The sequence below is a fragment of the Manis pentadactyla genome, chromosome 15 (assembly GCF_030020395.1).
Source record: "Manis pentadactyla isolate mManPen7 chromosome 15, mManPen7.hap1, whole genome shotgun sequence".
Taxonomy (NCBI): Eukaryota; Metazoa; Chordata; class Mammalia; order Pholidota; family Manidae; genus Manis; species Manis pentadactyla.
Genome location: NC_080033.1, coordinates 40,900,824 through 41,045,002, shown reverse-complemented (window position 1 = coordinate 41,045,002; position 144,179 = coordinate 40,900,824). Strand labels below are relative to the sequence as shown.

The following is a 144,179-nucleotide window of genomic DNA, read 5'->3' as shown; positions in this document are numbered from 1 at the left end:
ACTCTCTGTGGGCAATTAAAGATCTCAACACCAAACTTGAGGGAGCCCTGACATCCACTGCCGATTCCCTGGCCTCTCTCCAAAGACAGGTCACTTTGCTAGCTAAGGTCACCCTTCAAAACCAGTGGGCCTTAGATCTGCTTACAGCTGAAAAGGGCGGCACCTGCGTCTTCCTTCGAGAAGAGTGCTGCTGTTACATCAACGAATCCAGCATTATAGAAACTGACATTACCAAACTCACCGACCTTGCCTCCAGCCTCCACTCTGTTTTTTTTTTTTTTTTTATTTTCTTTTTTTTTTATTTTTTATTTTATTTTTCTCTTTTTTTTATTTTTTCTTTTACTTTTTTTTTTTTTTTTTTCTTTTTTTTTTTTCTTCTCGCCTGTCTCTTCTTAGCTTGTATAGTAAAGTTTATCAAATCCCAAGTCGGTAAAATCTCTAATCAAACTTTCAACCAGCTTTTACTCAGGAAGTACCAGCTTTTAGCCACAGAAGATCCCTCACCCTCACGTAACCTCCTCACCATACGCTGAGATGGACCCCTTCTCTCCACTGGAAACTGTTCCTGGAAACAATGGCCGCAGACGCCTGGCTTCTGGCACCCGTATCCTCTCGGCACCATTGGAATCAACAAGTCCTCGACCTATGATTACAGGGAACCTTCACTGATTTCCAACCTGAAGAAGTCCACATCTACTCATCCTTACTGTGGGGAGCCCTATTAACCCTTTCCTCCCGGTCCTCAAGCCCTCACTCCCTTCTCCGCCCCTGTTCAGCAGGAAGCAGTCAGAGAGAAAGCAACGTCCACAACCCCATAGAGGAGAAAGGGGGCAATGAAGGGCCCCCACCCATAAGATGGCGAACCTCCTGCTTCTCTTCCGAGTCCTTGGTTCCCGCTGGTGCCACCTGAGGCCCAATCACCTCTCTCCTCCCTCCCAATCCCAGCACCTAGCCAATAGCCACCAGCCCCATAGAAGTAACACCACAATCACCCCATGCCCCTTCCTATATAACCCAGCACCTTTCCCTAACAAAGCGGAATTCTCCAGTGAATTGCTGCTGTGTGTCGCTCCTTTCCTTTCAGAAGGTGTGAGCATCGCCTCCACTGGCCCACCCCACCTCCTGGATTAGACCCCTATCAGAGTTACTCCGAGGAAACCAAATTGGTTTGTTATGCAACTCCTTTCAGGGGAGGACTCTGCCTCATTTGTCTGGTATCTCCCATGCCTACTGTGGTGCCTGGTGCTTAAGAAGCACTAAATGTTTGGAGTAAATAAGCAGAGGGTAAAGGGTCAAGGGAATGTCTGGCAGGGAGCATCTCTTCCAGGACTGTGTTCTGAACTCTAGGCTGTTCTCTTTTTACCTTCAAAAGTAATAGGTGAATTGTATGTTTATCGTGAAAAATTCAAACATAAAAGCAAGCCCCCTTTAATAACTCCCCAATTCTGCTACCTCTCTCTGAGACAACTTCTTGCCATACAACTCTTGACCTTCCAGGGTCTTTTGACCCTCCCATGAAGGCAAATTGGGGGCCCAGACACCCTTTGGCTCCCTGTAGGCCTAGGCCAGGTCTCAACAAAATAGTCAGCATGCCTGTTGGACACAGCCTTCTCCCTAGCAATCCCTGTGTGCCATGTGTAACTGCCACTCACTCAGGCATCTTCCCATGAATCCCATCCCTGCAAAAGAACCCTGCTGTCCACACTCTGGAAGCAAACAGATAAGCCAGATTATTCCCTGATTAGAAATTTAGGGTTAACTGTTTTCCAGAGGCATCTGCACTTTAATATTGGAGCCATGAGTGGTAAAGCTGTCAAAACCCAATAATCCTCATGGTGACCTCTTGGGCACTAAGGCCACTGATATTTCACTTTTGGGTGGCAAGCATCTCTGTACCCACTAATTCATGTCACTTGGGTAGCAACCTAGTCCACTGTGGCCTAGAAAAAATCATTAAATCAGATTAACTCACCTGTAGAATGGGAATAATACCAGTACTTCCTTCACTGGGTAATGTGAAGCTTACATGGAATTACCTACGTAGAGCCTCTAGCATTTCGCCTGTATGTGGTCAAGATGCAGTTCACATGAGTAATCATCATCATCATCTTTACCCTAATCTGTAATACTTAAATTCATTTATTCAGGAAGTATTTGGGGGACACCTATGATGTGCCAGGCTCATCTTTGATCCTGGGAGTACAGCAGTGAAGGAGTCAGACATGATTCCTGCCCTCAGGGGGCTTATTTTCTAGCATAAATGTGCTGTACCTTTCTGTTTGATAAGCTCTTTGTTTCCTATCATGTGGCCCTCACTAATGCCTTTAATTCAGGAAAAGGTAAAATGACTCTCTCTGTTGGACAGATAAGAAGCTGAGGTTTAGAGAATTATGCAGATGGGACAGCTAGAAACTGACCAGCAATGACCTGATCTGGGGTCTTTCTGACTCCAGCATCTGTGCTCTCGATTGTTCTGGGGAATGGGTATGCTGCGTGGGAGGGGTGCAGAAAAGCAACTCCCAGAGCCCTAAAAGCCTGACCTCACCAGTAGGAACACAAAAGAGAGGCGCGGCCACCCTTCATGTGCCTCTCAGAGTCCTAGTGAGTTCTGTCAATGAAGTTAGTCAATCACTTGGGTCTAACCAAGTATTCTGCCTGGTGTCTGCCTTGGGGGCCTTGCGGAGATTTTTTCAATGGAAAAGCACCTGATCTGGCCTGTGGCTTGAGAGCACATGCAACCGGGCTCCCCACACACAGGGGAGAGGATGGCTGGGACTGTGGCTCTGTGGCCACATTACATCTTCTGGGGGAGGGACCTGGGACTCCTAGCTGAAAGGGGTTCTCTGCACACACTCAGTATCCCCCATCAGGGCTGGTCCCGTCTGAGACTACCACACCCAGGAACTGGAAGTATGTCCTGGGGAAATGGCAGAGGTACACCTGGCAAAGATCCCAGGGAGAGGGCATTGAGGGCCAGCCACCACCCAGCGAGACCACGACCTGAACAGGGCTCAGCCAGGGGCATTTCCCCTGCCCCATCACAGTGACAGCTCACCCCTACCCTCCCACTGCAGGTGGCCGTTCTGAACCTGCACAGCAGCATCTGACTGATGAAGGGGTCCCCACTCCTAGGTCACCTCTGCATGATCCCCATGGAAACACACACACTCCTGCCCTTCATCAGGGCCCTTTGCCTACGCTCCCTCTAAACATGCCTACACCCTGCTGAGGTGTACTTTGTACCTGTCCCAAGTCATTAGATTTTAATTGTCTTTCATATTGAATCTAAGTACACTAGATTATTCATTATCATTGATTTGTAACATTCTTTCATCTTCAAATGGATATTGTACAACATGTATGTGGTTGGTTGTTATTTATCTATGTTTACTTATTTATTTATTCATAATGTAGAAAACACCCATGAACCCACCCCCCAGTTATTCCTGTATGCTCCTGCCTTTCCGGTCACCTTGGCTCCTTCATCCCATCCTGAATCCTGAGTTTACCATTCCTTTGCATTTCTAAATAATCACTGATTCTCCACATACATTTATTTATTCTTCTGTTAGTGGACATTTAAGTTGTTACCAGTTTACAACTACTTTGAATGTGCTGAGCTGATGATTCTTTTTTTCTTAAAGATATTATTGATATACACTCTTATGAAGGTTTCACATGAAAACGTGGTTCCTACATTCACACATATTATTGAGACCCCTCTTCACTCCACTGAAGTCGCTGTCCATCAGTGTAGTAAGATGCCAGAGTCACTACTTGTCTTCTCTGTGCTACACTTCTTCCCCATCATCCCCCCCCACACCATGTGTACTAATCATAATACTCCGCAGTCCCCTTCTCCCTCCCTCCCCACCCGCCTTCCCCTGCCCATCCTCTTTGGTAACCACTAGTCCCTTCTCAGAGTCTGTGAATCTGCTGGTGTTTTTTTCCTTCAGTTTTGCTTCATTGTTATACTCCGCAAATGAGGGAAATCATTTGGTATTTGTCTTTCTCTGCCTGGCTTATGTCACTGAGCATAATACCCTCCAGCTCCATCCATGTTGTTGCAAATGGTAAGACTTGTTTTTTTCTTATGGATGAATAGTATTCCATTGCATATATGTACCACCTCTTCTTTATCCATTCATCTACTGATGGACACTTAGGTTGCTTCCATATCTTGGCTATTGTAAATAGTGCTGCAATAAACATAGGGGTGCATATGTCTTTTTGAATCTGAGAACTTGTATTCTTTGGGTCAATTCCTAGGAGTGGATTTCCCTGGTCCAATGGTATTTCTATTTTTAGTTTTTTGAGGAACCTCCATACTGCTTTCCACAATGGTTGAACTAGTTTACATTTCCACCAGCAGTGTAGGAGGGTTCCCCTTTCTCCGCAGCCTCACCAGCATTTGTTGTTCTTAGTCTTTTCGATGCTGGCCATCCCAACTGCTGTGAGATGATATCTCATTGTGGTTTTAATTTGCATTTCCCTCATAATTAGTGATGTGGAGCATCTTTTCATGTGCCTGTTGGCCATCTGAATTTCTTCTTTGGATAATTATTCATATCTCTGCCCATTTTTAAATTAGGTTATTTGCTATTTGGGTGCTGAGGTGTGTGAGTTCTTTATATATTTTGAATGTTAACCCCTTGTTGGATATGTCATTTACAAATATGTTCTCCCATACTGTAGGATGCCTTTTTGTTCTGCTGATGGTGTCCTTTGCTGTACAGAAGTTTTTTAGCTTGATATAGTCCCATTTATTCATTTTTGCTTTTGCTTCCCTTGCCTGAGGAGATGCGTTCAGGAAGAAGTTGCTCATGTTTATATTCAGGAGATTTTTGCCAATGTTTTTTTCTAAGAGTTTTATGGTTTCATGACCTACATTCATGTTTTTGATCCATTTTGAGTTTACTTTTGTGTATGGGGATAAACAATAATCCAGTTTCTTTCTCTTGTATGTAGCTGTCCAGTTTTGCCAACAGCAGTTGTTGAAGAGGCTGTCATTTCCCCATTGTATGTCCATAGCTCCTTTATCATGTATTAATTGACCATATGTGTTTGGGTTTATATCTGGGCTCTCTAGACTGTTTCATTGGTCTATGGGTCTGTTCTTGTGCCAATACCAAATTGTCTTGATGACTGTGGCTTTGTAGTAGAGCTTGAAGTCAGGGAGCGTAATCCCCCCAGCTTTATTCTTCCTTCTCAGGATTGCTTTGGCTATTTGGGGTCTTTTGTGGTTCCATTTGAATTTTAGAACTATTTTGAGCTGATGATTCTTGCACATGTCTCCTGGAAAACAAGGTAAAAGTATCAATTTCCAATTCCACCACCAACAAATATATAAAGATCCTAAAAAAAATAATAATAATAAAATAAAATAAAGGTCCTACAGATCCACATCCTCTCCAACACTTGGCATTATCAGACTATTTAATTTTTTCCAACTGAAAGGTTATTAAATGGTATCTTCTTGTGGTCTATTCAGTTTAGTGGCCATCCAAATACGGTTTACAGTGGTCAGTGTTACAGTGGGGGTCACCCCGCAAGGGCCTGTGAGGATATAATGAAGCACAGTGTGCTTGCAAAGCCTCTTCCACTCGGCTGTGTGTCATCGTCTTGTTCAACTTTAATCCCCAGTACCCAACACAGTGCCTGGGGCTGCGTCATTATCGTCATCATCACAACAAAAATAATCATAATAGATGACATTTACGGACTGCTAAGTGCCAGGTGCTATGCTAGCTAACACCTTTACTTTGATTATCTCATTTAATCTTTCCAGAAACCCTGTAAGATAGGTTCTATGTATTACACCTAAATGAAATATGGAGAATCGAAATTAGGTATCTTTCCCACCATACAAGTAGATAATGATAGTCAGGATCTGCATCCTGACATATGACACCTGAGCCCTTAACCACTTTATTGCAGGTGTCTAATAAATACTTGAATGAAATGCTTTTATCTACCTAAAATCAAAGTCAGGGTCAGCTGCCATGCACTTTTACCTTTTATCTCCCATCAAATATAGTTTAAGTGCACCCACCTTTTGGTTATAAAGCTTAAAGATTTTAATAATTTTACTCTTGTCACATGTAGCTCATTTAATTTATGATTGGTTATAATTTCTCAGCAACCATTATGCAGACTTGAGAACTCTCACTCTGAGAGAGATTTAACCTACAAATTATTCTCAAATGTCATGTTTATAAATTCCTCCTTCATCAACAGTTCTCCTAACCTGCTCTAATTTTTCTCTTATCAGTCACACTTACTATCTCTAACATACCATATAATTTATTCCCTATTATATCTACTACTGACCCACAAGAGCAGGATATTTGTCTGCTTAGTTTTATTTTGTACCTTAAATTGGTTTCTCACTTATGTATCCCTAGTGCCTAAAACACTGTGCACAAAGAAGCAGCTCAATAAATATTTGTTGCATGAGTAAGTACATGTTTCTAGGAAAGAGTGAACAAGTGAGTGAATGAGTGAACCAACGAACAGTTAATGAAGATTGACTATATTATTTTGATTCTGTGATTTTATTTTTCATTTTGGAGCCAACTGTTTTTTCAGGTTTCAGGCTTTAAACATTTCTGTGGAGCTGAGAGACCTGAGATTTTGTCTATATACCCAATGGATAAAACACTCCTAAAAATCCAAAACAATGTTTTGTTGGCTTTTTCCTTTATCTCTTAAAAACCAACAACATTGACAATAAGCAGCCTGCCTCAAATAAGACTGGCACTGAGGCAGGAGGCAATTAAAAGCAAAACAAAACAAAAAACTCTGGCAGCTTTAAGGTAGCAATTTTGCTAGCAATCTATATTGGTGTTCAAGTCCAAGGCATCCTATTACGTATGCACAACATCTAACATATGTATAACAGGCCTGAGCCCCTAGCTATTATTCTCATTTCCTAACTGGGGTGCACTAGATAAATGTAGGCATCAGAAACCATCCCTCCTAGTTAAGCGTCTGTGGCTCAGTTCCCAGAGCGGGGCCAAACGAGTAATTATAGCTTCCCTCTGTTGTGTACAGGGTAGGAGGCTGATTTAGTAAAGGAAGCCTGTTGTCTGTCTCCAGCCTGGCTCTGACTCATGGAACCAGGGAGTCCCAGAAGTGCTACCCACAAAGGGTGGTGAGCCGCTGGGGGTGGGAGGTGAGGGTAGCCAGCTAGCAAGGCCCAAAGCCCTGAGAAGGAGGAAACTCCCTGCTTGGCCTGGAGGAACCCGCAGCTGGAGCCAGAGGAAGTGAGGCTCAGACAGAGCAGCTGCTGTTCCTACAACTGCGGCCACCTCGGCACTCTTGAAAGGAGGCCCCTGTGTGCGCAGATGTAAAATAAAATGGGTTGGTAATTTTCATATTCAAAATTAATTGGGGGAAAAACCGAATTGCCTCTACTAGAGATGTCTGCCTTTGTATGATAGACCAGTGGCTTTGCTTTCTTTTAGGGGGACAGGGTCGCTGGAGCCTGGAGTGATGAGTCTGTTCATATGATTTCCCACTTTGGCAGGGAAGGCAGCTGATTAGGTCTTTATAGCCACAGAGGCAGGTTGACCTGGGAGTGGCTTCAGCTACAGCCCTCCAGAGTGGGCTTGGATTCCACTTTAGGTAGGTCACCAGAGGTCATTTTATCCTTCCTTCTGTCTCCAGCAGTCTTCTTCCTCCTTGACAGTCAACCACCAGACTACTTGACCTCCTCTTCCAGGCCCTGCAGGCCAGGAGATTCTGGCACCCATCTCTTTCCTTCCCACTGAGTCACCCACTGACAGGTCAGGTGATCCTCCCCTGGGCCCTTCAGAGAGCACCTTGACCTATATTCCGAACTCTCCATTACAGCAGATTGGAATTGTCCTGAGAGAGGGCCTGCTGGGCCAGTGGGCATGGTGCCCAAGCTCCGCTGCTGGCAGCCCCAGGCTGCAGATCAGTCTCCCCAGGCTGTGGAAGGAGTTACTCCCCTCCAAGAATGAGAACAACAGGCACTGCCTGAAAATGGAAAGTTAGGAGACTGGAGGCTGTGTGCAGGGCACTGTGTGCAGGGTGGGGAGGAAGGGCTGGTATCAGCTGGGAAAGCTGGCAGCCACTGGGAGCCACACGCTTCCTTCCCTCCTGCTCTGGCTCAGTGGCTCCGTGCCAGGTCCTTGCTGAGCAGGCTGCTGGAGACAAGTGGTGAAGGGCAGATTCAGTCCCGGCTCCAGGGTTGGGTAATATTGCTGCACACAGGAAGTGGAGAGGTGAACAGCCATGCAAATCGTGGGATAAACCTGGATGACTCATGTACATAGTCCCAGCTGAGGAACCACCCACCTCCACCCACAAGGAACAAGTTCCCAACCCAAAATGATCCACAAATGGCCTCTACTTATGTTGTCTATGGGTTCTTTGTGCCATGCTGCCTGTGTAGCCTTTGTGTCCTCTAGGTATGAGGATAATGGGTGCTGTGGGAAAAGAATTAAAAGGGAAGTGTTCAGAATCAAACTTTATGCCTCATCATTGGGCTTCAAGCCTTTAAAAGCCATATGAACTGAAGCTCACAGTTCTGTTGAGTTAGAAAGGGTGCTGAACTTGGAGTCATTCTGCAAAGCCCAACTTTACCAGTTAGTAGCTCTGTGACCTTGGCAAGTCACCATAAGCCTCAGTCTCCAATCTGTCACGGGGTTTTAAGATGACGTACTATGTCAGATAGTGTGTGTAAAATAACATATCAACTACATTATGCATAATTATATGATATTCTTCCCTCTAGATTATTAACCACCACTACCCCCACTCCCATCAGAGAGAATTATTTTATTTGTTGAATGTCCGAAACATAAAAGAGCCTGTCTCTGGCTGTATTTACTAGTATCAATAGAAAATGGTAGACTTTGGCTATATTATGGTCTACCAAGTTCCACAGCCTCACATAGCAGGTGTATACATCACCCACAGGTTTGTTGTGTATTGTTTTAGTCTTTTATATCAAGAAAAGTGTGCATGTATCACAATTTGGATAGCAGCCTGCAGATAAGAGTGAAGTTGAATTTTAAAGTAGAATTTAACTTCGGAAGTTACTGCCTGGTACACAGTGGGAGCTAGATGGCAGGGAAGAACAAACGAGATGGGTGGTGGGAAAAAGGGAAAAAGGGAAGAAGGGACAGAGGAGTGACAGACATTAGGTAATTTTAGGAGCAGTGTTGAATTTACTTGGAAGCTAATTATGCTTAAACTGCAGGGCTCTTTACTTGCCTGTGACTTCTCTGAGGCCTGGTACCTAATTTTTAATTAATGTATTCCTTTACTAAAGTGAGCCCCCATACCCTCATATACTCTTCGGGTCCTACAAAACCTGGGTCTGCCCCCTTATAGTAGGGCCCTAAGAGACCCAACCCTTGTTTGTGTTTAAGATTCAGACACACGAAAGAAATGCAATGGTATGGAGGATGTGTCGTTTCCACGACCCCATCATGAACTCCAAATCGAAAATTCACAGGAAATGCACGTGCAGGCCAAGCAAAGTTAATACCATAAGGAATGGCACGTGGAAAGAGAGTGGAGGTCAGGAATGTACAGAATTATTGGGCCAATTTCCATGCACTTCCAGAATTCACTGTGGTACTTCCCAGGGCTCTTCAGTTCCCAAGTTTGAATCTGCTTGCACAGCATGCGGCAGGGAGAAACAGCGGCTTGCAGTCCAGAATTCTCTTGCTGCTCGGAGCTCATCTTCCCTAAACCTCTCTCAACAACTAGCTGTGCATCCTTGGTGGACTTACTTTACCTGTTTGGGCCTAAACTTCTCTGTATTTGAGATAATTGTAGGTGATTGCAGAGCACTTTGCTTAAGGTGCCTTGTCGACCACTGTATCCCATGAACACAGTGTCTGTTAATTCCCATTATATTCCCATTGAACAATGCCTAATAATAATAATTTTATATTAATAGCAAAAGTTACATAGTACTTACAGATGAGGAGACTGAAGTACAGAGCTGCTACATAAATTTCCCTAGGTCATCCAGCTAGTAAGTGGCAGAGCTGTGATTCAAACCCTGGCTCCAAACTCTGCCATCTCAATAAATATTTTTTTTTCAGACTTTATTTTTTAAAGCAGTTTTAGGTTTACAGAAAAATTGAGCAGCTAATATAGAGTCCTTTGACCAAGACCATGATTCACTACTCCAGGTACATGGGATGGGGACTCACACTGTGAACTCTTTGTACCCAGCATTTTGTATAGGTTATGCCACTTTATTCTCATAGCCACCTTGGTAAGTTGGTAGCAGTTACCCTATTTTGCCATGAGGACACTAAGGTTCAGAGAGGTCAGACAACTTGCCCTAGGTCACACAGCAGATGAAGAGTTAAGATGAATGTTCTGGTATGTCTGATCCTACAGATCACATTTGCCCCTTTGAAAACTTCATAATTATCATCAGAAGGTATTTTGTCTTGAATTGTTAGCCTAACATTTGTCACTAGTGCTTCCCAGCTTTAAAAATGGTTTGTGTCCATTTTTATCTTTTGTTCCTTACTACAGTCCAAGAAAGTGGGTGAGGTAGTGGCTATGATTCCATTTTATAGAGGAGGCTACTCAGGCTTAAAAAATTAGGATCATACGATAAGCCTTGAGGAAGTCAGGACAGAAACACAAACATGTTGACTCTTACTCCATGTCTCTCCCTTCTCACTGAAGCATCTCTCCATTATAAAGCACCTCATTGCAGATTGACATAAAATAAATTCCTTGTTTATTCTGAATCCTGAAGGGGCTGCCCACTTGCCAGGGCTTGGACAGAGAGTTTTTCCAAACTCTCAGCTTTCACTCCATGTAATCTTTCCTATGTGTTTGACATTTTACCTGCTCAGTTGCCAAAGCATGGAGGAAGAGGGTTAACTGTGACATTTTTTCCCCCATGTATTTAACCAACACAGGGGGCATTTGCTATTTTCAGTTGAAGAAGATCATGTCTGATTCTGATGGCATAGTCAGAAACTGCATTGCCAGGGTTAGAAACCCAATTCCTGATGGCAGCAAAGAAAGGACTTCCACCCCGCCGTCAGCTCTCAGGCCATAAGGATACCTCTGAAGCAAGCATATTATCTTTGGCACATCCCCTTTCTTGACAGCCTCTAACAGGAGGCACCCAACTTATTACCCCAGAGCAGAGGTTCTTTTTTTTTTTTTAATTGGTCTTCTGATTTCAAAAAAATTTCAACCCTTTAGAAATAATGTGAAAATGTTACAGTGAACTCTCTTTCCCATACCCACTATGGATGAAGATGGGTTTAATTTTTTAAAATCTTATTTAATGTAATTTTACTTCTCTTTAAAATATTTATTTATTTTGGGTAGGAATTACATTTGTTTGCTTCACAATTCAAAGGGATATACAGTGAGGAGTCTTCCCCAAGCCTTGTCCCCCATTACCTAATGCCCTTTTCTATAAGAAGCCAATGATTCAGAGATATTTCGTATGTATTCCGAAAGTATTCTTGGTTTGCTTTTTGTTCCCTATGGTAGCAAGCACTGTTATTCCACAACTTGGTTTTCTTATTTGAAATAATTCTAAGTCAGATCATAAAGAATATTCTCATTTTTCAAAAAAATGATTTTATTATATTCCATTGTATGGGTGTTGCATAATTGGGTTAACCAGTCTTCCAAGATGATCGCCTAGGTTTTTTCCAAACTTCCATCATTACTGACAGTACTGCAGTGAATAGATCTGTATGTATGCTGTTATTCTTTAGGATGGTTTGCAACTTTTAGTAGAAACCAGAATTGAGATTTTTTTTTTAATCTCTTTTAATAGATTTTATTTTTTTTAGAGCAGTCTTAGGGTCACAGCAAAATTGAGCAGAAGTAACAGAGACTTCCCATATACCCCCTGTCTCCACACAAGCAACAGCCTCCCAGACAGGTGACGGCGTCCCCCACTATCGACATCCCCCACCACAGTGGTGCATTTATCACAACTGATGAATCTACACTGACATGTCATCATCACACAAAGGCCATAGCTTATATTAGGTATTGTTCAATCAACAAGTTTGAATGACATATATCCATCATTACAGTATACAGAGTATTTTCACTGCTCTAAAAATCCTCTGTGCTCTGCCTGTTCATCCCTCCCCATCCCCCAAGAGTACAAGTTTTTACTTTCATGTTGTTTTCTAAGAGGGCCCCAAAACACTAAAGGTGTGGTGAACATAGAGGAGTTCTTAGGCCTGCAAAGCAAGATTTCATTAAATTAATGTAGCCAATCACCTCTTAAGTGACATTCAGCCCTTATCAATTTCTGCCATTACAAACACTTCTGCCATTATTATCTCTGTCTTTCCCTCTTTGTGCTCTCTTGTGTTTTTTTTATTAAGGTGTCACTGACATAGAATCTTATGAAGGTTTCATATGAGCAACATTGTGGTTATTACATTCACCTGTATTATTAAGTCCCCCCCCCACCCCATTGCAGTCACTGTCCATCAGCATAGAAAGTGCTATAGAGTCACTACTTGTCTTCTCCGTGCTATACTGCCTTTCCCATGACCCACCTACGTTTTATGTCTGCTAATCATAATGCCCCTTAATCCCCTTCTCCCTCCCTCCCCACCCCTCTTCCCAACCCTTTCCTTTTGATAACTGCTAGACCCTTCTTGGAGTCTGTGAGTCTGCACTGTTTTCTTCCTTCAGTTTTGCTTCGTTGTTATACTCCACAAATAAGTGAAATCATTTGATACTTGTCTTTCTCTGCCTGGCTTACCTCACTGAACATAATACCTTCTAGCTCCATCCATGTTGTTGCAAATGGTAGGATTTGTTTTCTTCTTATGGATGAATAATATTCTATTGCGTATATGTACCACCTCTTCTTTATCCATTCATCTACTGATGGACAGTTAGGTTGCTTCCATGTCTTGGCTATTGTAAATAGTGCTGCGATAAACATAAGGGTGCATATGTCTTTTTGAACCTGGGATCTTGCTTTGGGTCAATTCCTAGGAGTGGAATTCCTGGGTCCAATGGTATTTCTGTTTTTAGTTTTTTGAATAACCTCCATATTGCTTTCCACAATGGTTGAACTAATTTATATTACTACCAGCAGTGTAGGAGGGTTCCCCTTTCTCCACATCCTCGCCAGCATTTGTTGTTTCTTGTCTTTTGGATGTTGGCCATCCTAACGGGTGTGAGGTGGATATCTCATTGTGGTTTTAATTTGCATTTCCCTGATAATTAATCATATGGAGCATCTTTTCATGCACCTGTTGGCCATCTGAATTTCTTCTTTGGAGAATTGTCTCTTCATATCCTCCGCCCATTTTTAATTGTGTTATTTGCTTTTCGGGTGTTGAAGCGTGTGAGCTCTTCAGGTATTTTGGATGTTAACCCCTTATTGGATATATCACTTAAGAATATATTATTCCATACTGTAGGATGCCTTTTTTGTTCTACTAATGGTGTCCTTTGCTGTATAGAAGCTTTTTAGTTTGATATAGTCCCATATGTTCATTTTTCCTTTTGTTTCCCTTGCCCAAGGAAATGATTTCAGGAAAAAATTGCTCATGTTTATATTCAAAAGATTTTAGCCTATGTTTTCTCTTAAAAGTTGTATGCTTTCATGACTTACATTCAGGTCTTTGATCCATTTTGAGTTTACTTTTGTGTATAAAGTTAGACAGTAATCCATTTTCATTCTCTTGTATGTAGCTGTCCAGTTTTGCCAACAACAGTTGTTGAAGAGGCTGTCATTTCCCCATTGTCTATCCATGGCTGCTTTATCGTATATTAATTGGCCATATATGTTTAGGTGTATATCAAGGCTCTCTATTCTATTCCATTGATCTATGGGTCTGTTCTTGTGCCAGTACCAAATTGTTTTGATTGCTGTGGCTTTGTAGTGGGGCTTGAAGTTGGGGAGCTTAATGCCCCCAGCTTTGATTTTCCTTCTCAGGATTGCTTTGGCTACTTGAGGTCTTTTGTGGTCCCAGAATTGAGAGATTTTACTATGAGATTATGTCTGGGAGTTTCATAAGTGCAGGTACTTAGAAAGTGGGTCAGTCCTTGTCTCTATCCTATACTCCTTTGATTTGCAGGTGCAACCTGATCTTACATGTTCTGGTTCTAAAAATTTTCACTTGGAGATATCTGGTTACAGTGGTAAGAACTTTTCTGATTATGTTTATTTTCTTGCACTGAAGTGGTCTCTCACTGTTTTTCTGTGCCCACCTTTGCTCAGCACATTGGCTATTTAGTTCAATACAAATAGCACATATGTTGCCACTATGAATCTAAACTGGTTTGGGACTCATTAGTCAATATGTATTTTGACCATGGTGCCAGGTTAGAACGCCCAAACTAGAAGTTCAAGTTTCATGATGTTTATATTTAGGAAATAAGTCAAAGATTCCCAAGTGTGCTATTTGATTAATTCAAAGAAGCAGAGTAAAAATGGTATAAAAACCAACCAAAAAACCCAATAAACAGCTATTTCGCAAAGGATAGCTGTAAGGCAGTTTTGCAGAGTTAAGCAGCCAGGAACATCCTCTGCTTCTTTTTCAAATTAGGTCTTATTACATGTATTTACTAGGCACATTTCAGATAAAGAACTGAACTCCATCATTGTTAGCTCAGAGGAAAAGATGAAGTGTTCATAATCTAGTTAAAGTTGCAGCTGTCACACACACCACACATACACACACCATTACCACCCTCACAGCCCCACCCCATACCCCACACCCCATACCTTACATATGTTATGGTTATACTGTAGCATTTGGTGGAAAAAGATAGTCATCTCATTCAATATCCTGCTTCCCAGATGGGCTACTGTCCATCTATTCTAGATTTTTTTTTAAGATTATTTTTAAAAAGAAGAAGAATTTATACCATCTTTGTAAATATTTAGGAAAGAAAATGTGTGTGTGTTCATTCCAAAAAATGTACACATAAAAGAAAGACAACACCAAAACTTCTGATCTCCCTTCGAGCATGAAATATGTAGTCACACTCCTCATCAAGAAATTCTATTTTGTGTCTGTTAACTATTAAAATAATTGTCACCCTGGGGTTGGGTAAGAAAAGCTCATTTAAGAAACCTTTATCAAAGATGTGGAGAAAGGGGAACCCTCCTACATTGCTGGTGGGAATGGAAATTAGTTCAACCATTATGGAAAGCAATATGGAGGTTCCTCAAAAAACTCAAAATAGAAATGCCATTGGACCTAGGAATTCTACTCCTAGGAGTTTACCCAAAGAAAACAAGATTGCAGATTCAAAAAGACATATGCACCCCTATGTTTATTGCAGCACTATTTACAATAGCCAAGATACAGAAGCAACCTAAGTGTCCATCAGTAGATGAATGGATAAAGAAGAGGTGGTACATATACGCAATGGAATATTATTCAGGCATAAGCAGATAATAAATCCTACCATTTGCATCGACAAGGATGGAGCTAGAGGGTATTATGCTCAGTGAAATAAGCCAGGCAGAGAAAGACAAGTATCAAATAATTTCACTCATCTTTGGAGTATAAGAACAAAGAAAAAACTGAAGGAACAATACAGCAGCAGGCTCACAGAACCCAAGAATGGACTAGCAGTTACCAAAGGGAAAGGGACTGGGGAAGATGGGTGGGAAGGGAGGGATAAGGGGAAAAAGGGGCATTACGGTTAGCACACATAATTGGGGGTGGGGTGGGCACAGGGAAGGCAGAATAGCACAGAGAAGTCAAGTAGTGTTTCTATATCATCTTACTACGCTGATGGACAGTGACTGTAATGGGGTCTGTGGTGGGGACTTGATAATGGGGGGAATCTAGTAACCACAATGTTGCTCATGTAATTGTATATTAATGTTAACAAAAAATACATAAATCTAAAATTTTTTTTAAGTGAAAATGTCTTAATATTCAAGGACTCAAAAAAAAAAAAAACTTTTCAAGTGTCTACTAGTACTGGACCAGTACTGCCACAACATTAAAGATGTGGACAGACAGAAATCCTTATTCCATGGAGCTTTTGTTCTAGTGGAGGTAGGTGGGATTATGTAAGTAAGACATGGTATGTCATGATTCTAAGTGATATGGAGAAAAATTAAGCAGGGAATGCAATAAGGAGTGTGGGGTCATGAGGGTTACAATTTTAATTTAAGGTGCTTAGGGAAAGTCTCACTGAGACAGTAGCATTGAGCAGAGTCCTGGAGGAGGGGAGATGATATAATGGTGGCCCTTTAAGTAAAGTAAATAGACCTCCTTTGTGGTATAATTTGAGGGTAATGCCTTTTTATCTGAATGTCCCTGTCACCAACTAGTCATCCCAGAAATTCTATTAGTAATATAGTATGCATTCTTAGGTTACAATGCTAAAATAAAAACATGCATTTATCCACTATTAAGACCTTTGTGTGAATTTGTTTATCTGATACTTTTGTAATTTTTTACCAAGGGAGGAGAGTGACTGAGCAAGGAGGGATATGTGTGGCAATAGCAGATGTGAGGAAGTACCGGGAGGAAGAAAAACCTGTATTGCCACTGCTGGAGAGCAGAATGGAGCTGCTCATCAGAAATTACTCTCACTTCTCCTATCTACCCACATTTCCTGGGCCTGGGGATGCATGATCCTGGGTCTCTCAGCCAGAGCCTTCCTAACCATAGTGCTGAGTGAGGTGCCCTGGAGTGCAGGAAACAGGCTGATGTGCAGTTTAATAATGCCCCTCCTAAGGGGCTTGGAGTGTTTGGAGTTGTGCTGTAGATCAGGTATAAATGGGGACACACAGGAAAGCGATTCTGGGATTTGTAGCTCTCTTAGTAAATGGCTATTTTAGCAGTTCTCGGAAAAATAAACCAGTCAGGAAACTCTGAAACTTTCCTCCTAATCTTAATGCCAGAAAGAAGCATTATTTATGATGACATTCACCCTATCTTTTGAAATTAGAACATCCCCTATATTTGTATCCTAGGTTTACCCTAGCCTCTGTAAGTTCAGTTCTCAAAACTGCTTCCATAGACATAAGCTTTAGACCATGGGGCACAAACTCAAATGCCTACAGAGAAGAGACAATGATGGACAGAAGGAGGAGGCAAGGACTGGTGGGGACTCTGACAAACTAGAGAGAGTGTGCCTGCATCTGCTCAGCTCCTGGGATTGTTATCAATTGGTATGAAAGATCAGTGTTGCTAGAATTTCTCGTTTTTCAATAGAAGTTGGAAATCCAGACTTTTGGCAAAATCTTCTGATTATTAAGTGTTGGCAACTAATTCAAGATAGTTGGATACATGGTGCGGGCCAGTGTACAATTTCTGATATAAAGAGATTATCTTCATACATTGTGGTACACGATAGGAAATGTAGGCAAAGGAGAGTCATCTGGTCAAACTGACAGTTTGGGAAGGTACATTTTTTTAGGAATTGATCCCTGCTATGTGGTCCCCTTTGTCAAGGTTCTGCTACATCTATTTAAGCAATGGATTGTTTTGGAAAAACTATTAACATCTGAGTAGTCCTAGCAGAATGGGAGAAAAGGCTGAAATGGGAAGTCACAGGCCTGTGTCCTAGTGTTGATTATCTCACAAACTCACTATGTAAACTTGGGTAGGTATCTCAGCTCCTCAGGGTTTAATTTCCTCATCTGCAGAATGACAGGCTGTATTTAAGCATTTTTTTAAATGTGCCCTTCCAAGCCCAGAAAGTCTTCAGAGATACCTTCCAGGGATGGGTGAGGCTGGGGGATCCCAGGGCTTGCAGAAAGGCAGCTCAGCCTTTGTTCTGTTTTCTCTTTGGAGCTTCTGCTTTTCTGTGTTTTAGATCTTGAGCTTCTGCTCCCCCCACCAAAAAAGAAAAAAAAATATTTTTGAAGAAAGAATTTTCCCACTTTCAAAAAAGTTTTAAAATAATTGAATTAGTTTATCAGCCTAGTGTAAGGTGTTATTAGTAGAGGTTTGCAAACCCTGTGAGGCCTGCCTCTAATCTGAACATAGGTCTTTTCTCCATCTGTCTGCCACTGCTTGTCTGGTTTACAGATGCTGCTAGCTCCAACCTCAGGCATAAATCACATCAAGAAGTAGCCAACAAATAGTATGGGAAGATTCTGACACCGTATCCAGTTCAATTACTTGTTTTCGGGGATCTTTGTTTTGGTGAAAAGATGTGGGATTTTTTTGTGACATTGATTACATACAGTATAGTCATATTTGCTATTAAAAACCTTTTCCTGCGTCATATGATTTGCTGAATTATGGCAGCATTTGAAGTGATCTGCAGCTTCCAGTTGCTGTGTTCCTTGAACACATCTGAAAATCACTCAGCTGACTTTTAAAAATTAGCTATAATTTTTTGATAACCTCCTATGTCCTGACTTTATGTATATCATCTCTAAGCTTCAGATTATTAACCCTGCAAAGGAGATGTTTCTGTCTCTATTTTTCTAATAAATAAGAAACTGAGACTAGTTGAGGTTAAAGACTTACCCAGACCACATAGGATTCCAACCCATACCTGTCTTAGCATATTCTCAACTGTCTAGATATCCTCTGAGGTTGCTTCTAGCATGAGAAGTTAGGAGGCAGGAGTTCTCCTGTTTTAAAGCTGTCCTAGGATCAACTGCAAAAGTGCTTTCAACTTTGAACTTTCAACTTTCCAGATCCTCTCATTTACTGAAAACCTTGAATTACAGGTATTCACAAGTTTGTGGCCCTAATGTTGACTGAGAAGAGGGTTTCTGAATTTAGATACTTCTTTCCTTGGTCTGTGTATCTTCAGGGGGAAATGAAATAACTTTAGATCTGGGGGTGGAAACAGACTTTTGGAAATGAGTAAGTGGATTGTTCAGTGTTATTTGTGCACTTGGCTGAGCTGAGTCTCTCCTGCTGCAAAGGAAATTGCTTTCAGTGTTTGTTGATCTACCTACTGTTCTGGTCCAATGGATTCAATTTCCCTAGCAGTGGGTATGTACTGACAGTGCCTCACAAAGTAAGTATTGATTGTGGACATTTTTTTTTGTTCAGCACTTTGCTGGGCACATCCTATATATTCTAGTTCAATATTTCTAATTGCCATAAACACTGGGGTTTTTTTGTTTTTGTTTTTGCTTAGATGATCAGCTACAAGACAGAAAGCAGTAATCTCCATTTGTTCACTGTAATATTTCCAGAGAATGTTTGTGAAAATTGTAAGAAATAACAGTGTGAGGCAGGCAGGATAGGTGTTATGATTCACATTTCACAGCCATGAAAAGTTGCTGATAATTCGTACATTTGGCGAGTGGTAGAGCCTGGACTGTAATTCAGATATTTCTACTTTTAGTCCCATGTCTTCTCCATTTTATGTAGTAATTTGGCTTTTCTAATTGAGGGGAAAACATTTAACTTTTGGCATGAATCTGGTTTTTGTTAACATTTCTGATGGTGATTTTGAAAAAGATACAAAGAAAAAAACAGTTTATTAATTGCAAGGCTTGAGAAAAACATCAATAACCATTGCTTTACCTTAAAAGAAAAAAGGGCTCCCAATTATAAGTAAGGCTTTAAAAATTAAGAGTTTGCCATAACAAAAAGTATAGACAAGTGTTTCTGAGCCCACCACTACTTGGTCTCTTTTACTCCAGGGAAGAAGGTGGTATTTGAGTACTTTCCTCTTCAGGGAGCATTGTTTTCTGTTTGCTGTGCAGCTCAAGTACTTGAATGATTGACTGATTGCCTCTGACTTGTCTAGCTAAATAAAGGGGTTTGTTGATGACTTTTCTTTTTTGAAGGAAAGGAGATGTGTGATGGCACTTTACTCCTTTAGTTTGAGGTTTCAGAGCAGGTGAACTTGGGTTACTGAATGTCTTTTCTCTTCCTGGAGAGGTTAAATTTTCATCTATTTTGTGCCTAATTCTGCCCTTTTGTGATAATGAGGCAGGAATTTAGAAGTTGCAAGGGTAGTCTGAAGAACACTTGGGTTGCCCTAGACAGAGGGGATAGAGGAAGGACTCACCTAGAAGATAAGAAATTGGTAGTCAGGTAATTATTCAGTTCCATGTCACTTAAAGCAGTACTTTTCTACCTGGCTGCACATGTAATTCCACTAGATTTTAAAACATACTGATACCTAAGAACCATCACCTATGTCAGGCAGGGTCTAAGCAAAGGTAATTTTTAAGTTTCCCCTGTGATTCTAATGCGCAGTAAGGTTTACAGATTTCTGGTAGAGGTTTTCAGTGTCTTATCCAAAACCAGGTGAGATAATTTATTTCTGCCAAAACATTATTACAGGTACATTGTGTGAACAGTTCATTCAACGTAAAACACACATTTATTGAGCACCTGTGTTCTAGGTGCTGAGCATACTTCCAGGAGCAAGGCTGAGCCTGTCTCTGCCTCCAGATGCATTCTTTCTTGTGGGTGGAAACAAATAATAAGCACACAAACAGGACTGTAATAAGTGTTAAGAAGGAAACAGAGTAATGAAAAGTCAAGGGAGGCCTTTCTAAGGAGATATTTTTGCAAGACCTGCAGGAGAAGCTATACCTAGAGCCAGTGATAAGGCAGAGGAGACAGAAGTGAAAAGGTCCCAGGCAAGGAGAGGGGTGTGTTTGAGGAACAGGAAAGATGGCACTTTCATTTATCTAGAAAGAGTGGCAGTTCGTGAGCAAGTGCCAGCCTGCCACTTATAATAGTTTGCAAAAATCACTCATATGTTCTTGCCAAATAGGACACACTTTGCCAAAGAAACACAAAGAGAAGTGTCCTCCAGGAGCTAGGGTACTGTGTGCTGGACAAAGAAGGCCTACAGTATTATCCACAAACTGCTGACTGTAAGACAAATTTAGGCAGTCCAACATGACATTGGGATAAACTATGCAAAGGAAAAAATTCCATTATATATTTGCTATCTGGAGGATTTGGCCTCATTCTTTAGTCTTCTACCTTGTTGCTAACCACCATTTGAATACAGCCTATCAGTGTAGCAGAACTGGCCTCATTTTAGAAGACATTCGGTTCTCTGACATACTATTTTTGAGGTCTCTACCCAACCAAACTTTATGGCAGAGGGAATGATTGTCAAATGTCTATAATGCTGTAGAATCAAACATGTACCTGCATGAGGCTTAAATATTACTACAAATTTCTTCTTTTAAGAAGCACAGACCCAGATCCCTTCCTTGTTTTCACATAACACTTCCACTTAAATTGTGCAAGGTCACCAACTGCTTAACATCTACTGGCAACCAGAGACAAAAGCTACCCTGATTTAATGTATTAACAAAACTTTCTGAGGTCCTTCTGCTCTTCAGTTTAACATTCTTTTCTCAGTTATATAACCTGAAATTTTTGTGGTTGGCATGTTGTTACTCATCCTCCATAAAACAAACTGTGGGGTTCCGTGCAAAGAAAATGATTACAGTTAACAAGTGTATCCTCAACCAAAAAGTCCAAGAACTCCAATAATCCAAAAAAATTCTTTTACATAAGAGATGCTAATGTCCTGGTAAAATAGCAGTGCTTTGTAAGAAAGATAGCCCTTCTGAAGAAATCCTTGAGGCAAGAAAAACTCACCCAGTTATTAAAGAAAAAAAAAACAAAAAGAAGAGTACGGTAATTGTTAAAAGATTTGTTTTTTTCCAAACAAGAGTTTTATAAGCTCTTGCCAAGATGTAAATAGGAGTGTGAAATCTGGCCAATGCGATCATGGAAAGATGGTGACCGAATTATAGTCACAGCTATAACCAATGAGGAAAAACCAGTCAAGAAATATTCAGGAGGGAGGGGCGGAAGATGGCGGCGTGAGTAGAGCAGCGGAAATCTCCTCCCAAAACAACATATATCTATGAAAATATAACAAAGACAACCCTTCCTAGAATAAAGACCAGAGGACACAGGACAATATCCAGACCACATCCGCACCTGAGAGAACCCAGCGCCTCGCGAAGGGGGTAAGATACAAGCCCCGGCCCCGCGGGAGCCGAGCGCCCCTCCCCCCCAGCTCCCGGAGGGAGAAGAGCAGGCAGAGCGGGAGGGAGACGGAGCCCAGGACTGCCGAACACCCAGCCCCAGCCATCCGGGCCAGAGTGCAGGGCGCTCGATACTAGGAAAACAGGGCAGCAAGAACAGTGAGCAGGCACTGGAGGCTGGGCGACAGAGGGCATAAGAAAAGCGCGCGACCATTTTTTTTCTTGCTTTTTTGCTGTTTTGTTTTGGCGAGCGCTTTTTGGAAGTCTTAAAGGGATAGGGACCCCAATACTCGGGAAACAGGGCAGCAAGAACAGTGAGCAGGCACTGGAGGCTGGGCAACAGAGGACATAAGAAAAGCGCGCGACCATTTTTTTTTTTGCTTTTTTGCTGTTTTGTTTTGGCGAGCGCTTTTTGGAAGTCTTAAAGGGATAGGGACCCCAATACTAGGGAAACAGGGCAGAAAGACCGGTGAGCAGAGGCCTGAGGCTGGCACCGGAGAATAAAGAAAAACGAACGACCACCCCCTTTTTTTTCTTTTTTTTTTTTTAAAAAATTTTTTTTCTTATTTTTTTTTTTTGTGGTCGTTGTTTTGTTTTGGCGGGTGCTTTTTGGAAGTCTTAAAGGGGCAGGGCGGGTCAATTAATCCAGAGGTAGGGAATCCGGGATCTCTGGGCACCCTAACCCCTGGGCTGCATGGAGCAGGGAGGCCCCTTACGGAGATAAATAGCCTCCCAGCAGCTCCTGCTCCAACGCGACTCCACCATTTTGGAGTAGCTGCCCGAGTGAGGCCACACCCACAGCAACAGCGGAGATTAACTCCATAGCAGCCACGCAGGAAGCAGAAACCCTGTCTGCACGCAGCTGCGCAGCACAAGCCACTAGAGGTCGCTGTTCTCCCAGGAGAGGAGGGCCACAAACCAACAAGAAAGGAAGTCCTTCCAGCCGTCACTCGTCCCAGTTCTGCAGACTATTCCTATCATCATGAAAAGGCAAAGCTACAGGCAGACAAAGATCACAGAGACAACACCAGAGAAGGAGACAGACCTAACCAGTCTTCCTGAAAAAGAATTCAAAATAAGAATCATAAACATGCTGACAGAGATGCAGAGAAATACGCAAGAGAAATGGGATGAAGTCCGGAAGGAGATCACAGATGCCAGAAAGGAGATCGCAGAAATGAAACAAACTCTGGAAGGGTTTATAAGCAGAATGGATAGAATGCAAGAGGCCATTGATGGAATTGAAATCAGAGAACAGGAACGCATAGAAGCTGACATAGAGAGAGACAAAAGGATCTCCAGGAATGAAACAATGTTAAGAGAACTGTGTGACAAATCCAAAAGGAACAAAATCCATATTATAGGGGTCCCAGAAGAAGAAGAGAGAGGAAAAGAGATGGAAAGTATCTTAGAAGAAATAATTGCTGAAAACTTCCCCACACTGGGGGAGGAAGTAATCGAACAGACCACGGAAATACACAGAACCCCCAACAGAAAGGATCCAAGAAGGACAACACCAAGACACATAATAATTAAAATGGCAAAGATCAAGGACAAGGAAAGAGTGTTAAAGGCAGCTAGAGAGAAAAAGGTCACCTATAAAGGGAAACCCATCAGGCTAACGTCAGATTTCTCAACAGAAACTTTACATGCAAGAAGAGAATGGCATGATATATTTAATACAATGAAACAGAAGGGCCTTGAACCAAGGATACTGTATCCAGCACGACTATCATTCAAATATGACGGTGGGATTAAACAATTCCCAGACAAACAAAAGCTGAGGGAATTTGCTTTCCACAAACCACCTCTACAGAACATCTTACAGGGACTGCTCTAGATGGGAGCACTCCTAGAAAGAGCACAGCACAAAACACCCAACATATGAAGAATCGAGGAGGAGGAACAAGAAGGGAGAGAAGAAAAGAATCTCCAGACAGTGTATATAACAGCTCAAGAAGTGAGCTAAGTTAGGCAGTAAGATACTAAAGAGGCTAACCTTGAACCTTTGGTAACCACGAATTTAAAGCCTGCAATGGCAATAAGTACATATCTTTCAATAGTCACCCTAAATGTTAATGGGTTGAATGCACCAATCAAAAGACACAGAGTAACAGAATGGATAAAAAAGCAAGACCCATCTATATGCTGCTTACAAGAAACTCACCTCAAACCCAAAGACATGTACAGACTAAAAGTCAAGGGATGGAAAAACATATTTCAAGCAAACAACAGTGAGAAGAAAGCAGGGGTTGCAGTACTAATATCAGACAAAATAGACTTCAAAACAAAGAAAGTAACAAGAGATAAAGAAGGACACTACATAATGATAAAGGGCTCAGTCCAACAAGAGGATATAACCATTCTAAATATATATGCACCCAACACAGGAGCACCAGCATATGTGAAACAAATACTAACAGAACTAAAGGGGGATATAGACTGCAATGCATTCATTCTAGGAGACTTCAACACACCACTCACCCCAAAGGATAGATCCACTGGGCAGAAAATAAGTAAGGACACGGAAGCACTGAACAACACAGTAGAGCAGATGGACCTAATAGACATCTATAGAACTCTACATCCAAAAGCAGCGGGATATACATTCTTCGCAAGTGCACATGGAACATTCTCCAGAATAGACCACATACTAGGCCACAAAAAGAGCCTCAGAAAATTCCAAAAGATTGAAATCCTACCAACCAACTTTTCAGACCACAAAGGCATAAAACTAGAAATAAACTGTACAAAGAAAGCAAAGAGGCTCATAAACACATGGAGGCTTAACAACACGCTCCTAAATAATCAATGGATCAATGACCAAATCAAAATGGAGATCCAGCAATATATGGAAACAAATGACAACAACAACACTAAGCCCCAACTTCTGTGGGACGCAGCAAAAGCAGTCTTAAGAGGAAAGTATATAGCAATCCAAGCATATTTAAAAAAGGAAGAGCAATCCCAAATGAATGGTCTAATGTCACAATTATCGAAATTGGAAAAAGAAGAACAGATGAGGCCTAAGGTCAGCAGAAGGAGGGACATAATAAAGATCAGAGAAGAAATAAATAAAATTGAGAAGAATAAAACAATAGCAAAAATCAATGAAACCAAGAGCTGGTTCTTTGAGAAAATAAACAAAATAGATAAGCCTCTAGCCAGACTTATTAAGAAGAAAAGAGAGTCAACACAAATCAACAGTATCAGAAACGAGAAAGGAAAAATCACGACGGACCCCACAGAAATGCAAAGAATTATTGGAGAATACTATGAAAACCTATATGCTAACAAGCTGGGAAACCTAGGAGAAATGGACAACTTCCTAGAAAAATATAACCTTCCAAGATTGACCCAGGAAGAAACAGAAAATCTAAACAGACCAATTACCAGCAACGAAATTGAAGCGGTAATCAAAAAACTACCAAAGAACAAAACTCCCGGGCCAGATGGATTTACCTCGGAATTTTATCAGACATACAGGGAAGACATAATACCCATTCTCCTTAGAGTTTTCCAAAAAATAGAGGAGGAGGGGATACTCCCAAACTCATTCTATGAAGCTAACATCACCCTAATACCAAAACCAGGCAAAGACCCCACCAAAAAAGAAAACTACAGACCAATATCCCTGATGAACGTAGATGCAAAAATACTCAACAAAATATTAGCAAACCGAATTCAAAAATACATCAAAAGGATCATACACCATGACCAAGTGGGATTCATCCCAGGGATGCAAGGATGGTACAACATTCGAAAGTCCATCAACATCATCCACCACATCAACAAAAAGAAAGACAAAAACCACATGATCATCTCCATAGATGCTGAAAAAGCATTTCACAAAGTTCAACATCCATTCATGTTAAAAACTCTCAGCAAAATGGGAATAGAGGGCAAGTACCTCAACATAATAAAGGCCATCTATGATAAACCCACAGCCAACATTATATTGAACAGCGAGAAGCTGAAAGCATTTCCTCTGAGATCAGGAACTAGACAGGTATGCCCACTCTCTCCACTGTTATTTAACATAGTACTGGAGGTCCTAGCCACGGCAATCAGACAAAATAAAGAAATACAAGGAATCCAGATTGGTAAAGAAGAAGTTAAACTGTCACTATTTGCAGATGACATGATACTGTACATAAAAAACCCTAAAGACTCCACCCCAAAACTACTAGAACTGATATCGGAATACAGCAAAGTTGCAGGATACAAAATCAACACACAGAAATCTGTGGCTTTCCTGTATACTAACAATGAACCAACAGAAAGAGAAATCAGGAAAACAACTCCATTCACAATTGCATCCAAAAAAATAAAATACCTAGGAATAAACCTAACCAAAGAAGTGAAAGACTTATACTCTGAAAACTACAAGTCACTCTTAAGAGAAATTAAAGGGGACACTAACAGATGGAAACTCATCCCATGCTCTTGGCTAGGAAGAATTAATATCGTCAAAATGGCCATCCTGCCCAAAGCAATATACAGATTTGATGCAATCCCTATGAAACTACCAGCAACATTCTTCAATGAACTGGAACAAATAATTCAAAAATTCATATGGAAACACAAAAGACCCCGAATAGCCAAAGCAATCCTGAGAAAGAAGAATAAAGTAGGGGGGATCTCACTCCCCAACTTCAAGCTCTACTATAAAGCCATAGTAATCAAGACAATTTGGTACTGGCACAAGAGCAGAGCCACAGACCAATGGAACAGACTAGAGAATCCAGACATTAACCCAGACATATATGGTCAATTAATATTTGATAAAGGAGCCATGGACATACAATGGCGAAATGACAGCCTCTTCAACAGGTGGTGCTGGCAAAACTGGACAGCTACATGTAGGAGAATGAAAGTGGACCATTGTCTAACCCCATATACAAAAGTAAACTCAAAATGCATCAAAGACCTGAATGTAAGTCATGAAACCATTAAACTCTTGGAAGAAAACATAGGCACAAACCTCTTAGACATAAACATGAGTGACCTCTTCTTGAACATATCTCCCCGGGCAAGGAAAACAACAGCAAAAATGAGTAAGTGGGACTATATTAAGCTGAAAAGCTTCTGTACAGCAAAAGACACCATCAATAGAACAAGAAGGATCCCTACAGTATGGGAGAATATATTTGAAAATGACACATCCGATAAAGGCTTGACGTCCAGAATATATAAGGAGCTCACACGCCTCAACAAACAAAAAACAAATAACCCAATTAAAAAATGGGCAGAAGAACTGAACACACAGTTCTCCAAAAAAGAAATACAGATGGCCAACAGACACATGAAAAGATGCTCCACATCGCTAATTATCAGAGAAATGCAAATTAAAACTACAATGAGGTATCACCTCACACCAGTAAGGATGGCTGCCATCCAAAAGACAAACAACAACAAATGTTGGCGAGGCTGTGGAGAAAGGGGAACCCTCCTACACTGCTGGTGGGAATGTAAGTTAGTTCAACCATTGTGGAAAGCAGTATGCAGGTACATCAAAATGCTCAAAACAGACTTACCATTTGACCCAGGAATTCCACTCCTAGGAATTTACCCTAAGAACGCAGCAATCAAGTCTGAGAAAGACAGATGCACCCCTATGTTTATCGCAGCACTATTTACAATAGCCAAGAACTGGAAGCAACCTAAATGTCCATCAATAGATGAATGGATAAAGAAGATGTGGTACATATACACAGTGGAATACTACTCAGCCATAAGAAAAGGGCAAATCCAATCATTTGCAGCAACATGGATGGAGCTGGAGGGTATTATGCTCAGTGAAACAAGCCAAGCGGAGAAAGAGAAATACCAAATGATTTCACTTATCTGTGGAATATAAGAACAAAGGAAAAACTGAAGGAACAAAACAGCAGCAGAATCACAGAACTCAAGAATGGACTAACAGGTACCAAAGGGAAAGGGACTGGGGAGGATGGGTGGGTAGGGAGGGATAAGGGGGGGAGAAGTAGGGGTGTATTAAGATTAACATGCAAGGGGGGTAGGAGAAAAGGGAGGGCTGTACAACACAGAGAAGGCAAGTAGTGATTCTACAACATTTTGCTATGCTGATGGACAATGACTGTAAAGGGGTTTATAGGGGAGACCTGGTATAGGGGAGAGCCTAGTAAGCATAATATTCGTCATGTAAGTGTAGATTAGTGATACCAAAAACAAAGAAAAAAAAAAAAAGGGCAGTTCCTGTGTGGTAACCTCCAACGAGTTCTACACAAGGGTATAAAGGGCATATAAAAGTGTAGGCAAAGGGTCTGTTCGTGTTTATACAGAGGATCAAAGCCTAATTGGGCTACCCCAAAAATGAACTAAGATACGATATGAAAAAGAACTTCCAACATCAGCACTCTCTGGAAGACTCATGCCAGAAGATGATCATCAAAACCCCAACAAAGATCCACGCACTGCTACAGCTGTAGATGCACTCATCCCACCCGTTCCTGGACTTGCCATGGGAATGAGGAAGGAGATATCTAAACTGGCCTGTGCATACAGTAAAACAACAAATTTGACTGGATCTATACTGTTGGAACTCAACCAAGAATTTGGAGAAGTGCGAATTGTAGCGCTCCAAAGTCTTACAACTACAGAGTATTTACTGTTAAAAGAACATATGGCATGTGAACAGTCCCCAGGAATGGGTTGTTTTAATTTGTCTGATTTCTCTCAGACTGTTCAAGTTCAGTTGGACAATATCCACCATGTCATAGATAAGTTTTCACAAATGCCTAAGGTGCCTAACTGGTTTTCTTGGTTTCACTGGAGATGGCTGGTAATTACAGATATGCTTTGGTTATGTAACTATACTCCTATTATGTTAATGTGTGTGCGCAATTTAAGTAGTAGCTTAAAACCTATCATGCTGAAGTTACTCTACAAGAAGATATGCCAAAGAAATAATCAATCTTCCCATGTTTTCTTCCGCCTGCTACTTCTACAGCTTTTCTTCTTCCTTCCTAATTACAACCCTTAAATAGAATTCGTGTCTCGTATCAAATTTATCGAGTATCATAATTCTCCCAAGTGGTTAAGATACCTCAAGACAAATGCTGGGCATAGAAGCCACAGGGCATAAATATGCAAAGATGTAAAAAGCTAACCTTTTCAAACAATAAGGCTTCTCTCTCACTTACCAACTTCACATTTCCCTGTATGGCCCCGGAAGATGACTGGTTAGCCAGAGACGGGTAAGATTCCTCAAGGGAGGAACAACCTAAGACAGGCACAGTCGCAGGGGGGCCATCAGGTGAGAAATTGGGGATCAACAGAAGTGAGGCTTAGAACCTCACCCCCCCTGTTCTGAGAGAAATCTTCTGCATACGTGGATGTTTTATTGCCCTGGTCTAGCTTGGATTAACACATAGTCTACAGGCACACACCTGATCATCTACATTTGCTCTCTTACAACACTAAACTATGTTTTCTACCTTTATCTTGTATCTACCTACCACTTCAGCATTTTATTAAAAATAATAATAATAAAGTGAGAAATGTAGTATCCACACATAAATCAAGTATAAAAACCAAATGAGTATTCATATTTGAACTGAATGTTTAGAGTTCATAATGCATGAGCAAAACTGAAAGTTTCTGTGATGACTGCCCTTGTACTGTTCACTATGTAACTTATTCATTATGTAAGAATTTGTTCTCCATGTAAGAACTTGTTTGTTATGCCTCAGAAGATTGGAGACTGACGAAAATTAGGCTTGGGGTGGATTAATGATTGTGCATTGAGCATTGACTCCCCTATACAGAATTTTATTGTCGTTAACAATCATTTGATCAATAAATATGAGAGATGCCCTCACAAAAAAAAAAAAAAAAAAAAAAAAAAGGACAGACTTCCAATGGTAAAATAAATAAGTAACCGGGATGTAATGTATAGCATAAGGAATATAGTCAAGATAATGTAACAGCTTGTTAGGGTGATAGCTGGAACTTCGAATTATGTATATAAATGTTCTACCACTGTGTTGTACACTTGAAACTAATGTAATGTAATACTGTGCGTCAACTACCCTTCAATAAAAAAATAATTATTAAAAAAAAAAAAAAAAAAAAAGAAATATTCAAAGGAAACCTGGTGTGAAGTTCTCTTTTTTGAAGCTTGAACCAGACAAGATGGGTTTAAAATGCAGCAGGATGGGTTTTTTTCTTGAAATCAGATGCCCATAAAGCCTTTAAAACAAATCAGTTGGTCAGAAATACCCATATTTACTGTTTTCAGTAGTTCTTAGGCTATGTGGTATAGATCACATATAGTTTTTTTAAGCACAACAAATTTCAGTACCTGTAACCAAGGGTTAAGCATCATCAAAATAAATAAAAATAATTAATTAGTGGATATTTATCCAACAAAATAATTTTCCATGAAGCCAAAGTACCAAGTCTGTCTTCTTCATTGTTGTAGTCCCAGCACCTTGCACTGTACCTGACCCAGATACACTTTATTGTTTTTTTGAATGAATTCATTTTTTTAAGTAGTAGCAGTATTTCATGCATTTGATCCCTTCAAGCTTGATTTAGATGTAACTTCTCCAGGAGTGCTAATATTATCCAGAGAAGCCAATGTACAATGAGAGGGAATGCTATGCCCAGAGATGTCTTATCAAGGAGCAGCAAAACCTCTTTTTTCCTGAAGACCTTTTAAGATTAGGACAAGCAACTGTTTATAAAAGCAGAACAGTGGAAGATTTGAACTGTCAAGTAGGATCATGCTTTATAGTATATTCCTGGATAAAAGCAGGGGATAAACAAGAGTGCTTAAGGTCTGCCCCTGATTAAATAGGCCTAAGAGTAAGAGTCTTGAGAACGGCCATTTGGCTGACCATATCCTTTGGATGTTGTTATTATTAGCAGCCTGTAGATTTGAAAACACCGCTGAATATACTTTGAGATGATCTCTGAGGTGCTTTAAGCTACAGCTGAAAGCCTACCTAGACTTCTTTTCTCTTTGCTTGAACAAGAGCCTGAAAAGGAAGGCTAAGAGGTTTCTAGCAATACCCTTCAGTCCTGTTCTAAAATAACTTGTGTTCTTTACCAAGTTCACCAAGGATATTTTGTTAATTCCCAGGGGCTAATGTGAAAGTCAGTTTTGACTCTCTGTAAACCAACTAAAGTTCCTTTCAGATTCCTTTCCTAGAGCGGTAAACTGAGTTCTTCAAGCTACTATTCATTATTGCAAAAAGATGGAAATTATGTTATATTCTATAATATAATGTGGCATAGAACATTTAAATTTAATGAATCTATATAAAATGCCCGGAAGATTAACAAAGCATACCTAAACATTTTAAGTGCTTATTGTTGGTCTGTGAAAGAACGTTTTCTTTAGTGCCTCAATTTGTGAGCAAATGTTAAGGTAAGCAGGAGATATTTTATACAAACACATTGTTCAATCTTGTTTTCATTTTTATTTGTATGAGAATAATAATCCATTCTATAGCTGACATAGCACCTACATACACATGCATGGTGTAGGTATTTAAATGCATATAAATTAACTAAGTTATACCAAAGTCACAAAACTTATGAGCCTAGTATGAGATTTCCAATAGTATCACTAGCAACAATCTTCAGATTTAAGAAAATTATTTGCTGATTAATTTAATAAATATAATTAAAATACATCTGTTCCTTTTGTTTTAGTACATATTGGAGTGTGTTTATGGCTTTAAGATATATATAATACAACAGAGTTGGAAGTTGCTGGCTATACATAACTTTTCTTTTTAAATAGCTTTATTGAGATAATATTTACTTACCACAAAATTCACACTTCAGTGATATTTAGTATACCCACCTGGTTGTGACACCATCATCACAATCTAATTTTACATTTTTATCACTCCCAAAAAGTACTTAATTAGTGATCACTCTCCATTCTTCACCCCTTCCCTCCACTAGGCAACTGTAGGCAACTACTTACCTGTTTTCTGTCACCATAGATTTATTCTGGACATTTCATATACATGGAATCATATATGCTACCTTTTGTGTCTGGCTTTTATTACTCTGCCTGTTTTCAAGGTTCATCCATGTTGTAGCATCTATCAGTTCTTAAACCTTTTTATGGCTGAATATCACTCTTGTATGGATATACCAGTTTTTTAATCCATTCATCAGTTGATGGACACTTGAGTTGTTTCCCCTGGGAGCTATTACGAATAGTGCTGCTATGAATATTTGTATGTAGGTTTTTGTGTGAACAGATGTTTTCATTTCTTTTCAGATGCTTGGGTCATATAATAACTATTTTTGACTTTTTAACGAACTATTTTCCAGAATGGCTGCATGATTTTACATTCCCACCAGCAGTGTATGAGGTTTCCAATTTCTCCACATCCTCATCAGCACTTGTTATTGCCTGTCTTTTATATTACAGCCATCCTAATGGATGTGAAGTGGTAGCTCATTGTGGATTTTGATTTGCGTTTCTCTAATAACTAATGGTGTTGTGCATCTTTTCAGGTGCATATTGGCTATTTGTATACCTTCATTGAAAAATGTCTATTCATAACTATTTTGCCCATTTTTAAATTGGTTTATCCGTTATTTTATTGTTGAATTGTAAGAACTCTTTATAAATTCTGGATACTAGACCCTTATCAGATGTATGATTTGCAAATATTTTCTCTCATAATGTGGGTGTCTTTCTTTGCACTTTCTTAATGGTGTCCTTTGAAGCACAAAAGGCTTTCTATGTTGATGTTCAACTTATCTATTTTTGATTTTGTTGCTTTTGTAAAACTTTTAAATTTTAATTAAGCCCATTTATCTGTATTTTCTTTTGTTGCATATGCTTTTGGTGTCGTATATGAGAAACTGTTGCCTAACCCAAGATCCTGAAGATTTATTCCTATGTTTTCTTCTTAGAGTTTTATAGTTCTATCTCTTCTATTGAGGTATGATCCCTTTTATTTTTTATGTATGGTGTGAGGTAGGATTCCAACTTCATTTTCCAGTATTTGTCTAGCTATTTGTATATCTCAATTTAATGTCTTGGCACTCTTGTTAAAAATCAATTGACCATAAATGTAAAGATTTATTTCTGGACTCTCAGTTCTATTCCGTAGATCTCTATCGCTATCCTTATGCCAATACCATACTGTCTTGATTACTGTGTCATTGTAGTAAGTGTTGAAATCAGGAAGTGTGAGTCCTCCAACTTTCTTCTTTTTCAAGGTTATTTTGACTATTCTGTGGGCATCACTTTTACATTTCTCAGTGAGGTAATCTAAGGATTTAAAATTTTTGAGATTTAATTGATATAACACATTAGTTTCAGGTATACAACATAATGATTCTATATTTGTATATATAGCAAAATGATCACCACAATAAGTCTTTTAACATCCATCACTATACATAGTTAAAAAGTTTTTTTCCTGCCGATGAGAACTTTTAAGATCTATACTCTTAGCAACTTTATGGTATACAGTATAGTTTTATTATAGTCACCATGCTGTACATTACGTGTCCATGACTTATTCATGACTTATTTTATAAATGGAAATTTGTATTTTCTGATCCCCTTCATCCGTTTTGCCTGTGCCACAGCCATACCCTCGTCTTGCAATCGCCAATCTGTTTTCTGTATTATAGAGCTTGGTGTTCTGTTTTTGTTTTTAGATTTTACATATAAGTGAGATAAAGTGGTATTTGTCTTTCTCAAACTTACTTCATTTAGCGTAATACCTTCAAGGTCTAGCCACATTGTCACAAATGGCAAGATTTCATTATTTTTTATGGTTGAATAAATATTCCATTGTGTATATATATGTATATATATATCACACACACTCACTACATTTTCTTAACCATCCACCATCCATCCATGGACACTTAGGTTAATTCCCTATTTTGGCTATTGTAAATAATGCTGTGTAAACATAAGGTTGCATATATCTTTTTATGTTAGTGCTTTGTTTTCTTTGGATAAATACACAGAACAGGAATTGTTGGATCATACAGTAATTTTATTTTTAATTTTTGAGGAACCTCCATACTGTTTTCCATAGTGGCTGTACCAGTTCACATTCCCACTGACAATGCACAAGGGTTCCCTTTTCTCTACATTCTAACAGTTACTTTTTATCTTTTTTGACAATAGCCATTTTAACATGTATGAGGTGAGTTTGGGGATCTTGAGTATATCGTTTTCCCCCAAAAGTGCACAGGTACCAGAGCATTGGTCCATAATCCTTGAACTTGTAAGAATATGTCAAGTTTGATGTATATATTTTGGGATATTCTTTTTTTGGCTCACTGTACCCAATGCCTATACAGGTATTCCCCATTCCAAGGTACTGACTTAGTTGCCAAAGTTTGCTTGATAAACATGGAAACTAAGTGGAAGGGTATAGTGTAATAGTTCACAGCTACAGGCTTTGGGATCAGACAGTTCTAAGTTTGAATCCTATCTCTGCCCCTCAATAATCATGTAACCAGGGCAAGATTTGGGATCCTCTTCATCTGTAATGGGAAGAACAATTCCTTCTTTATAGAATGGTTGTGAAGGTAAAATGAAATACCAAATGTAAACCCTTCACACAGTGCCTTGAACTAGTTAAATTTCAGTAAATGATACCTATTGGATACACTTGTAGAGTTGTTTCATTCAGTGTGGAGAAACTTTCTGTCACAGCACAGGTTTTATGGTGACGTGAATCATTATGTCTGCAGATAAAGGGCCTTTTTGGTTTGAAAAGCACTGGGTAGGAATGGAGCTACTTTTACCCTAGAGGTGGGAGACAGGGACGTGGAGAGCTACCACCTGGCTCTGGACAACCCAGTGCCTGATGGAAATGGTGGGCCATTGGTGTTACATTTAGATGTCTTGATAATAATGATTTTGGTTAGTTTAAATTGAAAAGGGTATATTTACTGATTTACCCTCTAAATTCTGGGATTTAGAGCAATCCTTTGCAATAACTTTTCCAGAGTCCATATGTCCAGAAACCTCAGTTACCAAAAATACCACTAAGATTTTAAAAAGTAAGTAAGAGCCTGTCACTTGGTAGTCAAAATAGATGTCACAGCTACTCATGTATTTTGCCCACAGGTGAACCCCACAGAAAATCTTTACCAAAACCTTAGAGTCTAAACTAATACAAGTTTATCTGTGTTTAAGTTCATAGAATAGGTGGGAGAGAAGTTGTTAGAAGGAGAAGTGTTACCAGTAGTGAGGAAGGAGACATTAAAAAAAAAATAGATGTAAGTTTAAACAGCATTCTAGAAGCCATTTATTATAGGGACAAATAGATCTACATACCTTTGAGGGCATTCCTTGATCATAATAGAATACAGTACATGTTGATAATGATAATGATGCTCCTTAATCACCAAGTGAAGTAATTTTCAAAGGGCTGTATTCAAGAAAACATGAGTTTTCTTGGGGAGAAAGGTTCTGTAGTAGTTAAAAGTTTTAAATGTGTGGTCTATCTTATTCTCCTATGATGACAAATAAGTGAGATGTTATTAGCCTTAAATTCCACTCAACAGGTTGAATTCACAAACTAAAGCCGTATTCAAATAAGTAGTAGCGTAGGCAGCACAGAGATGAACTGTTTTTGTGCATTCTTATCCTAGTATGTGCTTGTTATTAAGTATCCTTGAGGGGAATCGAAGCTGTAATTGTTACTTCTCTCAGCAGCCTTTCCTTCCAGCCCCTTCAATATCTCAGCTACATAGAGTTGTGTTCGTCTACTCTGGAGAGACTTCATGGAGAATATAAAGAATGAAATTACCATGCAACTAACCCCCTGTATACCGCAGCCATTCCATTCTGGTCAGGTATAAACAGGCACAGTGACACTGCTCTATGCTTCATTGTGGAGACTGAAATTCAAGAGATTCCTGTCAACGGTGACTGTTAAATATACCCTACACTGGAATCGAAACTATATAAACAGTATCAAACAAACATAAGGTAGACTTAAATCAGGTTCTAACATCCCCGTTATTCTGTCACTCTCTCATTCCAACATGGATTTAAAGTTTAATTCGGTATTTAAAGCCAGCTCAGGGCCTCAAAGAGAGACCTATAGAATTTTAGAGCTGAAAAGAAAGACTTCTAGAAAATTTGTCCAGCCTTTTCATTTTACAGAAGGGAAAACCAAAGCCATGGGACCTTGCATGTAGGTCACACAATTAATTAGTGACAGGGCCAGGGAACCCAGGTGTCCGCACGCCTTCATAGGCCAGTGGTTTTCCAGTACCACTTCTTACTCTAGCCCAGTGTCGCCCTCTTCCTCTTGTTTTTTTTTTTTCCTTTTAGGTTTGTTTTCTCCCTTTACAACTGTGCGATTTAGAACGCGGGTGTGAACACCGGGAAGCAAGGTTTCAGCGCCAGCTCTCCACCACTTGAGGTGCGCGCTCTCTGTAGATCGGGACTTGGGGCTGGTCTTTCCTTAGCCAGGCGCCTTTTCCACGGCAGGTGCCTTAGCACCTGGACTGAATCGCTGCCTTACCGCGGCGGCGCTCTGCTTGCTCCCGACCTTAGCAGCACTAGCGTGTCACCGCGGACGCCGAACGAAAGGAGAACGTGGGTCCGCACCCACGGCCGTTTGAGAAGGGGAGCTCTAGAAACCGTTCTTCGTTCCTCGGCGGACCCGGGCTGGCGGGAAGATGCCCAAAGCGTGGGTGACCTCGGCGCCTGTCAGCTCGCGGCCGGGGCGTGCCTCCCGGGTCTGACGTGGCGGCGAGGCCGCTAGGAGGGGAGAGGCCGCCGCGAGGGTGTGGCCTGACGTGGCGGCCGCGGCAGGGCAGCGAGGGGAGTCCGTGCCACTGCACTGCCCCGCGCTCCGGCCAGAGGGCGCCCGGCCCCAACACTTCCCCGCCTGGGGCCGCCTGCGGCTCCGGGACTAACCGTACCCGCGATTGGGTCGGCGCCGAGGCGGGGCCGTGTTGGAGCAGGGTGACGACCCCGCCTCCCGTCTCCCACTGCCGCAGGTCCAGCCGCACCTTGAGGGAAAGGAAGCGGCGACGAGGACCCTCCCTGCTGGGTCGCCCGTCACGGCAGTAGCCGTGGCGAGAGCTGCAGCGGTCACAGCCAGCGCTCCGAGTCTGGGCCAATCAGCGGCGCGGGTACAAATATGCAAATACACGCCGGTGCTCCTGGAGAGCCGCTCGCAGGGAATGGTGGGGTCCTGCTGGGGGAGTGAACTGGGCCAATCAGGCGGGTGCGTAGCGGCGCGGGGGAGGCGGAGCCCCTTCACTCCTCCCTCCGCTCCTTTCCGACCCCGCGCTCACAGGGGAGCCTCACCGCACCGCCGGTAAGTTCTGCCGCCGCCGCCGTTGTCGCTCGCGGTTGCCACCCGCCGCCTCAGGCGTGGTGAGGAAGCCCAGGGGGCCCCACGGGGCCGTCGCTTCCGCCTAACTGTTGGAGAGAGGCGGGAGCGGGTTCTATTATAGGGGTGGTTGCCTGAGGCCGCCCCCGCCCGGCCAGGCGCGCGTGTCAGTCTCGGTCGAGGCGGGGGGCGGCGGGTGCGCCTCAGTCATGGCGAAGCCCGAGAGCCAGCGAGCGGCGGTGAGTACGTGCCGCCGCCGCCGCCACCTTGCCCGGGTGTAGGGGGCGCGCGGGAGGATGGGTCGGGGCAGGTGGGGCCGCGCCGCTGCAGCTAGGGGTGAGGAGCCCGGAGACGGGCGCAGGGAGGCTGGGGAGGGGACGCTCTCCGGAAGTGCGGCCCAGCCAGTCCGCGGCCCGCTCCGCGCCTGTCATGGCTGCGGGCTGCTGCCCTCGCCCCCCAGCCCGCAGACCCTGAGGTCGGGATCCGGCCGCCGCGCCTGTTGCGTCAGATGGTGGTGAGGGCAGGGTGGGCAAGCAGGGTGTGGGTGGGCAAGGTCCCCTCTTCCTCACCCCGCTCGAGTTCGGGCCCTCCCCGTCTGCTCGCTTCCCTCCGGTGGGTCGGGCTTCCCTCCATCCAGCAGCCTCTCCCCGCCCGCCTGCTTTCTAGCCTCCGTGACTCATGACAGGGCGTCCCGCGCGAGCGCTTGGTGTCCCCGAGCCCGGGACGCCCTCGCGCTTTCCCAGGCCTTGCCTCCCGGCTCACCACTGCATAGCCTTTCCTGTGATCCTTTGCCTCAGGGCCTCTCCACGTCTGCAGCGGGTCCCGTACGTACTCCGCTACTACCGCTGCTTCCTTGGGCTCTGGGTGTGGGACGTGATGGGTGGTTCCAGGGCTCCCTTCGCGGACATCCATCCCAAAGCCAAGCATGACCCGGAAAGTCTGGGTGTCTTATGGCCTGTTACAGTCTCCAGCTCACAGTGGTTTTCCTGTGGTCCTTTTTTGGTTTTATTTTGCTTTTTTTTTTTTTTTTTTAAGAAAAATAAAACTGTACAACTAAGAAGACAAATTATTTTTGAAATTGTGACATGAACTGTTAACACAGTACTTTCCTGGAAGTCTGGGATTTGACACTGTTGTGACTTTTATCCACTTACGTAAACTACTAATAACTACCTAAAAATTTCCCCATATTAAATAAAATTTATCTTCATTAATAAAATCACCATCACAACTTAGTTTCCCAGTTTTACATGCTACTTTTCACCATTTCCTTTTATCTAATTTGAAACTCTCCAGTTTACTTAATCAACTGGGATCTGGTACAGAAAAGAGGCTTTATCTTGTGTAATATTACTTTATCTAAACTGCATAATTGCACAGGTACTTTTTAAAAGAAGGACTAGGTCTACAAACACTTCAATGTATAAAAGGTGATCTTAGGGGGGATTCCACCTTGCGGAGGTAGTTATGGGGGGGGGAGGGGTGTTTTGCAATGCAAAAGGTGAAGAATGAACATAGTGTTTCTTTTGGATTTACAGAATTTGAATTTAAGTGGGACTTGGTGCTAATAATCAGCGGGGAGCCTTCCATATGACAGATATGATAAATATTTGTAAACATTGTTGCTTCAAGCAAGTTAAATCTGTGTTATAAATCTTGCAAGACTTTTCTCTCTCTTTTATTGCTTTAACACTTCACATTCAATTGTTTTAGTGTAGTACAAAGAATTGGCCTGTCTCAGTCCTTGGAGAGTTTCCTATAAAACGCAGATCATATAATATAGACATGAAATGCTTTGAGGGAAAGAAGTTGCCTTCCAGATTTGGTTGAGGTATCTTTGGCATACTTGAACAGTTTCAGGAGAGTGGGTATTACTCTTAGAATATTATTTTAAATGTTTTATACCTTTTTATAGAGTTAAAAACGAAAACCTTGTGACTGATTAAGTAGGAGAAGGTGTTGTCCCAAGGAAATAGCATTAGGAAAAAAACTGCTGGTGCAACCAGTAAAACGTTTTTGACTGGGAAGTAGTGCTGATTGGAGAGAATCAGGACTGTTACTTTACTACCTGTGTAGCTATAGTCCGGTTTCTTCACTTCTCTGAACTGTAGTTTTCTCCAATTTTACAATTCTGTGATTCTGAGTGTCCCATGAGCTCTGTCCTCTGAAATAACAAAATTTATGCCTGGATTTAAGTGTGAGAGAAGACAGAGGTTTTGAAACAAATAGTGATACAGTTGACCTTCCCTGAAAAGAACATTTTAAAAAATAAATTCAAGTAGGCAGATAGGAATAAAGATAAAGCAGTGTTGTCAGTGGAAAAGGCCATGACAAAGATTAATAATGGAATTTTCGACTTGGAAGAATCTTTAGAAACTTTTAGTTCCAAACACCTTATCTAATGTAACAATGTTTTCTACAAGGCATTGTAACTTGCATATACCTCAGCAATTTTCCTATGGAAACGAAGGTAGAATTGAAGGAGTGGCTTAATGTATAAATTTAAGAGGCAGGAACTGAAATATGAAATAGCATTACAAATTTAGAAGTAAAATATATTGAAACTTGTATCAGTAAAATAAAATTTCAGTACATGTGAACATTTTAGATTTTCTAAAGGTTTAGATGTGTTAATTGATATAAATGTAATAAAAGAAAAAGTCACTGAAGTACTCTGACAAAATGAAATCCTAAAGGTTAAAATATAAAGGAAAAATAAATATGACTGAAGTAATAGATCTAGTGGGGAAATTTCATCAGGTATCAGTATAGTGAATAAAGAAAAAGGTAATACGGAAATGAGGCAGAGTAAAACGAATTATGAAAATTTAGAATGGGTCATCGTAAATGTTTGAGATGTCAATTCAGAGGAGATTTATGGACACTGAGGTGATAGAATGATTTTCTTATAACTTTTTAAATGTCTTATAGCTGTTGTGGTTTTAACATAAGTCTAATATGTTCCACCTCTTCCAATTTTACCCGTCTTTGAATACTCAGGTCAAATTCCATCTTGGGAATAAAATCATCAGTGTAGCCCTTAGGGATTTTTCCTTTTGAGATTATAGCATTTTTCGTCTCGCTTACATGACGTGAGATGTTAAACTTCCTGACAGTCTTTTCTATTTTATTGCCTTTAAGTTTGCGGGAATACTTTTGCTCCTACCTTTTAGAAACAGGTGGAAAGCTCATCAAGTGATAACGGGAGACCTAGAGAAGGTGAAGACACTTTGAGGTATAATTTATTTTCTGGACTCCAGGTCATTCACATTCATTAATCAGATTTAGTAAATGACCCCTTTATTAGTCTATTATATTTAATATATATTTATTAAGTGCATATTATTTGATCTTTATTTTTGTAAAATATATAGTCTAATAGTGGAAATGGATAATGAAATGTAAATAAATGTAAAATTACAACGTGATGAATTCAATAAAGGAAGAGAATGGAACTGTAAGAGAGAAATGGGGAGGCCTTTAGACTGTGTGCTCAGGCCTCTCTCAGGTGGTGATATTTAATCCAAACATAAAGAATAAGAAGCTAGACAGGAAAAGGGTTTCCTGGAAGAGAAAAATATGTGTGAAAGTAAGAAAGATGTTGGAAGAAATGAAACTTCAGAGTGGCAGAACCATACTAATAATAGAGGAAAACCGTGCAAGGTGAAGTCAATGATAGGCAGAGAGCATATTCTACAGGGTCCCGCAGAGCATGTTAAAGACTTGGGTTTTACTAAGGATGTTGTAATCATTGAAGATTTTGAAGCACAAGGGTAAGAAGGTTTACATTTTTTAAATCACTTTGAGAATGGATTGAGGAAGAGTAAAAGCCAAGATACTGTACTATTAGCAGTTGTTGAGGTAAGCCATGATGGTAGCGAGGTAACAAGATAGCAGCTAGAGATGGAAAAACACATAATATGTATTTATGAATATCCTAAGTATATAATATAATTTGGTATGCTATATATAGAGAGACCAAGGAGATAGGAGTAGCAGGGGAAATGACAACTAACATGATGGATGGAATTTAAAGGAAAGGTGTCAAAAGTGACCTCCAGGTTCCTGGTTTGAGCAACTAGATAGATGGTGGTGAGATTTACTGAGATGAAGATGAGGGGGAGAAAAGGTTTGGCAAGAAACCAAGTTTTGAACACCTTCCCCAGACAGGTGCTTTAGAAGGTAGGGACTGCCTTTATCTGAATGAGTGTGCCTCTGTCAGGTTTTGCTCTGTGTGTGGCACCATACTATGACATATTCATAGTGTGTATTTTAAGAGAGGAAGGAGCAAGCCTCCTGTTCATGTTATGAAAATTGGTTACTTTTGAACAGTACACTTCAGTTTTTGAAAGTCTACTTGTAAATATTAATACAGATTATATTAGATATGAAGGTTGAAAAAAATGTAGTATTAGATGGCTTTAGGTATTATTTGGGTGATAGTGCAGAATGCAAGTCTCATAGTCTTAATATTCTCAAAAAAGTAGCATTCTTTAAAGTTACTAGCTTGTAAGCAGCCTAATGTTAAGTTTATCTTTGTTAATGAGACTTCTGGTGCTTATAAGTAAAAATTACAGCTCCAGTCACTAGCAGCTATTACATACCAAATTTATCTGTAGATGCTGATGTTTGTTATAGTTTGGCATTATTAAGTAAAGTTAACTAAGCAAATATTAAGTTTTTTGTTGCTGTTGTTATGCTTTAAAACTTTTTCGGTCAGTAACTTTAAACTTTGTTATTGATACAAAGATTTGAAATCTGGAAGAAAAAAATTATTTTTCTTTTCCAGTGTTCATTTCAGTTTAGCTTACCTGACTAAGGAGCAGCAGTATAAAGTATATTAAATTTTAATCTATTGGAAATCTATTAAAAAAGACTATGCTTCTTAAAGATAACTGCTAGTATAACATGTTCTTTTATAAGGAAAAACATTTAGGATAATGGTAGGTTTTATGTTTTGCATAAAGGTTGTTTTACTTCAAAATTGTGTCCGTTATCACAGGTTGAATAAAAGTTTTTTTAATGGAATTAACTGAAATTCAATATATTTTTTTCTCTATATTTTTTTGCAGTGGTTATCTTTAAAGACAATTAAATATTCATTAATTTTTTTCTTCCATTCAAGGAATTGGAGAAGATTACCTATAACAAATCTAGGAATTTAAGATTGTGGATTGGGTGCATGTATTTAGTCAGTTTTAGAGATGAAAAAAGTGAGGTCCAGAGAAAACTGAGTTGCCTGTGGTTTCTAGTACTAAGGAATATTTTATATCGGTTGCATAATTCAGTGAATTCATTTCATATCCAAATATAAGAACAAACTTATTAGGAGTTCTGTTTTGGTGAACATAGTTGAAACTACTACTAGATAGTTAACTAAATCCTTTCAGATAGCATCCAGTAGTTGCTTACCAGTGTCTTTTTGAATAACATATATCCTACATGATGATTCATAAACATTTTTTATTTATGCTTCATCTTGTTCTAGTTAGGTCTTCAAAAAAAGTTTATAAGAGACATTCAGAGAAGTGTATAAATCACAAGTATTTAGTTCTGCGACCTGCTGCAAAGTAAACACATCTGAAACCACCACCCAGGTCAAGGAATGGACTTTAAAGGCTCCCCTCATACTACCTTTCAGTTACCACTCCCTTTTACCATTCCTAGAGGTAACAATTAGACTACTTTCAAAACCATAGAGTAGTTTTGCTTGTTTTGAACTTTACGTGGATGGAATCATATGGTATGTTCTGTTGCTTAATATTATGTCTGAAACAAATCTGCGTTTTTCCATGCAAGAGTAGTTGATTCATAGTCACTGCTGTTGATTCTAATATATGATAGACATGTTTCCAGTTTTGGGATGTTATGGGTAATACGAACATTCCTGTACATGTCTTTTGTACACAGTCCTGTGGAGTATGTATTTCCAGAAGTGGAAAAGCTGGTCATAAGTATGCGTATGTTTGTCTTTAAAGTGCCATCTAGTTATCCAAATTTGTTGTTCTACTGAATAGTCCTTTTAAGAGTGTATGAGAATGCCAGTTCCTCCATAAAACATTTGCATCCAGAAAACATTTCAACAGCTTTTTTAATGAGCCAAGCAGGGTGGTAGCTGGTCCCTGAGATGAGTTAAGTTATAGACCTTGTTCTTTATGTACTCAGAACCTAAATAGTGTATGACGTGTAGGGATATATAGTTGACTGCAAGCTTCGTACAGAAGATAACTTCTGAATTTAGCTTCTGCTGTCACACTTATTGATGGCAAGTGCTTTGCTTCTTAGTGGCCAAAGACAAGAACTGAGAGAACATTTAGATTTGTCTGGGACGTTATTAGTCACCTTTGCCAAGTATAACTGCAATTAATTGGGGCAGAAAAAACTCAAGTAGAAGAGATTAACAGGCATTTGGGTATTTGGAGAATAGAGGTAGTGGATCACTTATTTTCAATATTTGTTATTGAAAGGAAGAATAGAAATAAGATGACTTTTGTGCATTTTAGTTAATGTAGGGGAGATGTACAGATGCCTAAAGTTAGAATGTAAACAGTCAATTGCCAGGGGATGTTTAAAGATCCTGGAGAGCTGGAATGAGTGTGGGTTTAAGTCCCTTTGAAAGGCTAGGTGGAATGGTATTAAGAGGTGAGGGGCTTTTCTTTAGAGAAGAGACATATTTCCCCTTCTGGGAATAGCTAGAAGAAAAAAGGGATAGATGCAAAGACAAATGATATGCTTCTGAAAAGGTGATTGGTGAATTTCAACTGGAAAACCTCAGAGGACTAAGGCAAAATTGTCCTTGGGTAAGAAGGTTTGGGTGTCCTTGGGTCAGATTAGGATTGAAGGCTTGAGGAGAGAAAACATGAAGTAACTGCAGAGATGGTTCAGGAATGTAGGGAAATGCATTTAAACATTTCAAAGCAAAAGCAAGGTTCTCATAGAAGGTACAGGTTAATATTAATCTTATATTAATAAGGTACCAGGTGTATAATAAAAGTAAATTTTACAAATATTCAGAAAATACTCAACTGCAATGAGGTCTGGAGGTAAATTTACAATTATGTTAATACAGAGGGCTAATGATACTGATATGGTGGGTTGAGGGGGCGAAAAAGGTCATGAGGGTATTGAAGTTGCTGATGGGGGAACAGCATTGAAAATTATTAGCAAAAGAATCTGAGGAGGTCTTTTTAAGCCTAACTGTCGTGTGAGGGTTTGAATGGCTGTGGGCTCTTGGAAGTCAGAAAAGAGATGACAGGTATAAGGGAAAGTTGCATTTATTAAGCAGTATATTTTAGGAATTTTGAATGTATTTCTAAATCCAGCAACAATCCATCAAGATAGATGGTGGTAATCAACCTGGGTCTCAGCTTTTAGTATATTTCAAACTTTGGAAAATAGTGCATTTATATAAATTTCTGTTTTTAATACTAATTAAATTTTGTTTGATTTTAGCACACATATTTATACTTAATTTGGTTATGGGTATGATTAATGTTCACTACTTCAATTAAACAGCTTAAGCTTAGTCACAACTAGAAAACTTGTATCAGCCCAAAATTAGTTATCCTCAGCCAGCTTTTACCAAGACAGGAAAAGAGATTTCCCTTTCTTTGAGAGGCAAAGTAAGACTAAATAAGTGTGAATGCCAACAAAGTAAGTAATTGAATTTAGTAAACTGGCTATCTGCAAAGAGATGTTAATACAAGCATTAGATGAGTGCTGTTTAAATTAGAGGTTTTTAGTTCTTTTAAGCCAAGGAGTCCTTTGTTTTTTAAAAATCCTGCTTGACAACTCAATTTGTAAAATAAAAAGCTGAATATTCAGGGTGAAGTCTTTTGTTGAGGAGGAAGTGGGGGAAGGAGAAGCCTAAAACCCTCGTTCTTTCAGTGGGTAAGGATTATGCAGCCCTCCAAGAAACACACATTGAAAACAGTGTTTGCAGTGCTGTATGTGGATTATTTTACAGTAGCTCTGATGAGAGCAGTACTGTTACCATCCCCGTTTTATAGGTGAAGAAACTGAGCTTCAAAATGATTAAGTAATTTGTCTAAGATTACATAGCTAGTAAGTGGTGAAGCCAGGAGTCCAGCGTTACTAGTTTATTTTCAGAGCCTGTACTTTTAAGTACTATAGGATCCTTTGTAGAGTCACTTCTCAAAGAAAGTAGGATTCTTTGAGGGATAACTGGGAATTAAACATTAAATCAGATCACTTGAGGCATCCTTTTTTGTATGTGTGGTAAAGTACACAGAACAAAATTTACTATTTTTAGTTATTTATTATTTAACCATTTATTAAATTTAACCATTTTTAAGTGCAGTTAAATGGCATTTTTAAAGTCATAAAAGTGATATATTACTGCTTAAAAGAATGCTTTTGAATCTCAGGTTTTGGTGTAACTTAAGGATTGAGAGGTTTGTTTTGTTTTACAGTATGATGTTGAATTCTTGCAAGCGATTGAGTATTTACTATGTGCATTTGAGTATTTACTATGTATCAGGAATTACACTGGTAGATGCTGGGATACAAAGATGAATAAGAACGAATCTCTGCACTCATCTTATTTAGTAGGGAAGACAGACTACTAAATTAGACCTACTAAAGTATACATTCTAGGGCTACTATTAGGTCAAAAATGATAGTACAGTGGGTAAGGTGTGGAACACAAAAAAATGAGGATTAGCAGAGTGTGTGTGTAGGCTTCCTAGAGATGGTAGAACTTAAGTTTAATCTCAAAGACATTATCAAATGTAGGATGGTGGTTGGGGGGGTTATAAGCAGAGACTTCCTTGTACATATTAGTGGAGATGTGAGAAAGTTTAATGAATTCAGGCAACATTTCAACATGGTTGAGCATGGATTACTTTTGGAAGAATGGATGCAAATAAGGGGGAGGGGCATCGATATCTTTAGAAAGAATAAAATGAACAAGTATATATATATGTTGGGTACAAAGATAAATTTATGATGGTATTGTTAATTAGTATAATAATCTTTTAAATGAGTTGGAAACTACAATCAGTTATTCAGGCTTGAGTCTTAGTAATTTTTCAGCAAGTCAGCATAGAATCTTGATCTATATTCCTAGTTAAACAGGTCAACTGGGAGGAAATACATGTTTATAGAGCACTTACTATGTTTCAGGACTTTAAATATATTCTAAACTCTGTAACAACCCTTGTCATTGGTGGTCCTGTCATATAGACATTCAGTTGAGCCGACTGAGGTTTCAAGAAGTCCTCAAGGTTACACAGCTTAGAGATGGCAGTTAGAAACCTGAGGTCTTTCAACAATGCCATGGCTCACTTGTATTTGCCAGATAGTTTTCTAATTGGCTAGTAAATCTAATTTATAGTTTAACAGTTGAAAGTATACATAGTGCAGTTAGATTAATCCACAGCATATCAAGGATATGTAGAGCAGAGTTAAGGATAGGATTTAAGAGTAATGTAAACAAACATGGAGCTCAGAATACATGACATTAAAGCCCCTAATCATGGGGGGGTTCTGTAATGATTTTGTATATTATACATTAATAGAACAAACTAAGGATTTGTTCATTGCTATCAGAAATAATTAGAAGGATGTCCTTTTGGATAACTATTACAAAATTTTTCTGTTTTTCTGTTAGATTCTAATTTTTCCTATTATGTATGTTATATGTTAAGGTCATATTAGCCTGAAAAATTCAAAAAATGAGAACAGGGATAGTCCTACAATTAATATAATGGCCTTCCTTATGTTTCTGGACGAATTTTAGGTATAGAACATTATGGTTGATGTCTTCAAGAGGAAATAAAACGTTTTTTTTAATTAAAAACTTTTAAATTAGATACCAGAAAAGTTTTTATTTTAGAATATGGAGCCCACAACTTTGTATCTTCTTTGTATTTATTAATGAGGATTTTAGGATTTTTATGATGGCTCTTATATCTCCAGTTTGGTTGGGATAGTTGTGTATGCTTTTTAATTACTTTCTTGGAAGTCTGTAGAGTTTTTAAACATTTGTGAATATGTGAATGGAAAATAAACCACAACATACAGTGTTGAGTTCCAAGACCTTCACAAGCATCCAGTCCAAATGTGCCATTGATAAGGAAACTGAGGGGCAAAGAGTTAAGTCTGTTGTCATACATTCAGTTAGTGTCAGAAATTAGAATTTTAATTCTCCTTATAAGGGGAAAACAAATATTAATAGGTTTAGTCTATAATTTTGGGCAATGAAATTTCTCTTTTGGATCCTTTTACTCTACCTTGTAAATGTCTGTTCATATGTAACTGTTAAGTAAACTAAGCAGAGACACATCTGATATCCATATTAAAGAATTATTTTCAGAGTACTTTGGCTAGGTGTTTTCTAGACAGTTGAGGGCTGCATATTAGTTCATCATTTGGAATTTTCTATCCAGATGTCTTTTACTCCCCATAAAACAGTTAAGTATACTACCTAGAGTAGATTCTGTAGCATATCATGCTTCCTGTTTGAAAAGAACTTGAAAAATACCAGAAAAAATTATGTCAATAAAAAATGGGCTATAATATACACATAATGGAATATCATTCAGCCTTAATCAGAAGGAAGGAAATTCTGACACATGACACAACATGGATAACCCTTGAAGAAATTATGCTAAGTAAAATAAACCAGTCAGAAAAAAACACTTATGATTCTACTTACAAAATACTTGGAGAAGTCAAATTCATAGAAACAAAGTAGAATGGTGATTGCCAGGGGTGGGGAGAGGGGCAAATGGGGAGTTGTTTAATGGGTACTGGGTTTCAAATTTGCAAGATGAGAAAGTTCTAGAGATTGCACAACAGTGTAAATATACTTGAAAGTACTGTATTATATACTTAAAAATGGCCTAGATGGTAAACTTTTACCACAATTAAAAAAAAAATTTCTTTAAGTGGGCCATGAATTCAATGCCTAACCAATGTTGCCATTAAAAAAGAAAATTTTTTGTCAGGTCCTTGAATAGTTATTTATTTATTGACTGCTTAGTCTGTGATAGGTAATGTATAGTAAGTACTAGGGATACATTAGGTAAAAATTTCTGACCTTGAACTTAGGTTTCATCGGGGAACCTAGGCTTTAAACAACATAAATACATAAAATGTATAGAATGTTAGCTAATACTAAGGTAGAAAAATAAAGCATAGGTACATATATATCAAATTTTGCTGCTTTAATCATTAGGTGTACAATTCAACGGCATTAAGCCCACTCACACTGTGTATAACCATCACCACTATCTCTTTATGAATTTTCATAATCCCAAACAGATTTATTAAGAATTACTGCCTGTTTTCCCCTCTGTCCTGTCCCTCATAATATCCAATCTTCCTATCTCTATGAATTTGCCTATTCTATGTATTTTGCACAGGTATAGTAATACAATATTTTCCCTTTTGTGTCTGCTTATACTTAGCATAATGTTTTCATGGTTCTGTTCATTCATCTGTTGATGGGTACTTGGATTTTTTTCTAACTTTTAGTGATTATGAATAAATGCTATTGTGGACATTTGCATATAAATATCTGTTTTCCTCTCCATTTTTTATTTTTCTGGTTTTATAGTATATACCTAGGAGTAGAATTTCTGGGTTATATGCTAATTCTGTATTTAACTTTTTGAGGAACCACTGCACTGTTTTTCACAGTGGCTGCACACCATTTTACTCCTACCAGCAATGGTTAGAAGGGTTTCAGTTTCTCCATGTCCTCTCAGCCACTTGTTATTTTCCTTTTTTTAAGAAATAGTATTCCTAGTAGGTGCGAAGTGCTGTCTCTGTGATTTTGATTTACATTCCCCTAATGACTGATGGTGAATATCTTTTTTTGTGTTCCTTGACCATTCCTGTATCTTCTTTGAAGAAATGTTTATTGAAGTACTCTGTCCATTTTTAAATTGAGCTGTTTATCTTTATATTATGGAGCTGTAGAAGCTCTTTATAAATTCTGGATATTAAACCTTTATCAGATATATAATAAATATTTTCAGACATATACAAATAATTTATCTCATTCTGTAGGTTATCTTTTTTACAAGGACAATTTTAATGAGGTATAATTTACATATCTCATGTTAAGAGTATATTCTGCGATTTTTTTTTTTTTTGAGAGGGCATCTCTCATATTTATTGATCAAATGGTTAACAACAATAAAATTCTGTATAGGGGACTCAATGCACAATCATTAATCAACCTCAAGCCTAATTCTCAACAGTCTCCAATCTTCTGAAGCATTTTTCCATTGGAGTTAATTTGTTTTTCGATGTTACAGAAGTATAATTTCTGTTTGCCATTACTATTTTTATTTACTATGTAACATTGTCATAGTTTCAGAGTTGCATTGGACAGATAAAATACTTTGAGGACACTAAGACTTCCACTGTAACTGAATCAAATCTTTCTAAAGTAAATCACGTGCTTTTTTTCCTCAGAAAAATCTACCTTGTGAATACTTGCCAAGGAAAATTAACAGTTATGTAGAAGAAAATCAGTTTTTTGGTTGATTACTATAACCTTCATCCTTATCCAAGAGAATAACAAAATCAGATAACTAAAACTAATTTTGCCCGAATAATATTTTATTTATAAAATAGCTCTATTGAGATAAAATTCACATACTTTAAAATTCACCCAAAGTGTATAATTCAATAGCTTTTAGTATATTCACACAATTGTGTCTCTTACCACAGGTAATTTTCGAACATTGTTATTGCCCCAGAAAGAAGCCCTGTAACCTGTATCCAACACTCAAAATCCCTCCACACCCCAATCCCTACGCCCACCCCACCCCATCCCCCCATCATTCCTGGCAACCACCAATCTGATTTCTCTCTACAGATTTGCTTATTGTTGACATTTCATTATAACATAAACTGGAAACATATGTAGCTTTTTTAAAATTACTTTTTATTTTCTTATTTTTTTATTTTTATTTTATTTTATTAATTTTGTTATCATTAATCTACAATTACATGAAGAACATTATGTTTACTAGGCTCTCCCCTACCCCAAGTCCCCCCCACAAACCCCATTACAGTCACTGTCCATCAGCATAGTAAGATGTTGTGGAATAACTACTTGTCTTCTCTGTGTTTGCAAAGCCCTCCCCTTTCCCCCACCCCCCACATTATACATGCTAATCATAATACGCCTTTCTTCTCCCCCCCTTATCCCTCCCTACCCACCCATTCTCCCCAGTCTCTTACCCTTTGGTAACTGTTAGTCCATTCTTGGGTTCTGTGATTCTGCTGCTGTTTTGTTCCTTCAGTTTTTCTTTTGTTCTTATACTCCACAGATGAGTGAAATCATTTGGTATTTCTCTTTTTCCGCTTGGCTTATTTCACTGAGCATAATAACCTCTAGCTCTATCCATGTTGTTGCAAATGGTAGGATTTGTTTTCTGTTTACGGCTGAATAATATTCCATTGTGTATATGTGCCACATCTTTTCTTTTTTTTTTTTTTCAGGTGTACAACACAGTGATTCAACATTTATATACATGATAATTCTAGGTACCAGCTATCACCATACCAAGCTGTTACAATATTTTGACTATATTCCTTATGCTATACATTACATCCCGGTTACTTATTTATTTTACAATTAGAAGTGTGTACTTATTATTATTATTTTTTTGTGTGAGGGCATCTCTCATATTTATTTATCAAATGGTTGTTAACGACAATAAAATTCTGTATAGAGGAGTCAGTGCTCAATGCACAATCATTAATCCACCCCAAGCCTAGTTTTTGTCAGTCTCCAATCTTCTGAAGCATAACGAACAAGTTCTTACATGGAGAACAAATTCTTACATAGTGAATAAGTTACATGGTGAACAGTACAAGGGCAGTCATCACAGAAACTTTTGGTTTTGCTCATGCATTATGAATTATAAACAGTCCGTTCAAATATGAATACTCATTTGATTTTTATACTTGATTTATATGTGGATACCATATTTCTCTCTTTATTATTATTTTTAATAAAATGCTGAAGTGGTAGTAGATACAAGATAAAGGTAGAAAACATAGTTTAGTGTTGTAAGAGAGCAAATGTAGATGATCAGTTGTGTGCCTGTAGACTATGTGTTAATCCGAGCTAGACAAGGGCAATAAAACATCGATGTATGCAGAAGATTTCTCTCAGAACAGGGGGGGTGAGGTTCTAAGTCTCACCTCTGTTGATCCCCAATTTCTCACCTGATGGCCCCCCTGCGACTGTGCCTGTCTTAGGTTGTTCCTCCCTTGTGGAATCTTACGCGTCTCTGGCTAACCAGTCATCTTCCAGAGCCATACAGGGAAATGTAAAGTTGGTAAGTGAGAGGGAAGCCTTATTGTTTGAAAAGGTTAGCTTTTTACTTCTTTGCATATTTATGCCCTGTAGCTTCTATGCCCAGCATTTGTCTTGAGGTATCTTTACCACTTGGCAGAATTATGATACTCGGTAAATTTGATATGAGGCACGAATTCTATTTAAGGGTTGTAATTAGGAAGGAAGAAGAAAAGCTATAGAAGTAGCAGACGGAAGAAAACATGGGAAGATTGATTATTTCTTTGACATATCTTCTTGTAGAGTAACTTCAGCATGTATAGGTTTTAAACTACTAATTAAATTGCGCACACCCATTAACATAATAGGAGTACAGTTACATAACCAAAGCATATCTGTAATTACCAGCCATCTCCAGTGAAACCAAGAAAACCAGTTAGGCACCTTAGGCATTTGTGAAAACTTATCTGTGATATGGTGGATATTCTCCAACTGAACTTGAACAGTCTGAGAGAAATCAGACAAATTAAAACAACCCATTCCTGGGGACTGCTCACATCCCATATGTTCTTTTTTTTTTTTTAGATAATTATTTTTTATTGAAGGGTAGTTGGCGCACAGTATTACATTACATTAGTTTGAAGTGTACACACAGTGATAAAACATTTATATACATAATTCTAGGTTCCAGCTATAACCCTCCCAAGCTGTTACAATATCTTGACTATATTCCTTATGCTATACATTACATCCCGGTTACTTATTTATTTTACCATTGGAAGTCTGTCCTTTTTTTTTTTTTTGTGAGGGCATCTCTCATATTTATTGATCAAATGGTTGTTAACGACAATAAAATTCTGTATAGGGGAGTCAATGCTCAATGCACAATCATTAATCCACCCCAAGCCTAATTTTCGTCAGTCTCCAATCTTCTGAGGCATAACAAACAAGTTCTTACATGGAGAACAAATTCTTACATAATGAATAAGTTACATAGTGAACATTACAAGGGCAGTCATCACAGAAACTTTCGGTTTTGCTCATGCATTATGAACTATAAACAGTCAGTTCAAATATGAATACTCATTTGGTTTTTATACTTGATTTATATGTGGATACCACATTTCTCTCTTTATTATTATTATTTTTAATAAAATGCTGAAGTGGTAGGTAGATACAAGATAAAGGTAGAAAACAAAGTTTAGTGTTGTAAGAGAGCAAATGTAGATGATCAGGTGTGTGCCTGTAGACTATGTGTTAATCCAAGCTAGACAAGGGCAATAAAACATCGATGTATGCAGAAGATTTCTCTCAGAACGGGGGGATGAGGTTCTAAGCCTCACCTCTGTTGATCCCCAATTTCTCACCTGATGGCCCCCCTGTGACTGTGCCTGTCTTAGGTTGTTCCTCCCTTGAGGAATCTTACCCGTCTCTGGCTAACCAGTCATCTTCCGGGGCCATACAGGGAAATGTAAAGTTGGTAAGTGAGAGAGAAGCCTTATTGTTTGAAATGGTTCGCTTTTTATTTCTTTGCATATTTATGCCCTGTAGCTTCTATGCCCAGCATTTGTCTTGAGGTATCTTTACCACTTGGAAGAATTATGATAGTCAGTAAATTTGATATGAGGCACGAATTCTATTTAAGGGTTGTAATTAGGAAGGAAGAAGAAAAGCTATAAAAGTAGCAGGCGGGAGAAAACATGGGAAGATTGATTATTTCTTTGACCTATCTTCTTGTAGAGTAACTTCAGCATGTATAGGTTTTAAGCTACTACTTAAATTGTGCACACACATTAACATAATAGGAGTATAGTTACATAACCAAAGCATATCTGTAATTACCAGCCATCTCCAGTGAAACCAAGAAAACCAGTTAGGCACCTTAGGCATTTGTGAAAACTTATCTATGACATGGTGGATATTGTCCAACTGAACTTGAACAGTCTGAGAGAAATCAGACAAATTAAAACAACCCATTCCTGGGGAATGTTCACATCCCTTATGTTCTTTTAACAGTAAATAGTCTGTAGTTGTAAGATTTTGGAGCGCTACAGTTTGCACTTCTCCTAATTCTTGGTTGAGTTCCAACAGTATAGATCCAGTCAAATTTGTTGTTTTACTGTATGCACAGGCCAGCTTAGATATCTCCTTCTTCATTCACATGGCAAGTCCAGGAATTGGTGGGATAAGTGCATCTGCACCTGTAGCAGTGCATGGATCTTTGTTGGGGTTTTTTGATGATCATCTTCTGGCATGAGTTTTCCAGAGAGTGCTGATGTTGGAAGTTCTTTTTTGTATCGTATCTTAGTTCATTTTCGAGGTCGCCCAATTAGGCTTTGATCCTCTGTATAAACACAAACAGACCCTTTGCCTACACTTTTATATGCCCTTTATACCCTTGTGTAGAACTCATTGGAGGTCACCACACAGGAACTGCCTTTTTTTTTGAAATCATTTATCTAAACTTACATGTCGAATATTATGTTTACTAGGCTCTCCCCTATACCAGGTCCCCCCTATAAAACCCTTTACAGTCACTGTCCATCAGCATAGAAATATGTTGTAGAATCACTACTTGCCTTCTCTGTGTTGTACAGCCCTCCCCTTTCTCCTACCCCCCCATGCATGCTAATCTTAATATCCCCCTTCTTCCCCCCCCTTATCCCTTCCTACCCACCCATCCTCCCCAGTCCCTTTCCCTTTGCTACCTGTTAGTCCATTCTTGAGTTCTGTGATTCTGCTGCTGTTTTGTTCCTTCAGTTTTTCCTTTGTTCTTATATTCCACAGATGAGTGAAATCATTTGGTATTTCTCTTTCTCCGCTTGTCTTGTTTCACTGAGCATAATACCCTCCAGCTCCATCCATGTTGCTGCAAATGGCAGGATTTGCCGTTTTCTTATGGCTGAGTAGTATTCCATTGTGTATATATACCACATCTTCTTTATCCATTCATTTATCGATGGACATTTAGGTTGCTTCCAATTCTTGGCTATTGTAAATAGTGCTGCGATAAACATAGGGGTGCATCTGTCTTTTTCAACCTTGAGTGCTGCATTCGTAGGGTAAATTCCTAGGAGTGGAATTCCTGCGTCAAATTTTAAGTCTATTTTGAGCATTTTGAGGAACCTCCATACTGCTTTCCACAATAGTTGAACTAATTTACATTCCCACCAGCAGTGTAGGAGCGTTCCCCTTTCTCCACAGCCTCGCCAACATTTGTTGTTCTCTGTCTTTTGGATGGCAGCCATCCTTACTGGTGTGAGGTGATACCTCATTGTAGTTTTAATTTGCATTTCTCTGATAATTAGCAATGTGGAGCATCTTTTCATGTGTCTGTTGGCCATCTGTATTTCTTTTTTGGGGAACTGTCTGTTCAGTTCCTCTGCCCATTTTTTAATTGGTTTATTTGTTTTTTGTTTGTTGAGGTGGGTGAGCTCTTTATATATTTGGGACGTCAAGCCTTTATCGGATCTGTCATTTACAAGTATATTCTCCCATACTGTAGGGTACCTTTTTGTTCTATTGATGGTGTCTTTTGCTTTACAGAAGCTTTTCAGCTTCATATAGTCCCACTTGTTCATTTTTGCTGTTGTTTTCCTTGCCCGGGGAGATATGTTCAAGCAGAGGTCACTCATGTTTATGTCTAAGAGGTTTTTGCCTATGTTTTTTTTCCAAGAGTTTTATGGTTTCATGACTTCCATTCAGGTCTTTGATCCATTTTGAATTTAGTTTTGTGTATGGGGTTAGACAATGGTCCAGTTTCATTCTCCTACATGTAGCTGTCCAGTTTTGCCAGCACCATCTGTTGAAGAGACTGTCATTTCGCCATTGTATGTCCATGGCTCCTTTATCAAATATTAATTCACCATATGTGTTTGGGTAATGTCTGGAGTCTCTAATCTGTTCCACTGGTCTGTGGCCCTGTTCTTGTGCCAGTACCAAATTGTCTTGATTACTGTGGCTTTGTAGTAGAGCTTGAAGTTGGGGAGTGAGATCCCCGCCACATTATTCTTCTTTCTCAGGATTGCTTTTGCTATTCGGGGTCTGGTGTTTCCATATGAATTTTTGAATCATTTGTTCCAGTTCCTTGAAGAATGTTGTTGATAATTTGATAGGGATTGCATCAAATCTATATATTGCTTTGGGCAGGAAGGCCATTTTGACAATATGAATTCTTCCTAGCCAAGAGCATGTGATGAGTTTCCATTTGTTAGTGTCCTCTTTAATTTCTCTTAAGCGTGTCTTATAGTTTTCAGGGTATAGGTCTTTCACTTCTTTGGTTAGGTTTATTCCTAGGTATTTTATTCTTTTTGATGCAATTGTGAATGGAATTGTTTTCCTGATTTCTCTTTCTATTGACTCATTGTTAGTGTATAGGAAAGCCACAGATTTCTGTGTGTTAATTTTGTATCCTGCAACTTTACTGTACTCTGATATCAGTTCTAGTAGTTTTGGAGGGGAGTCTTTAGGGTTTTTTATGTATAATATCATGTCATCTGCAAATAGTGACAGTTTAACTTCACCAATCTGGATTCCTTGTATTTCTTTGTTTTGTCTAATTGCTGTGGCTAGGACCTCCAGTACTATGTTAAATAACAGTGGGTGAGTGGGCATCCCTGTCTTGTTCCCGATCTCTGAGGAAAAGCTTTCAGCTTCTCGCCGTTCAGTATGATGTTGGCTGTGGGTTTATCGTATATGGCCTTTATTATGTTGATGTACTTGCCTTCTATACCCATTTTGCTGAGAGTTTTTGTCATGAATGGATGTTGAGTTTTGTCGAACGCTTTTTCAGCATCTATGGAGATGATGTGGATTTTGTCTTCCTGTTTGTTGATGTGCTGGATGATGTTGATGGATTTTCGAATGTTGTACCATCCTTGCATCCCTGGGATGAATCCTACTTGGTCGTGGTTTATGATCCTTTTGATATATTTTTGAATTTGTTTTGCTAATATTTTATTGAGTATTTTTGCATCTACGTTCATCAGGGATATTGGTCTGTAATTTTCTTTTTTGGTGTGGTCTTTGCCTGGTTTTGGTATTAGGGTGATGTTGGCTTCATAGAATGAGTTTGGGAGTGTTCCCTCTTCTATTTTTTGGAAAACCTTAAGGAGAATGGTTATTATATCTTCTCTGTATGTCTGATAACATTCCGAGGTATATCCATCTGGCCCGGGTGTTTTTTTCTTGGGTAGTTTTTTTGATTACCGCCTCAAATTCTTTGCTGGTAATTGGTTTGTTTAGATTTTGTGTTTCTTCCTTGGTCAGATTTGGAAGGTTGTATTTTTCTAGGAAGTTGTCCATTTCTTCTAGGTTTTCCAGCTTCTTCGCATATAGGTTTTCATAGTAGTCTCTAAGAATTCTTTGTATTTCTGTTGGGTCCGTCGTGATGTTTCCTTTCTCATTTCTGATTCTGTTGATGTGTGTTGATTCTCTTTTTTTCTTAATAAGTCTGGCTAGAGGCTTGTCTATTTTGTTTATTTTCTCAAAGAAGCAGCTCTTGGTTTCATTGATTTTTTTCTATTGTTTTATTCTTCTCAATTTTGTTTATTTCTTCTCTGATCTTTATTATGTCCCTCCTTCTGCTGACCTTAGGCCTCATTTGTTCTTCTTTTTCCCATTTTCATAACGGTGATGTGAGACTATTCATTTGGGTTTGTTCTTCCTTCTTTAAATATGCCTGGATTGCTATATACTTTCCTCTTAAGACTGCTTTCGCTGCGTCCCACAGAAGTTGGGTCTTTGTGTTGTTGTTGTCATTTATTTCCATATATTGCTGGATCTCCATTTCAATTTGGTTGTTGATCCATTGACTATTTAGAAGCATGTTGTTAAGCCTCCATGTGTTTGTGATCCTTTTTGCTTTCTTGGTACAATTAATTCTAGTTTTATACCTTTGTGGTCTGAGACGTTGGTTGGTAGGATTTCAATCTTTTTTAATTTACTGAGGCTCTTTTTGTGGCCTAGTATGTGTTCTATTCTGGAGAATGTTCCAGGTGCACTTGAGAAGAATGTGTATCCTGTTGCTTTTGGGTGTAGTGTTCTATAGATGTCTGTTTGGTCCATCTAGTCCATCTGTTCTAGTGTGTTGTTCAGTGCCTCTGTGTCCTTACTTATTTTCTGTCTGTTGGATCTGTCTTTTGGAGTGAATGGTGTGTTGAAGTCTCCTAAAATGAATGCATTGCAGTCTATTTCCTCCTTTAGTTCTGTTAGTATTTGTTTCACATATGCTGGTGCTCTTGTGTTGGGTGCATATATATTTAGAATGGTTATATCCTCTTGTTGGACTGAGCCCTTTATCATTATGTAATGTCCTTCTTTATGTCTTGTTACTTTCTTTGTTTTGAAGGCTATTTTGTCTGATACTAGTACTGCAACACCTGCTTTTTTCTCCCTATTGTTTGCATGGAATCTCTTTTTCCATCCCTTGACTTTAGTCTGTGCATGTCTTTGGGTTTGAGGTGAGTCTCTTGTAAGCAGCATATAGAATGGTCTTGTTTTTTTATCCATTCTGTTACTCTATGTCTTTTGATTGGTGCATTCAGTCCATTTACATTTAGGGTGATTATCGATACGTATGTACTTATTGCCATTTCAGGCTTTAGATTCGTGGTTACCAAAGGTTCCAGATTACTTTCCTTACTGTCTAAGAGTCTGACTTAACTCACTCAGTATGCTGTTACAAACACAATCTAAAGGTTCTTTTCTATTTCTCCTCCTTTTTCTTCCTCCTTCATTCTTTATATATTAGGTATCAAATTCTGTACTTTTTGTCTATCCCTTGATTGACTTTGGGGATAGTCAATTTAATTTTGCATTTGCCTCACAATCAGCCGCTCCACCCTCCCTACCGTGATTTAACTACCTCTGGTGACAGCTATCCAACCCTAGGAACACTTCCATCTATAGCAGTCCTTCCGTAATAGACTGCAGAGATCGTTTGTGGGAGGTAAACTTTTTCAGCTTTTGCTTATCTGGAAATTGTTTAATCCCTCCTTCAAATTTAAATGATAATCTTGCTGGATAAAGTAATCTTGGTTCCAGGCCCTTCTGCTTCATGGCATTTAATACATCATGCCACTCCCTTCTGGCCTGTAAGGTTTCTGCTGAGACGTCTGATGTTAGTCTGATGGGCTTTCCTTTGTATGTGATTTTATTTGTGCCTCTGGCTGCTTTTAACAGTCTGTCCTTCTCCTTGATCTTTCCCATTTTAATTACTATGTGTCTTGCTGTTGTCTTCCTTGGGTCCCTTGTGTTGGGGGATCTGTGGGTCTCCATGGCCTGACAGACTATGTCCTTCCCCAGATTGGGGAAGTTTTTAGCAACTACCTCCCCAAAGACACTTTCTATCCCTTTCTCTCTCTTCTTCTTCTGGTATCCCTATAATGCAAATATTGTACCGCTTGGATTGGTCACACAGTGCTCTCAATATTCTTTCATTTTTAGAGATCCTTTTTTCTCTCTGTGCCTCAGCTTCTTTGTATTCCTCTTCTCTAGTTTCTATTTCATTTATTGTCTCCTCCACCGTATCCAACCTGCTTTTAATACCCTCCATCGTGTTCTTCAACGATTGGATCTCTGACCTGAGTTCATTCCTGAGTTCTTGGATGTCTTTCCGTACCTCCATTAGGATGTTGATGATTTTTATTTTGAACTCCCTTTCAGGAAGAGTCACGAGGTCCATTGAGGTCTATATCATTTAAATCTTTCTCTGGAGTTGTATTAACAATTTTACTCTGGACAAGGTTCCTTTGGCGTTTCATGTTTGTATATGGCGCCCTCTAGTGTCCAGAAGCTCTGTTCTGGAGCTGATCAGCCCCTGAAGCAATGTCTGGGGTCTCAGGGGAGCAGTACTGGTGCCTGGGGGTAGGAAAGACCTGTTCCCCGCCGCCTGGCTGCTGTGCCTGTCTCCACTGTCTGAGCCAGTGGCCTGGTCACACAGGTATAAGTTTTTGTCCCAGAGCAGCCAGATATGGATCCCTGCTTTCCACAAGCAGCTGGAATCCCAGTCTCCCCAGCATCTCTGCCTGTATTAACTTTCCAACCCAGTAGTCATGCGGATCTCATGAAAGCACCATGAAATGTAGGTTTGTGCTTCCAGAGCAGATCTCCGGAGCTAGGTATTCAGCAGTCCCAAGCCTTCCACTCCCTCACTGCTCCGTTTGTCTTCCTCCCGCCGGTGAGCTGGGGTGGGGGAAGGGCTCGGGTCCCGCCGAGCCACAGCAATGGCACGTTACCCCGTTCGCTGAGGTCTGCTCTTTTATCCAGGTGTGTGCAGCCTGATGCCGTCCTCCCTCCTGTTGCTCTCTCAGGGTTAGTTGCGGCTGTCTAATTGTATCCAGTTTTAGGAGGAAGCCTCTGTTTCTCCTCTCACACCACCATCTTTAATCCCCTTGCTCCTCTGTATCATATGTAGCTTTTTGAGACTGGTTTCTTTTGTGTTTTATCATGTATCAGTCCTTAATTTCCTTTTATTGCCAAATGGTATTCCACCATATTGATACACCTCATTTCATTTATCCATTTTCAGTTGCTAGATATTTGGATTATTTCCTCTTTTTGGTGATTATGAATAATGTTGCAATGAACTTTGGTGTAGCAACATTTGATCAAGTCCCAGCTATCAGTTTCTTTGGGTAAATACCTAGGATTAGAAATGTTAAATCATAGCGTAACTCTTTTTAACTGTTTGAGGAATTGCTGGACTGTTTTCCAGAGTGGCTGCATTCCCACTAACACTTGATATTTTCTGGATTTTAGCGGGGTAGCTCACATCCTACTCGGTGTGAAGTAGTACCTCATGGTTTTGATTTGCATTTCCCTGATGGCTAATCATGTTGAGTAACTTTTCATGTGTTTATTGGCCATTTGTATATCTTCTTTGGATAAATGTCTATACACATCACTTGCCCATTTTTTAATTGGGTTATTCGTTTACCAGTAAAGTGCAGGAATTTTTTATGCCTTCTCGATACACGTCCCTTATCAGATAGATGATTTGCAGAAGTTGTCCCCTGCTGTCACTCCATTTATCCCTTTCTCCCAAGGGTCATCTTTTCATTTTCTTGATGGTGTCATTTGAAGCACAAAAGTCTTTAATTCTGATTATGTTGCCCATTTTTTCTATCAACGTTTTTTCATTTTTGCATAAATAAAAATTATAATAATCAAACTAGTGTAGTAGGAGTATTTTCTGGCATGTATTATCTAATAAAGTATAATCCTGTAGTTATAAAATAATATATTCTCTCTAATAGCTTTTTTACTATCTGCTTTCCTAAAGCTATGTTGAGGATACCTATTCAGATTGTGGTTAGTTATTTCCATTTTTGTCCTCTACTAAATTTGTGCCTTGTGAATAATTTTCCATTCTGTAACCGAAGTGGTAACTTTAGTACCGAAGTTTTTATCAACTTGAACTGAACTTTCCTAGTATTCCTTTTCATCTTAGTCTTTTATAGAATGATTCCCCCAACCCAGATTTTTAAGATTATTTTGAAATATATTTAAATTCCTAATATTTTTTTGCATTTTATGTAATTTAATATCATCATCAGATTTGAGGAACACAGTTTGGAGTTCTAAGATGAATTAAATATGTCATACAGATTGATCTATGTGCCTATAAACTTCTTGAAACCCACTAATAAATAACTTTGGGGTACTACATTAAAGCTATGTATTCTCAAATGCCAGGATTCATAAAATATCAAGGTCAGAAGGAATTTACAGGGTTATCTATTCACCAGTATGCTGCTGGATTCCTTTTTACAGTATCTCTATTGAGGTATTAGTTAGCCTGGTTTAAATTTGACTGTGTAAACTGTCTTTTTCTTTTCTTTTGGTAACTCTATTTTGGATATTTTATATCGAGTCAAAGTAATTTTCTCTTTGGTTTTCTGGTCCCTATCATTCTACATCTGCTATTTGGCATCCTACAGGTACCATGAGTAATGGCATGGAAAATGAGCAATAGGACATGTTAGAAAAATAATAAGTAGATTAAAGTGGTTAGATTGTAGAGGATGTGGAGAGGTGGTGAGCTGGTGATTGGAAATGACAATAATTTTGAAGGGCCTGTATTAGTTGGATGTTTATAGGTTGGCTTTAGGTAACTATCACAGAACTTCCATTGGCAAATGACGTGAACAAATCCATGTTTTACAAAACTTAACTCTGGTTACAATGTGGATAATAGATTAAAATGAGAAAATACTTCGGCAAAAAGGTCAGTTTTATAATGCTATTAGTCGAATAAAGCATGTAGGAGAAAGACAGATTTTAGAAGAAAGTTAATTAGCTTGTCTTTGGACCTGTTGAGTTTATAACTGTGGAGAAGTCTAGGAGGCAGCTGGAGAGATGATTCCATACATAAAGATTTAAAAGTTGTCTGTATATGGATGATGGAAGACAAACTTACTCAGAGTATCCGGAGTGAGAAGAGGACTGAGGAGAGAGAAAGTTTAGAAGCATGGTTTCAAATAACTTCACCAATCTTGTTGCTGCCCTTTTAAATGTGTTCCATTTTGTCTATATTCTTCTTTAAAGGAGACACTCAGGAACATATAATACCCAGATTTGGTGTGACTAGCATAAAAGAATAAGACATTTTGTTTAACCAGCATCCTATTGATGGAGATATAGGCTATGTTCACTCTTTTGCTGGAGCAAGTAGTGCTGCAATAAATACCCTTATAGCTACCATTTCACTCTTATGAACATATTTCTAGAATAAATTGTTAGAAGGGAATTTGCTCAAAGTATATGTGCATTTGAAATCTTTATGGATATTGTCACATTTCTCTGGGAGATTTCACCATTCCACCAGCAATATATGAGAGAGTGTTTTTCCACAACTTCATAACTTCACCAATGTGTTATCAAACTTGGAAATCTCCGTCAGTTTGATAGATCTCTGTGGTACATGATAAATCAGTGGTTCTGATTTGCATTCTCTTACTTTGACTATTGAACTTACTGTATCTTCTACCCATTTTTCTATTGGCTATTAGTATTTTTCTTGGAGAGTCATAGATGTCTTGATGTATTAAGAAATGAACACTATCAGTGTGAGTTGCATGTGTTTTTTCTCAACTTATTTTTCTTTTGTAATTCATTTTAATTTTATAATTAAAATTAATTTTAATAGAATTATTTATGTAATCTAGTGAGCCTTTAATGACATCTGGATTTTGTTCCATGGATAGAAAGCAAGGTACTCCATGTTTTCTTCTAGTACTTTCTAGTTTTTCATTTAATACTAGTTCTTTCATTTCTGACATATCTCTGATCCATTTGTGGTTTATCGATTTGAGAACGAAGTATGGATCTAAATATTTCAGGTGGTCACCAATTGTCCTGTTTATCTTACAGTTAATTTTACCCCAATTTGAAATACTAAATTACTTTTTAGTTTATGCTTGGCTTTGTATTTACCAATACCACAGTGTTTTGATAAATGAGATTTTTGTTAGTTCTTCCTAGTTGCTCTTCTGTTTCAGATCTTTTTCTGGCTTTACTTTCTATTTTTCTGTATTAACTCTAGAAATACCTTGCCTACCTCTGAGAAAACTTGGAAATTTTATAGAGACCATGTTAATTTCAGAAATTTGTATATGGAGAGTTTATTTTATAATAGGTTTCTATACAAGAGCACCGTATATAAAGAATTTGAATTTGTTGTAAACATTTAAAAATCAGGAAATTTCCCAAAGAAGTCTTAATGGATTTTCAGCTCCTTTATAAAAATTAGAAGGAACAATTAAACAAAGCTAACTGATGGCAGCACTTCTGTAGCCATAGTTCTCTCCTGGCCAATTTCACTCACTTTATGTCACCTGCCTGGCCTCTGTAGAATTTGCAGCCTGTAAGTACTTGTGAAATTGGTTATCTGCAGTGAAAAGAGGACCCATTAGTTACAAATTACTAGAATTGCTCCCAGACTTCATCCTTGAGATTCTTTTGTGTATAGGTTATGTTAACGATTGTTAATTCTGCCTTCCAACTTGAAAACACCTTGTTAAGCAAACTTTCCATACCTTTAAGTCTGATAATAAATTCTGAACCAGATAGGCTGAAGATAGAAATTCTGTAGTACACTATTGGAAAATCGATTAGTACTATTTGGATGTGGTCATTCAGCTAGTTATTAGTGTACTGTGACGTGATTTTACCAGCGTTAAGTTAGTAAACCTTGGCAAAAATTCTGTGCTATCTACCAATCATGTACAAAGAAGCCCCCTGGGAACCCTAAGGAAATGAGTAATTTGGGGCCATTTTAAGGTTTATCCCTTTAAATATTACACTTTTTATTTTAGCCAATTTTGATAGAATTTTTCACGTTTCAATAAGCTGAGAATATTTTGCCAGCAGCTTTTGTAAGATAAATTCTAGCCGAAATAAGCAGGTGAAGAGAGGCAACAAAGGGCTAGGTAGTTTATTTGAATGCAAATTCCCAGGTGATGTTCCACTGTCTGGCTATCACAGGAAGGTGAAGTCACACTTGGTCAGGGAGGTGGGGGTTTAATAAGGGTTTGGGAGGGGGAGGAGTGGGCAAGCTATCCTAGGGGGCGTGGAGAGGTATGATTGGCTAAAGGTGACATAATAGACAACTAGAAACTTTTTTTTTTCCTTCCAAGAGGGAGAAGGCTGACATCCGTGTCTTAGTTGGCACATCAGAAGGATGGAATTCAGGAAGACCTGTCCCCTTTCCATATAAGGCACAGATCTTGGGGTCTGTTCTGTTCTGCTTTTATGGTATCTCTCTGTTCTGTTTGCATGTCCTTGTTTTTCCTTTCTCCAGCCTAACAATAAATATTTTCTTAATTATATAATAAGTTAAAAGTAGATTGATACCATGTTTTTATAAAGTTGAATGATACAGACATTTACTAGAATGAGTTAAGACAATAGCTATTAAAGACTAACTTAAATGAGAGTTATGTTGGTTGTAGAATAAACTTTATAGCATTTAGGTAAAGTTAAAAAATAAGGTGGACCTGTATGATTAAAATTTGGTTGCATTAGATTTTATGGACATTTTTTTCATAGTTCACCTTTAGTCTCTGTTTTTGTAACTAAAGTTGACTACTTACATATATCTTGTCACATAAGAAATGTGTATCTTAGTATAGTATTGGTGTCTGTGTTCCTTTTCTTTATCATTAGATGTTACTCCTCTGTACTAACTTTTAAGAAAGCACAAATAACGTGCATTGTAGTGGTATACTTGTCTATATCCTCCTTCAGAGGTCAGTTATTTTTCATTTTCTTAGTGTCTGGACGTTTTCTATCAATAAATGTTTATTGGAGGAGTAAATAGCAAAATTGTTTTCTTTTGGAATTTCTACTTCTGCCCATATTTTGGGTAAGCCTCAGGTTACATAAATGTAGAGAACACTCTTCTTTAGGTCTAATCTACCATACCGTACAAAAAGTCAAAGACTATACCAGTTCTCTCCTGTGTGGAATATTACTGCTCTGCTATATCATAAACTTACTTCCTCAACAGTCTTCTAAAAATTATTTAACTACTTTTTAAGAATAAAATACACATAAGCCCATAGTAAATAAGTATAAATTCAGGATGTTTTACATTCACATTTTAAGTTCAAAGTAATACATTCTAAATATTCAACAAATTATTTTAGTCACTTCTAGGATGCATATTCTTTCCCTTTTTAGTATTTCTAAAATCAGGATACGTCTCAATCACTGTTTGCCAGGTGACTGTATTGGAGCAATTGTCATTGCCTGTGCATATGCAGACTTAGAGCTGTTCACATTGCCTTTAGTTGGGCATTAGTACTACACGTGTTTAATTGTCATTTAAAATGTCTTTAAAAAGATATACTGTGTTTCAGGATTTAACCAAAAAGTTACTGATTATGCAGAGAAGCACAGAAACAGTGTACAGAGCATAAATTTAATATCAATAAAGCAAATGTTTGTTGAAGAAATGCCAGCAATTCCATGTTTGCTTGCAGAGCAACAAGTGTTTTATGGATCAGAGTGCCTCAAGTCAGAAGAAATTATTAAATCCTTTGGAATAAGTCTAAGTCTAAAAATGTTTTACAAAGTTATTTCATTAATTTAACATAAAAAATTTGAAGTGGTGTGTCCTTGCTTAATTGGCAGCATTTTTTTCTTGTTATATCGACTAATGTTGTACTTTACATTTGATGATACTGGATTCAGTAACTTCGATGGTATTTCTTTTTATGTTCCTTGATAAATAATCATACATCCATATAAAAACGTAAGAAATTGTTTTCCTGATTAGTGGCTTGTGTAGTCATAGATGCGCTTCCTATTCTAAAGTCTGAAGTTGAATTTGTTCTAAGGAAGTGATTTAACCACCTTATTTTTATACTTAATGGTTTTGTTCAGTTCAGAACACATAGCCCTCTATCTGCTTGGTGTCGCAGTTATAAAGGCTGGGAAAATAATTTTTTCTTTATTTCTGTATTTTACTTTTTCTAAAATCATATATGTGTTAAAACACTTAGGTACCGATGTCACTAGTAGTAAGCTAATCTCTAGTTAAAAATTAATATACAATTTTGTGGTTTTTATGTCACAGAATTTTTCAGAAATATTTCTGCATTTAAATAGAAGACATTTTGTTTAGGAAATTTATTTTTCCTAAAATGGACCTCCCAAAATAGAAGTTCTGGAAAAGCTTCTTAGGCCTGTGCTAATTTTTAAATAAACTAATACTGAGAAAAGCAGGAACCCACGTTTGTGATTTCTGTGCAAGACAGGGGTGGGGCACAGAACCATAAACATTTGTTAAAATGTTTGTTACAATCATATAAGCCTGGAAAAAAATTGGCCAGCTATTTTTGCATATTTGTAACCTATTAGATCCTTTCCACACATAAATTTTTTTTGTGTGTATATACACATGCTTATAAATAGTGTTTTCTTGAGGGTATCTGAAAACTTAATTATTGCTTAGCTCAAGCTACTGTTTGTTTCTGCCTCAGCTTTATTATCAGTACACATTTATACAGTTTAGTAAATAAAATAAGCAACATATGTATTTCAAATGTTTTAGGGAGATATGCTTCAGCACAAAATAATGACTATAACTGTACAAAGGTGCTTGCTTTTACTGCACAGATGTTTAAATCAGTTAGCTGCTGGGAGGGCTTATCTTGAGTGGTAGATGAGCAAAAGGACCATGGTAGCAATATGTTGGGACATTCATTCCCAACATACCACATGTCTGTTTTCTGTCAGATGACTAGATGGCTAACTAGTCTCTTTGGGCCAGCTTGTCATGACCTCATATTCTTCTTCTTGATGCATTTTCACATATACCATATGAAGTAATAGATTTATCTGTTCAAGATGTCTACAGCAAAGATCACGACACTTATCAGAGGACTTTAAGTCAGCTATCTTAACAAGACATAACTCTGAAGTGTAATACATTTGTTTTATACGTGCCACAGCTTCTGGGGAGTGATGGCCAATTCATGGTATGGGAGAGAGTCTGGCATACCATTCTCAAGTTTACTTTACATTCTGTCATCCTAATATATGAACTTCAAAACAAATGAAAGAAATTGCCTTCATTTTAAATCCATATAGTCATGTCCCCTGCACCAGCACTTTTTTTCCTTGTGGGGAATATTAGCTATTTGCATTGAGTTACCCTACCAAAAAGTACAATACACTGAGATTTTGTTTTTAAGTTATGTGTAAGCTTTGTTTGTAGAACTTTGATGAATACTCATTATTAAGCTTTAATCGCTTTTCTTGTTTCTCTAGGATTCCAACACATCATGACATGTCATTATCTAGAGCAGTAATGAACGTTGACCTGTTTTGGATTAGTTGATGACATTTGGAAATGATCCAGTAATACCTGTTACAAAGAAGCTGAGTGTACTCTATTTGGAGTGAACAGCCCAGATTGTTCTGAATTTTCCAAGATGATAGATCCAATGATGGACTTATTTGATGATGCCAATCTTTTTGGTGAAACCTTAGAAGGTTTGTCAGATGATGCGTTTGTACAACCAGGACCTGTTTCACTAGTCGATGAATTGAACTTGGGTGCAGAATTTGAACCTTTGCACATAGACTCACTGAACCATGTTCAGGGTACTCCAACACATCAGAAAATGACTGATTATGAACAGTTAAATCAGTTTGATTCAATGAAATTTCATCCAGTTAATCAGTCTTTTGGTAGCCTAGCTGAACATGTGTTATCTCCACACCCTCAGTTTAATTATTCTCCAGTCCACCCCCAAAACCAACCCAATGGTTTGTTTCCAGATGTAGGAGATGGTAGTGCAATGTGGGGCCATCAGACAGCTACTAGCATTTCAAATCAAAATAGGTCTCCTTTTCACCAACAAGGACATTCTCACTCTATGCCTCACAATAAAAGCTTTATGGCACACCATGATTTTGCCTTATTTCATTCCAATGAACAACAAACACAGTGCACTTCACTCACAACAAAACTGAAATAATCTTAACACAGGGCAAAGTTCTCTAGGCCAGTCTAAAAATTTTATGGATGTTAATGTTTTTGGTCCACACAGAGTCAGTGTTAACCACACAGAGTCAGTGTTAACCACCCGCCACAAATTTCTAATGCATCTACTTCACAACAGTCTCTTTTGATGCAACAATTTTCGTAAACGCCAAATCCTTCAGTACACTTCCTCAAGTGTGGCAGTCGTCAGGAAGGAAATTTTAATGGACCTTCTCCAAATATGACTTCCTGTTCTGTCAGTAATTCACAGCAGTTTTCTTCCCACTATTCCTTTTCCAGTAATCATGTATCACCAAACAGTCTTCTCCAGCCCTCTGCAGTTCTTGGACCTAATCATACAAATCAGACTTTACCTGATTTTCCTGGAAGTAATTCCTTTTCACTTCGTAGGGGAATGAAGCAAGAATCCACTCAGCCTATGCTAAATCCCAATACGTCACTCAATTCAAATAATTTCCAAATGTTGCATTCATCACATCCTCAGGGTAATTGCAGCAATTCAAAATTATCTCCTGTGCACATGAACTTCCCAGATCCTTTTGATTCAGGAAGCCAAATGGTCCATTTCAGTGATCATGTAGGAACTAATGGCTTTTCATCTTTAGAAGAGAATTTACTTCATCAGGTAGAATATCAGACTGAGCCATTCACAGGACTTGATCCAGAGGACCTCCTTCAGGAAGATCTCCTTCCCCAATTTGATGAGTCAACATTTGGGCAAGATAATTCAAGTCATGTTTTAGATCATGACCTTGATCGGCAGTTTACTTCACATCTTGTAACGTGGCCTTCTGATTTGGCTCAAACTCAGTTACATGGTCAGGCTGGTCTTGGCATTCATCACTTCCTAATCATCAACATTTACACGACAGAAATCGCCTTTACTTAAAGAGACAGGTATGTATCTTTTATTTTGGTGTTTTGGTAGGGTCAGCTTTTACTCATTGAGTTAATTTTACATGAGACATTCAAGATTTTCAGCAATTCTGTTAATATGTATATTTGGGCATAGGTTTCCATCGGTTTTATATTGTGGAAATGATTCATTGATGCACTCAAAGCAGTAGACTATTTCTATATTTAGAAAATTGTAAGTTTTTAAGAACTTCTTTGTAACTTTGAATTTTGATTGTCTTTAAAAGATCTATTATCAAAAGCAAAAACTTAACTAAGGGAAACAATAGGAACATTTTTTGCAAATATGAGCATAGGGTTAGTATTGCTCTAAAAAGCTCATATAAATTGATAAACTTAAGATCTTCATTGATAACTAGATAAAGCATATGAGCTGAAATTCACAAAAGATGAAATTAAATTTGTAAACACAACATTCAGAATAATGCAGCCTTAATGATTAAATTTGCAGTGTGGTTTCCTGTTTACCTGTTAGGAAAAAATTTTAATATTAATAGTGGCAAATTTATGGTGAAATTGGAGCTTACATAGCTTTGTTAATTGATACAAATATATTGGAAAACAATTTGGTTGTGGTCTTTTGGGGTATAAAAATACTTTATTATAGTAATCCCCAAATAGCAAAAGTAATATATCCAAAAATATTTATATTATTTTATCTATAAGGGAGAACTGGAAAGAGTATAATTTGTTATCATAGCCATGACAGACTGTTACAGGCATTGGAAAGACCTGAAGATTAACACTGAGAATATGTTAATGATGGGAAAAGCATAATTCAAAATTATGATCACAGTAAAATGATTAACAGTTCAGGCTTTGGTATCAGACTACTTGGGTTTTAGCTCTTGGCTCCTGTTACATATTAGATGTGTGGCTTTTAGCTAGTTATATAATTTTTGTTATATACCTAATAGGCTATATTAGGTATCTACCTAATAGGGCTTTGGTAAAGATGAAAAGAGTTATAATGTAAAAGTACTTAGAACTGTGCCTAGGGTATAGTAAGCACTTAATAAACATTATTGTAATTATGTTTTTTTTTCATAGCAGTATGAAAATAAGTTTAGGGTAGTATAATTAATTGTACTTTGCTCTCTGTTCTTTTCATGTAAAATACTACTTTTATAATAAAAATTGTATTTAATGTAATATCTTACATTTTTCTGAAATCTTACTAAATTAAGGATTCATAAAATGCTTCAATACCTTGGTTACCTGTGAGATTTGGTAGGCAATGAAATATACCATAGTTCTTGAAATTAAATATTTAGAGACCATTTTTTCATTTCAAAGTCTTGAAGTGTTTGAAAAAGATAAAATCTTTATCTTTTATTTGGGTTGATTTTAGTTCTGTTTCAAATATTATTTTCAGTACATCTTTTGAAACGTCTAAATTGATTTTAAGATACTTTAAGGCATTTGTAAACCTTCCCTTCCCCTTCTTGTGGTCTGCATAGAATGTTATGATTTTGCTCCCTCTACTGGAAGATCACGCATCTTAATTAGAAGGACCCTAGGAAAAACATCAGATTTGAACCGAGGGTCATCTGTTACACTTTATAGGTGAATTTCTGACTAGTTTGACTTATCATTTTGTCTAGTATATAATTGAAGTTACGAAGTCCGAAATTTGTTAACATTACTTTTCTGAATTTTATTTTTCTAAGGCTTTGTCATCATTTTAGTTTTGTTTTGTTTTTAATTCATGTTTTTACTAAGCATGTTCTGTTGGCTTTACAAAGCAGTAAAGACTCCCTTTTATAGATTTGAAATGAATGGAAGGTAATTATAAATAAGTAGTTCCTAATATTACCAAATGGGAAGTACTAGCTGAGAGAAATTGTTTTCCAATCCATCGTAAGCAACTTTTAATAAATCATCATATTCTGTACTGATAAACTCATCAGGCTTTATTTAAATGTACTCACTTTTTTGTCTGAGTTTGTTTTGTTTTGCCAACCTGTTCTTTTTGTGACATGTTCAAGTGCTGATAAAGGGCAATCTGAAATACTTCTTTGAAAGTTCTCAAGTTTCCTATTATTTCTTACTGTTAAGAGTAAAAATCTGGAGTTGCTGTTTGTGGGGATGAAGAATAGAGAGGAATTGGTAGAGAAGATAGGGGATTGATATTATGATTATGACTTATGGATTGCTTATAGATTTTATATATACTGAGTTATGTCACTCTAAGTAGGTGAAATTCAAATGATTTCATATGTGTAATTTATAACAAATTTTGACAGCTTAAAAGTTTTTTGCCTATGTAATTTTGGCATGTTCCAGTTTGTTATTGTTACTACATAGCCAAAATACTATATTAATAAGGAATTCTTACATTATTATGGTGTATTCCTAGGTTGTATGGAAAGAAATTTTTTCTTAGGTTTTTATAACTTAATTGCAATAATTTCCTTTTAGACTATTGGTAAATATGTATAGAAGCTAAGAGATTAAAAAATGATTAAGTGATGTAATTTTGTTTATTAAAAATAAGGTACATTTTGTTGTAGTCAAAGCAAGATACCTTTTATCTCCTGTGAAAATCCTCGTTGGCACTCTATTTAGGACTCTAGAAAGCTTCAGTGAAAGTGTTGGCTGTATAAAAATTATTTCTAAGCCTTACTTTTTCTTATTCCCCAACTGAGGGTGGGGTGGTTGTGGGTATAATTTCAAATGTCTTAAAGTAAGCAACCTGAAGTCTGTGTCAGTCTTTAAAAACAGTGCTGATGACATTTCTTATATACATAATTGACTCTAGAATTTTATCACTTAAACAATAGAAAAAAAGGTGAGAAGCTACAGCAAGTATTTCTAAATGTAAGCACTTGCAAAACATCATGGAGAAAATACTACTTTATTTTCATCTCTCATTAGAGCAAAGGAGTTGTGAGAGAGTACTATACATTTTTTATTCTCATGACAAAACTTTCTCCTATTTTGTAACAAAACCTTTCGTTTTGGTCTTTGTTAAAATGGAAATAACATGGAGCATTGCATGGTCTCTCAATGTAAATTAAATTTAATGTAAAATTCTCTAGCAGTGAAAAATATATGGGATAGCTGAAATAGCAGGCAGCAGAAAATAGAATTTTAGGATGTACATAATTACACAAAATTCCATGTTGACTTTTGTGTTCTGATAAATTTATTACTTTACTTACTACCTTGAATTTTGTTTTATTTTTTTCCTGAAGGTAGAGAAACTTACATTACTTATAAGCTTTAAAAATTAAGAAAATAGAAAGACAGGTTTGAACAGCCTATGTAAAGCACTTTTTAAAATACTGGATTTTTTTCTCATAAAAACAATACATGGTTAGTATTAAAAAATTGGAACATATAGAAAACAAACACTTGAAAATTAAGTTACCTGCAATAACACTACCAAAAGATACTTCTGTTGACATTTTGTTGTTTAAGTTTCCAGTGACATCTGTTGTCTGTCTGTCCCCTGTCCTCCACTTACATATTTTTACATTTTTAAGAAACAAAATTTGGATCATATAGTTTATGCTGTTTGGCATCTTGCTTTGTTAATGTGATTAACATATTATAGACATCTTTCATTATCATTAAACATTTTTCTGAAAATGAATTTGAACGGCTGAATAGTTTGCCATTGTAAGGTTGCTAAAGTATCATATAAAAGTAAGGTTCTAATGGAGATCTGGAAAAATTTGAATCAAGGTAATTAAAATATCTATATTTTTCTTGTATATATTACCATAATATTCAATTTAAAGTAGGTGTATAGTAACAGCAAAAATTATAATAACACATAGCACTGACTTTGTGCCAAGCACTGTTCTAAATGCTTAACTTAGTTAACACACTTGAAATAATCCTGTTATTTGGATACAGTTATTTCTTTCAATTTCCATGGGAGGAAATTGAGGTACAGAGAAGCTAAGTGATATACTCAAAGTCACATAGCCAGTGTGGAGACAGCCAGTGGCCGGCCATTCTGGATTCAAACCGAATTTGACTCCCATTATATGCAGTCTTGACCACTTTCACTTTACTTCAGAGTGTGTTAGTGCATTGTAATATATAACAATAAAATTCTGTACTAAATGATTTCTCCTTACACTGAGGGCCCTTCCATCCCCCACCTTCAAAAATCTACCTTACTTACTGTTGAGGCAAAAACTTGCTTTAGAACCTTTAAGTGAAAAAGACCGTGTAGCTCATGTTTTCTGGCTTTTTTGGCAAATAGTTTGTCCATTACCAGAGGACAAAACAACCCCTAAACAAAAAAAGTAAACTGAAATAGCTATTGCTTCCAAAAATGTTTTGGACATTCTTTTCTAAGATTGTGTGTTTAAGATGATAGCAAATGCCGTAAAGGTAAACCTGATTATTATCTTCAAACATTTGAAGGACTTTAGAGGTCAGAATTAGTCCTACTAAGTGGAAGTCACAGAAAAGCAGTTATCATGTAGATAGAAAGATGTTTGGAATAAAGCTCTTTGACTTAAAGTAAGTAAATGGAATGGTTCAGATATGTCACAGATGGAATTCCTATAGTGGGTGGAAAGGATTAAATTGGTAGGTTCTTTTCATCTCTAAAGATTCTGTGTTTGTAATTTGGGATTTCATTGTAGGACATATCATTCATATTGCCTATTGAAGCCCCTGGGAGGCAGTTACAAATAATGAAAAAAAGTAAAGAAATATGGCAGGGTCTGTGTTATTCAACAATGTTAGGGAATTTATTATAGATGAATAAATTTTCCAGATAGTTGTAATGTATTCTGTTAAGCATCAAAATCTTTAATTATATGGCTCTTTTTTTCCCAGAGGGTGATGGTGATGGTAGTAGAATGTTCAGTTAGGAAAGGATAAAATCTTAGATTTTGTAGGGAGGTCTTGTATGTTCAAATTAGTAATGCTATTGCTGCACTTCCACGAATTACGCTAAGTAAGAATCTATTAGAATACATTAAGTATTTGAAAATTACCTTAAGCATAAACACAGCTAATTTTGTGTTTAAGTAAAATTATTACTAAAAAGAGGAAAACGTATGTAAAACTACAGCAAGGGATTTGCTCTACTTTGCTCATACCCACTGAACCAGGAGGATCCCAAACTCATAGCTACTTTTTGTTTTACAGTGGTAACTTTTCCTAAGACAAAAAAACCCAGATACCTGAACAGTTAAAAGACTTGTCACTCCACTTATGCCCTAGACAAAAAGAAGAGAAAAAAACTAGCTAATATTGCGATTTGAATAATTAAAACTCTTATAATGTGCTATCCCTCTATTTCTCAAAATTTATTTAAATCATTATGCATTTGGCATGGCATTGCTTATGAGAAATCTCACAATTCTTAGTTGTCTAAGCCAAAACACAAAATAGCAATTCTGTAGAGAAATGTCCCTTTTGTGTTTTTCAATTAAAATGGACTAATTTTTAGTTTTGACATTTGTCAAATCTTCTAGATTAAAATGCTTTATTTGAACTGGGAAGTTTGCAGAATGTTAGTTAGCTCAAAAATATGGTCTTAAGTATTAAACTGTTTACTATGTTATAGGAGAGTAGAGCTCTGTGCTTCCTGCCAGGAATCCCTGAAACCCCAGTAGTTCAGAGTAGCTAGATCTAAGGCTGTTGCCCTCTAACATGCATACTTAAGGGTGAGAGGCGAACAGGAAGTGAGTTCTTGGGGTGGGGAAGAGGCAGCTAGCTGTTGGTGAGAAATTTGTGGGTATGTGAAGAGCATGAGATTCAAGCCAGACTTCAAAGTAGGTCTAACAGAACTTTGTTGCATTTAATTTTATTGATGAGATGCACTCCCAAATACCTTAGAATTACTCAGTCATTTACTTACCATTATTAATGTCTGTAATTGAAAATAAAGTGTTAGGGGTTACTAAGCTCTCCAACTTGATTCCTATTATGATAAAATGAATACACAGTTGTTTTGAAATACTTAAATACAGGTGATCAGGTTTCTTTGCTTGGGTGTTGGACTGAAATGATTTTAAATTAAGGAAATATTTTAATACAACATGGTGTGGAAATGATAGCATAATATGGAAATATTTATGGGGAGAGATGGCGTATTATTAGAAAGCTTGGACTGTGGTTTTCAGTTAGATCTGGTAATTTGTTGTGGTCAACTATGCAAATACCTTACACATTTGTTATATAAGCAATACCTTATAAATTATGAGAGGAGGACATCTTTAAGTAAGGTTTTTTTTTCCTAATGAATTTATATTTCTGTACTTTAAAACAGTACAAGTTTATATTGACCAGTTTATGAAAAAAGAATTTTAAAGCTGCATAAGATTTTACTCTATCCTCATATAAAAAGTATTGAAGTGGTCTTGCTTCCTTGCTGTCACAAAACTAATTAGCAGATTCCTTTTGTAGTTTAAACTCTACAGTGTTTGTTGTTTGTTTTCATGGCCTTCTGTATTTTTTTATTAAAGTATAATTGACATACAATATTATATTGGTTTCAACTGTACAACATAGTGATTTTAGGGTGATCAGAAATAAAAGTGATACCACACTACAGTCAGACACTTTCATTTAATGTGGTATGTTGTAAAATCCAGTTATAACCAACTTTGGTTATCTCCAAATTGAAAAATATATATTCATTAGGAAATGAAAGTATATATTCATGAAATGAAAATGAAAAATATATATTCATTTTGTTTTAGTATATGTAGTTTTAATGTGTATTAAGTTTTTAACTCTATCTTTAGTGTTAAAAAAATACACCCTAATTGTATTTATTATATATACCAATTGTATATCTGTGAATGACTAAATTTATATAACATCTGTTTTGGAAATGTTACATTTTTACTGCTTTTATTTGTTAAGTGTTTACTAGATGTTTACCAAGCATAAGAGATTATACTGGGCAGTGAGGTTGCAAAAATGAATAAGATACTGTCCTTTGCCTTTGAAGAACTCAAACTGAAAATGAAGTTACACTTTCCCCTATTGATCTATATTATAATTTCAGATTTGTTTTAATTTTTTATTCAATCTCAGTTGACAGTAGCTTCCAGCACTTTCCCTCAGCCCTCCAGCTAAGTGATTTGGAGTGAGTGATTTACAAACAAAAATTAATTTTCTGGACCCATCCTATTTAAAGAAAGTGCTCCCCTAAGTTCCTTAATTAGTTCTGTTTCATGATGTTTTAGCAATCTGTAAGTATTTGATTCTTCATATACATACTATAATTTGTTAATTGCTTGTAATACACTGCTGTTTGGGTCCAGTTGCTTTTGTAAAGGCAGAGTCAAGAAAGGTCCTTTTCTTTTAAGCTTTTAATCTACTTAAATTTATTATCAACTATTGCAAAATTATTATAAAACTGTCATGTGACTCAAGTTGGAGCACTATTTTCTTCTCTCAAAAAACACTAGTTACTGGGAGATACATTATACTACAAGATTATATTGCTAGATAAATTTTCTTTTTTTTCCCTAAATACCTCAATTGAAAGTAAGATACTTAGGACTAATTTTTTTAAAATTAATATGGTAAACATTGAGTGTAATTGGAGATAGAAATAGTAGTGACATTTGCATAGTATATTTAAAAAATGGTTTTACTTACATTATCTCTTAATAATCACCTAGGGTATATATTAGTTGGTATTATTTCTGAGAATTTACAGATCAGGTATTTGAGGATTTAAGAGGGAAAGTCTAAAATCAAATAGCTACTAATTGTTTAGCAGAAACTTGGTTCTAAATTCACTGTTCCGTACCACACCAAACTGCCTTTCGACAGCAGCAGAAACAGTGTTCATTGAGCTGTATCAGGTACTCTGCTAAGTATAGAGACCTCTAAGGCTAGGCCTGCAAATCTTTATTTTTGTTATTTTGCAAGAAAAAAGATGCTCCAAATAAGCTTAAGCAGTATTAGAAATGCCAGAATTAAAAACTTACATTGAAAGTATCATTTTTTCCCTAACTTTTATTTGAAAATAGTTTATAAACTTACAGAAAAATTTAAAAATTTATACAATGAATATTTATATACCATTCACACAGACTCACTAACTTAAGTTTCTGCTGCATTTGCTTTCTCGCTCTATTTTATTTTTAACAAAAGGTTCTTTTCCTAAGTAATAAAATTTAGCATCATCAATAATGAGATATGGCACTTTACCTCTAAATATGTCAACATGGCTTTCCTTAGGAAGGGTACATTCTCCTACAAGAATGCTGTATTTTTATCACAGTCAAGAAATTTAACACATACTACCAGTCAATACTACCTATTGTACTATCCAAATTCAAATTTCTCAAATTATCCCAATAATATTCTTTAAAATTGTTTGTTTTAAAATCCAGGATCCAGTCAAGGGTCAGGCATTGCATCTAGTTGTTATGTTTCTTTAATCTCCTCTAATACAGGTTTTCTGTGCCTTTCTGTACTTTGCTGATATTGATAATTTCTAACTGGATTTTTTCAAAGTTAAGAACGTTTGCTCTTCAAAATACACTATTAAGAAAAGAAATGGCAAACTAGAATATTGCAACTCAATGACAAGACAACTCAGATTTTTAAATAGGCAAAGATTTTAACAGAAACTTCACTGGAAAAGATATGTGGATGGCAATAAGCTCATGAAAAGATACTCAACATTATGGGTCACTAAGGAAATGCAAATTAAAATCACAGTAAGATACCACTACCCACCCATTAGAATGGCTAAAATTAAAAAGATTGACCATCCATGTGTTGTAAACAATATGAAAGCAAGTGGAACTCTCACACACTTGTTATGGGAAATGTAAAGTGTTTATATTTGGAAAATCTTCTTGTTATTTCTTAAAAAGTTAAGCATATACCTATGAAAGAGTCAGCAATTCCTACATATTTACCAAATGGAAATAAAAGTGTGTGTCCTCACACTGCTAATTAAACTATAACTAAGGCCTTAGGTTATACTTAGAATTCATTTGCAATCTGAATTCCCCTTTGCCATGTAACTTAACATATTCACAAATTTTACAGATTAGGAAATTGATTTCTTTGGGGACCATTATTACTCTGCATAACACAAACCATGAGGCCAATTAAAAGATACTCCTTTAAACAAAGAATGAATTAACAAAGGCCTGTTTTATGACTCTGACCTGTTTACTAAAAACCTGTTTGAGTATCTTATCCTAATTTTTCTGTTCAGTCTCTTCTCTCTGCTTCTCATGCTAGAAATCACTAGGAATCTAGAGTGTAATGAATTGAGAGTTGGGCCATTTGCAACTTACAGTTTCAGATTTCTCGATAATGCATATGAAGTGATTTAAACGAATTCAACAGTTATTGAAAAAAAATATTTTCGTTCATGCAGCAATTAGTTAATAAGCCTCCGTCCTATACCATGCATCTTTCTGGTTACTTTTTATATGTCATCACATTTTATCTTCAATAATCTTACAATGTTAATGGCAGCATACTAATTTATAAGTAAAGAAACCAGACTTGAGGCACTATATGATTATAAGTTATAGAAACCAAGATTTGAGAAAATATGAACCCAGATTTGAGAAAAGTAGGTATAGAAAAAAGATAAAGCAGTCATGATTTTGTAGTTCATAATCCAGTGTTTTTACTTGTTTTATTAATATTTACATAATTATAAAATAATCTTATATAATTTTAAGTTAAATCCATAGACATCTTAGATAGTGTAGTACTGTGGGGGTCAGTACTATTATTTAAATCGGATAATCTGATTTCCAAAGTGTTACTGTATTTTATTTTGTCAAAATGCTGTGGACTGTTCCTTTATATTATGTGCTTTCAGCACTTTCTTAATGTTATTCATGTGGCTATCTCTTACTGAATTGAGCCATAGTGACTAGAAAGTTAAATTAATGATTCTTGTCAGACAAATGAGCTGTCTATGAAAGAGAGGAATTATATAGTCTTTATCTTTGTTCTTGGCATCAGTCATTTGTTTCTCAGTTCCAGTGTTGATTGGACAGTAAATCTCTTGGAGGAGGTTTTCAGATGTGAGTTTCATTGATAAAGTGGGCAAAACAGTGAATTTGGAGTTACGAGAGGTGGACCGATGTCCTGACCCTGCTCTCTCTCTACCATGTCTTAGACAAGTTACCTTCTTTGCAGTTTCCTCGTCTGTGATACATGGAGATGTATTTTTGACATTTTTTTATTAGTAAGTGTGACAACAAATTTGGAAGTGTTATATAAATTGTATAGTCAGCTTGTTGTTTAATAATGATTATTTGTTTTAAGGATTTTTTAATTTTTAGAACTACAAGGAACTTTAAAAATTAATCAATCATTAAAGACTTTACAGTTGTACAAACTGAGGCCCAGATGTTGAGTCCACATAACTGTTTGTTGCATGGTCTAAAAGACATTTCCTGATCCCATTTCCTTTTTATTCTTATTGAACTGTTTCTTAACTCGTTTTTATGCAGGCTTGCCCCAAATATTTGTGGGTTACATGGAATGAGTACAAATTGAAGCTCTCATGTTATATGTCAGAATATGTAAAAGTTGTGAATAAGACCAGTAAACTGTTAAATATGTTCTGTCCCTCTTGACAAATGGGAGCACTGGTTTGAATGAAGAATTCTTATACTCCTTCTAGTTCCACATCCAGAGTATGGCAGAAGTGGGCCATGGAAATTCTTTTTCCACCCCTTGTTCCATCCTGCACCTTGTGGGGCCTGATGAGCACATGTGGACTTCTTAGCCTATATATCCAACCTCCACCTCCCTCTCTCCATCTTTTTTGGCCTAAGCATGTACATACAGGCAATAAATGTATTCCTTGTGATACAAGGAGTTCCTTGAGAGAACAAACCCAGGAAATAGACCCAGGCTGGCTCTGCAAGTGTGTGTAAAACCGTTTTAGAGTCTCTGAGTACATGGAGCATGTTCTAGAAGAGAGGAAGGGTAATACATTCTTTGGGCTCTGAGAACTGGCATGGCAGAGAGACCAGACCCTCTAAATTGTGAAGCCCAAGGAAGGGATCCTTCTTGCGTGATCTGAAGGAAGGTGTTTTCTTGCTGAGCAGTGGAACAAATCTGTGAAGTTGGTGAGAGCTGATAGATTAGTTCGATGTGTGGATAGCTCGTCTCTGATCAGGGGAATGATTTTGTCTCTAAGGAAATGATAATCATTATCTATGCATTGGGCTCTGTATCTATGAATTCAAATATTGTCAATTTATGGACTATTTTGAGTTTATGGGTGACTGTATAGCTTCTTTTTTTTTAGCTTTCTTTTTTTTAATTTTGGTATTATTAGTATACAATTACATGACCAACATTGTGGTTACTAGATTCCCCCCATTCTCAAGTCCCCACCACATACCCTATTACAGTCACTGTCCATCAGTGTAGTAAGATGCTACAGAGTCACTACTTCTCTGTGCTGTAGTGCCTTCCCCGTGATCTTCCGTACATTATGTGTGCTAATCGTAATGCGCCTTATTCCCCTTCTACCTCCCTTCCCACCCCACCCCCCAGTCCCTTTCCCATTGTCAACTGTTACTCGATCCTTGGTTTCTGTGAGTCTACTGCTATTTTGTTCCTTCAGTTTTTGGTTTGTTCTTATTCTTGACAGATGAGCGAAATCATTTGATACTTGTCTTCCTCCAACTGGCTTATTTCACTGAGCATAATACCCTCTAGTTCCATCCATGTTGTTGCAAATGGTAGGATTTGTTTTCTTCTTGTGGCTGAATAATACTCCATTGTGTATATGTACCACCTCTTCTTTATCCATTCATCTACTGATGGACACTTAGGTTGCTTCCATTTCTTGGCTATTGTAAACAGCATTGCAATAAACATAGGGGTGCATATGTCTTTTTGAAACTGGGCTGCTGCATTCTTAGCGTAAATTCCTAGGAGTGGAATTCCTGGGTCAAATGGTATTTCTATTTTTAGTTTTTGGGAAACCTCCGTACTGCTTTCCACAACAGTTGAACTAGTTTACATTCCCACCAGCAGTGTAGGAGGTTTCCCCTTTCTCTGCATCCTCGCCAGCATTTATTGTTGTTTGTCTTTTGGATGGTGGCCATCCTAACTGGTGTGAGGTGATATCTCATGCAGTTTTAATTTGCATTTCTCTAATGATTGGCGATGTGGAGCATCTTTTCATGTGCCTGTTGGCCATCTGAATTTTATCTTTGGAGAAGTGTCTGTTAATATTCTCCACCCATTTTTTTAATCTGTTTATTTGCTTTTTGGGTGTTGAGTTGCATGACTTCTTTATATATTTTGGACGTTAACCCCTTGTCGGATATGTCATTTACAAATATATTTTGCCATACTTTAGGATGCCTTTTTGTTCGGTTGATGGTGTTCTTTGCTGTGCAGAAGCTTTTTAGCATGATGTAGTTCCACTTGTTCATTTTTTTATTTTGTTTCCCTTGCCCAAGGGATGCATTCAGGAAAAAGTTGCTCATGTTTATATTCAGTAGATTTTTGCCTATGTTTTCTTCTAAGAGTTTTATGTTTTCATGACTTACATTCAGTTCTTTGATCCATTTCAAGTTTACTTTTGTGTATGGGGATAAACAATAATCCAGTTTCATTCTCTTCCATGTAGCTGTCCAGTTTTGTGGTTTTTTTGGTATCATTAATCTATAATTACATGAGCAACATTATGGTTACTAGACTCCACCCATCATCAAGTCCCCCCAACATACCCCATTATAGTCACTGTCCATCAGTGTAGTAAGATGCTATAGAATCACTGCTTGTCTTCTCTGTGTTGTACAGCCCTCCCCATGCCCCCCGCACATTATGTCAGCTAATAGTAATGTCCCCTTATCCCTCCCTTCCCACCCATCGTCCCCAGTCCCTTTCCCTTTGGTAACTGTTAGTTCCTTTTTGGGTTCTGTGAGTCTGCTGCTGTTTTGTTCCTTCAATTTTTTTCTTTGTTCTTATACCTAGCAGATAAGTGAAATCATTTGATACTTGTCTTTTTCTGCCTGGCTTATTTCACTGAGCATAATATACCCTCTAGCTCCATGCATGTTGTGGCAAATGGTAGGATTTGTTTTCTTCTTATGGCTGAATAATACTCCATTGTGTATATGTACCACCTCTTCTTTATCCTTTCATCAACTGATGGACACTTAGGTTGCTTCCATTTCTTGGCTATTGTAAATAGTGCTGCTATAAATACAGGGGTGCATATGTCTTTTTGAATCTAAGAACTTGTATTGTTTGGGTAAATTCCAAGGAGTGGGATTCCTGGGTCAAGGGGTATTTCTATTTTTAGTTTTTTGAGGAACATCCATATTGCTTTCCACAATGGTTGAACTAGCTTACATTCCCACCAGCAGTGTAGGAGGAGTTCCCCTTTGTCCCCAACCTCACCAGTATTTGTTGTTCATAGTCTTTTCAATGCTGGCCATCCTTACTGGTATGATATGATAACTCATTGTGGTTTTAATTTGCATTTCCCTGATGATTAGTGATATGGAGCTTCTTTTCATCTGTCTGTTGGCCATCTGAATTTCTTCTTTGGAGAATTGTCTCTTCATATCCTTGCCCATTTTTTAATTGGGTTATTTGTGCTTTACGGGTGTTGAGGCATGTGAGTTCTTTATATATTTTGGATGTTAACCCTTTGTTGGGTATGTCATTTATGAATATATTCTCCCATACTGTAGGATGCCTTTTTGTTCTACTGATGATGTCCTTTGCTGTACAGAAGCTTTTTAGTTTGATGTATTCCCATGTGTTCATTTTTGCTTTTGTATCCCTTACTCCTGGAGATGCATTCAGGAAGAAGTTGTTCATGTTTATATTCAGGAGATTTTTACCTATGTTGTCTTGTGAGAGTTTCATGGTTTCATGACTTACATTCAGGTCTTTGATCCATTTCGAATTTACTTTTGTGTATGGGTTTAAACAATAATCCAGTGTCATTCCCTTGCATGAAACTCTTGCATAAATCCTACCATTTGCAACAGCATGGATCGAGATGTAGGATATTATGCTCAGTGAAATAGAGCAGGCAGAAAAAGACAAGTGCCAAATGATTTCCCTCATTTGCGGAGTATAGTAACGAAGCAAAACTGAAGGAACAAAAGAGCAGCAGATTCACAGACTTCAAGAAGGGAGTAGCAGTTACCAAAATGAATAGGTGTGGGAGGGTTGGTCAGGAGGGAAGGAGATGGGAATTGATGGGTATTATGTTTCGTACACATGGTGTGAGGGGTCACGGGGAAAGCAGTGTAGCCCAGGGAAGGCAAGTAGTGAATCTGTGGCATCTTACTACAGTGATGGACAGTGACTGCAATAGGGTATGGGTTGGGACTTGATAATATGGGTAAATGTAGTAACCACATTGTTTTTTCATATGAAACTTCATGTATATCAATAATACCTTAATAAAAAATATAAATAAATAAATAAATAAAAATAAATACAAGTGGGGAGAGGTGGCATCCTTATCTTGTTCCTGATCTTAGAGGAAAAGCTTTCAGCTTTTCGCTGTTAAGTATAATGTTGGCTGTGGGTTTGTCATATATGGCCTTTATGATGTTGAGGTACTTGCCCTGTGTGCCCATTTTGTTTTGAGGGTTTTTATCATGAATGGATGTTGAATTTTGTTGAATGCTTTTTCTGTATCTGTGGAAATGATCATGTGGTTTTTGTCCTTTTTGTCGATGTGGTGGACGATGTTGATGGATTTTGGAATGTTGTACCATCCTTGCATCCCTGGGATGAATCCCACTTGATCATGATGGATGATTTTTGTATGTATTTTTGAAGTCGGTTTGCTAATATTTTCTTCGGTATTCTTGCATCTTTGCTCATCAGCGATATTTTTGTGTAATTTTATTTTTTTGTGGTGTCTTTGCCTGGTTTTGGTATTAGAGTGATATTGGCCTCGTAGAATGAGTTTGGGAGTATTCCTTCCTCTTCTGCTTTTTGGAAAACTTTAAGGAGGATGGGTATTAGGTCTTCAGTAAATATTTGATAAAATTCAGCAGTGGTCGAAGTGTTTTGTTCTTAGGTAGTTTTTTTATTACCAGTTCAATTTCCTGGCTAGTAATTGGTCTATTCAGATTTTCTGTTTCTGCCTGGGTCAGCTTTGGAAGGTTGTATTTTTCTAGAAAGTTGTCCATTTCTTGTACGATATCCAGTTTGTTAGCATATACTTTTTTATGGTAATCTGTCATAAATCTTTGTATTTCTGTTGTGTCCGTAGTGATTTTTCCTTTCTCATTTCTAATTCTGTGTATGTTTGTAGACTCTCTTTTTTCTTGATAAGTCTCGCTAAGGGTTTATCTATTTTGGTTTTTTTTTCTCAAAAAACCAGCTCCTGTTTTCATTGATTCTTTCTATTGTAATATCAATATCGATTTATTTATTTCCACTCTAATTTTTATTATGTCCCCTCTTCTACTGACTTTGGGCCTCATTTGTTCTTTTTCTATTTTCGTTAATTGTGAGTTTAGACTGTTCATTTGGGATTGTTCTTTTCTTGGGTAGACCTGTACTGCTGTATACTTCACTCTTTCCATGGGCTTTGCTATGTCCCACAGATTTTGTGGTGTTGAATTATTGTTGTCATTTGTCTCCATATATTGCTTGGTCTCTGTTTTTACTTGGTCATTGATCCATTGATTATTTAGAAGCATGTTATTAAGCCTCCATGTGTTTGTGGGCTTTTTCATTTTCTTTGTGGAATTTATTTCTAGTTTCATACCTTTGTGATCTGAGAAACTGGTTGGTATAATTTCAGTCTTTTTGAATTTACTGAGGTTCTTTTTGTGGCCTAGTATATGATCTATTCTTGAAAATGTTCCATGTGCACATGAGAAGAATGTGTATCCTGTTGCTTTTGGATGGAGTTTTCTGTAGATGTCCATTTGGTCCTTCTGTTCTAATATGTTCTACAGTGCCTCTGTCTACTTATTTTCTGTCTGGTTTACTGTGCTTTGGAGTGAGTGATGTGTTGAAGTCTCATAAAATGAATGCACTGCATTCTCTTTCTCCCTTTAATTCTGTTAGTATTTGTTTCACCTATGTAGGTGTTCCTCTGTTGGCTGCATAGATATTTATAATAGTTATATCCTCCTGTTGGACTAACCCCTTTATCATTATGTAATGTCCTTCTTTGTCTCTTGTTACTTTCTCTGTTTTGAAGTCTATTTTGTCTGATACAAATACTGCTAACTCCTGCTTTTTTCTCTCTATTAGTTGCATGATCCGTTTACTTTCAGTCTGTGTATATATTTGGGTTTGACGTGAGTCTCTTGAAGGCAGCATATAGACAGGTATTGTTTTTTTATCCATTCAGAGCCTCTATGTCTTTTGATTGGTGTATTCAGACCATTTCCATTTAGGGCGATTATTAAAAGGAATGTACTTAATTGTCATTGCAGGCTTTAGATTCGTGGGTACCAAAGGTTCAAGGGTAATTCCCTTACTGTGTAATAGTCTAATTTAACCCACTTAGTATGCTATTACAAACACAACCTTAAGGTTCTTTCCCCACCCGCCTTCCTTTTTCTTCCTCCTCCATTCTTTATATATTACGTATCATATTCTCTACTCTTTGTCTATCCCTTGATTGACTCTGGGGGTAGTTGATTTGATTTTGCATCTGCTTATAATTAATTGTTCTACTTTCTTTACTGTGGTTTTATTTCTCCTGGTGACAGCTATTTAGCCTTAGGAATACTTCCATCAATAGCAGTCCCTCCAAAATGCACTGTGCAGGTGGTTTGTGGGAGGAAAATTCTCTCAGCTTTTGCTTATCTGAAAATTGTTTAATCCCTTCTACAAATTTAAATGATAAACTTGCCGGGTAGCGTACTCTTGGTTTGAGGCATTTCTGTTTCATTGCATTAAATATATCATGCCACTCCCTTTTGGCCTGTAAGATTTCTGGTTGAGAAATGTGAAGATAGCCTGATGGGTTTCCCTTTATATGTGATCATTTTTCTCTCTCTAGCTGCTTTTAAAAGTCTGTTCTTATCCTTGATCTTTACCATTTTGATTATTTATTTATTCATTCATTTGATTATGTATTTAGGTATCATGAATATACACTTACATGAACAACATCGTGGTTACTAGATTCCCCCCATTCTCAAATCCCCACCACATACCCCATTACAGTCGCTGTCCATCAGCATAGTAAGATGGTAGAGAATCACTACTTGTCTTCTCCGTGCTACACTGCCTTCCCCGTGCCCCCGTCCCTACATTATGTGTGTTAATCATAATGGTCCTTTTCCCCCCTTACCCGTCCCTTCCCACTCAGCCTCCCCAGTCCCTTTCCCTTTGGTAACTGCTAGTCCATTCTTGGATTCTGTGAATCTGCTGCTGGTTTGTTCCTTCCGTTTTTTTTTTTTTTCTTTTACTCCACAGATGAGTGAAATCATTTGATACTTGTCTTTCTCCACCTGGCTTATTTCACTGAGCATAATACCCTTTAGCTCCACCCATGTTGTCGCAAATGGTAGGATTTGTTTTCTTCTTATGGCTGAATAATATTGCATTGTGTATATGTATGACATCTTATTTATCCATTCATCTACTGATGGACACTTAGGTTGCTTCCATTTCTTGGCTATTTTAAATAGTAGTGCGATAAACATAGGGTGGCATATGTCTTTTTCAAACTGGACTGCTGCATTCTTAGTGTAAATTCCTATGAGTGGAATTCCTGGGTCAAATGGTATTTCTATTTTGAGTGTTTTGAGGAACTGCCATACTGCCTTCCACAAAGGCTGAACTAATTTGCATTCCCACCAGCATTATAGTAGGGTTTTTCTTTCTCCGCATCCTCGCCAACATTTGTTGTTTGTCTTTTGGGTGGGGCCATCCTAACTGGTGTGAGGTGATATCTCATTGTGGTTTTAACTAGCATTTTCTTGATGATTAGTGATGTGGAGCATCTTTTCATGTGCCTTTTGGCCATCTGGATTTCTCCTTTGGAGAAGTGTCTGTTCAAATCCTCTGCCCATTTTTTAATTGCGTTATTTGCTTTTTTTTTCTTGAGGTGCATGAGTTCTTTGTATATTTTTTATGTCAATTCCTTATCGGATATGTCATTTATGAATATATTCTCCCATACTGTAGGATGCCTTTTTGTTCTGCTGATGGTGTTCTTTGCTGTACAGAAGCTTTTTAGCTTGATGTAGTTCCACTGGTTCATTTTTGCTTTTTTGTTTCCCTTTCCCGGGGAGATATGTTCATGAAGAAGTAGCTCATGTTTATGTCCAAGAGAGTTTTGCCTATGTTTTCTTCAAAGAATTTTATGTTTTCAGGACTTACATTCAGGTCTTTGATCCATTTCGAATTTACTTTTGTTAATGTAGTTAGACACTAATCCAGTTTCATTCTCTTACATGTTGCTGTCCAGTTTTGCCAACACCAGCTGTTGAAGAGGCTGTCATTTCCCCATTGTATATCCATGGCTCGTTTATCATGTATTAATTGACCATATGTGCTTCGGTTAATATCTGAACTCTCTAGTCTGTTCCAGTGGTCTATGGGTCTTTTCTTGTGCCAGTACCAAATTTTCTTGATTACTGTGGCTTTGTAGTAGAGCTTGAAGTTGGGAAGCGAGATCCCCCCAGCTTTATTCTTCCTTCTCAGGCTTCCTTTGGCTATTTGGAGTCTTTTTTAGTTCAATATTTATTTTAGAACTATTTGTTCCAGTTCGTTGAAGAATACTGTTGATATTTTGGTAGGCATTGCATTGAATCATTAGATTGGTTTAGGCAGGATGGCCATTTTACCATATTAGGTCTTCCTACTCAAGAGCATGGTATGAATTTCCTTTTGTTAGTATACACTTCAATTTCTCTTAGGAGTTTCTTGTCATTGACAGAGTATTGGTCTTAATTTTTAATTATTATATGTCTTGGTGTTGTCTTCTTTGGGTCTTTTGTGTTTAGAGATATGTGCACTTCCATGGCCTGATAGACTATGTCTTTCCCCAGATTGGGGAAGTTTTCAGCAATTACCTCCTCAGTAGACACTTTCTATTGTTTTTTTCTCCCTTCTTCTTCTGGTACCCCTGTAATACAAATATTTTTCCATTTCGATTATTGGACACACAGTTCTCTTAATGTTCTTTTATTCTTAAAGATCCTTTTTTCTCTCTGGGCCTCAGCTTCTTTGTATTCCTCTTCTCTAATTTCTATTCCATTTACCAATCTCTTCTACTACATCTAATTTGCTTTTAAATCCCTCTATTGTGTTTTGTATTTCAAATATGAAATTTAGTGATTGAATCTCCATCCTAAATTCATCCCTGAGTTCTTGAATATTTTTCTGTACCTCCATGAGCATGTTTATGATTTTTATTTTGAACTCTCTGTCCAGAAGATTGGTGAGTTCAGTTTTATTTTGTCCTTTTTCTGGGGTTTGTGAGATTTTTGTCTGAACCAGGTTCCTTTGACATTTCATTTTTCTATGTGGTGCCCTCTAGTGCCCAGGTGCTGTTGTCTCTGGAACTGCTCACCCCCTGGAGTGATTTCTGAGGTCTCAGGGGAGTGGTGCTGGTGCCTGGTGGGAGGAAGTGCTGTTTCCTGCTTCCTGCTTATAGTGCCTGTCTCCACCGTCAGAGCCAGTGTACCAAGCATACAGGTGTAAGCCTTTGTGCTTTGCATCTGTGGCTGTCATAGGCGGGGCCTTCCTCTAGCTGGCCTCACGTCAGGGTAGTGACTGTCAGTTTGTAAGCCAGTGCCGGCAGGCCAGGAAGATGGCATACCATACTCCATATCACAGCGTGGGGGACCTCAGAGCTGTGTAGCTAGCCATGAGGGTGGAATGCCTGAAGCTCCTGAAACTTCCCAACCTGCTGGGCAGAGTGTGCCCAGACAACCTTGTCCACGTATCCCTTCTCCCACACAAGAAGCTCCATACAGACCCCGCCCCTTCAGCAGCCCTCTTGCTACCAGAAGCTTCTCAGACTGCCCGCTTTCCTTTATCCTAAAGTGGCCGTTTTTGGATCCCTGTTGACCACAAACGTTCGGAATCTCAGTGCCTCCAGGTATTCCACCTGTCTTACCTTTGCATCCCCACTAATGTCCAGAGCACCATGCAATGTAGGTTTGTCCTTCTAAAACATCTCCATGCTGGATCTTCAACAGTCCTGGGCTTCCACCCCTCCCCACTCTGTTTCTCTTCCTCCCACCGGTGAGCTGGGGTGGGGGAAGGTCTTGGGTCCCTATGGATTAGGTTTGGTACGTTACCCTGTTCATGAGGTCTGCTCTGTTCTCCATGTGTATGTGGTCTGGTACAACCTTCTTTTCTGTTGCCCTTTTGGATTAGTTGCATTAACTATATTTTTGCATTATATGTGGTTTTGGGCAAAGTTCTCTGTCTCACCTCTCACACTGCCATCTTGAATTCATCCCCAGGTGATTGTATAGTTTTGAAATTTTTCGTTAGAACAGCTTTCTAAGTTCTTGGGATTCCAAAGATTAAATAGTTCATGTGTACCAGTCAATGTCTTGTTGTTATGGCAGTAAATCAGGAAAAGGTATTTTTTTCCTCAGTTTTTTAAATTAAAAGTATTCACTGAAGACTAAAGTAAATGAAATGAAGTAAATAAATGTCCATTTTCTTCTGTTGTTAACATCTTGCACATTTTCTTTCTTTGTATAAGTGAGTACATAGATTGTGTTTTTGACCGTTTATTTTGAAAGCAAATTGCAGATCACCATGAGACTACTTCCAAATACATCATATTATCTCCTAAGAATGAGGAGATTATTCTAGACAACCAATATTACACCCAAAAGAATTAGTAATTATACCATATATCAGCTAAGTTCTAATTCTTATTCAAGTTTCTTCAATTCTTAGGAGAAGGTGCTTGTTTTTCATTTTAAATTAAAACATCCAAGAAATGTTTTAACCCTCTAGTTTCAGTCATGATTGAGATCATAGAATGAACCCAGTTTTACTATTTTTCACTTAAAAAAAATAGTAAGCCAGGCATAGAAATTTTTGTATATTTTTTCATTGCCAGGATATCTTTTGAGTCACAATGGTCTGGAAACAGCTTTAGTTCCTCTCTGACATTCTTCAGATCTGTTACCTTATGTTGTTTTAATGTACTTCATAAATTTGCTTTTTCCTTCAGAGAAAATGTTGGCTAAAACTTGGATAAAATAAAGTGATTTGCATAATTTCAGGAAGGCAAGCCATTTGCTAAGCGTCTCCTTTACATTGATCTTGAGGCGCCAGAAGAAAGAGAGATTATAAATATTTGCGAACTTTTAATGATTTATTAAGGAGAAATATGGATGATAGTACTTTTGGTACAGAGAAACCATCTAGACTACTGAAATGCAGAGAAGGGATACATTTAATTTTCAGAGCTGTGGATTTCTTAAGTGCAGATTCAGCATCATTCTGATATTTACTAATAATGATATGGTTATTGAAATATGGGTATCTAATGAGTATGAGAGACACAATTTCCCAAGTTTCTTATTTTAGAGTTGTAATTTTTGGCTGAATGTGGAGAGAAATTGTACTTGTCAAGTAAAATTTTTCTTAGAAACAATTATTGGCATTTAGTAATTAATATAATATGCTTATTATAGGGAAAATTGGAATGATTATATGAAACAATATCAAAGAGCAGATCAATATAAATATTAGGAAATATTAAAACTAAAAGTGTGTATTTTGCTCAGGTACTATGTAAACTAAGTTTTTTTTTTTCAGTAACTTTGATGTACTTTTGAGTAGTAAATTGGGCTTAATGTCATTAAGACACATGCTTATTTAAAAATTTTGTCCTGTATGTGAAACAAGCTCACGTTTCAGCATGATAATTGGATGAGTTAACATCTAAAGCACTATTTAATTCCTTTATTTGATAGTATCCTGAAAAAGGTTTTTAACACTGGATGCTGATTAAGAATAGCAAGACAGATATGCATGATTAATTATGTACACTATCATTACAAATTGCTATTCCGGTTATATAACGTATTTGCTTTTACTGTAAAAAATTGCAAATAGATGTACAAGGTTTAGTTTGTTTTTATTGATTGATTTTATTCTTAATTGGTTTGTCTGATTTACTGTGATTTTTGAGGGTAGTCTTGAAGGGAGATACTTTCATGGAACTGACATTGTCTGGAATAAGAAAACAGAAAAGAACTTTCCATTTGGGTTGAAATACAATTTGTATTATGATTTCCATAGTATATTTGTGTTTAAATTCCTTATAATCTAAGTGAACCAATTTGTTTTTCACATTTGTGATTCTTAGGAAAAACCGTAATTCAGATTTCAATGCTTATTTAAATGTACATATAAATTTGAGCTATAAAAAAGAAACCTAGGCTATTAAACAAGATGGCAGAATGAGAAGTGAGGCAGAACCTTCTCCTAAAACCACATATAACAAGAAACCAGAAAGAAGACTGCCACAGACAGCCTACATGTGGGGAAAAGAGAAGACCTCACGGAAAAGGTTAAAGTAGCAAAGATGCCATTCAACTGGACCCAAGCCCTCCCCACACCCCAGCTCACTGGTGGGAGGAAGAGAAATGGAGTGGGGAGGGAATAGAAACCCAGGACTGCTAAATACAAACCTCTGAAGATCTCCTCTGGCAGCACAAAGACACATTACATGGTGCTCTGGAGATTAGAGAGAGGGGTTGGTAAGAAAAGACAGGTGGAAAACTCAGAGAGACTGAGATTTCACCTGCTTCTGGAGAACGGGTACCCACAACTGGTCATTCCAGAATAAAAGAAAGGTGGGCACTTTGAAAGACCTCCCAACAGCGAGGGGCTGCTAAAGGAGCAAGGATTACAAAGAGCTTGCTGCTCAGGAGAAAGGAGAGGTGGACAAAACATTCCTGGCACACAGTCCAGCACATTGGGAACTTTGAAGAGCTTCACACGCTCCATCCCCCTGGCTGACAATGCAGTGCCGAGGCCCCCCACTGTGATACACAGCCTGCCACTCCTTCCTGTGGGCCAGCATCGAAATCACAAACCTGCTGGCTCCGCCTACAGCAGCTATGGGGGTGTAGCATAGAGGCTCCTCCCTGTGCACTGAGTCCCCTGGCCCTGGCAGTGGAGACAGACATTGCAACAGGAAAGCAGGAAAGAGCCCTTTCGTGATAGCATACACTGGCCCCACATACCTGCGACCCCCACCATCGCTCCAGCAGCTGGGGAACTCTGGAGAATAGAGCTTCTGGACGGTAGAGGATGCCACCTACACAAAGTTACCATTCCATGGAAGTCATGATAATTATGAAACGGCAGAAGAACCTGGTACAAACCCAAATCCCTCAAACACTAGAAAGAGGGATAACTGAAACTGAAATCACCAATCTTCCTGATAAAGCTGTCAAAATAAATATCATAAACATGCTGAGGAAGATACAAAATCATATTCAAGACCTCAGTGAAGAATTACTTTGAAAAATACAGTATGTGCGATGAAACATACACTGGAGAGATTTTAAAGCAGATTAGATGATGTAGAGGAGACAGTAAGTGAAATAGAAATTAGAGAACATGAGTAATAAGAAGCTGAGGCACAGAGAAAAATAAACAATATCTAGGACTGAAAAAAAGTAAGGGAACCGTGTGACCAATCCTAATGGAACAATATCCATAATATAGGGGTACCAGAAGAAGAGGAGAGAGAGGAGGGGGTAGAACGTCCCATTGAGGAAATAATTGCTGGAAACATCGCCAACCTGGGGTAGGAAATAGTCTCTCCAACGAAATGGATCCAAGGTAAACAACACCAAGACATTTAATAATTAAAATGACAAAGATCAAGGATAATGACACAGAGTATTAAAAGCAGCCAGAGAGAGAGAAAAGGTCACATACAAAGGAAAACCCATCGGGCTATTATCAGACTTCTCAGCAGAAACCTTACAGGCCTGAAGAGAGTTGTATGATATAGTAAATGCAATGAAACAGAAGTGCCTTGAGTGAAGAATACTCTCCCCAGCAAGATTATTATTTAATTGTGAAGCAGGGTTTAAACAATTTCCAGATAAGAAAAAGTTGAGGGAATTTACCTCCCACAAATCATCTCTACAGTGTATTTTGGAGGGACTGCTGTAGATGGAAGTCCTCCTAAGGCTAAATCAACTACCCACAAAGTCTGTCATGGAATAAGTGAAGACTACAGAATATGAAACCTAATATATTAAGAGTGGAAGACAAAGAAGAAGGGAGGAAAAAAAAAGAACCTTTATGTTGTGTTTGAAATTAACTTAATAAGCCTTTTAAGTTAGACTGATAGATAGTAAAGAAGTTGCCCTTGAACCTTTGGTAAGCACAAATCTAAACCCTACAATAGCAATAATTAAATATCTATTAGTAATTACCATAAATGTAAATGGACTGAATGCACCAATCAAAAGACACAATTACAGAATGGATAAGAAAAGAAGACCTATCTATATATATTGTCTCTAAGAGACTCACTTTAAACACAAAGACATACACAGATTGAAAGTAAAAGGATGGAAAAGACATTTCATGAAGTACGTTACATAATGATAAAGTGGTCAATCCAACAAGAGGATATGACCATTATAAATATCTGTGCACACAACATAGGGGCACCTAAATATGTGAAACAAATACTAACAAAGGGGAAAATAAAATGTAAGGCATTCATTTTAGGAGGCGTCAGCAACCTCTCACTCCAAGGGGAAATCACCGGGCAGATTAAGGAGACAGAGGCACTGAAGAATACATTAGAACAGATGGAAATAACATATCTACAGAACACTCCACCCAAAAGCAGTAGGATACACATTCTTCTCAAGTGCACATGGAAAATTTTCAAGAATAGAGCACATACTAAGACATTAAAAGAGCTTTAAGTAAATTCAGAAGAATTGAAATTGTACCAACCAGCTGCTCAGACCACAAAGGTATGAAGCTAGAAATAAATTATGCAAAGAAAAAAAACCCCACAAACACATGGAGGCCTAGCAACATGCTCCTAAATAATCTTTGTATCAATGAACAAATAAAAACAAATCAAGCAATATATGGAACAAATAAAACAACGCAGCACCCCAAAATTTGTGGGACTCAGAGAAGGCTATTCTAAGACAAATGTATACAGTAGTAGAGGCTTACCTCAAAAAAGAACAATAATCCAATATGAACAGTCAAAACTCACAATTAATGAAACTAGAAAAGAACAAATGAGGCCAAAGTCTGTAGAAGGAGGGACGTAATAATGATCAAAGCAGAAATAAATAAAATTGAGAAGAATAAAAATTGGAAGAATCAATGAAAACAGGAGCTGGTTCTTTGAGAAAATAAACAAAATAGATAAACCCCTAGCCAGACTTATCAAGAGAAAGACAGTGTACACACCTAAACAGAATTAGAAATGAGAACGGAAAAATCACTACAGACACCACAGAAATAGAAATATATTAGAGACTACTATGAAAAATTATATGCTAACAAATCAGATAATCTAGAAGAAGGGATAACTTTCTAGACAAATAGGAACCTTCCAAAACCCAGGAAGAAACAAAATCTGAACAGACCAATTACCAGTAATAAAATTGAATTGATAATCAAAAGTTACTGAAAAAAACAACACTCCTCGACCAGATTGCTTCACCACTGAATTTTATCAGCCATTTGGAGAAGATCTAATACCCATTCTCCTTAAGGTTTTTCAAACAGTAGAAGAGGAGTGTATACTTCCAAACTCATTCTATGAGGCCAGTATCACTTTCATAGCAAAACCAGGCAAAGACACCACACACACACACACACACACACACACACACACAAAATTACATGCCAATATCCTGATAAGTATAGATGCAAAAATACTCAAACAGAATACTAGCAAAGCAAATTTTAAAAATATGTAAAAAGGATTATCCATTATGATCAAGTAGGGTTTATTCCAGGGATGCGAGGATGGTACAGTATTAGAAAATCCATCAACATGTCAGACACCACATGTAGAAAATGAAGGAGAAAAATCACATGATCATCTCAATAGATGCTGAAAAAAGCATTTGAGGAAGTTCAACATCCATTCGTGATAGAAAAGTCAACAAAATGGGTATAGAGGGCAAGTACTTCAACATAATAAAGGCCATATGAGACAAACCCAAAGCCAACATCATATTTAATAGTGGAAAGCTGAAAGAATTTCCTCTAAGATCGTGAACAACATAAGGATACCCACTCTCCCTACCTTTAATTCAACATAGTACTGGAGGTCCTAGCTGCAGTAATCAGACATAGCAAATAAAAGGCATCCAGATAAGGAAGAAGTCAAACTGTTACTGCAGATGACATCATATTGCACATAAAAAAATGCTAAAGAATCCACCTCAAAGCTACTAGAACTCATCACTGAATTTGGCAAAGTTGCAGGTTATAAAATTAATACACAAAAATCCATAGCATTGCTATGTACTAACAATAAACTAGTAGAAAGAGAAATCAGGAAAACAATTCCATTCACAATTGCATCAAAAAGAATAAAATACCTAGGAATACACCTAACCAAAGAGGTGAAAGAAAGACCTACACCCTGAAAACTATAAGGCACTCATGAGAGAAATTAAAGAAGATGCCAATAAATGAAAATACGTCCCATGCTCATGGATAGGAAGATTTCATCTTGTCAAAATGGCCATCCTGCCCAAAGCAATCTACAGATTCAGTGCAATCCCTTTCAAAATACAAACAGCGTTCTTCAACATACTAGAACAAATAGTTGTAAAATTTTTATGGAACCACAAAAGACCCAGAATAGGCAAAGCAATCCTGAAAAGTGAGCATAAAACTGGGGGTTTATGCTCCGTGACTTCAAGCTCTTCTATAAAGCCACAGTAATCAAGACAATTTGGTATTGGCACAAGAAAAGACCCATAGATAAATGGGACACAGTAGAGAGCTGTGGATATACAATGGGAAAATGACAGCCTTTTCAAGAAATGGTGTGGCAAAAGTGGACAACTACATGTCAGAAAATGAAACTGAATTATTGTCTAACTCCATACACAAAAGTAAACTCAAAATGGATCAAAGATCTGAATGTAAGTAATGAAAAAAGAAGACTCTTAGAAGAAAACATAGGCAAAAATTTCTTGAACATAAACATGGGCAATTTTTTTCCTGAACATACATCCTCGGGCAAGGGAAACAAAAGCAAAAATGAACAAATGGGACTACATTAAGGTAAAAAGCATCTGTACAGCAAAGAACACCATCAGAACCAAAAAATATTGTACAGCATGGGAGAATATATTCATAAATGACATACCCCAATAAGGGGTTAACATCCAAAATATATAAAGAACTCACTCACCTCAACACCAAAAAGTAAATAAGCCAATTAAAAAATGCGTAGAGGATCTGAACAGAAACTTCTCCAAAGAAGAAATGCAGATGGCCAACAGTCATGTGGAAAGGTGCTCCACATCGCTAATTATCAGGGAAATGCAAATTAAAACCGCAATGAGATCACCTCACACCAGTTAGAATGGCCAACAGCCAAAAAGAAAAGGAACAACAAATGCTTGCGAGGATGGGGAGAAAGGTGACCCTCCTACACTAGTAAATTAGTTCAGCCATGGTGGACGTCAATATGGATGTTCCTCAAAAAACTAAAAGTAGAAATACTATTGTATCCAGGCATTCCCTCCTAGGAATTTGCTCAAAGAAAACAAGATCCCAGAATCAAAAGGACATATGTACCCCTGTGTTTATCGCCCCACTATTTATAATAGCCATGATGTGGAAGCAATCTAAATATCCGTCAGTAGAGGAATGGATAAAGAAGAGGTGGTACATATACACAATGGAATATTATTCAGCCATAAGAAGAAAACATACCCTACCATTTGCAACAACATGGATTGAGCTAGAGGCTATTATGCTCAGTTAAGTAAGCCAGGTGGAGAAAGACAAGTATCAAATGATTTCACTCATTTGTGGAGTAAAACAACAAAGCAAAACTGAAAGAACAAGACAACAGCAGACTTAGACTCCAAGAAGGGACTAGCAGTTACCAAAGGGAAAGGAATTGGGAAGGTTGTTGGAGAGGGAGGGAGAAGGATTAAGGTGCATGCATAATGTAGGGCGGTCACGGAGAAGGCAGTATAGCACAGAGCAGACAAGTAGTGGCATTAGCTTCTTGCTGTGGTGAGGCACAGTGACTACTGTTGGGTGATTTGGGGGGGTTGATAATATGGGTCAATGTAATATGCACAATGTTACTCACGTGAAACCTTTTAAGATTGTGTATCAATGGTACCTTAATAAAAAAAGTAGTATCAAAAAAATCTAGGCTTAATAAATGAAAAAAATGAACTTTATAATGATTATTTTAAATAAAATTTGCCACTTTCATGATCTTAATTCATTAATAAAGCATTACGTGTATTAAAACACCTTTTTTTCATTCAGAGTTACTTGGAATTGAAAATCCCCAAAAAGATTATGTATGAACGTGTTAAAACATCTTTATATATTGTACTGTTTATATTAACTACTTGTTCATTTTATGAGCACACGTCCTTTCAATAGTTACACGCAACAACCATCCACCTATTACATAATACTTTTTTTAAAGCTACTATAATCAAAATTACGTAACCATTTAAAAATACAAGTTTCTAGATTAAGCCTTGAATCCACATTATATATTGGTTCTTCTTTAAAAACCTAACTGTGCAAGAACACAGAAGTTTAGAAGTATTTTACAAATACCCATAAACCCACCACCTAGGTCTAACAAATGTAATATTTGTTTCAGATCTGATTTTTTAAAAATTAAACATTGTGGTTTACCATTGAAATGCCCAGGTCCTTCCCTCTCTCTTTTCAGACTACTGTGACTTTGTCATGTATTTTTCGATAGGTGTTTCTGTAACTTAATTGAGGTATGTATTCATACATATCTGAGGGAGGAAGGATTAGGAATGGGAAGAGAGGAACATGTAACTTTATTTAAAAGAGATTTGAATAAGGCACATGTTGTCTAACCTCTCTTCATCGGTGTTAGTTTATTTTCTCTATGTTAAAAAATATTGTATAATTAGACATTAGCAATAAAGTAGAATTAGAATAGTGACTTTGCAGTTAACCAGCCTTGTGTTTAAAACAACTGTCTGCTACTAAGCAGCCATATAACATTGTACCAGCTTGTTGATCTTAGCAAATTTTAGTATCATCATCTGTAAAATGTGTATAATACTAGTAGCAACAATGTAAGATTTTTTTCAATATTAAAATAAGATAATCCATGTGGTGCTTGATGTGATATCTGGCTAATATTTTTTGATGGCCTATATTCTGAACTCTAGACAAGTATTGTTCTATTGACTCATATCCCATCAGTCACTAAAGGCGATGGGTATGGAAGAAAAGGATGTGTATCTGTTTTTAGTGTTTTGTGGTTACATTGTTATTTTTAAAGAAAGAGGAATATATTTAATGAATGGGTAGTACTTAGAAAATATTTGCGGAGTTAGGTGGGTGCCTTGTGGAAGGCCTTCCATGCCAGGCTAATGAAAACTTTGAACAGGGGAAAACCACAATAAAAGCTATACCAGATCAACCTGTTACTAAAGTGGAACAAAGCAGAGGCAGTAAGATTACTTCAACTGAAGAGATGTACATTTAATTGAAAAAATGTAAAACTAGATGTCAGAAAATAATGTTTCTGCTACAAAGTGGTAGTTGATGTAGGGAACATCCTAAGATAAGTGAAGTAGAAAGCATAGGGTGAGAAGACAACGGAGTTTTGGCCAGAATCTTGGGGAACCTGGATTTGTGGGGCAGGAGGAAAAAAACCAAGGAATTTGAGAAATAATCATGTCTAAGAAATTTGTGATATCCCTGGACCCATAGAAAAGGTAGTCAGCAACAGTGCCGGAAATTAAAATATACTGAAGTGGATAAAACAGATGAAAGACTATTCTGTGGTTATGAGAAGGAATTGGCAACCTTGAGTAAAGTACTTCTGTAGAAAAAGGATGGAGGAATAGCATGTAAACCAAAAGGAATTTATGAGTGGTATGAAAATCAGGATATCATCTGCTGACTACTCTTTTGTGATATCTAGGTATAAAGGGGAGAAGAAAGAAGAGGGTAGTCATGAAGGTTGAAGAGATGAGAAAAGTGGAAATGAGTATTTAAAATGTTAACTGTATATATTTTGAACTTCCAGGAATATAATATATGGCATACTAAATTAGTATTGAGAGCTTCTGAATACTATTTTGGCAAACTAAGAAAACACGTGATGATATATTTATACAAAAGAAACTTGGTGATTTATATAGTCTTACCTAATTTTACCATATACTTGAGCAAGTTACAAGTTTCTTTTTTTGTTGTTGTTAATGGTTTTAGTTTCACATGTACAACACTGGTTACTATATACTAGTATAGACAGATGTTAGAGTCATTGTACTCTCCATGCTGTACTGTCATCCCCATAACCAGCTTATGTTGTGATTGTGAATTATTGTGACCCTTCATCCCCCTCACCCTCCCTACCCACCCACCCCATCCCTAGGGGAAGGTAACCACTAATCATTTCTCAGTGTCTATGAGGTCACTGTTGTTTGGTTTATTCTGTTTTGCTTTATTTTTAGATTCCACAAGTAAGTGAAATCGTACGGAATTTGTCTTTCTCCACCTGACTTATTTCACTGAGCATAATGCCCTCTAGATCCATCCATGTTGTTGCAAATGGCAGGATTTTTCTTTTTATGACTGAATAATATTCCATTGTGTATATGTACCATTTCTTCTTTATCCATTCATCTATTGATGAATACTTTGGTTGCTTCCATATCTTGGCTATTGCAAATAATGTGGCAACAAACATAGGAGTGCACATATCTTTTCTAATCAGGGATTCTGTTTTCTTCAGGTAAATTCCTAGAAGTGGAATTACGGGATCATAGGGTATTTCTATTTTTAGTTTTTTGGGGAACCTCCATACTGCTCTGCACAGCCGTTGCACCAGTTTAAATTCCACCAACAATGCAGGAGGGCTCCCTTTTCCAACACATCCTCACCAACAGTTCTTATTTCTTGTCTTTTGTATATTGGCCATTCTAACTGGTGTAATATCTCATTGTAATTTTGGTTTGCATTTCCCTAATAAATTAGCGATGTGGAGCATCCTTTTGGCCATTTTTGTTTCTTTTTTGGATAAATGTCTGTTCAGGTGCTCTGCCCATTTTTTAATTGGCTTGTTCACTTTTTATTTGTTGAGGTGCGTGAGTTCTTTATATATTTTGGATATCAACCCTTTATCGAATCTGTGATTTATGAATATATTCTCCCATACTGTAGGATGCCTTTTTGTTCTATTAATGGTGTCCTTTGCTGTACAGAAGCTTTACAGCTTGATAGAGTCCCACTTGTTCATTTTTTGCTTTTGTTTCCATTTCCAGGGAGATACGTTTATGAAGAATTTGCTCATGTTTATGTCCAAGAGGTTTTTGACTATGTTTTTTTGTAAGAGTTGTATGGTTTCATGGCTTACATTCAGGTCTTTGATCCATTTTGAATTTACCTTTGTGTATGGGGTTCGACAATGATCCAGTTTCATTCTCTTACATGTAGTTATCCAGTTTTTCCAACACCAACTGTTGAAGAGGCTGTCATTTCCCCACTGTATGTCCATGGCTCCTTTATCATATATTAATTGACCATATATGTTTGGGTTAATGTCTGGAGTATCTATTCTGTTCCACTGGTCAGTGGGTCTGTTCTTGTGCCAGTAACATATTGTCTTGATTACTGTGGCTTTGTAGTAGAGCTTGAAGTTGGGGAGCAAGATCCCTCCCACTTCATTCTTCCTTCTCGGGATTGCTTTGGCTATTCTGGGTCTTTGATGGTTCCATATGAATTTTAGAACTATTTGTTCCAGTTCATTGAAGAATGCTGTTGGTAATTTGATAGGGATTGCATTGAATCTGTAGATTGCTTTGGGCAGGATGGCCATTTTGACAATAGTAATTCTTCCTAGCCAAGAGCATGTGATGAGTTTTCCATTTGTTAGTGTCCTCTTTAATTTCTCTTCAGAATGTCTTGTAGTTTTCAGGATATAGGTCTTTCACTTCCTTGGTTAGGTTTATTCCTAGGTATTTTATTCTTTTTGATGCAATTGTGAATGGAGTTGTTTTCCTGATTTCTCTTTCTATTGGTTTATTGTTAGTGTATAGAAGAGCCACAGATTTCTGTGTGTTAATTTTGTATCCTGAAATATTGCTGTATTCTGATATCAGTTATAGTAGTTTTGCAGTGGAGTCTTTAGGGTTTTTTATGTACAATATCATGTCATCTGCAAATTGTGACTCTTTAAATTCTTCTTTACCGATCTGGATTTCTTTTATTTCTTTGTTTTGTCTAATTGCCGTGGCTAGGATCTCCAGTAGTATGTTGAAGAGCAGTGGGAGAGTGGGCATCCCTGTCTTGTTCCCAATCTCAGAGGAAGTGCTTTCAGCTTCTTGCTGTTCAGTATGATGTTGGCTGTGGGTTTTTCATATATGGTTTTTATTTTGTTGAGGTACCTGCCCTCTATACTCATTTTGCTGAGAGTTTTTATCATGAATGGATGTTGAATTTTGTCGAATGCTTTTTCAGCATCTATGGAGTTGATCATGTGGTTTTTGTCCTTTTTGTATATGTGGTGGATGATGTTGATGGATTTTTGAATGTTGTATCATCCTTGCATGCCTGAGATGAATCCCACTTGGTCATGGTGTATGATCCTCTTGATGTATTTTTGAATTTGGTTTGCTAATATTTTATTGAGTATTTTTGCATCTACGTTCATCAGGGATATTGGTCTGTAGTTTTCTTTTTTGGTGGGGTCTTTGCCTGCTTTTGTTATTAGGGTGATGCTCGCCTCATAGAATGAATTTGGAGGTGTTTACTCCTCTTCTAGTTTTTGGAAAACTTTAAGAAGGATGGATATTAGGTCTTCTCTAAATGCTGGGTAAAATTCAGTGATGAAGCCATCTGGTCCAGGGCTTTTGCTTGTAGGTAGTGTTTTGATTACTAGCTCAATTTCATTACTGGTAATTGGTCTGTTTCTTCCTGGGTCATTCTTGGAAGGTTGTATTTTTCTCGAAAGTTGTCCATTTTTCTAGATTATCTATCTTGTTAGCATATAATTTTTCATTGTGTTCTCTAATAATTCTTTGTATTTCTGTGGTGTCCATAGTGATTTTTCCTTTCTCATTTTTCATTCTGTTTATGTGCATACACTCATTTTTTTTTGATAAGTCTAAGGGTTTATCTAGTTTGTTTATTTTCTTCAAGAACCAGCTCCTGTTTTCATTGATTCTTTCTATTGGTATTTTTAATTTTGTTTCTTTCTTTCTGCTCTGATCTATATTATGTCACTCCTTCTACAGACTTTGGGCCTCATTTGTTCTTTTCTAGCTTCATTAATTGTGAACGCCTTAGACTGTTCGTTTGGAATTGTTTTTCATTCTTGAGGTAAGCCTCTATTGGTATGTACTTTCCTCTTAGAACTGTTTTCCCTACGTCCCACAGATTTTCGGGTTTTGAGGTTTTGTTTTCATTTGTCTCTATATAGTGCTTGCTTTCTGCTTTCATTTGGTCATTGATATATTGATATTTAGGAACATGTTGTTAAGCCTCTATGTGTTCATGGGCTTTTTTGTTTTCTTTGCATAATTTATTTCTAGTTTCATACCTTTATGGTCTGAGAAGCTGGTTGGTACAATTTCACTCCTTCTGACTTTACTGATAACCTTTTCATGGCCTAGTATGTGGTCCATTCTGGAAAACAATCCATGTGCATTTGAGAAAAATGTGCATCCTGCTGCTTTTTGGTGGAGTAAACTGTAGATGTTTGTTAGGTCCATCTGTTCTAATGTGTTGTTCAGTGCCTCGATTTCCTTTCTTATTTTCTGTCTGGTTGATCAGTCCTTTGGAGTGAGTAGTGTGTTGAAGTCTCCTAAAATGAATGCATTGCATTTTATTTCCCCCTTAATTCTGTTAGTATTTGTATCACATAATTAGGTGCTCCTGTGTTGGGTGCATAGATATTTATTATGGTTATATCCTTTTGTTGGACTGACCCCTTTGTCATCATGTAATGTCCTTCTTTGTATGTTACTTTCTCTGTTTTGAAGTCTGTTTTGTCTAAGTACTGCAACTCCTGCCTTTTTCTCCCTACTAATTGCATGAAAAATCTTTTCTCATCCCTTCTCTTTTTGTCTGTACATGTCTCTGGATTTGAAGTGAGTTTCTTGTAGGCAGCATACAGATACGACTTGCTTTTTATCCATTCTGTAACTCTATGTCTTTTGATGGATGCATTCAGTCCATTTACATTTAGGGTGATTATCAGTAGATATGTATTTATTGCCATTGTAGGCTTTAGATTCATGGTTACCAAAGGTTCAAGGGCATCTTCTTTACTATCTAACCGTCTAACTCAACTCGCTTATTATGCTAGGTCAAACGCAATTAAAGGTTCTTCTTTTTTTCTCCCGTCTTTCTCTTCCTCTTCTTGTCTTTATATATTAGGTGTCATATTGTGTACTCTTTGTGTATCCCTTGAGAGACTTTGTGGGTAGTTGATTTAGCCTTAGGAACACTTCCATTTAAAGCAGTCCCTCCAAAATACACTGTAGAGATGATATGTGGGAGGTAAATTCCCTCAACTTTTGCTTATCTGGAAAATGTTTAATCCCTCCTTCAAATTTAAATGATAATCTTGCTGGGAGGAGTATTCTCGGTTCAGGGCCTTTCTGTCTCATTGCATTAAATATGTCATGTCACTCCTTTCCGGCCTGTAAGGATTCTGCTAAGAAGTGTGATGATAGCCTGATGGGTTTTCCTTTGTAGGTGACCTTTTTTCTCTCTCTGGCTGCTTGTAATACTCTGTCCTTGTCTTTGATCTTTGCCATTTTATTTATTATATGTCTTGGTGTTGTCCTCCTTGGGTACCTTGTGTTGGAAGTTCTGTGCACTCCCATGGCCTGAGAGTGTTTCCTTCCACAGATTGGGGAAGTTTTCAGCAATTATTTCCTCAAAGACACTTTCTATCCATTTTTCTCTCTCTTGTTCTTCTGAAACCCTTATAATGCGAATATTGTTTCATTTGGATTTGTCACACAGTTCTCTCAATATTCTTTTATTCCTAGAGATCATTTTTTTCCTCTGCCTCAGCATCTTTGTATTCCTGTTCTCTAATTTCTATTTCATTTACCTTCTCTACCTCATCTAATCTACTTTTAAATTCCTCCCTATGTTTTTGAATATTTTTCTGTAGCTTTGTGAGCATGTTTATGATTTTTATTTTGAAATCCTTATCAGGAAGTTTGGTGATTTGAGTTTCACTTAGTCCCCTTTCTGATTGTTTGAGGGATTTTGATTTGTGACAGATTCTTTTTCCATTTCATATTTGTAATAATTCCTATGTAATAATTAACTTTGTGCTGGCAGCACCCTCTAGTGCCCAGAAGCTCTAGTCTCTGGTGCTGCCCAGCCCTTTGAGTGATGGTGTGGGTTACAGGTGCATGGCGCCAGTGCCTCCCAGGAGGAAAGAGTCTTTCCTGCTTCCAGGCCTCAATGCCTGCCTCCACTGGTAGGACCAGTGGGCTGAGCATTGAGAGAGGCGCCTCTGCGTTATAGCCCTGAGTCTGCCGCAGGGCCACCCTCTGGCTAGTCTGGCTCAATGGCGGGGCTAGCAGGTTTGCAAAGCAGTGCTGTCTTGTGGGAAGGAGCCGCAGGCTGCGTATTGCAGTGGGGGGTCTTGGGGCTGCATTGTCAGCCAGGGGGATGGAGTGCCTGAAGCTCCTGAATGTTCCCAAACTGCTGGCCTGAGTGTGTCAGGATCATTTTTTTCACCCTGTTATTTCTCCTGAAGAGCAAGCTCTGTGGAACCTTCCTTAGCAGCCCTCTCACTATTGAAAAGTCTTTCAAAGTGCCTGACTTTTCTTTTGTCCCAGAGCAGCCAGTTGTGAGTACTTGTCCTCCACAAGTGGCTGGAATTTTTGTCCCTCTGAGTATCCTGCCCATGTTTTCTTTCCATCCACTCTAATCTCCAGAGCGACATGTAATGTGGGTTCATGCTCCCAGAGTAGATCTCCAGAGTTGGGTATTTAACAGTCCCGGGCTTCAACTCCCTCCGTGCTCCATTTTTCTTCCTCCTGCCGACGACCTGGAGTCAGGAGAGCTTGGATCCTCCTGGATCACAGCATTGCTACTTTATCGTTTTCCATGAGGTGTTCTCTTTTTCCCAGGTATCAGCCGTCTCTTACAGTCTTCTTTCTGGTCGCTCTCTCAGGATTAGTTGTATTTGCTGTATTTTCACTTTATATGTGGTTGCACGACAAGGTTTTTGTCGCACTTTTCAGGCCACCCTTCTGTTTAATCTCCTACCTTGCTTTTTGTGTATTAGTATAACTTTTGGAAAACATGTTTCTAGATCTATAAAATGTTTATATTGTTTGACCAATGTTTCCTTTCCTGGATATTTCCCTTCATTTGAATTTATCCTTAGGATAAACTTATATCACAAAGACTTACTTTAGCCTAATTTATTTAAAAATTTTAAAATAATCTAAAATCATTACTTAACTAATAAAATTATGCATAAATTGAAAGTATATTTTTTGGTTATTGCAGAACCATACATCTTTCATATTAATAATAACACTGCAAGTAACTTTTATCCTATAACTAATGTCATAAAATTATATAGGGTAATGAAGATTTTAACGTAGTATAAAAAATTTTAAGTTGATATGGTAGGTTGATGGACTCATGAGTGATTTCTTTTTCTGGTTTTCTATACTTTAATGTTTGTACAATTTGAAAGGTGACAACATAAAACATTGCAAAAAAACATTCAAGTAATAGCTATTAAATTTTACAGAACAGTATGGCTATTGACACTCCAAGAATTAGAAAGCAAACAAGACCCTTTAGTGCCATAAAAGATGAATTTGCTGAATTATTTGAAGCTGAAAGTGAAGGTGATGAAAAGCCCAAACTCCGGAGACCCTGTGATCGTTCCAATGGCTATGGAAGAACTGAATGCTTTAGAGTCGAGAAAAATCTGCTAGGTTATGGGTAAAACACTATTTCTAATATTTTTTACCACTAGTCTGATATATAAAGTCAGAGAGAGTATATACTATATAGTATATTTTTAATCTTCTAGAATCAATCAAATCTCTTTTTAAAGTACCTAAATTTATATGTTTAACATATGTTTAATAGAACAATGGGATGCCCCTGTTTTAAATTTAAATGCATCACTGTCACATTCCTTGTTCTCATATTAGCATATCCAGTAATGTAAAATGGATAATGCTGTTGATCATTATTGAATAAAATAAACTAGAAGTTACTATACCATGGCTCTGTATTTTACTCATGGGAGAAAATATTAGATGTAAACCCAATTGATGACAAAATGTTTTCTTGGACTTTTCAAAACTTTTATCTGTTAACAGTATTCTCTAGAAGTTAGCATTAATGTAAATAAATACACCTCTTCAACCAGATGGGGCCGATGGAGAGAGATTCTGTCTCATGGCCGTTTTAAAAGGCAGCTAAATGAGGATGATGTAGAAATAATTTGCCGAGCACTCTTAGCATTAATCCCTTATTCACTATCGAGGAGATGAGAAAATGAAAGGCTTCATATGGGATCTCATTACTCCAACTGAGGATGGGCAGACACGAGAGCTACAAAATCATCTAGGTAAGAACATTCTTGTTTTCTTTTTAATTTTATTTTTAGTTATGAAAAGTACTTAACCTAGTACCCTATAAAAGGTTCAAGGATTACAGGTAATGTTAAAGATCCCTTAACCTTCACTGTCAATTCAAGTTCCAATTTAGAAAATATCAGTGTTAATAGTTTGGTTGGGTTTTACATATTGTCATCAAACAATGTGTCCATTTCTAAGTTGGTGACAAAGAGTAGGTCTTAAAGGTCTTCCCACCTGTATTTGAGTAAATCTATCTCATTTTTTAAATGCCTGCTTAGTAGTTTATAGTATGGATATTCCATAGTTTATTTAGCATCTTCCTTAGTGATGAGCATGTTGCCAGTTTTAGATAATTGAAAAACAAGTTTCATTGATGATCCTGGTACATTGTTGAACAAATAAATAGTAGAAGAGGAGGACATAAGAGAGGCCATCTGTAAAGCAATGGTTCTCAACAAGACACGATTTTGTGTCCCAGTCCTTCCTCCATCCATCTTGGTTGGAGAACCTCCAACCAAGGGTTCTCACAACTACGAGCACATTACTGGCATCTAGTAGGTAGAGGTGAATGATGCAGTGAGGCACCCAAAAAGGAAGAGCTATGCTTCTCAAAATGCCAAGACTGAAAACTCAACTATAACCTACAGGAGATTTAAGAGTCTTCAACCAATTACGGTGCAGGCCTTACTTGGATACTGATTGAAACAGAAACCCAAGGAAAAATTTTTTATTGTCTTTATTATTAGATAATTGTATATTGGTATGCCACATACTAAGGAAGTGTTACTGCATTTCTTGGGGCTGATAGTGGAAGTGTAGTTTGGTGGGTTTTTTGGTATGTTTTGTTTAAGAACGCCTTATTTACTTATTGCTGAAAGATATTTGGATATCTATTAATGAAATTATTGATATCTTAGATTTACTTCAATATAATATGGGAAGTTGGGGAGTGAACAGGATATAGATGAAGCAGAGGTGGCCATGAGCCTATAATTATTGAAGTTGAATGATGAGACCTGATGAGTCGGTCATGTTATTCCACCTATGTTTGAATATGCTTAACTCCATAATTAAAAAATAGATAGGCATAAAACCTCAGAAGTAGAGAGAATGGGAAAGGAAGTAACAAAATTCTGGAACTTGGCAGCAGATAATCTATCAGTGGTAACTGACTTAACGAACCAAGGAGAGTTAAATCCTAGGTCAGCAGTAAGAAAAGGCAACAACCACCTGATATGCTTCACAGATTTGCCCAGAAGCTTCGGGAGTTTGTGACATAAGGGAGCCTGAAAGTTGGAGTTAAAGGGGCTTTGACGGAAAGTTCTTTAGAACAGGTCAGATCACTAAATACCCTCTTCAGTTCCACGTAGCCAGAATCAAGAATCATGGAAAGTGTATTATCTGGAGAGGGTAAAATAGAAGATCTCTGGGTTGCATTGGTAGTTGAGGTATGGCGCTACTAAATGGGGATTAAATGAATATATATATAATTGGTAATGCCATCCTTAAGAAGAGTAAGGAATTTGTTTGCTGAATCTGACCAGGCCAAATCTTAAAGATAATGATGTAATAAGAAAAAGCCAGATTGCCCTTCAATGAGTTCAGTCAGTAAGCTTCAACCATTCAGACTACCTGTCAACTTTTCTTTTTTTTTTTTTTTTTTTTTTGGCTTTTGGCTTTTGGGTTTTGGTTTGCCATTCGAAATGAACAAACGACCAAAGATAACAGACTTCTGAGGGAATTCTCCGACATGAGAGATAGATACTAAAAACAAAACATAAAATTAACTTGAAAGAAACAAGGACTAAAAGGAGAAGACAACTTTTTTAAAACTATTAATACCTTCAGAGATAATCCAAATTACTTGTTATTTTGAAAAAACAAGTGCTATAGAAACATTTAAACCACAGTTGTAAAGTATAAATATGTTACAAATGAAATTAAGATTAAGTGATGAATATGAGAAATTTTGCTAGTGAGAAGTTTAAAAATGTAGAACATATATGTTATTAGGAAAATTTTTAAATATGCACTGTTTTAGTTTCCAAACTGACAAGGGTGAAGAGGACTTAGTTACAAAAATAGTATTGACATAACAACAAATGCAACTTAATGTGAAAGGCATTATTTGGGATAAAAAAGGAATACGACATAATAAAAAAAAAAAGGCCAGTCTGTAAAAGAAGACATAAAAAGTATGAATGTGTATGCACCACACAAAATACTCCCAAAGTATAAAGGTAAAAATTACCAAACTTTAAAGGAGGAATGAACACATCGAGCTTCTCCTTACTATTGTAATAGAACTTTCACTGGTAGAATAAATCAAGGAAAAGATTGGTAACTATTGAAAGGAGGAAACAAACTGCTTTATTAATAATTGTGAAAAATTATAAGTGAAACAACTTAAGCGTGATTTAACATTAATTTGGTAAAGCCAGCCATACAACAAATTTTTACACAGCAATTAAGATGAATGAATTAGAACCTCATGAATCAGCCATTATAAATCTTTAAAAAAATGAGAGTAACCAGTTGCAGAATTACTTCTGTTATATAATGCCTGAAAACTTCAGTACTAAATATTTCTCCAATATAGACGTATAAATGTGTATCAAATACAAAAAACAAATTCAAGGAAGTGATTATGCTTGGAAGGAAGGAGAAAATTAGACTCCAGCTATGTATATTTCCTTTAATAAAAAACTAACCAAATAGGGACTGTGTTAAGATTAAGAGTGGAATACTTTTTTCTATTTTTGAAATATTTTACAATAAAAATATTAAACAAATAAAACAAATTTAGCTCTCTTAAGCAGGAGCTCACAATGGCTAAACCTGATCTATTTTATTAGTAAAATCCATTATGAAAATCAAGAGGCCAAAACTTAACTGTTTGTAACTAGGGAAGCCAAAAGCAAAGCTGAAGGACAGGTTCTAGCTTTTGGATTTTACATTTGGAAAAAATGTGTTTTAGAACAGAAAGGAGATCAGAATGATTAATTTGAGACAGAATTGTTGAGAATTTGGAGGAAATTGTGTTAATGTGTGTGTAAAAATCACATTAACTGACTTCGGCTAAAGATGGCGGCATGAGTAGGTTAGCAGAAATCTCCCAAAACTGTATATATTTTTAAAATACAACAAGCACAACTATTCCTAAACAACAGACCAGAGGGTACAGTACAACAGTCAGGCTACATCTACGTGTGCAAGAACTCAGTATCTCATGAAGGGGGTAAGATTCAAAGCCACGGCTCAGCGGGACCCGAGCACTCCCCTCACCCTAGCTCTCTGGCGGGAGGAAATGAGTCAGAGTGAGGACGGAGTGGAAGCACAGGACTGCTTAATAACCAGCCTTAGTAATCTGCACCAGGAGTGCAGACACACATTGCATGGTGTGCTGGATATTAGAGAAACAGAAGGGTAGAATCTGAGACAGAGACTGCGAGCCTGTCCCCACAGCCGGCTCCCCTGGCACAAAAGAAAATCGAGTGCTTTTTAAAAGTCTTAAAGGAAGGAGGGCTCAAGAGCTGAACAAAATTGTGCCACCACACTCAGCCCAGCAGGCTGGAAATCTTGAGAAACTTCAGGCCCCCTAACCCCTGGTGGGTAAAGAAGCCCCAAAGCACCTCACAGTAATAAGCTGCCTGGCATTCCTTCCCCCTGGCTGGTGCTACAAGTAACCCAGCTGACCTGCCACAGGTGCAGAGCAGCTGGGAAGTGGCCCCACCCACAGCAACCACACAGAGTCTCCTCCTAGCGTGCAGCTAACCGGGACAGGCAGTGGAAGCTGGCGCAAGGTCCGGAAGGCACAAAGGCTCACTGTTCTTGCAGAACACACCCGCAACTTCTCAACATAAACCTTAACTGGCCAGAAGAGAATGGCATGATCTATTTAATGCAGTGAAACAGAAGGGCTTTGAACTAAGAATACTGTATCCAGCACGATTATCATTTAAATTTGATGGAGGGATTAAACAATTCCCAGACAAGCAAAAGTTGAGGGAATTTTCTTCCAACAGAACACCTCTACAGGGTATTTTAAAGGGTCTGCTCTAGACGGAAGCACTGCTAAGACTAAATAGATGTCACCAGAGAAAATGAAAACAGCAAAGAAAGCTGACCAACCAAATACTAACTAAAGGCAAAAAATAAAATCAACTATCCACAAAAACAAAGGAAACACAAAAGAGTACAGAATAAAACATCTAACATAAAAAATGGACGAGGAAGAATAAGAAACGAGATAAATAAAGAATCACCAGACTGTGTTTATAATAGCACAATAAGAGAGATGTTAGATGGTTAGATAGGAAAGATGCTACCTTTGAAGATTTCCGAACTATGAATCCAAACGTGCAATGGCAACAAGTACCTATCTATCGGTAATCATCCTAAATGTAAATGCAGTGAATGCACCAATCAAAAGACAGAGTAATTGAATGAATAAAAAGCAAGATCCATCTATATGCTGCTTAAAAGAGACTCACCTCAAACCCAAAGATATACATAAGACTAAAAGTGAAGGGATGGAAAAAGATATTTCATGCAAACAATCGGGAGAAAAAAGGTGTGTCAGTACTAGTATCAGACAAAATAGACTTCAAAACAAAGAAATGAGATAAAGAAGGACATTACATAATGCTAAAGGGGTCAGTCCAACAAGAGGATATAACCATTGTAAATATATATGCACCCAACACAGGAGCACCGACATATGTGGAACAGATACTAAGAGAATTAAAGGGAGAAAGAGAATGCAGTGCATTCATTTTATGAGACTTCAACACACCACTCACTCCAAAGGACAGGTAAACCAGACAGAAAATAAGTAAGGACACAGAGGCACTGAACAACACACTAGAACAGATGGACCTAACAGACATCTACAGAACTCCACACCCAAAAGCAGCAGGATACACATTCTTCTCAAGTGCACATGGAATATTTTCCAGAATCGACCACAGACTAGGCCACAAAAAGAACCTCAGTAAATTCAAAAAGATTGAAATTCTACAAACCAACTCAGATCACAGAGGTATAAAACTAGAAATAAATTGTATAAAGAAAGCTAAAAGGCTTACAAACACATGGAGGCTTAACAACATGCTCCTAAATAATCAATGCATAAACGACCAAATTAAAACAGAGATCAAGCAATATATGGAGACAAATGACAACAACAGCACAAAGCCCCAATTTTTGTGGGACGCAGCAAAGCCAGTTCTAAGAGGAAAGTATATGGCATTCCAGGCCTATTTGAAGAAGGAAGTAGGATCCCAAATGAATAGTCTAAAGTCACAATTATTGAATCTGGAAAAGGAAGAACAAATGTGGCCCAAAGTCAGCAGAAGGAGAGACATAATAACGATCAGGGAAGAAATAAATAAAATTGAGAAGAGTAAAACAATAGAAGTAATCAAAGGAACCTGGAGCTGGTTCTTTGAGAAAATATACAAAATAGATAAGCCCCTAGCCAGACTTATTAAGAGGAAAAGAGAATCTACACACATAAACAGACTAGAAATGAGAAAGGAAAAATCATGACAGAACCCACAGAAATACAGAGAATTATTAGAGAGTACTATGAAAATTTATATGCTAACAAGCTGGAAAACCTAGGAGAAATGGAAAACTTCGGAGAAAAATACAACCTTCCAAGACTGACCAAGGAAGAAACAGAAAATCTAAACAGACCTATTACCAGCAACGAAATTGAATCAGTAATCAAAAAACCACTGAAGAACAAAACTACCAGGCCATGTGGATTCACCACTGAATTTTACCATACATCATAAGAAGACATAATACCCATTCTCCGTAAAGTTTTACAAAAAATAGAAGAGGAAAGAATACTTGCAAACTCATTCTATGAAGCCAGCATCACTCTAATACCAAAACTAGGCAAAGTTCCGACCAAGAAAGAAAATTGCAGACCAATATCCCTGATGAACATAGATGCAAAAATACTCAACAAAATATTAGCAGACAGAATTCAAAAATAAATACATCAAGAGGATCTTTCATCAAGTAGGACTCAACACAGGGATGCAAGGACGGTACAAAATTGGAAGATCCATCAACATCATCCACCACATCCACAAAAAGAAGAACAAAAACCACACAATCATCTCCCCAGATGCTGAAAAAGCATTTGACAAAATTCAACGTCCATTCATGATAAAAACTCTTAACCAAATGGGTATAGAGAGCAAGTACCTTAACATAATATAAGGCCGTATATGACAAACCCACAGCCAAGATCATACTTCACCGCGAGAAGCTGAAAGCTTTTCCTCCATGATTAGGAACAAGACAGGGATGCCCACTCTCCCCATGGTTACTCAACATAGTATTGGAGGTCCTACTGGCAATCAGACAAAACAAAGAAATAGGAGGAATCCAGATTGGTAAAGAAGTCAGACTATCCCTATTTGCAGATGACATGATACTGTACATAAAAAACCCTAAAGACTCCACTCCAAAAATACTAGAATATCGGAATTCAGCAAAGCTGCAGGATACAAAATTAATAACAGAAATCTGTTGCTTTCCTATACACTAACTATGAACTAGCAGAAAGAGAAATCAGGAAAACAATTCCATTCACCATTGCATTGAAAAGAATAAAATACCTAGGAATAAACCTAACCAAGGAAGTGAAAGACCTACATCCTGAAAACTACAAGCACTCCTAAGAGAAATTAAAGAGGACACTAACAAATGGAAATTCATCCCATACTCTTGGCTAGGAAGAATTAATATTGTCAAAATGGCCATCCTCCCTAAAGCAATCTACAGGTTCAATGCAATCCCTATCAAAATACCAACAGCGTTCTTCAATGAACTGGAACAAATAGTTCTAAAATTCATATGGAACCACAAAAGACCCCAAATAGCCAAAGCAAATACCATGATCAAGTGGGATTCAACACAGGGAATAATAAAGCATGTGGCACCTCAATTCCCAACTTCAAGCTCTACCTCAAAGCCACAGTAATCAAGATAATTTGTTACTGGCACAAGAACAAACCCACCGACCAGTGGATTAGAGAGTCCAGATATTAACCCAAACGTATACAGTCAATATGATAAAAGAGCCATGGATATACAGTGGGGAAATGAGAGCCTCTTCAACAGCTGGTATTGGCAAAACTGGACAGCTACATGTAAGAGAATGAAACTGGATTATTGTCTAACCCCATACACAAAAGTAAATTTCAAAAGAATCAGAGACCTGAATGTAAATCATGAAAACATAAAACTCTTAGAAAAAACATAGTCAAAAATCTCTTGGACATAAACATGAGCAACTTCTTCATGAATATATCCCTCCAGGCAAGGAAAACAAAAGCAAAGATGAACAAGTGGGACTGCATCAAGCTGAAAAGATTCTATACAGCAAAGGACATCAGTAGAACAAAGAGACATCCCATAGTATGGGAAAATATACTCATAAATGACAGTTCTTTTAATGGAAGCTCTGGCTCCCGGCTGCTGCATTAACCAGGGCAGTGGCGGGCCGGCACCAAAGCATGCGAGGATGGGAATGTGGGCTCAGCCTGGGACCGATTGTGACAACCCCAGGAGGTGGGCAGGGGCCAGCCGCCCAGAATCCTTCTGCCCCGACCAGGGCATGTCCCCACCGCCAGGTGGCCCCAGGACTGGACTGGGGCAAGACACAAGGACACACATCGTGTGGGTGCGCCTGGCAGAAGCTTTCCGGGCACTGAGACAACACAACACACTGACGCTGGGAAAAGATCGCACTTTTTATTAACGGTATGTGACTAATAAATACATAACTGCAGCCAATAAATTATTACAAAAACTAGAAATTTATTAGAAAACTACAGTTAATGTGGGGTGGGAGGTGGTGATGGGGTCGGGAAGTGGGACCACTGTATTTCAAGTGTTAACGTCGTGTCTTCCTTCTAGCAATGGCTCTGCCAGCACGCTTCTGTGGAGTCTCCCTCTTGGCACTAGGTTGCAGCCGCTGAATTTTGGCTGGGGGGCAACCTAGTTCTTCGTCTGAGAACGAGCTTGTTGAAGGTCTCTTGGGAGCCCGCCTGGAGACCGGCTTCTCCACTTCCATCTTTGTTGGGGTGGGCACCATTGCTGGGGTGGGCACCTTTTCTGGGGTGGGAATGGGTGCATCCCCATAGCAGCGGTAGGCTCCAACCAGGCAGTACGTCTCCCCGTGCCAGCTCACCTGGGTTTCACCACGCCCTTTGTAGAGGACGTGGTGGTACCCAGGTGTAGGTGAAGGGGAAACTGCTGTTGCCGCTGCTGCTGCTGCTGCTGCTGCTGCTGCTGCTGCAAGGAAAACCAGAACTGATCAGTCACTTCTCCTGTACACAATGTCCTACCAGTACCATCCCTCTGTCATGTCTCTCTCAGTTTCTGGCTGAAGCCATTCAATCTGCTTGGCATCTAAAACCCAGACTTGGCCCATCACCTCTATGAATCCCCTAGAGAAGCGATGTTGGCTGCAAAAGCAATTCCGTGGAGGCTGTGGCAGCAGGAGACCAGGAAATCTGTTCCCCATTCCCAGAAAAAAACTCAACCTGAAAATTATTGCAATCAGGATCCCCTCCATCTCTCCCTTCCACAAGTGAGGAAGCATTTGTTAAAGCCTGTCACTTCCAAGGCGGTTTTAGTGGAAATACCTTTCATGTGTTGGAAAAAATAATCTTACACGAATCAGTTAAGAACCCCTCTCCCTTTGAACCCCATTTGTGTTGCCTTTTTCAACCACGCTGAACTCTAGCCCTCTGATACTTTGATGTAGTTTTGAAAAAGGCCAAATCAAAGCAGAGTGACCAGGAGGCTCAGGTCAGGATGTGGGTACCTAGTCTAGGCTCACATCAGCCAACCTCTGGGACGTCTTTTCCTCAGCCGTTAGGTCTAAGTTTCCCTTTATCACTCCAGTTGACTCTTCTGCTCTTCCCATCGGTATGACACCCTTTTGCCTGCTACTCAGAGGCTCAGTCTGGGATGTGTCTGAGGGAACCCATGTGGACAGCATCGTGAAGGGGCCCAGGTTGGAAGGTTTGGTAATGAGTGGCCCTCAACAGCTCTTCCTCAAACTGCTCCGTTTACACAGAAATGCTCTTGACTTTTGCTAGGAGGCTAACCATCACACTGGCGACTGTGCTGGTCCTAGAACAGGCCAGCCTCATTCCTACCTCAGGATCATTCACTTGCCATTTCCCCAAGGGTCTGGAAGGAAGCATTTGTAGCCCAAAGGTGGAGGGACGGCTACATTTATAAAGATTAGTAACTTTCTGAACGCTTGCCCAGGGATGACATTTCACTTGCCCTCAGCATTGAGCAGGAACACCGGGTATTAGTTAACAGCTGGGGTAGTTCTGACATGTTGAGGGCCAGCCCGAAAGGAAAAGCCAGGTGGCAGCCAGGTGAGGCTGTGTGCCCACCAGTGACTCTTGTACAGATGCCCCGCCTCAGCCTACCTGCTGTGCAGCCCTGCCAGGGCACAGAGGATAAATCACGCTGGATATAGAAGATGCGGTCACACAGCATGACAGCGATGCCTTGCTCAGGCAGCCAGACTGCTGTCTGGCCTCAAACTGCCACTATGTTTGTGTGGTCCCGCTGCCAGGGCAACAGTGAGGTCATCGATACCCAGTGAGGTCACATACGGAACCTTGTGACTTGATGGACAGGCTTCAGGCTCTCTTGCAGAACAGAGCAGGGTTGAGGCAGAGGGGCACCCTACCTGGCCCTTCCATCTAGGCCTCCCTATCCATGCCTTAGTCAAGTAGCCATTTCCTGTGGAGTGTACCTGTGGGCTGTCACAGGAGGGCAAGAGGCCCACATTGTGAGATTGGCTTGAAGGGCAAGATTAACCTAAGAGACAGCCAGGGTGTTTGGCACTGAGCCTAAGGATTCCACAGTTGGAAAGGCAGAGATTTGTGTGGACTAGGGAATCAGGGAAGGCTCCTTGGCAGTGGGCCTGAAGGGAAAGGGGAATTGGGACCTATGGAGAGGAGAGGGAAGGCACTCCAGGTGGGAAAAATAAAAGCAAGGACAAGTTCTTCTTAACCTTGCCCTGCCCCAAATGGTAATTCATAGAACCTTTGTGACTTTACAAGTAAGACTTCAAGAAACCAAGAGGTTAAGGGGCCTATAGATGACCCAGGCAATGGAAAGGTGTTCTGCTCAAGGGTAGACTTTCCCCTTGGGGCTCTGGATGTATAGCTGATAGGAATGTGGGGAGAATCTCATCACATTTCAAAGTCATGCTGGGAGGGACATTACAAGTGCTCTATGGCAAAGTGAGGGGCCTGGGTGAGTTCACAGAGTGGGAATGAGAGCCAATTTTAATATGAATTTTAAAAACTCATGACACAATGACATCATACAGTGACAACCTAATCATTACGCTCCTCTCCCTCAAAAAGGATAATCATGTCTATCCGACCACCATGAAAGGATACGTGGGCTCAGCGGCAGCCCAGGTGAAAAATAACATCAGCACTGTACAGAGATGTTACTAAAAGACAATTTAGTTCTGTTCAGAGGGGGAGGAAATGGACAAGTGTCTTTAGCCTGATGAGACCCACCGTAAGGAGCCACGTTTGGGAGGCAGCCTATGATACAGTGTGTCCAGGAACTTTCTAGCAATGAGAGATAACCTTCCTCAGGAGGGGGCTCCCTGTCACTGACCTTGAATAAGCAAAGATGGGACATTGTTTACTGGGGGTGTTGCAGAGGAGGTGTACCAGGAGGTAGAGACTACTTGGGCTCTTATTTTAGACGATGGGCAACCGGTGGAGAACCACAGCACCTTCTCTCTTAATTTGCTTGTATCAGTGTAGTGTGTGTATGTAGACATTTTAGGTCTGGCCTAAATAGAGCAGTCTACATCTGGAAGTGATAATCTGTGAAGGGGACGGCTCTGGGGGTTCATCCTGGCAGGTGGACAAGCCTGAGACCACTCAGATTTTCCAAAGCTCCAGAGAGAATGCATGTTTGGAGTATCCCTCTGATCAGGTGAGGGTGTGATGATACCGCCGCAGTATCTGGCCAGGCCTCCAGGGAAGGCAGAACAGCATAGACGAATGTTGTAGCAGCTTTAAGAGGGCTTCAGACTCGGGGATTCCACAAAACAACTTAAAGATACTTTAACGTGGATTCTTTGGTCAACTGTTAACCCAGATCTGGAGTGGGGCTCAGAAATCTTTTAACACTAATCGGGCTTCCTAGGCATTTTGGCCACTTCTCGGTATTTATCTGAAGGAAATGAAATCACTAACTCTAAAAGATCTCTGCACCCCTATGTTCATTGCAGCATTATTTATAATAGCCAAGATACGCAAACCACCTAAGTGTACATTGTTGGAGGCGTTAGGCAGGAAAATAGATATGAGCGGGGTGGAAAGAGAAAAAGGCCAGAAAGTCCACTAAAGAGACTGAAAATTAATCAATTAAAGCTCCAGAAGCCGGGAGCAAGTTGGTTTGGAATGTTTGAATATTCCCCAGATAAAGGAGGGTACCTCAGCATAGCCCATGTCTTCATTGTGTTAATCATGCAAGCCCAGCTGTAAACAACTTAGTAAAAGGCAGGAAAGATTCCATCTGGAAGATTGTATTTTAATACCCAGAAAGTTAAAAATGTAAGATTCTAAACTTACTCTTTAGCAAACAGACAATAACTCAGCCCACTTTGTGGGCTGGGCAGGCAGCCTGTTTGATATGCTCCCTGACCAAGACTCCGTGTATGGCAGAGAGAAATCAGAGGAGGAAGTTCCTTGTGTTAAGTTAATTCTAAGTATTCAAAAAGCACTTAACAAGACTGTACCTCCAGCCCCTAGTCACAGCCCTAAAGAATCCTTAAAAGGGGGTATCCCCAGCCTTTCGGGGCACTCCTCTCTCTGAGGTCACCCAGACTTTCTAAGTGTGTAACCTTTTAATCTTAAACTTTCTGTCTCCAACCTTTCAGGGCTCCTCTTCTTGCTGAGGTTGCCTGCTTCACTTCTCTCTTTAAATAACTTTAAATAAAACTTTTACTCTGCTTCACTATTGTCACTGTCCTTCAATTCTTTGTTGCGGCAGGGACAAGCACCGAGGAAAATACACAACACTCCCCTACCAGAGGAATGGATAAAGGAAATGTGGCATATGTATTACATATACAATAGAATATTATTCGAGCATAAGAAAGAGGTAAATCCTGCCGTGTGCGAAGCATAGATGAATTTGGTGGACATTACACTAAGTGAATTAAGTCGGTGAAAGACAAAGACTGTAGGATCTCATGGATATGTGGAGTCTAAAAAAAGAAAAAGAATCCAAACGCATGATGCATAAACTAGATTGGTGACTGTCAGAGGTGGGAAATTGAAAGGGTATCTCGCTGGGACCCTCTTTACCCCAGAACGAGTCAGGAAACGGGCCCACGCAACAGATTTTATTATCTGAAAGAGAACATGGCTGACCCCAGAGAGAGGGCACAGCAGCTCGTGGGTGAGGAAGCTTTTTTAAGGAGTTGGGGTAGGGTGTGTTCTGCATTGGTGATTGGATCTTATTTATTCACTCATTAAGCTATTCATACACTCACATATTCAACAACTGTTTAGTGAGTACCTACTGTATGGCAAGTCCTTTGCCATGCACTGCAGATATAGTAAGGAACTAGACAAGCATGCTTTCTGCCTTCACAGAGCTTGTTAACCCTTGAGGAAAGCAGATCTAGAGCAAACAATTGTCAACTGTGAATATATTTTAAAAAAGAAATTCAGGGAGCTATAGGAGTGTATCACAAAAGACCTTCTACAATAGCATCCCCCCTTCTCCAAGAGATAGTCACCAACTTGACTATATGAAGCTGAAAAGATTCTGTACAGCAAAGGACATCATCAATAAAACAAAAAGACATCCTATAGTATGGGAGAATGTATTCATAAATGACAGATCTTTTAAAGGATTGACATCCAAAAAAAAAAATAGCTCAGGCACCTCAATAAACAAAAAGCAAATAATCCAATTCAAAAATGGGCAGAGGATCTGAACAGAAACTTCTCTAAAGAAGAAATTCAGATGGCCAACATGCACATGAAAAGATGCTCCACATCGGTAATCCTCAGAGACATGCAAATTCAAACCACAATGAGATATCACCTCGCACCAGTAAGGATCGCCCCCATCCAAAAGACAGACAACTACGATCGTTGGCGAGTTTGTGGAGAAAGGGGAACCCTTCATACGGTGCTAGTGGGGATGTAAATTAGTTCAACCGTTGTGGAAAGCAGTATGGAGGTTCCTCGAAAACTCAAAGTAGAAATAGCATTTGACCCAGCATTTCCACTTCTTGGAATGCAGCAGCCCAGTTCAAAAAAGACATGCACCCCTATGTTTATCGCAGCACTATTTACAACAGCCGAGAAATGGAAGCAACCTAAGTGTCCATCAGTAGATGAGTGGATAAAGAAGATGTGGTACAAATACACAATGTAATATTATTCAGCCTTAAGAAGAAAACGAATCGTACCATTTGTAACAACAAATGGATGGATCTAGAGTGTATTATGCTCAGTGAAAGAAGCCAGGCAGAAAATGACAAGTATCGAATGATTTCACTCATCTGTGGAGTAGAAGAACAAAAAAAAATTGAAGGAATAAAACAGCAGCAGACTCACAGAACCCAAGAATGGACTAACAGTTACCAAAGGGCAAGGGACTTGGGAGGATGGGTGGGAAGGGGGGAGGGTTAAGGGGGAAAAGGGGCATTACAATTAGCAGGCATAATGTGCGGTGGGGGGCACGGGGAGGGCTGAATAACACAGAGAAGACAAGTAGTGATGCTATAGCATCTTACTATGCTGATGGACAGTGACTAATGGGGTGTGTGGTGGGGACTTAATGATGGGTGGAGTCTAGTAAGCATAATGTTGCTCATGTAATTGTAGATTAATGATACCGAAGTAAAAAAAAATTTTTTAAGTCATATTAACTCATCTTGGGTTTTGGTCAGTATCATTACCATAATTATTTTAAAGATCTCTGTATAGCCTGCACAGACCTTTGAAAGTTTTCAGAAATTTCTTGCATTAAAAATGTTTCAAGTTGCAGGTCTTTATACAAATCACCTCATTTCAAATGTCCTTTTCATTTTAACAGGTCTATCAGCCCGAGTATCCAGGGGCCAAAAAGGAAAGAAAACAAGTTCATTTGATATTCAGAAAGCAGAATCGCTTCGAAAATATAATCCTGAGCAGCTACTTCAAGATGAAGGCTACAAAAAAACATAAAACACCACTGTAATAAGTAGATAGTAGGGTGTTTTTAACACAACTCAGTAAAAGTTTACTTTTCTGAATTTATTAACAGTCTTAAAGCATGCTGATTTTGAGTGCAGAGTCAGTGTGGTCTAGGACCAACCCTAATCTTAATCTTACAGGGTATCCTTCAGCAAATCATTGTACCTCTATGTCACTGTTTTCATCAACAGAGAGAAATAAAATTGGCTTCGAAATGATCTCATGATATCTTACTTGGATATTAAATAATGATGAGTGTGAAGATTTTGGAGAAACCTATTTTATATATATGATAGTGAGATTTAATCAGAAATTATTTTGTTATGAAAAATCTATTTACAAATTCTTTTCTAATTTTAACCTCAGAATTTTCTTAAATGATTAATACATTTGTGACTTGATTTCTTTTCCCTCATTTTTAGGGTTTTGCTTTGTGTAAGAATGCTCTATTACGTAAAGCAAGAAGTCACTGGAAGTGAGTGTCAGAAAGTATTTGGTGGAGTTGATGCAAGGTAAATTAAATACCATGTTTATATTTATTTTTCAATAACATGACAAGACAAAAACTGTATGACCCGAAAATTATACATTAAATGGCTTCTTCACTGAAATCAACAAGAAGAAAACCTACCAAATTTAGAGAATTAACCTGTGCCAATTTATTGCCTTTCCTGTTATCTGCTATTTGGCTCTGTCACTAAACGTTATAACACAGTAACAGCAGTAGTAGTAGCTTTCTGCCGTCATATGTAAAACTTAATCTTTCTGGGCTCATTCTTTTCTTTCCTCTTGTTAGAGTGGAAGAGGTTTCATGGGTGCCTGACTTTCGTGTCCACATGTGATCCATCCAATACCCTAGTCTCTCCGTTCCATGGCCTTATTCTACTTCTCCCTTATTCTTGAAATGCTGGCTTCAATGGCATGCGGTCTACTATACAACATGGCTCTCTTTTTCCCTCACTGGCCTTTCCTTTTCATTTTCCTTTGCTAGTTCTCATTCCTCTAACAGATCTCTTTTATGTGTTGGGTTGGCAGGAATTCTGTCCTCAGCTCTTCCTTGTCTATCCCTTCTCCTTAGGTAAACTCATGCAGTCTCAACATATTGAATATTATCTCAAATTTATATATTCATCCCAGACCTCTCTCTGACCTCTAATCTCTGAGTAAGGGGCCTTCCAACATTTCCACTTGAAAGTCTAAATTGACATCTTAAACTTCTTCCTGGCTCTGCCAAATCTTGTCTGTCTGATCCTTTCCCTCCTACCCTCCATGTACAGGTCTCCTCCATCCCAGTAAATGTACTACGTGGTTGCTGTGGTACCATTCTTGAGTCTTCTCTTCCCCTCAAACCCTATTCAAAGACCTGCCAAATTTGAGTGTTTTTCACTATCTTGTCTGCCAAATCCCTAGTCCAAGCCGCCATTACCTCTTGTTCAGACTTCTGCTATGTCCTCCTAATTGGGTCTCTCTGCCTCCACTTTTTCCTTTCTACAGTCTATCATTAACACAGCAGCCAGAGTGATCTTTCTGAAGCAAAAATCAGGTGATGGCACTCCTCTTCTTAAAACCTTCCAGGTGCTTTTTATTTCTCTTAGAATAAAATCCAAACTCCCTGTGGCCTGCAGGCCTTACATAACTCTACGACCTCTTCTTTCCCTCTGTCCCTCATCAACAGCGCTCACCACACTGGTGTTTCTGTTCCTCCACCATGCCAAGCTCATTCTGTGCTGTTCCTGCTGGTACAAATACTCTTTCCTCTGACCTTCCACAGCACTGCCTCTTCAAATCAATCAGGTGTCAGCTCAAGTTTTACCTCCTCAGACAGGCCTTCCCTCACCACTCAAGACTACTTAACCTGATTTTATCTCATTCATGATGCCTATTACTGTTAAAATTTATTTTTATTTTCATATTGCTTTTCTCCTCCAATTAACGATTTAAGCTATTTGAAAGTTAGGTATGTAATCTGTTTCACTGAGCATTGTATTCCCAGCCCCTAGAATCTGGGACATAGTAACACAGTAGTATTTGTTGACTAATTGACTACTTTTTCCCTTGGATCTTTCTACTTATAATTTGCCAGGAACTGCAATCTATGAAATTATCCCTAAATTTTCCTTAGTGATCCCCCATCTCTGGCTTTTCATCTGGATTTTAACAGTTTACATCTCCCTCGGTGCATACACAGACACACACACTACTTTTGGACCCCGTATCTCCTCACACTACTGTGTTATTACTGTCCTTGATTTCACAGTCAAATTCCGTTCAAGAAGTATCTGTACTTGCTGTGTCCTTTTTCTCCTCTCCGATTCCCTATGCATCCACCACCATTCAGCTTCTACCTCCACCTCTACCACCCACTTTAAGAAGTTCTTCGCCAACATGCTTGCTGCTAACCCCCATGGCTATAGCAGTAGTGTTTATCATACTTTACCTTTATTGACCACTTCCTTTTTTGAAAAATGCCTCTGTAAAACCATTTTACTATACATTTTCTTTTTTTTAGCCTTCTGCTTGCTGTTTTACAGGTTCCTCTTCTGCCTGTCTCTTAAATGCCCTCTCCTTTTCACTTACTCTTCTTGGATGTTCTCATCTTTTCTGTGGCATCAGTTTTTCTTTCTGTACTGGTGAATCCCAAGTCTGTCTCCATCCCTCATCTCTCTTCTGACCTTCAGGTCCATATCTCTCAAATGTGCCATGATTACTAATGCCTGCAGTCCTTTGCATTCTTGCTGGAACATCATCTTTCCCCCTTTCCGCCCTCTTAGTGCTCAGCTGCCATCCACGCAGCCTTTCCTTATCTCACTCATCTGGGTGAGGCACATACCTAGACTAAGTACCCTGTCATAGTACTCATCACACAGTATTGTAGGTACCTCTTCACAAAGATGGGTGTGTCTCTCTTATTGCTATTATTGCCACATAGTGAGTGCTAGTTTAATACATTTTAAATGAATGACCCAGCTTGGGGAATTAAAAGGAAAGTTAATGCAATAGAGCACATGAAGTGAATCTTTAAAAACAGAAACAACTGGAGTACATGCACCTTATTAATTACTTTGACCAGCAGTTAACGGACACTTACCCTGCCTGTGGCACTTACATTTGAGTATTAGGTGTACACTAAATGTTTTCCACTCTTTACAAGCAGGGAAACAGTTCACCTCAGATGATAATCAGTGTTTCGCGGTTAGAGTGCCACCCAAAAGTTGGTAAGGGGAACTATGTGACCCACTGTTTTTTTTTTTTTACCCCCTTGGAGAATGCTGTCTTCAGTGTGCTTTCTGCTTTCCTTTATCTTTTGGTGCTTATGCTTTGTTTAGTCCTAGTCAGGAAATGATCAGAAATGAGTATCTTTTTTAACTGTATTTTTCTCTTCATTCATTTTTTTAGCTTTTGACAAATCAATGGAAAAATCATTCTTTTTTCTATGTTTTTCTGCAGTAAGATAGAAAATACTGTGACTGTGACCCTTCTGGTTTTAGGCAAAAGTAGAGATAATAAGGTGTTCATTTAAGTGCAAAATATTTTCTTTTAAGAATCCAAGAAAGGATCTGTATGCATTTCTCTATATTCCTTAGGTTAAAAAACTTTATCTGTTGGCAAAATACTTAAGAAAAATATGAAATATAAAATATAAAAAGTAATTTCTTATCCATTTTTTGTTTATGTTTTCTTTACTTATAAGACTTGCAAGTCCTTTTTTTCATTGCCAATGTCCTTTATTTCAACAAAGTAGTGGCTAAATATTAGATTCTTGTGGACTTGCTCAGGAACACAATGACCATTTGCTGATTTCTATTCCTCTATGAAAATTTATTTTGAGTTCCCAAAGACAGCCAACTTACAAATGAACTTTTTGCCACACAATTTAGTTGTAAGTAGGAAACTCCCCATTTCTTCAAATCTATACTTCTTTGCCAATTAATTTATGAAATTCAGGTGCCAAGACAAAGAGATGACTTAAGATAACACTTAATTTTTGTTGTATTTTATTATGTCTCTAATTCTTTCAATATTGATAACTCATGAATACCAAACATGGAAATGCTCAATTAGAATTACTGATTTCCTTGGGTATTATTACAGATTTTAGCACTTTATTATATTGTCATTCTGCAGCATGGTATTTATATACAGCACAGAAAGAGCACTTTGAATGTTTTAATCAAATTATAGATCGAAAGCTTGCTGTTTTCCTTTACTTGTAAGCTGTGCTTAATTTTTCAGTGTGATTTTCTTAGCAGTAGTGGTCTAGAAGAGATATAACTTGTTTTGAAGTCTAAAGCGTGCCCTCTTAGGGCCTCTCACTCTCCTCATACACAAAGTAAATATATCATTTGATTTTTACAGCAAATGATTTTTGTCAAGTTGCTGCCTGACCTAAGACTCTACTTTCCTGTAGAACCCTTTGTCAGTATATCTGAAGTGGAAAGAATATGATTCCCTAAGAGTAAAGTAAACATTTCTTCTGTTGAGCTTAAGAATATTAATTCATTTTTATGGTAACTTTGTTGTGATTATGCAATTTTGTAACTTAAATTGGTGGTAATTGGAAAATTTTTCAAAAATGAAATAGTCTTTTAAAAAAACTATAAATGCTTTATGAGCTAGGTAGAGTTTTGCTTCCTCTGATTTGTTTGTAATAATTCATAATGCCTTATTGTGATTTTTTTTTTTAAGTGACATTGATGTTTGGGTCCCAGAACCAGACCACTCAGAAGTTCCTGCTGAATGGTGGGATTTTGATGCTGATAAGTCACTCCTTATTGGAGTTTTGAAACATGGTAAGTGAGGTATGTAGTCATCTTCTGTGGGTAATTCAACTAGTTCTGTTTATCGATTTCAACTTACAGCTTTATTCCAGTAACCCCCATGTTATTATATATATACCATAAAAAGCATACACTGTCAAACTATGTCTGTCAGTTACTCTGTTTCCTAATGAAAGGGTAGTGGATATGATCTGCCTCTCCTGGTCATGACTCTTACATAGCTTCCCCTCTCTATGTGAAGTGTGTTATGTGTGTGTGTGTGTGATCACTTTTCCCTCCTTTTCATTTTAACTGAGAAGTTAAACCTAAATTTTTAAATACACATATTGCCAGATCTTGTGATGTTTGTTATAATTTCTAGAAAACACACTTAGCCTATATCATTTTAATATATGGTCCCTTTAGTCCAGGAATATCATCCATCATAAATATAAGGAATGCTTGTAGTTATACATCTTTGTTCTTTTTATTCTTTTCACTTTGATAATGGGTGATCCCTCCAGGTTATGAAAAATATAACACTATCCGAGCTGACCCAGCACTGTGCTTTTTGGAAAGAGTGGGAAAACCAGATGAGAAAGCAGTTGCTGCAGAACAGAGGGCAAATGATTTTATGGATGGGTATGTGCATTTCAGAATCATGATTTTTCCATATATCTCTATCAACATCATCATATTCCATGTCAGTGATGTTTTTGTAAATAATGTAAAAGTAAGAGAATTGGAGTTTGAAATTAAAAGAGCTAATGATACTCTTAATAGGTTAGCACTTGTCCAACAGTGTGATCAAGGAAGAGACTAGACCTACCCACACCTATTCTTGTGATGAGTCCTTAATTTACCATTGTTAATGGTCATGGCCATTAAAGCTATAAAATTCTAGGAGCATAAGAGGGAAGAAGAAAGCCAAGAATATTACACTTTGAGAAGCAGGATGTTCATTTTATCTGTTATGTGGCCTTTACTGTTTTTCTTACCAAAGGGAGAAACTTTCTTGAGGTTAATAATACGTTTAAAAGTCGATGTGGGAGAAAGATTAAGCACTAGCTGTCTTCTGCTTGCTATATAACAGCCTTCATGCTATGGCTTGGGCTCATTGGGCTAAAGAACAGACTTCACTCTAACCTTTAGAACACACTAAAAAGTTCTCCCAACAGAGACTCCATTTGTTTGTGTGTCTGTTATCTGAGCTGTGAATGTCTCCTTTTGAGGTCTCTCTACAGGCCCTTGCCACTCCTTTTCTTGTCTCCTCTGACTCCCACTTATTGTAGCTTGACCATCTTACACACTCTTGGGTACATGCTTTCACCTGCAAGTTCCTCTTTCTGTTCTGCATCCTGGCCACAATAAATACTCAACAAAACCATTTCTCTGCTCATTAGTCTAAATATACCAGACTTGTGTCTCTGGGTCATGGTGTATATCATGTCTCTTCACTGATTCTTGATGAATGCTCTCAGATTATCTATTACATTTCTATGAAGCCAACAGGGGTCCCCTACTGAAAAGTGGTCTCTTGTTCCATAGAACTTTCAAAGCACCTATCAGCTGTAATAGATGGCGTCCACGTGTCTATAGAGGTCCCATATCCCTTAACAAGCTCTTTAAGGACCATGCACTGACATCCTTAGCCTCCAAAACATTTGTCAGAGTTCCTTGCCCAGAGCGGGAGCACAGTTAGCCCTGCTTAAAGAATTGTTGACTGGTTGCAGTGTTGGAATGAGGGGCTCTAGTCTCAATAAGGTTATGTCTTCAGAACCATAGTGCTTTCTCCCTAGGTGCCATTGGGAGCCCAGGACAAGTCAATTGCAGCCACTCAAAGGTTCCTTCAAGCTTTGGCAATGCCCAGTCATTCGGAGAAGCCTACTTTTTGGAAATTTGGAATGATACAGTTTTGAAATTAAAGTTAATTAAAATTAATTTTGCTCTTCTTTTTTTGTTGGCAGGAACTGACAGGCCCAGATGGACAAAGAAATGACCATACTTTAAACGCGCAAGCAGTTTAAGGACATCAGAAAAAGTAATGAGTGACAGTGTACTGACAGTTCACTGGCCTGCCCACTCGCTCTCTCAACACACACTCCTGCAGCTCGATTTCCTGCATTTCAGGAGGAAATCCCCTGCCTCTGGCTTAGAATAATCAATTATTTTGTTTACGCAAAATTCTACATTGTCCTCTAATAGAGTCCTATGCTTCTGAAATTCTCTATGTTAAAATAATGGTCAGAAGTAGTGTGTTTACAAAGCCAAACTCAGTGATTTCCCAAGATCAAATACTCCGTGACAAATTTTATCCCCAAATTCGGGAAAACAATGAGAAGAAAGCAAAGATGAATCCTCGGAGGTCCTCAGATAAGCTTTTCCTCTCCCATTTTGCTCACTTTTACATTTTTTGTATTCAGAGAATAAGAGGTGAGTCCTTCTATGTATAATTAAAACACATGTGAATTGAAATTCTCAGGTAATTAAACTGAGGAGCTCACTGAGCAATGTTTACTTCTTTGCAAGTTCCGTTCCTCTTCAAGCTGCGCTTTCGGTTTTTTCTTTTTCTTTTCAATCACAGAGATTAAAGCAGCCTGAATTTTACAGTTGCATCTTGTGCGAGAAGAGGTGAGCAGGGGGAGACATAGTGGTTTTAGTAAATAATGCCCTTTGATGTCTCCAACTCGAAACCCATATTTTGAGATTCCTGATGTATCTAATAGTATTTAGAATAAAATGTTAAGTGCCAAAGCTGGAGCTGTTTGCAGAGAAAAATGCCTGTGAAATGTGGGTGTTAACATTCATTTCACATCTCACCACCGTCTTAGAACAAAGCACTCCCCTTCTCCTCTGTGAAGTTTGTGTGATGTATATGTCCTATACTCGTGGTGTGTCCACTCTTCTTTTGGCTGCTGACCACAAAATTATTAATAGCTGTTAACCTTGGCTTCAGGCTTTGGCTTGTTATTTTGGGTAAAAAGAGGTAGAAAGAGAAAAAGACTTTCCAGGAACACATTGTTCTCTCTAAAACCATGGAACCATTCCAAAGACCCTTATCTGACCATCAGAAATCCCTGTGCAAACTAACTGTTGCTGAGGAGTTATGTCTGTAGGCTGAAATCTGTTGGTCCCACTAGTTTGCATTCAGGTGCAGGTACTATGCTGCCATTTTAGATACGTCGTTTTCCTTTGACCATATTCATAGACTCTTAGGCAAGAAGCTCTGAAATCCAATAGATGTTGAACTACAAGAATAGATTTCAAAAATTAACTTTTTTGCTAAAATCTCAAGACAAAATTCCCTTTGTTCCTATGTGTCTCTTAGAACATACAGGAAATTTGCATCCAACAGAGTCTTAGTAGCTCTTGTTTCTGCTGCTCTCACATTGTGTGTATAATGTCACGAATGGTTACCATGGAGGTAATTGGCATGATGTGGGAGATGTGTGAATTCAGGTGTGGAGAAACTCACAGCGAGAGATGGGTCTTGGAGAAAAGGAGACAAATCCCCTTACTTTCCAAATTACTTAGTAATTAGAGGGTGAAAGCAGAAGAAAAGGTGGGGGTATAAATATGATAACTAAAAATTAGCTCTTGAGCAGTATGCTTCTTCTGCTTTGCATGACATCCTGGAAAGTCTTCCCTTTGTTTGTTTTGATCACATATTTGAGAATCCACTCCCCCAAGCTAATTCTCTGATCCATATTGGTGTTGCTTAGTGATCAGCCAGAATTGAAAACCTGCTACCAAAAGTCAGAGACACCAAAGAAGATCACGCTTGACTTTAAGACTTAGGGACCAACTGCAGAAACACAGTGTATGCTTGGACCCAACCAGGAAGAGACACTTGGAGGACAACTTTACTTTCTGGTTTTCACATCGTCTTGGCATTGCCGGGATAGTGAGCTTGGGGGACTGATCTGATCGGGCAGAGAGATCCCAGTGGATTCTCAAATAGAGTTGCCAGCAAGTACTCCAAACAAACCGCTAAAAAAAGCGAAGACTTTGGCCTGTAGAGCAGCAAGGATGGCATTGTAAAAATCAAGGCAGGCCTCTCCTTTCTTTTTTTTTTTTATTTTTATTTTTTTTTGTAGATAATTATTTTTTATTGAAGGGTAGTTGACACACAGTATTACATTAGTTTCAGGTGTACAACACAGTGATTCAACATTTATATACATGATAATTCTAGGTACCAGCTATCACCATACCAAGTTGTTACCATATTTTGACTATATTCCTTATGCTATACATTACATCCCGGTTACTTATTTATTTTACAATTGGAAGTGTGTACTTTTTTTTTTTTTTTTTTGTGAGGGCATCTCTCATTTTTATTGATGCAAATGGTTGTTAACAACAATAAAATTCTGCATAGGGGAGTCAATGCACAATCATTAATCCACCCCAAGCCTAATTTTCGTCAGTCTCCAATCTTCTGAAGCATAACGAACAAGTTCTTACATGGAGAACAAATTCTTACATAGTGAATAAGTTAGATGGTGAACATTACAAGGGCAGTCATCACAGAAGCTTTCAGTTTTGCTCATGCATTATGAACTATAAACAGTCAGTTCAAATATGAATATTCATTTGATTTTTATACTTGATTTATATGTGGATACCACATTTCTCTATTATTATTATTTTTAATAAAATGCTGAAGTGGGAGGTAGATACGAGATAAAGGTAGAAAACATAGTTTAGTGTTGTAAGAGAGCAAATGTAGATGATCAGGTATGTGCCTGTAGTCTATGTGTTAATCCAAGCTAGACACGGGCAATGAAACATCCACGTATGCAGAAGATTTCTCTCAGAACGGGGGGAAGTTCTAAGCCTCACCTCTGTTGATCCCCATTTTCTCACCTGATGGCCCCCCTGCGACTGTGCCTGTCTTAGGTTGTTCCTCCCTTGAGGAATCTTACCCGTCTCTGGCTAACCAGTCATCTTCTGGGGCCATACACGGAAATGTTAAGTTGGTAAGTGAGAGAGAAGCCTTATTGTTTGAAAAGGTTAGCTTTTTACTTCTTTGTATATTCATGCCCTGTGGCTTCTATGCCCAGCATTTGTCTTGAGGTATCTTTACCACTTGGAAGAATTATGATACTCGGTAAATTCGATATGTGGCACGAATTCTATTTAAGGGTTGTAATTAGGTAGGAGGAAGAAAAGCTATAGAAGTAGCAGGCGGAAGAAAATCTGGGAAGATTGAGTATTTCTTTGACATATCTTCTTGTAGAGTAACTTCAGCATGTATAGATTTTAAACTACTAATTAAATTGTGCCCACACATTAACATAATAGGAGTACAGTTACGTAACCAAAGCATACCTGTAATTACCAGCCATCTCCAGTGAAACCAAGAAAACCAGTTAGGCACCTTAGGCATTTGTGAAAACTTATCTATGATATGGTGGATGTTGTCCAACTGAACTTGAACAGTCTGAGAGAAATCAGACAAATTAAAACAACCCATTCCTGGGGAATGTTCACCTACCTTATGTTCTTTTAACAGTAAATAGTCTGTAGTTGTAAGACTTTGGAGTGCTACAATTTGCACTTCTCCAAATTCTTGGTTGAGTTCCAACAGTATAGATCCAGTCAAATTTGTTGTTTTACTGTATGCACAGGTCAGCTTAGATATCTCCTTCCTCATTCCCATGGCAAGTCCAGGAACTGGTGGGATGAGTGCATCTACAGCTGTAGCAGTGCGTGGATCTTTGTTGGGGTTTTTTGATGATCATCTTCTGGCATGAGTCTTCCAGAGAGTGCAGATGTTGGAAGTTCTTTTTCATATCGTATCTTAGTTCATTTTCGGGGTAGCCCAATTAGGCTTTGATCCTCTGTATAAACACAAACAGACCCTTTGCCTACACTTTTATATGCCCTTTATACCCTTGTGTAGAACTCGTTGGAGGTTACCACACAGGAACTGCCCTTTTTTTTTTTCTTTGTTTTTGGTATCACTAATCTACACTTACATGACGAATATTATGTTTACTAGGCTCTCCCCTATACCAGGTCTCCCCTATAAACCCCTTTACAGTCACTGTCCATCAGCATAGCAAAATGTTGTAGAATCACTACTTGCCTTCTCTGTGTTGTATAGCCCTCCCTTTTCTCCTACCCCCCATGCATGTTAATCTTAATACCCCCCTACTTCTCCCCCCCCTTATCCCTCCCTACCCACCCATCCTCCCCAGTCCCTTTCCCTTTGGTACCTGTTAGTCCATTCTTGAGTTCTGTGATTCTGCTGCTGTTTTGTTCTTTCAGTTTTTCCTTTGTTCTTATATTCCACAGATAAGTGAAATCATTTGGTATTTCTCTTTCTCCGCTTGGCTTGTTTCACTGAGCATAATACCCTCCAGCTCCATCCATGTTGCTGCAAATGATTGGATTTGCCTTTTTTCTTATGGCTGAGTAGTATTCCATTGTGTATATGTACCACATCTTCTTTATCCAGTCATCTATTGATGGACATTTAGGTTGCTTCCAATTCTTGGCTATTGGAAATAATGCTGCAATAAACATAGGGGTGCATCTGTCTTTCTCAAACTTGATTGCTGCGTTCTTACGGTAAATTCCTAGGAGTGGAATTCCTGGGTCAAATGGTAAGTCTGTTTTGAGCATTTTGATGTACCTCCATACTGCTTTCCACAATGGTTGAAATAATTTACATTCCCACCAACAGTGTAAGAGGGTTCCCCTTTCTCCACAGCCTCGCCAACATTTGTTGTTGTTTGTCTTTTGGATGGCAGCCATCCTTACTGGTGTGAGGTGATACCTCATTGTAGTTTAATTTGCATTTCTCTGATAATTAGCGATGTGGAGCATCTTTTCATGTGTCTGTTGGCCATCTGTATTTCTTTTTTGGAGAACTGTCTGTTCAGTTCCTCTGTCCATTTTTTAATTGGGTTATTTGTTTTTATGTTTGTTGAGGCGTGTGAGCTCCTTATATATTCTGGACGTCAAGCCTTTATCGGATGTGTCATTTTCAAATATATTCTCCCATACTGTAGGGATCCTTCTTGTTCTATTGATGGTGTCTTTTGCTGTACAGAAGCTTTTCAGCTTAATATAGTCCCACTTACTCATTTTTGCTGTTGTTTTCCTTGCCCGGGGAGATATGTTGAAGAAGAGGTCACTCATGTTTATGTCTAAGAGGTTTTTGCCTATGTTTTCTTCCAAGAGTTTAATGGTTTCATGGCTTACATTCAGGTCTTTGATCCATTTTGTGTTTACTTTTGTATATGGGGTTAGACAATGGTCCAGTTTCATTCTCCTACATGTAGCTGTCCAGTTTTGCCAGCACCACCTGTTGAAGAGACTGTCATTTCGCCATTGTATGTCCATGGCTCCTTTATCAAATATTAATTGACCATATATGTCTGGGTTAATGTCTGGATTCTCTAGTCTGTTCCATTGGTCTGTGGCTCTGCTCTTGTGCCAGTACCAAATTGTCTTGATTACTATGGCTTTATAGTAGAGCTTGAAGTTGGGGAGTGAGATCCCCCCTACTTTATTCTTCTTTCTCAGGATTGCTTTGGCTATTCGGGGTCTTTGGTGGTTCCATATGAATTTTTGAATTATTTGTTCCAGTTCATTGAAGAATGTTGCTGGTAGTTTCATAGGGATTGCATCAAATCTGTATATTGCTTTGGGCAGGATGGCCATTTTGACGATATTAATTCTTCGTAGCCACGAGCATGGGATGAGTTTCCATCTGTTAGTGTCCCCTTTAATTTCTCTTAAGAGTGACTTGTAGTTTTCAGAGTATAAGTCTTTCACTTCTTTGGTTAGGTTTATTCCTAGGTATTTTATTTTTTTTGATGCAATTGTGAATGGAGTTGTTTTCCTGATTTCTCTTTCTGTTGGTTCATTGTTAGTATACAGGATAGCCACAGATTTCTGTGTGTTGATTTTGTATCCTGCAACTTTACTATATTCCGATTATCAGTTCTAGTAGTTTTGGGGTGGAGTCTTTAGGGTTTTTTATGTACAGTATCATGTCATCTGCAAATAGTGACAGTTTAACTTCTTCTTTACCAATCTGGTTTCCTTGTATTTCTTTATTTTCTCTGATTGCCGTGGCTAGGACCTCCAGTACTATGTTAAATAACAGTGGAGAGAGTGGGCATCCCTGTCTAGTTCCTGATCTCAGAGGAAATGCTTTCAGCTTCTCGCTGTTCAATATAATGTTGGCTGTGGGTTTATCATAGATGGCCTTTATTATGTTGAGGTACTTGCCCTCTATTCCCATTTTGCTGAGAGTTTTTAACATGAATGGATGTTGAACTTTGTGAAATGCTTTTTCAGCATCTATGGAGATGATCATGTGGTTTTTGTCTGTCTTTTTGTTGATGTGGTGGATGATGTTGATGGACTTTCGAATGTTGTACCATCCTTGCATCCCTGGGATGAATCCCACTTGGTCATGGTGTATGATCCTTTTGATGTATTTTTGAATTCGGTTTGCTAATATTTTGTTGAGTATTTTTGCATCTACGTTCATCAGGGATATTGGTCTGTAGTTTTCTTTTTTGGTGGGGTCTTTGCCTGGTTTTGGTATTAGGGTGATGTTAACTTCATAGAATGAGTTTGGGAGTATCCCCTCCTCCTCTATTTTTTGGAAAACTTTAAGGAGAATGGGTATTATGCCTTCCCTGTATGTCTGATAAAATTCCGAGGTAAATCCATCTGGCCCGGGGGTTTTGTTGTTTGGTGGTTTTTTGATTACCGCTTCAATTTCGTTGCTGGTAATTGGTCTGTTTAGATTTTCTGTTTCTTCCTGGGTCAATCTTGGAAGGTTATATTTTTCTAGGAAGTTGTCCATTTCTCCTAGGTTTCCCAGCTTGTTAGCATATAGGTTTTCATAGTATTCTCCAATAATTCTTTGCATTTCCGTGGGGTCCGTCGTGATTTTTCCTTTCTCGTTTCTGATACTGTTGATTTGTGTTGACTCTCTTTTCCTCTTAATAAGTCTGGCTAGAGGCTTATCTATTTTGTTTATTTTCTCGAAGAACCAGCTCTTGGTTTCATTGATTTTTGCTATTGTTTTATTCTTCTCAATTTTATTTATTTCTTCTCTGATCTTTATTATGTCCCTCCTTCTGCTGACCTTAGGCCTCATCTGTTCTTCTTTTTCCAATTTCGATAATTGTGACATTAGACCATTCATTTGGGATTGCTCTTCCTTTTTTAAATATGCTTGGATTGCTATATACTTTCCTCTTAAGACTGCTTTTGCTGCGTCCCACAGAAGTGGGGGCTTAGTGTTGTTGTTGTCATTTGTTTCCATATATTGCTGGATCTCCATTTTGATTTGGTCATTGATCCATTGATTATTTAGGAGTGTGTTGTTAAGCCTCCATGTGTTTATGAGCCTCTTTGCTTTCTTTGTACAGTTTATTTCTAGTTTTATGCCTTTGTGGTCTGAAAAGTTGGTTGGTAGGATTTCAATCTTTTGGATTTTTCTGAGGCTCTTTTTGTGGCCTAGTATGTGGTCTATTCTGGAGAATGTTCCATGTGCACTTGAGAAGAATGTATATCCCGCTGCTTTTGGATGTAGAGTTCTATAGATGTCTATTAGGTCCATCTGCTCTACTGTGATGTTCAGTGCTTCCGTGTCCTTACTTATTTTCTGCCCAGTGTTTCTATCCTTTGGGGTGAGTGGTGTGTTGAAGTCTCCTAGAATGAATGCATTGCAGTCTATATCCCCCTTTAGTTCTGTTAGTATTTGTTTCACATATGCTGGTGCTCCTGTGTTGGGTGCATATATATTTAGAATGGTTATATCCTCTTGTTTGACTGAGCCCTTTATCATTATGTAGTGTCCTTCTTTATCTCTTGTTACTTTCTTTGTTTTGAAGTCTATTTTGTCTGATATTAGTACTGCAACCCCTGCTTTCTTCTCACTGTTGTTTGCTTGAAATATGTTTTTCCATCCCTTGACTTTTAGTCTGTACATGTCTTTGGGTTTGAGGTGAGTTTCTTGTAAGCAGCATATAGATGGGTCTTGCTTTTTTATCCATTCTGTTACTCTGTGTCTTTTGATTGGTGCATTCAACCCATTAACATTTAGGGTGACTATTGAAAGATATGTACTTATTGCCATTGCAGGCTTTAAATTCGTGGTTACCAAAGGTTCAAGGTTAGCCTCTTTAGTATCTTACTGCCTAACTTAGCTCGCTTATTGAGCTGTTATATACACTGTCTGGAGATTCTTTTCTTCTCTCCCTTCTTGTTCCTCCTCCTCGATTCTTCATATGTTGGGTGTTTTGTGCTGTGCTCTTTCTAGGAGTGCTCCCATCTAGAGCAGTCCCTGTAAGATGTTCTGTAGAGGTGGTTTGTGGAAAGCAAATTCCCTCAGCTTTTGTTTGTCTGGGAATTGTTTAATCCCACCGTCATATTTGAATGATAGTCGTGCTGGATACAGTATCCTTGGTTCAAGGCCCTTCTGTTTCATTGTATTAAATATATCATGCCATTCTCTTCTGGCCTGTAGGGTTTCTGTTGAGAAATCTGACGTTAGCCTGATGGGTTTCCCTTTATAGGTGGCCTTTTTCTCTCTAGCTGCCTTTAACACTCTTTCCTTGTCCTTGATCTTTGCCATTTTAATTATTATGTGTCTTGGTGTTGCCCTTCTTGGATCCTTTCTGTTGGGGGTTCTGTGTATTTCCGTGGTCTGTTCGATTACTTCCTCCCCCAGTGTGGGGAAGTTTTCAGCAATTATTTCTTCTAAGATACTTTCCACCTCTTTTCCTCTCTCTTCTTCTTCTGGGACCCCTATAATGCGGATATTGTTCCTTTTGGATTGGTCACACAGTTCTCTTAATATTGTTTCTTTCCTGGAGATCCTTTTGTCTCTCTCTCTGTCAGCTTCTATGCGTTCCTGTTCTCTGATTTCAATTCCATCAATGGCCTCTTGCATTCTATCCATTCTGCTTATAAACCCTTCCAGAGTTTGTTTCATTTCTGCGATCTCCTTTCTGGCATCTGTGATCTCCTTCCGGAGTTCATCCCATTTCTCTTGCGTATTTCTCTGCATCTCTGTCAGCATGTTTATGATTCTTATTTTGAATTCTTTTTCAGGAAGACTGGTTAGGTCTGTCTCCTTCTCTGGTGTTGTCTCTGTGATCTTTGTCTGCCTGTAGCTTTGCCTTTTCATGGTGATAGGAATAGTTTGCAGAGCTGGGACGAGTGACGGCTGGAAGGACTTCCTTTCTTGTTGGTTTGTGGCCCTCCTCTCCTGGGAGACCAGCGACCTCTAGTGGTTTGTGCTGCGCAGCTGCGTGCAGACAGGGTTTCTGCTTCCTGCCCGGATGCTATGGAGTTAATCTCCGCTGTTGCTGTGGGCGTGGCCTGGCTCGGCTAGCTACTCCAAGATGGTGGAGTCGCGTTGGAGCAGGAGCTGCTGGGAGGCTATTTATCTCCGTAAGGGGCCTCCCTGCTCCCTGCAGCCCAGGGTTTAGGGTGCCCAGAGATCCCGGATTCCCTACCTCTGGTTTAAGTGACCTGCCCTGTTCCTTTAAGACTTCCAAAAAGCACCCGCCAAAACAAAACAACAACCACCAAAAAAGAAAAAAAATTTTTTTATTTAAAAAAAAAAAAAAAGATTTTAATTTAAAAAAAAAAAATGGTGTTTGTTTGTTTTTCTTTATTCTCCGGTGCCAGCCTCAGGTGTCTGCTCACCGATTTTTCTGCCTTGTTTCCCTAGTATTGGTGTCCCTATCCCTTTAAGACTTTCAAAAAGCGCTTGCCAAAACAAAACAGCAAAAAAGCAAAAAAAAATGGTTGCGCGCTTTTCTTATGCCCTCAGTCGCCCAGCCTCCAGTGCCTGCTCACTGTTCTTGCTGCCCTGTTTTCCTAGTATCGAGCGCCCTGCACTCTGGCCTGGATGGCTGGGGCTGGGTGTTCGGCAGTCCTGGGCTCCGTCTCCCTCCCGCTCTGCCTGCTCTTCTCCCGCCGGGAGCTGGGGGGAGGGGCGCTCGGCTCCCGCGGGGCCGGGGCTTGTATCTTACCCCCTTCGCGAGGCGCTGGGTTCTCTCAGGTGCGGATGTGGTCTGGAAATTGTCCTGTGTCCTCTGGTCTTTATTCTAGGAAGGGTTGTCTTTGTTATATTTTCATAGATATATGTTGTTTTGGGAGGAGATTTCCGCTGCTCTACTCACGCCGCCATCTTCCGCCCCTCTGTTAATTCTTATAAATACATTCTCTCAGTTTTTTAATCTGTCATAGTTTTTCTCAGGAAGCCCTTTCCCAACTCAAAATTTAAAATTTTCCTGTATCTCTTGCAAATAATTTTAAGATTTTGGTTTGTATGTTCTTTGTTTGTTTAAGTGTATATTTAGGCCTTTACTCTGGCTGGGATTTATGTTAATGTATGATGTGAGATAGGAAGTCTAGCTTGAATAATTTTTTCCAGTTGAGAGCCAGTTGTCTCCATTAAGTTAATTAAATAACTCATCTTCCCCCGACTCCATGAAAAGCCGTATCTAACAAAGTAAATTTGCATATATACAAGCATATGCCTTTGGACTTTATCCTGTTTTACTGATTTATATGTTTATTCTTTTCTTAATATCACACTTTAATTGCTACAACCTTATGGTGTGTTTTGATACTTGATAAGGCAAGTATTCCCTCATTGTTTCTTGGTTCTCATACATTTTCTATTTCAAATTACTTTTAGAATCAGCTCATTAAGTGTGATCAAAAGTCATCAGAATTTCTACTGGGATTGCATTGGTCTTATAGGTTAAATTTGGGAAAATTGGCATCTTCACAACATTGAGTCTTCAAATTGAGGTGTGGTGAAGGTCATGGCAAAGGGCATAGTTATTCAGGCTTTGGGTCTGCCAGTTTCTCTCCCTCTCCTTTGTACATTCAAGAATAAAAATAGATAGCATAAGTTTTTATGTAGTGTTATGGTTGATTTTATGTGTCAGCCTGTCTGGACTATGGGATGCCCAGGTATTTGGTTAAAAACTTTGGGTGTTTTCAGAAGAGCTTGGCATTTGCATTGGTAGACTGAGTCGAGCAGATTGCACTTTCCAGTGTGGGAGGGCCTCATCCAATCTTTTAAGGGCTTGAATGGATCAAAAAGGTGGAGGAACAGTGAATTCACTCTCTGCCTGACTGAGCTGGGACACTGGTCTTCTGCTCTAAGACTGGGATGCACACCACGGGTACTCCTGGTTCTCGGGCCTTTGGAACTGTGCCATTGGCTTCCTCAGGCCTCCAGCTTGAAGATGGCAGCAGGTGGGATTTCCCAACTCCATCACCGTGTGAACCAATTCCTTATAATAAATCTCTGTTGGTTCTGTTTCTCTGGAGAACCCTGACTAATACATATGGTATTAGACATGGACTCGCGAAGGGAAGGAGAAAGAAGAATGTTTAGAATGAAAGAAGTGTGGATCCTGGGAGGAAGAGAGGGAAGCAGAGGATGGGGAGTGGAAAGAGCACTGGATTAAGAGTTAAGAGACTAGGTTTAATCCTGTCTTTATCTAATTAGCCTATGACCTTGGGCAACTCATTTTGTCTACCTGGGCCTTGAGCTCCCTACATGGTTAATGGGGCTTTAAGCTTGCTCGTAATCCACCGAAATGCCCCATCTTACAGAATAATGTTGGTGATGAGATGTCAGGCACCAGTGGGGTGCTTTTTAATGTTTAGTGCTTGAGATATGTCCTCTGACTCTTGCCAAGGAAATGGAGCTACTATATGTCAGGTACTTTTATAAGCACTGGAGGTAAAAGAGAGACCCACTCTCTGTCTTGATGGAAGCCTATTGTCTGGCACTGGAAAATGAATTTTTAAAAATCATACAAATAATGCAGAATAGCAACTGTGGCCAGATCCATGGAAGTAATATACAGTGTGAAGAGGGTCTGTTAAAATGGGGTCAGAAAAGCCTGGGACAGCTTCCCTGCAGATGTAACAGTTGGGGTGAGTCCTGAAGACCACATCAGAGATAACTGGGCTAAAAGGGGAGTGTGCCAGACAGAGGGAACAACACATGCAGAGAGACGAGGAGAAGGTCAGAGCGAGCATGGTAGAGCTTGGCAGAGGATGAGGCTAAACAGGTGACTCTTAAAATTGCTTAGGTGGGATCTGGGGGGTCAGCAGTTGGTCAGGCATTGGTCCTTTGTTTACTAGATTGTGAGGATTTTTGACAGGGTCTTGGGGGAGGGCCAGGATGGCAGGGGACCCTTGTGGTTGGGGTGCTGGTGCTTGGGATTAGGAAATATATTGCAATATTTTAACAACCCTGTGGCCATATGTTCCAACTGATTCCCAGTGGTTAAAGTGGAGAAGTGGGTGGGAATACAGCCATGAGGACTTAGAAGCCACTTACAGTTTGCTTGCATCCTGACAATATTGGGGAGCCACTGCTGGGTCTGGGTGGGTGACAGGACCACAAAGAGCTTTTAGAGGGCTAGGACCCACATGAGGAAAGTGAGGCATTTGCTTGGGTGCAGAATTTAAGTGGAGGCAAAAATCAGTTATTGGGATGAATATTTTAATGCTCCAATAATGTTTTATTTAAGTAGTGCAAAAAATCCACTGCGAGTAAAATGCCAAAATTTTAATGAAGTCCTCTGACCCTACATTTATGCAACACAGCTTCATTTACCACAACCCAATCTGTGCCTTGCTGAAAGCTGTTTTATGTAAATTTTTAATATTTCGCTCATTATGCACCCTTTGTTTTTTGCATTAACTTCAAGTTTTTAAAATATTTCATGCAAATGTATTAATCTTGATTAAATTTTGTGCCTCCCCTGCCTAACCAGAGTCCTGGCCCCTGGTTTCAAAGTGATAACTTGGGCTTGTGGGGAGTGGAGGCCTTGGGGCCAGCGTGGATGGGAGATCAGTGAGGGTGGGGTGCACGTGAGAGATGCAGCCAGATTGTGTGAATGTGAGAGGGAAATGTGCGGGCAGGCCTGCTGCTCGCTCCTCCTCCAGAATATTCTGAGGAGGGGGCAAGAGGGGGATGCTGTTTGCAGCCCATCTGCGCCGCATGCCTGCGAACCAGGCTTGTGAGCCAAGCACCCACTTCCCTCAGCGAGGATGCTGGGGAACCATTTTCCCAGGAGGTGGAAGTACCTTATGGTTGGAGTTGGTCTTACGTTGGGGCTGATCCCAGATGGTCCCCAGGAACCAATGGACCCCTATCTGCTCCCGGTGCCCATATGAGCCCTGGCCCAGGCTGTGACTTCTCTCGCGTGGTCTCTGCAGAGCCCACCAGACACAGGCCCTGAGACCCCGTGGGTGTGTGGACCTGCCCATGTCACTGATGACTCCGACTGTGCTCAGACCTTGATTATAACCTACCTTGGTGGTCGTGTAGGCTGTGGCTGGGAAACAGACCCTTGATCTCCATCCATTTAGGGCCTTGAGCACATGAGCCTTAGAAGGCCATCCTGTGACACAAGGTCAGTCAGGTGGGACCTCCGAGTCTTGACATGACTGTTAGTGTCAGGTCAGGAGGCTGTTGTCTCATGCTCTGGATGAAGAAATAACAGGGAAAGGCACTGGCTTAGAAGTCAGCAGACCCAGATTTTGGTGCTGGCTGCTGGACTCCTATTTAGTGTGACCTTGAGCAAATCCCTTCATCTCTAGATCTCAGTTGTCTGTCATATTGGGATGCTAGGCTGGAGTGGCCCTGGTGTTTCTGATACCTGAGTATATACTAGGTACTATGGGTAGAGCTCAAGAGGAGAAGCATTTATGGTCCTGGTCCTGTTCTTGAGGGTGAATCATCAAGCTGGCGATGCTGTGTGACAAATCAACCCCAACTCAGTCTTAGTGCCTTAACACATCAATCATTTACCCTTGTGCTCACAGTTCTGCAGGTCAGCTGCCACTCAGCCTGGGCTAGGCTGGATCTCAGACTCTAGGCTGCAGATTGGGGACAGGTTCATTCCACATGTCTCTCATCCCCCACAGTCCAACAGCTACTGGATATGTGCTCTGCTCCATGGTCACCACAGGCCAGGACAGCAAACCAAACTGGGAGAGCAGGTGTCCAGACTCTTCTCACTTCACACCTAATGTCCATTGACAAAGCAAGTCACATGGCCAACCCCCAAATCAGGAGGTGGGAAGTTCACTCCGTGCACCATGAACCTTTGGCAAAAGTACACATATATAATACTCCTGGAGGAGAGTGAAGAATTGGGACCAGTAATTCACCCTACCACAGTTGGGGAAGACAAAAATAACCCAGAGAATATGAAAAGGTGCATGCATCAGTGTGTGGTCAGTCCACCTCTTAACTAGTTCTTTACTGAGAGTCAAATCTGCCCCATGGCATTGGCATCACTACCAACTCAGGCTGAAGGACACCCAGGTCAAGGATGGGGTGATGGGAGACCTCAAGCCTCCCATATTGGAGACAGCACTAAGATGGCTCAGTAGTTTCCATTAACTGGCTCTTTTGGTTTTTCCAACCTGATGTCATTTTATCAGCCTGAGCCTCAGGCTGTCAAGACCATCCCACGGTGTCTTCAAACCTCTGGCAGCCCTTACATCACTATGTGGAACCTGGAAATGAAGCCAACATGAAATGCAAAGCTAAGCAGGTATAAAGAACCAAGTTATGATCTATCATTGATGCCTCTGGATATAGCCATGCATGAAGCCAGAATTTCTCCATCACATGAACGAATAAATTCCTGTTTTATCTTAAACCAACATTTGAATTGGGTTTTCTGTCACTTGGAATGGCAAGAGGGCTCTGTGCTTAATACAAGAGCTTACCTACCTAGGAGGGTCCCACGTGGGGGAAGGTTCTTCCCAGGTGCTGTGTGGTATAGAACCTCTCAAAGTGTGGTCTTCGGATAAGTGGCGTTAGCATCACTTAGGGGATTGCATATCTTGGGCCCCTCCCTGGATCTGCAAAATCAGATATTTTTTTAAATACATTTTAAAAGCCGCAGGTGATTCACATGCACGTTAAAAATTGAGGCACATTCGTGTTGAGCTGGACAAGCCTCCCCACCTCCCTGGGCTTGCCTTTGTGACTGGGTACAGTTTAGCAGTTGACGGGGGTTGGGGACCAGGGTAGAGTTCAAATCCTAGCTTCGCTATTTATGAGTTGAGGGGCAAAGAACAGGTGTGTTTTTAAATAACTCTGAGCCTGAATTTTCGCTTCTGCAGAATGGGGATAATAACAGTGATATCTACCAAGGTTTTTGAAAGAACTCAGGGTATTTAACTCACAGAAAGTGCTTGGCACACTGTTGGGCAAAGAGGAAGAGCCTAAAAAGTGCCAGTATCATTATTTCTACAACTACTTTCCACAAAGTGGGGCAGCTCTATGTTCAATGTACCTCATAACTTTTGATGCATCAAATGATACAACAGATGGGAAAACATTTTTGGAATGTGGAAATTGATGCACAAGTAGTGATATATCTAATTTTTTTTAATTTAATTTTGTTATCATTAGTCTACAATTACATGAGAACATTATGTTTACTAGGCTCTCTCCTACACCAACTACCCCCTACAAACCCCATTACAGTCACTGTCCATCAGCATAGTAAGATGTAGAATCACTACTTGTCTTCTCTGTTGCAAAGCCCGCCCCTTTCCCCCACCACCCACATTATACATACTAATCATAATACCCCCTTCTTCCCCACGCATATCTCTCCCTACCCTCCCATTCTCCCCAGTCTCTTTCCCTTTGGTAACTGTTAGTCCATTCTTGGGTTCTGTGATTCTGTTGCTGTTTTGTTCCTTCAGTTTTTCTTTTGTTCTTGTACTCCACAGATGAGTGAAATCATTTGGTATTTGTCTTTCTCTGCTTGGCTTATTTGACTGAGCATAATACCCTCTAGCTCCATCCATGTTGTTGCAAATGGTAGGATTTCTTCTTATGGCTGAATAATATTTCATTGTGTATATGTGCCACATCTTCTTTATCCATTCATCTACTGATGGACACTTAGGTTGCTTCCAATTCTTGGCTATTGTAAATTGTGCTGCAATAAACATAGGGGTGCATCTGTCTTTTTCAACCTTGAGTGCTGCATTCTTAGGGTAAATTCCTAGGAGTGGAATTCCTGGGTCAAATGGTAAGTCTATTTTGAGCATTTTGAGGAACCTCCATACTGCTTTCCACAATGGTTGAACTAATTTGCATTCCCACCAGGAGGTTTCCCCTTTCTCCACAACCTCGCCAACATTTGTTGCTGTTTGTCTTTTGGATGGTAGCCATCCTTACTGGTGTGAGGGGATACCTCACTGTGGTTCTAATTTGCATTTCTCTGATAATTAGCGATGTCGAGCATCTTTTCATGTCTCTGTTGGCCATCTGAATTTCTTTTTTGGAGGACTGTCTGTTCAGTTCCTCTGCCCATTTTTTAATTGGATTACTTGTTTTTTGTTTGTTGAGGTGGGTGAGCTCTTTATATATTTTGGACA

General features: G+C 38.5%; 1 protein-coding gene across 7 annotated transcripts; it reads left to right on the top strand.

Annotated features, from left to right (window-relative positions):
• Positions 1-37,076: 37,076 nt before the first annotated feature.
• On the top strand, positions 37,077-128,687 carry LOC130681006 (chromodomain-helicase-DNA-binding protein 9-like). 7 transcript variants are annotated; one of them, XR_008994041.1, is made up of 9 exons: positions 37,083-37,236; positions 67,313-68,948; positions 105,853-106,049; positions 106,486-106,686; positions 120,842-120,988; positions 121,404-121,493; positions 125,668-125,771; positions 126,263-126,380; positions 127,706-128,687. XR_008994041.1 is itself a non-coding variant. In XM_057492953.1 (6 exons), the coding sequence occupies exons 1-6, from the start codon at positions 37,461-37,463 to the stop codon at positions 127,710-127,712; spliced, it is 489 nt and encodes a 162-aa protein (XP_057348936.1). In that variant the 5' UTR covers positions 37,252-37,460; the 3' UTR covers positions 127,713-128,687. The 7 variants fall into 7 exon arrangements, 2 of the variants coding, with proteins under 2 accessions (XP_057348937.1, XP_057348936.1); XR_008994040.1 differs by lacking the exon at positions 120,842-120,988 and having other exon boundaries at positions 37,085-37,236; XR_008994042.1 differs by lacking the exons at positions 105,853-106,049; positions 120,842-120,988 and having other exon boundaries at positions 37,086-37,236.
• Positions 128,688-144,179: the final 15,492 nt, after the last annotated feature.

Coding starts and splice junctions, on each gene's coding strand:
- LOC130681006 (XM_057492953.1), top strand. CDS start 37,461: ATGGCGAAGCCCGAGAGCCAGCGAGCGGCG. Junction 37,491..120,841: donor CCGAGAGCCAGCGAGCGGCG/GTGAGTACGTGC, acceptor TCATTTTAACAG/GTCTATCAGCCCGAGTATCC. Junction 120,982..121,403: donor AAAAAACATAAAACACCACT/GTAATAAGTAGA, acceptor CCTCATTTTTAG/GGTTTTGCTTTGTGTAAGAA.